Source organism: Monodon monoceros, unplaced genomic scaffold, assembly GCF_005190385.1.
Source record: "Monodon monoceros isolate NGI ecotype Baffin Bay Population unplaced genomic scaffold, NGI_Narwhal_1 Super_Scaffold_10, whole genome shotgun sequence".
Lineage (NCBI taxonomy): Eukaryota > Metazoa > Chordata > Mammalia > Artiodactyla > Monodontidae > Monodon > Monodon monoceros.
This window is the reverse complement of record NW_021703766.1, coordinates 40,343,617-40,486,120: the sequence shown is the minus strand read 5'-3', so window position 1 is coordinate 40,486,120 and position 142,504 is coordinate 40,343,617. Positions and strand designations below refer to the sequence as shown.

Genomic DNA, 142,504 nt, shown 5'->3' with positions numbered 1-142,504 from the left:
AGGCAATGCAAACTCACTACTCCTCACAACAGCCCTGGAGCTGGGCACAGTTGTTTGGCTCAGACGGCCAGGGGTTAGGACAGATGTCTCAAATGAGAGTCTGTCTTACAGCCAAGGATATAAAATAAAAAGAGCACACTAAAGAGGCGCTGAGACATCCTGCACATCTGCATTAGCAATGACGGTGATCACAAAGTATCCATTTACTACCCCTTGCCCGCTAAAAAAAAGTTAGGCTTTTCATCAACTGTGGGTTCGATGAAATGCACGTAAATTTATTTTGCAGTGCTGCAGCTTCTATGCCAACTAAGAGACAGGCATTATTGTGTAAGGGTCCTCATCCACATAGCTCCTTCCTGATTTCACCCGTCAATTACTGATGCCCACATCCACCCCCAAAATTCCAGGGGTGCAGGGTCATTGTGACACTTGGGGTGGAAGAAGCTCCAGGTCACTTATGAACCCCACAAAGGGGGTCAGACAGCTAAGCACGCACATCTCAAACCCTCTCATCAACAGAAGGCGTCAGTTCAGAGCAGGCAGCAGTGATCATGCACTTGCCTCACCTTTTAGGATGTTATGAAAGTACCGAATAGCTGCACTGTCCCACTTCTTGGCAGGTCTGGAACAGAGAAAAGAGGCAACTTCATTAAATAAAAAGCTGAGGCCAGTACGCTAACATCATGTAGTAAATTATACACTGGATGTCTCTGATATTACACGTTGAACATATGATGCAGGTAACGGGGAGTCCGGCTCTGGCCTGGGGGTGATGATCCCAGCTGCACCCTGCAGCAGACTTCTCTTCCATGCCCGCCTGTGCCAGTGCAGAGACTCGCTGAGAATGGGCCCCCTTCTGGGGCTTCCTGAGCTACTGTGCCCACCTCCACGGCATCATCTGTCCCAACACCATCGTCCCATTACCTGCGACACCCATCTCCCAGCCAGAACGCTAGCTCCCCAGGACAGGGACCCTGAGTTAGGACTGCTCAGCACAGGCTGGCACAGAGCGAGGGCCCCACACGTGTTGGTTAAACCAACATTCTGAAAGTGGCTGTGGGAAACGCAGCCACTACTGTCTCGTGGTACCCCTTCCACTGTGTCCCACTTCTCCCTATCATCTTGTCCTTTCCTGTGTGTGATACTGTGATTTATGATAAGAAATATATATTTTGTCATTGTCCCTGATTCTGGCACAGAGTTCAGTGATGAGAGTGACAAGGTGACGAGTGGAAAGCACCAAGGTAACTTAAAAATGGGGGCTGGTTGCCAGGGGAACCAACCTTGTGATTAGAGGGTTGGAACTTTCAGTCCCACCACCCTGACCTCCAGGGAGGAGAAAGGGGCTGGAGGTTGAATCAATTGCCAATGGCCAAAGATTTAATCAACCATGGCTAGGTAATGAAGCCTCCATAAACACCAAAAAGGGCCTAGGCTGGGAGCTTCTGCGCTGGTGAACACGTGGAGATGTGGGGGACAGGTGTGCCTGGAGAGGGAAGGAAGCGCCTCTCCCCACCTTGCCCTGCGCATCTCTTCCATCTGGCTGCTCCTGAGTTATATCTTTTATAATAAACTGGTAATCTAGTAAGTAAAATGTTTCTCTGAGTTCTGTGAGCAAATGAATCAAAACCAAGAAGGGAACCTCTCATTTATAGCCATCCCAGTCAGAAGCACAGGTGACAACCCAGACTTGAAATTGGCATCTGAAGTTGCAGGGGCGGGGGCTGGGGGAGGTCTTGTAGGGTGGAGCCCTTAACCTGTGGGATCTGATGCTATGTCAGGTTAGGCTGCTACACACACACACTCCCAAACTGGAGTCAGAGTCATACTATGCTTTGGAAAGAAAATCGCAGGAGGAGCCATAGGCAGTGGAAGATCATGAAAAACCAATATTGAGAAGCATGGAACAAAAATAAAATAAAGTAAGGTTAGAGTGATATGTTTTATGTTTCTCCACTGGTTGTATTTATCAGAGATGCCATCACCATCCTCCAAGGGTTGTTTCAAAGATCAAATGAGGTAATGTACATAAAGCACTTAGCCCTGTTATTTTTATTTTTACTAAGGTACTAAGCACGTTACTTCAAGAGAATCACAAAGGGTTTCCGAAGGGAGGTATAAACAAACAAACAAACAAACGAATACAGTGGTTTTAAAACCTCACTATACAAAAAATTACCTAATAAGCTTTTTGTTTTTTAACAAAATGTAGCAGATTCCTAATAAGGAAAAGGCCCAAGAGAAAAATCAATCTAGTCTTTGAACAAGTAAATCAACAAGTCTGTCACAGGTGAATCAATTAGTCTGTGTGTCTGTGTATGTGTGTCTCTCTCTCAACACGGCACGCGTGCGCGCGCACACACACACACACACACACACACACACACACTAACTACGTGAAGAGATACCCAACTTTACAAGTCAGAAAAATACAGCTTAAAACAAAATACCATTGTTGTCCAGCAAACAAGCAAAAGTTAAAAAGCCTGATGATATTCTACGTTGTGTGGGGAAAGCAGCACTTCCTACACCCCAACGATGGGAGCACAGACTGCTAGTCCTTTGGAAGGGGAATTTAACAAAAACTGTAATACACATGTTAAGAAAGACATTCTAGATGAGGCGCAAACACAAAACCAGCAACATCAAATAAGGTGATCAAAACCCAGTGAGATCTGAAGCCCTTCTTCGCCTACACTGAGGGTCTCCTAGGGTTGGGTGTGTCCAAGGCTGGGAAGGCCCCTGGGGAGCACTGTGGTGGCGTTGGGAAGGGGGTAATGCAGAGGGGGCGTGAGAAAGACAGGGGTCTGCCTCTGAGGAAGAGCTGGGCACGGAGGGCTGGCTGCTCTGCAAGAGGGACAGGAAGGGGGCAGGCGTCGCTGGGCAGCCTGGTGGAACAGCGGCCTCAGCAGAGACCAGCTGGCTTATCAGTGTGGATTCCGAGGCAGCCACAAGAGTGATGCATTCATCATCCCAAGGGAGCTACAGGTGATGAGGGCTGGGGGAGTGGAGATGGGAGGGTCTCCACAGATCCCACAAAAGCATCCATAAGAGAGGCAGCTTCCAAGTTCAGAGAGACCTTAGAATGCAACATCACCGGGACGTGCAAGTTGAATCAAAATTGTGCTGCTTCGGGCTTCCCTGGTGGCGCAGTGGTTGAGAGTCTGCCTGCCGATGCAGGGGACACGGGTTCGTGCCCCAGTCCAGGAAGATCCCACATGCCGCGGAGCGGCTGGGCCCGTGAGCCATGGCCGCTGAGCCTGCGCGTCCGGAGCCTGTGCTCCGCAACGGGAGAGGCCACAACAGTGAGAGGCCCGTGTACCGCCAAAAAAAAAAAAAAAAAAAAAATTGTGCTGCTTCCCATAGCTTCTTCTCCCACAAAGCCACAGTGTTGGAGGGGGAGGATGGGGCTACCCCCAGGACCTCAGGTAGTGCTCATTCAAGACAGCAAAGATCACAGTCATAACCCTGACACAGCACTGCCCAGTGCAGGGACCCATCCTGTACAAACACTGGCAATGTGGTCAAATTACTAGACAGGGGTGTGTGTGTGTGTGTGTGTGTGTGTGTGTACGATACATGTGTACACATGTGCATGCATGCATGTATACATTTCTACACCTATATATCTCATTTTGATTTACCTATATTCTTATGAAAATGTACAGTGCAAAGTGGTTTGGTAACCATCTAGCTGGCTCTCAAGAGAGGAGTGGTTAAAGACAGCAAGTATGCCAATTGTATTCACCCAGGAAAACGACTGAAAGTAGAAGGGAATATGTGTACTGGCAAAGAACTTCAAAATACTGGGTTGGCCAAAAGGTTTGTTCTTTTTTTCCATAAGATGGCTCTAGTAGCACTTAATTGTGTTTAACTTCATTCGAAACAATTTTGTTAGATTGTATTGTGACAGCTGTCATATCAGCGTGCATTGAAAAAAAAATCAAAAATTTTTGGTGAATTTTTGTGCAGCCATTTTAATATTGGAGATGGAAGAAAAAGCAACATTTTTGGCATATTATGCTTTATTATTTCAAGAAAGGTAAACATGCAGCTGAAACGCAAAAAAAGATTTGTGCAGCGCATGGAGAAGGTGCTGTGACTGATCGAATGTGTCAAAAGTGGTTTGCGAAGTTTCGTGCTGGAGATTTCTCACTGGACGATGCTCCATGGTCGGGCAGACAAGGTGAAGTTGATGGCGATCAAATCGAGACAGTAATTGAGAACAATCAATGTTATACCACGTGGGAGATAGCCGACGCACTCAAAATATTCAACTCAAGTGCTGAAAATAATTTGCACCAGCTTGGTTATGTTAATCGCTTTGATGTTTGGGTTCCACATAAGTTAAGCAAAAAACACCTTCTTGACCATACTTCTGCATACGATTCTCTTTTTTTTTTTTTAAACATTTGGCTTCCACTTTTTTTTTTAAATTTTATTTATCTTTATTTTTGGCTGCACTGGGTCTTCATTGCTGCACGCGGGCTTTCTCTAGTTCTGGCGAGCGGGGGCTACTCCTCATTGCGGTGTGTGGGCTTCTCACTGCGGTGGCTTCTCTTGTTGCGGACCACGGGGATCTAGGTGTGCCGGCTTCAGTAGTTGTGGCATGTGGGCTCAGCAGCTGTGGTTCGCAGGCTCAGTAGCTGTGGCACATGGGCTTAGTTCCTCCGCAGCATGTGGGATCTTCCTGGACCAGGGATCGAACCTGTGTCTGCTGCACCGGCAGGCGGATTCTTAACCACTGTGCCACCAGGGAAGTGTCCCAAATGCATAATCTTCCATCAGGATAACACAAAGACTGCATGTTTCTTTCGTGACCAGGCAAAAACTGTTACAGCTTGGCTGGGAAGTTCTGATTCATCCGCCATACACACCAGACACTGCACCTTCGGATTTCCATTTATTTAGGTCTTTACAAAATTCTCTTAATGGACAAAATTTTAATTCCCTGGATGACTGTAAAAGGCACCTGGAACAGCTCTTTACTCAAAAAGATAAAAGTTTTGGGAAGATGGAATTATGAAGTTGCCTGAAAAATGGCAGAAGGTAGTGGAACAAAAGGGTAAATATGTTGTTCAATAAAGCTCTTCGTGAAAATGAAAAATGTGTCCTTTATTTTTACTTAAAAACCAAAGGCACTTTTTGGCCAACTCAATACATTCTTAAGTTAAATTTGCCAATAAGACAGTGTGTTCTAATTTTCATTAAAAGCTCCATGCATGTGAATATGTATAAAAGCACTGAAAAAGGTCTGCAAGTTCAGAGCCTGAACAGGTCACAGAAGCCTCCCAGGAGGGAGGGAGGGAGGAAATGGGGCTGGAGAAGGATGTCATGGACTTTTTTTTTAATGCTCCATGATCCGATGTATAAATGTTTCTCTTTACACTTAATTTATCCCTTTTTGTAAGTTAAGAAGCCAAATAGCACAGAGCTCAGACCATACTCTAACCCCCTCACAACACAGCCTCTGGAGATGGGGCTACATGGCCAGGTTTGACACAGTGACTCAGAAGACACCTCCTGAAGGACAAGGAGGCCTTTGAAATGGCTTAGCACTTCTCAAGAGGATCCGATTTCACATAAACATCATACATTCAATTTAAGACTTTTACTAATGATTCAGCATGTGTTAGAAGCTGTACTTACACAATCTCAGCGCTGTCTTCACAGAAGTCAATGTGCAGTGTGACAGGCTTTGTGCAGTACAGTCTGAATTTTTTTGCTCTGTAGGGAAGCTGCATAAAAGTTTCTACTGCAACTCGGATGCTTAACAGTGAAAGAGAAAGAGTTCCATAATTTAAAAAATTATATATAACATATTTCTTTAAAGTACACCTACATAATTAAAATACTTAACATGAAACAAAACCTGACTATTTCTGTTTCTATTACAGCCACCAAGAGCAGCAAGTGCTTGGAGCCACCTGCCGAGCAAGGTGAAAACTGGTTCTTGGGGGCTGAGAAAAATCTTACTTTTTTATGTATAAAGCACAGATATACATATAGTACATAAAAGATACTCAGTAATCTCTGGCGTCAAAATTTTATGGCATGGGGGCAGGGAGGCATTAGAAAAACACTGTCTCCTTAGACTGAGAAACACTGGGTAATAACGAACAAACCTGGAAGCAAATTCTATTTAAGATTTTAAAATAGCAATTTCAATACACGACCAGAATTATCTTGAAGCTTCTGTAAATAAGCAGATGTTTTAAGAATTAGTATTTGTCAACTTTGCACAAAAGAGCTGACGGGCTGAGGTTTCATAAGCTGTTCAGCATTTTTATTTCCATTCTCCTTCAGGCAAACGACAGAGCACTTGAACATATGGTTTCGACATCAACAGGTTCTCAGGGGCCGTGTGTGGGCAGCCTGGCCACCTTGGTCTCGGACCGTTTAGAAAAGGCGGCTGCACTAACCGTCCCTCCAGGCCTCCCCACTCTAATCATAAATCTAATCATTTCTCTTGCCCAAAACAAACTAAACTTAAAACTCCAAATACTAAGAGGAAATCTCTCCAAACCGTTAAATACGATGTTAATTTTAATAACCACTATGGTTACATGGGTGCAGAACCACAAGCTAGAAAGGCACCTCCTTTTCCATGAAGACCTGCCAGCCCTGCTGTGGGAGCGGCCCCCTGACACAGACTCCCCATCAAGGCACCCACCTCCCCTGCAGCTGGGACCACTCTTTCCCTTTTGGAAGAAGGGTCCTCATGTTTACTATTTATTATTTATTAAACTGATACCCTCTGACTCTGGGATAGGAAACCATGAGAAAAATTACCACAAACACCAAGACCAACTTGCTGACAAGTGTTTTCTAGGGAACCGTGGTGTGTGGTCCTGGAGCCGAGGGTCACTCTGAACGGCCTCCTGTCTTCTGTGACAGTCACACCCTCACTCTGCTAAGCAGGACGAGGGATGCACGCTCTGCTCTCAGCAATCTAAGGCTGTGCCAGCAAACCATCCCTTCTGTGGCGACAAGAAGAGTTTCTCTCTGCCTCCAGGTAGCCAGGCCTCCCGAAGCACCCGTTCCATTCACCTAAGCAAACTCAGGGGACATGCCACGCCAGGCCAGGAGAGCGGCTGACAGAGAGCGCCTGCGCTTTCTAGGAAGCAAGGCAGAAGGAGGGCCGGAGCCGCCTGCTGAATTCTCCTCCTGAGCACCTGCTCTTACATTCACTGCTTATAAAACTGGAATCTGCAAGTCTTCCCATCTTGAAGCTCTCGCCCCTTACTTCGAAAATTGACATTCTCCTTGAAAACAGACATTTGTCCCCTAAAGAGCATGAGGCAAAATAAATACATACATACATACTTTTTGGATTTCACTGGAACGTACTTGGCAAAATCCACAAGGAAACACTCTGTGAGGTAATGGTCTGCTGAAGACACTATTGACTTAATAACAGCCCTGCACCAGCACTTCAGTTCCTGACAATAAACCACACAAACCTACAAAATAAAAAGAAAACTTCGGTGTTAAAATCTCTAGTCATACTCAGAAAACTGTAAGATACTAATGAAAGAAGTCAAAAATGACACAGATGGAGAGATACACCACGTTCTTGGATTGGAAGAATCAATACTGTAAAAATGACTATACTGCCCAAAGCAATCTACAGATTCAATGCAATCCCTATCAAATTACCAATGACATTTTTCAGAATTAGAACAAAAAAATTTACAATTTGTATGGAAACACAAAAGACCATGAATAGCCAAAGCAATTTTTTTTGTGGGGGGGGGTACGCGGGCCTCTCACTGTTGTGGCCTCTCCCATTGTGGAGCACAGGCTCCGGACGCGCAGGCTCAGCGGCCATGGCTCACGGGCCCAGCCGCTCCGCGGCCTGTGGGATCTTCCCGGACCAGGGCACGAACCCGTGTCCCCTGCATCGGCAGGCAGACTCTCAACCACTGCGCCACCAGGGAAGCCCGCCAAAGCAATTTTGAGAAAGAAAAATGGAGATGGAAGAATCAGGCTCCCTGACTTCAGATTATACTACAAAGCCACAGTAATCAAAACAGTATTGGTACTGGCACAAACACAGAAATATATATCAATGGAACAGGATAGAAAGTCCAGAGACAAACCCACACACCTATGGTCATCTGATCTTTGACAAAGGAGGCAAGATTATACAATGGAGAAAAGACAGTCTTTTCAATAAGTGGTGTTGGGAAAACTAGACAGCTACATGTAAAAGAGTGAAATTAGAACACTCCCTAACACCATTCACAAAAATAAACTCAAAATGGCTTTAAGACCTAAATGTAAAGCCAGATACTATAAAACTCTTAGAGGAAAACATAGGCAGAACACTCTCTGACATAAATAACAGCAAGGTCTTTTTCAAGGCACCCCCTAGAGTAATGAAAATAAAAACAAAAATAAACAAATGAGACCTAATTAAACTTAAAAGCTTTTGCACAGCAAAGGAAACCATAAACAAAACAAAAAGACAACCCTCAGAATGGGAGAAAAATATTGGGCTGGCCAAGAAGTTCCTTCAGTTTTTAAGTAAAAATAAGAGATACATTTTTCATTTTCGCCAAGAACTTTATTGAACAACGTATTCACTCTTTTGTTCCACTACCTTTTGTGATTTTTCAGGCAACTTCATAATTCCATCTTCCCCAAACTCTTTATCTTTCTGAGCAAAGAACTGTTCCAGGTGCCTTTTACAGTCGTCCAGGGAATTGAACATTTTTCCATTAAGAGAATTTTGCAAAGACCTAAATAAATGGAAATCTGGAGGTGCAGTGTCTGGTGCATATGGCAGATGAATCAGAACTTCCCAGCCAAGCTGTAACAGTTTTTGCCTGGTCATGAAAGAAACATGTTGTCTTTGCGTTATCCTGATGGAAGATTAGGCATTTTCTGTTGACTAATTCTGGATGCTTTTTGTCGAGTGCTGCTTTCAGTTGGTCTAATTGGGAGCAGTACTTGTTGGAATTAATCATTTGGATTTCCGGCAGTAGCTCATAATAGGGGACTCCCTTCCAATCCCACCATATACACAGCATCACCTTCTTTGGATGAAGACCGGCCTTTGGTGTGGTTGGTGGTGGTTCATTTCGCTTGCCCCACAATCTCTTCCGTTCCACATTATTATGCAGTATCCACTTTTCATCGCCTATCACAATTTGTTTAAAAAACGGAACATTTTCAATACATTTCAGTAGAGAATGGATATGGAAATACAGTCAAGAAGGTTGTATTTTCACTTAACTTACGTGGAACCCAAACATCAAAGCGATTAACATAACCAAGCTGGTACAAATGATTTTCAGCACTTGAGCTGAATGTTTTGAGTGCGTCGGCTATCTCCCACGTGGTATGACGTTATTGTTCTCAATCAATGTCTCGATTTGATCGCTATCAACTTCAACTGGTCTACCCAACCGTGGAGCATCGTCCAGTGAGAAATCTCCAGCACGAAACTTCACAAACCACTTTTGACACATTCGATCAGTCACAGCACCTTCTCCATATATTGCACAAATCTTTTTTTGCGTTTCAGTTGCATTTTTACCTTTCTTGAAATAATAAAGCATAATATGCTGAAAATGTTGTTTTTCTTCCATCTTCAATATTAAAATGGCTGCACAAAAATTCACCAACTTTGATTTTTTTTTTCAATGCACGCTGATATGCCAGCTGTCACAATACAGTCTAACAAAATTGTTTTGAATGAAGTTAAAGACAACTAAGCACTATTAGAGCCATCTTAGGAAAAAAATGAATGAACCTTTTGCCCAACCCAATATTTGCAAATGAAGCAACTGACAAAGGATTAATCTCCAAAATATACAAAACAGCTCATGCAGCTCAATATCAAAAAAAAAAAAAAACCACCAACCCAATAAAAAGTGGGTTAGAAGACTTAAATAGACATCTCTCCAAAGAAGACATATAGACAGTTAAAAAGCACATGAAAAGATGCTCAACATCACTAATTATTAGAGAAATGCAAATCAAAACTGCAATGAAGTATCACCTCACACTGGTTAAGAATGGCCATCATCAAAAAATCTACGAACAATAAATGCTGGAGAGGGTGTGGAGAAAAGGCAACCCTCCTACACTGTTGGTGGGAATGTAAACTGGTACAGCCACTATGGAGAACAGTGTGGAGGTTCCTTAAAAAACTAAAAATATAACCACCATATGATCCAGCAATCCCTGGGCATATATCCAGAGAAAACCATATTTCGAAAAGATACATGCACCCCAATGTTCACTGCAGCACTGTTTAATTGAGCTCAATATTGAGCCAGGACGTGGAAGCAACCTAAATGTCCACCGACAGAGGAATGGATAAAGAAGATGTGGTATATATACACAATGTAATATTACTCAGCCGTAAAAAAGAATGAAATAACGCCATTTGCAGCAACATGGATGGACCCAGAGATTGTCATACTGAGTGAAGTAAATCAGACAGAGAAAGACAAATACCATATGATATCGCTTTTATGTGGAATCCAAAAAAAGAATACCAATGTACTTATCTACAAAACAGTAATAGAGTTATAGATGTAGAAAATAAACTTGTGGTTACCAGGGAGTAAGTTGGGGGGGGGGGAGGGATAAGTTGGAAGACTGGGATTAACATAACCACTACTATATATAAAATAGATAACTAATAAGGACCTACTGTATAGCACAGAGAACTCTACTCAATACTCTATAATGGCCTATATGGGAAAAGAATCTAAAAACGAGTGGTTGTATGTATAAAAGATTCACTTTGTTGTACACCTACAACTAACATAACATTGTAAATCAACCATACAATAAAAATTTTTTAAATTAAATTAAATTAAAAATCTGTAGTCAATAATGAGAGAACTAAAAGGTACTCTCAACATCATCTCATACCTTTTACCTTAAAGATGCAAGGAGGCTGGATCACCCCAAGCTAAACACTGCTTGTTGGGAAAACAAGAACACAGGGCACCTGAATTCTATTTCACTGGTTTTCTTACTACAATCACTTTGACTCCTTAACTAAGGAGAATTTTTAGAAAGTGAAATAAGGAAAATGCATTGCTTTACCTTCTTAAATCAGAAAACAAAACTTACAAATAATTGTCAGTCATGTGCCAGGACAACACAGAATCACAACCCCAGGCTCATCTTCCCGGTTCTGTTTCCCATGCCTGTTTACCACCCTCTAACATTTGTTTGCTATCAGCCACAGCTGGACGTCAGCGCCATGATGAAGGGGATTTTTGTCTTTTTGTTTACTGCCATTTTCCCAGCACCTAGAACAGTGCTTGGCATGTACTATGTCTTCAAAAGCTACTCAGTGAATGACTGAATAAATACCTGCAGCCCCCTTTTAGGGAAACTGCCCTGCTAGAGTGACAGTGCTTGGCATCCTGACTGTCCCATGGGACCGACAGGCCACAGACAGGCAAACCATATGCTGACCACAGGCTTCTAAAGTGGCTCAGCAGGGACAGCTGTGCCCAACAGGGAAGAAGTGGGACGGTGGAGATCCCCGCCCTCGGGAACTGAAGTTGGAAAACATAGGGCAGCTATTCTGCAAGGGATGTGCTCTTGAGAGCCTCACATAATTCAAGACTCAAATAATTCAAGAGAAGCTGTGCCAAAGGATGGAGGGTATTTCTGTTTCATGCTTAAGTCAAAGAACCCTGCAGCTAACAACTCACACAGTCAGTCGACTTTGAAAAGGTGGTATACTAGGGCTTCTACTGGCCAGTAATGAGATAATTTAAGCGTCAAGAAAAATGACTACAGCTGATGAATACATTAGAAGCCATGAGATCAATGTAGTGCTCAAAAATAACAAGGAGAGGAAAACAAAACAAACCTCTAGACGTAAATGCAGATAACTAGGCACAGGAAAACTGATAGGGGAAAGAATCAAGCAATTTTTCCACCTTTCCAGTATTACTTCAGGAAGCCAAACCGTTCTAACAGATGAGGGAAGGTTCTCTATGGAAGAATTCCAGCTCATGAATGCAGAAGCAATGTGCAAATGACCATTTTGCAAGCATAAGTGAAAGAGCTGATTTGGGTGGTGGTGGTCACTGGATAGCATTACTAGCCGACAGGAACCACAGGGGGCACTTAGGCTGCCGCCATCTGAATGCAGCGGTCAACCTCAGCATCACCGAAAGCGAGATTCTCTCCCAATTCAATACAGGAGGAACCTCACAGCACCAGTCATTCTTGGGGAAAAAACGTGACTATAAATGTAATCAAAGCTTTATATTTATCAGTCTGCACAAAATATAGGGGATGAAGGGAAAAGTTCACCACCACCACAAGGAAGCAACTAGGCTATACAGAACATGGAATACTTTAAAAGGACAACTGACCTGGTTTCGTTTCTTCAACAAGTAAATGGTGGACGTCCCTGGTGGCACAGTGGTTAAGAATCCACCTGCCAATGCAGGGTACATGGGTTCGATCCCTGGTCCAGGAAGATCCCACACGCTGCAGAGCAACTAAGCCTGTGCGCCACAACTACTGAACCTGCACTCTAGAGCCTGCGAGCCATAACTACGGAGCCCACATGCCACAACTACTGAAGCCCGTACGCCTAAAGCCCGTGCTCTGCAATGAAGAGTAGCCACCGCTCACCACAACTAGAGAAAGCCCGCACGCAGCAACGAAGACCCAACGCAGCCAAAAATAAAACAAATTAATTAAAAAAAAAAAGTAAATGGCATGGAAAAAATAATGTTATTAATGATTATTCAGGGTGGGCTGAGGAATTCAAATTATTTCTAATTTTTCTCATAGTTTATAAATCTTTTCCTATCACACTGTTATAAAAATTCAAATTCTTGGGCTTCCCTGGTGGAGCAGTGGTTGAGAGTCTACCTGCCGATGCAGGGGACATGGGTTCGTGCCCTGGTCCAGGAAGATCCCACATGCCGCAGAGCGGCTAGGCTAGCGAGCCATGGCCGCTGGGCCTGTGCGTCCGGAGCCTGTGCTCCGCAACGGAAGAAGCCACAACAGTGAGAGGCCCGCATACTGCAAAAAAAAAAAAAAATTCAAATTCTTCTGAGAAATGACTAACCTGCAGAGAGAAGCAGACAATGGGCACAGAGCTGAGGGTGCAGGAGAAGAAGGAGGGGCCACAATGTGGAGTAAGGAAAATAAAACACCACGAGTTGGTCAGAGTCACAAGCAACCAAAAGCAAGGCACTGGCCCTAGACTGGAAACCCCCATGCTCCCTCTGTTAAGGTCCCTGTGATGGATCTAGAATGATCCTCTGGTTCCCAGCCCCAAGACGATGGCTCTATGCCTGAATTTAGATGACACTCCACCTCCTGTTGCCCCATGCGAACCTGATACAACAATTGCCACTTTCCATGACTAGCCCGACTCTTATGCAACCGAAAGAACCTAACACAAGGCAATGATCATAAGCAGTTGAAATACTCTAAAAGTTTTTATCATCTTAGTTGCTAAAACAGTCTACATTTTGAGTAGTATTTCAAGACATGTTGTTTAAAGCACATTTAGATACATACCTGCCCTTCTTCCAACATTAGTGGTTTTATTTCTATATCTTGACACATGTTATTATAGAAGTCATTCATGGCACTATTTAGTTTTTGATACTCAACTTCATGATCTAAAAAGGGACTACATCCTTTTATAATAACCCAGAAGCAACCTGGATCTTCGATCTGTAAAATTTTTAAAAGACAAAACAATGCATGATTTAAAAGTGGAACCATAAAATAATAAACCTTAGAATCACAGTAACTCTTTCAAATTTAAGTGCTCTAACAAATTCTTGACAAGTACTTCTGTCTTAAATGGTCAGATAGAAGATAAAAGACCCTCAAACTATCACCTTGTATACCTCAAACTTATATAATGTCATATGTCAATTATACTTCAATAAAACTCGGAAAAACGATAGAGACGCAAAGATGAAACTCTAAAGCACGTAACCAATAATATGGAATTTAGAATCATGTGCTGACTGAAAAAGCAAACAGAGATCAATGCCCTTGATCTGTACTTTGAAAATATCCATAATAAAAGACAAATGCAAGGTTCAGAACAGCGTTCTTTGTACTCTATGTCTTTCATAAGAAAGAGAGGGAAATGTGAATGCATGTACATTCTGCTCATGTTAAAATAAAGAAATGGCAGATAAACCAAAAGCATACAAATTATTACGTACGGAGGAAGCCAGGAATGGGGTAGAAGGAAGAGAGATGAAAGACTTTTCTGAATGTATCTTATTATCTATTAGTGTTATTAGAAACCAAGATTTTCATCATTAGAGAAAGAATACAAACATAAAATGAAAAGTTAAATTTGAATTGAAAATACCAGTAAAAGCTCATGATTTTTCAAATGTACTATATTTCCTGTCTACTGAAAGGGCCTAAAAGCAATGACATCCCAAGATTTTGGATCCCAGATACCAGGTGACAGGAGTACATTAGTATTCTATTTTTCTGAATGTTTGAACATTTTTATAATAAATAGTTGGAAAAAAGAACAGCTGGCCATTCTGGTTCCAGTAATGGCAGAGTGGTTCATATAGACTAACCCACCTGCAAGTAACAATGATAAACCCTGGAAAAACATAAAATGACAGGCTGAGGCACTGAAGAGTGACCAAAAGCAGGTGGGAGATTCAATCCTTGAAGGGAGGCAACATGGCTAGGTGAGACCCATGCTCATAAACAGCTTTTCCCCTGAAAACAGCCCCAGTCCTGGGGGTGCAGAACACAACTGAAGCAGAAGCCACCCCGTTTGTGGCTTGAGAAACCAGAGAATGGCGTCTGGGGCTGCCAGAGCAGCTGTACATGAAGGGGAGAAATGCTGAGCCACAGAGGGGAGAGCCCTGAAGTCTGCACACGAAACCCCTCAAATCCTCGGCAGAGCCTGAACTGCACGGTGAGACTCCAGGGAGTCCTAGGAGAAGCCACAGTCGGGAGGCTGATGGAAATACAGTTTCAGCTTCTGCCCACGAGAACTGCAGGACTCTGAGCACAGAGTGACTGCCCAAACCTCTGCACTAAGAGGCCACCCAAACTCACAGCATAAGGCCATGTCCCCTTCACAATGCCTGCCTGAGAAAGAATTACTTTTGTCCCAGCCAGCACCTGACACAGGCCCTTGACCTCCCCTTATCACAGAATTTACTGAAAAGGGCCTCAGTTGTGGAGCCTACCTATCCCTTTGGGATGTGTATGTTCTCTCCTACCACTCAGGAGTATTCCTTCTCGAGGGCCTGATAACCAATTCCTTTGGGATGTAATCACCTGGAAGGACAGGGCCCTGGCCTCCCAGTCTCTGCGGGAATTCAGAAGCCTGGCCCCAGAGGCGGTGGACACAGCTGCCCCACCACAGTGACACTGACCCACCCTCTGTCATTTTCCACTGAAGCCCCTCTCCTCGTCCTCCTCACTCTCCCTTTAAAACGTCCGGTCACCTCTACACAAATTGGAAAGGAACTCAGCTCCCTCCCGTACATCAGCAGTCACTGAATACAATCTGTTCTCACTGCTTTAACCAATGTCTGGCTTTGATTCTCTCTGACACCCATCACAGGAAAAGGGAGTTTGGAGCAGGAGTTAAGGAGGCTCAGTAAACACCTCAGGCCCCCTGAGAACCCTTGCAGTGCCAGGTCTGAGGAGTAAAGACCATGTTGCAGGACAAAGAGAATGTGCTCTGTCAACAAGGGCAAAATCAAGAGGTCTGCAAAGAACTATAAACCAAGCCTCCCAAAACGCTGACAGAGCACACAGTAGTTCCCCGTCACCACAACCCTCAGCGTAGCATGAACAATACTAGACAGGCAAAGAAATGAGAATGCAGTGCACAGCCAACGTAAAAAATGTCCAACAGAAAGTGAACCCAAGACTGCTCGGATGTTGAAGTGAACAGGTAAGGACTTAAAAGCAGCTATTATAAATACCATGTTCAAAAACTTAAGGATAAGATGGCTATAGTGAGTTTGTTTCTTAAAAAGGAGAATTTCACATAAGAAATGGAAACTATTTAAAAAAAATAACCTTTGGAAAAGGGTAATTCTAGAACCAAAAAGTGAAACAAACAAAATAAAAAATTTATTAGTGGTGTGCTTACCACTCCTATTCAACATTGTGCTGGAGGTCCTAGTCAGTACAATAAGAAAAGATTGTCAGGAAAATCGGAAAAGAAGACAGAAAAGTGTCTCTATTCACAATAAGAATATCTATGTAGAAAATTCTAAGGAGTCTACAAAAAATATACTAGAACTAATAAGTGACTGTACCAAGATTCCAGGGTACAAGGTCATATAATAAATTCAACTGCATGTCTATATTCCAGCAATAAAAATTGGAAATTTAAATTTTAAAAACAGTATCGTTTGCAATAGCACCAAAAAGCAGGAATTACTTAGGAATAAATCTAACAAAAAAATGAACAATTTGCATGCTAAAAGGTACAAAACACTGGTGAAATAAATCAAAGAAAGGCCTGTAATGCAAATATACTATGTTCATGGAATGTTAAGATTTTGATTTTCCCCAAAATGGTCTATAAAAAGGACTCAATTCCAGCAGTTGTGAAATCAACAAACTATTCATGAAATTCTTATTGGAAGGGCAAAGGAACTAGCATAGCCCCTATAATTCTGAAAAAGAACAACATAGTTGGAAGACACACTATCTGATTTCAAGACTTAATATAAAGCTGCAGTAATCAGAACTGTGTGGTACTGGAGAAAGCACAGATACATAAATCAACACAACAGAAACAGAGTCACGCATGTGTAGTCAAGTGATTTTCAATAAAGGCACAAAGGCAATTCAATGGAAGGAGGATAGTTTTTTCAACAAATGATGCGGGAACAATTAGATATATGCAAAAAAATGAACCTCGATCCATTCCTTGTACCATATACAAAAATTAACTCACATGGATCATTTATCTAAATGTAAAATATAAGACTATAAAAAATGTTTGAGGAATACATAGGGAGAATCTTTGTGACTGTGGTTAGGCAAAGATTTCTTAGATAAAACACCAAAAGTATAATTCGTATAAGCAAAAATTGATAAACTTAATCCAAATTTAAAACTTCAGCGCTTTGAAAGACATTGTTTAGAGAAGGAAGAGATAAGCCACCAACTGGGAGAAAATATTTACAAATCACATATTCAACAAAGAACTTTATCCAATATATATAAAAAACTCTACAAAGTCAATAATAAGAAAACAAACCACCAAGTTAGAAGAATGGGCAGATGTGAACAGATACCTGACAAAAAAAGATGGAAGGATGGGCAAACAAGCACCTGGAAACATGATTAACACATTTGTCATTAGGGAAATTAAAATTAAAACCACAGTGAGATACCAGTAAATACCTACTAGAATGGCTAAAATGTATAAAACTGACAATATCAAGTGTTGGTGAGGATGTAGAGCACTGCTCATGGAAATGTAAAGTGGTACAGTTACTTTGAAAAAGTTTCTCATAAAATTAAACATACTGACAAACATCAGTAACAAACAACATCAGTAACAAACAAACATCAGTAAATCCTACTGATTTACCCATGAAATAAAAACTTGTATTCACACAAAAACCTGTATGCAAAGTTTCTAGCAGCTTTATTTATAATCTCCCTCAACTGGAAACAACTCAAATGGCCTTCAACTGGTGACTGTATAAACAAATTGTCACATGTCGATACAATGGAATACTACTCACTCCTAACAAGTGCCACAACACAGATGAGCCTCCAATGCATTACAGTAAGTCAAAGCAGCCAGACTCAAAGGCTACACACTACTGTATGATTCCATATGCACAATCCCATTTTTATGACATTTTGGAAAAAGGCAAAACTAATAGGGACAGAAGACAAATCAGTAGTGGTTGCCAAGGACTAGAGGTGGGGGAAAGAAATGACTACAAAGGACCACAAGGAAATTCTGGGGGGTGATGGAACTGCTCTGGTGGTGATTACATGACTACGCATTTTTCAAAATATCACAGAACTCTACATTAAAAACAATAAAATAGTTTATGGTTAAAAAAGATATGAAACAAATATGGCAAAATGTTAAAATCTGGCAAAGCTAGGTGACAGAGGTCCAGGTGTTTATAATATTTTCTATACATTTTTGTATGTCTAGAGTATTTCCTAATAAAAAGTTGGATTTTTAAATTATTTTTCATCAAAAGTAATGATTTTTTTAAAAGCTTCTTGTCTTTTGACGTGGCATCACCTATGCAGTATTTTACTAAAAACGTTTAACCTGAACACAATCATGAGGAAACAGACAAATCCAACTTGAAGGGTATTTTGCAAAGTGACTGCCCTTACTCTTCATAAATTTCAATGACATCAAAGATACAAAAAAAGCCAGAGAACTGACCCAAATTCAAGGGGAATAAAAGGCCATGACAATTAAAAGCAATGTATAATTTTTTATTGGATCCTGGATCAGAGAAAACAAGTTACAGAATACATTATTGGCACAGTTGGAGAAATCTGAGTATGGATTTTATATTAATGTATCAATGTTACATTTCTCAAGCGTGATAATTATATTCTGGTTATGTAAGCAAAAGTCTTTATTCTTAGGAAACACACGCATAAGTATTTAGAGTTTACAACTAATTTTCAAATGGTTCGGCAAAAGAAGTCAACAATTTTATATACATATATTATTAAGAAATATGCAAATATGACAAGATGTTAACAATTGTTGACTCTAGGTATAGAGTATATGGTTATTCTCAATATTGTTTTTGTAACTTGTTTTTGAGTTTGAAAATCTTCAAAATATTAAGATGGGGAAAGATGTTTAAAAATATTTTGAAGGCATCATAGATAATTTGAAGTTTCTAGATTGTTTCAATTTTTTTTTAATCTGCTACTGAAACCTAAAAAATGTAGGCCAGGTTCAGTTTTACCCTCCAGAAGAACAAGTGGCTCAAGCTGCCATTTCTTCCATGTGCTTTACCAGGCAGGGATGCGCTCACAATTCCTCCCACCCCCGCCTCTTACACCAAGGTTGGGGCCTGCTGCTTCCCGCCGATGCCATAAGGCAATGCTGCCCACACTGCAGTCACCAGCCTTACACATTTTTTTCCCTGCATGTCTACGTTATTTCCATTAGAAAAACAGTATCTATATATTTTGATCCACTTTCTTCTCCTTACCTCTACCATTCAAACTTGAATACTTTATTTCTACTCAAGTAAAAGTAGAATCAGCTACCTGGCATGAGAACTAAATATCTCACATCATTAAATTAATAGGATTTAATTGAATTAAGGTATGTTCTTTATTATTTCTCAGGAATAGTAACTCATGTTTCCTACATGTTATTTCCCTTTACTTTCATTTATCTGGGTAACTATGTAATGAGTGTCTCTTTTCCTACATTCAGTAACATGAGTGGGTGTAAGTATAATTTATAATATCAGTAACTGGACTCACTGTTAATTATCAATTCATGTTCAATTCCCCTTAGTATATGGTATTTGCATAATAACTTCAGATATTTTAGTCAAGTTTACTTTCCGACATCAATTATAAAAATTAAGACGTTAATTTTAAAACGTTATGAAATTTCCAGACTAACTAGCACTTGGCCCACTTTTGCTCACACTGTCGTGAGAGGTCCCTGGGCAGCTACTGCTTCAATCTCAATCCAGTCTCCTCAGAACAAAGCAGCATCCGGGTAAGCACTCCAGCAGGAAAACCACTCCTGACATTCTGTTTGTGGATTTCACTGACAGTACTGAAGTCATACACTCAGCCAGCAGACAGCTGCTTCTACCACATTATTGAGGTCACAGCCTGCAGCTTTCAGAATCTCACCCCTATTTCCAAGGCTTGTTTAGCTTCTTCTGTCACCCCTCCTGGCACAAGCTGTCCCTCTGAAGGGTCCATACCTAGCTGTCTTGAAATGTAAGTGATCCTTTCCACTAACAAAGCTTGACTGCAGGACCAATGGCCTTGGGGCTTTCCCTGTGCTGATCACCTTTCTGATCAAGGATGACATGACATCCTTTTCTCCTGCAGTGCTTCTGGGTCTCACTGCATTCTGCCTTCCTCATTTCTGACACAACTGCATGTTCCCTGGGATGCTTCCTTTACATATATTTTTAATCAACACCTTTTTCCCCCTTAGCCTCATCCTAACCGGTCTGTAATGCTAGTTATGATGCTTTTATTTCTAAAATATATTACAAATACATAACTGTTAAAATTTTTCAATTTATTTTTAATCGTGATAAAGTACACATAAAATTTACCATCTTAACCATATTCAATAGCATTAACTACATTCATATTATTGTGCTACCTTGATCACCCTCCATCTCCAGAACCTTTTTCATCTTGCAAAACTGAAACTCTATATCCATTAAACAGTAACTCCCCATGCCCCCCCCAGCCCCTGGCAACCACCATTCTGTTTTCTGTCTTCATGAATTTGACTTCTCTAGGAACCTAACATAAGTGGAATCATGCAGTATTTGTCCTTTTGTAATTGGTTTATTTCACTTAACATGATGTCTTCAAGATTCATCCATGTTGTAGCATATATCAGAATTTCCTTCCTTTTTAAGGCTGAATAATATTCCATTGTATGTATATACTACATTTTGCTTATCCATTCATCTGTTGGTAAAAACTTGGGGGAAAAAATTTATCCATGTAAAAGCTAAATTCATCTGGAAAACTACAGCTGGTAAGGGTACCACACTGGAAGAAACACTCCTATATTGGATAGAAAATTTGCTCTGAGTGTGAGCAGGGTAAGAACCGGCAGTGGGGCCAGACCAGAGCTGAGGGGGTAGAGAAAAGGGTTCTTGGGTCCAACTGAGAAAAGAGGGGTTCCCAAGTTAGAGGCAGTGAGAGTCCAGCAACTCCTTCCAAAGTTCATGGATTTGCACATGGCAGCATCCGTACCCCCTGGAAGAGCCCTGTCTTTCTAAAGGAGAAATCAGACTATTTAGGGAAGGTGGTGGAGAGGAGCTTGCCAGTTACATCTCGAAACCCTAAACGTCTCAGAGCAAATCCTCTGTAAGAATCAGCCGCTTCAAACGCCTGTGAATCTCTGTTGGTATAAACTACATAAAACAGGAATAGGAAAGTTGATTTTTTTTTTTAAATGCCATCATGCCTTTCCTCTGCCCACTGAAGTATGATCTTTTCCAAAAAGTTCTTTATATTTCCTTTTCCCAATACCCACCCCTTTGCTCTGGTTTGTAGACTCCTTCCTGCAAGTACACACCGTGAACACACTACGTGCTTTCCCCGTCTCTGGCATCTTTAAGGAGCACGCACCTCACTCAAAGGAGAAGCTGCAGTTCGGGTCGCTCTGCAGGCCCCCTCCGGGGCGAACCCCCGCTGCGCCCCCGACTCCAAGGAAGGCGAGTCCCGAGGAGCCCGCATGGGGAGGGGCTGGCCGCCAGAGTCCTGGGGCGCGAGCGGGAAGGGGTCCCCACGAGTGCAGCCGGGACGGGCGTGTGTTCGGAGGAGAGACACAGGTCACCCACGCCCCTGTCCAATGCAGGTGGGGACCGGCCGGAGAGGACCGGCGTCGGGGGAGAGTAATAGGTCAACGGACCGAGGGCGCGACGGGGGCCTCACCCAGCGCCGAACCGGGACCGGGAGAAGGGGTCAGAGTCCGTCCCTCCCCCTGAGGTTCTAGATACACGACACCTAGTTCAATCCGAATTTCGGAGAAACAACGAATGATTTTTTACTCTAAGTATGTCCCAAATACTGCATGGGGCAGCCTTGAACGAAAATTTCCCGTTGTTTATCTGAAATTAAGCGTCCGGGATCTCATCCGGCACCCCTTCCCGCGGGTCCCCAGCCGGGGCGGACCCTGCACGGGGAGCGGGTGAACGGCCGGGCTCTGGGATTCGCGCTCGCTCACCTTCAGCACCAGCACGTGGAGCATCTTCCCCGAGCCTCGCAGGCCACCGGGCAGACTCGCCCGGGAAACACGCGCAGCGTAGCGGCCGCGCCCGGCTCCTGGTCTCCCCGTCGCTACTCCCTCGAGATGAACTTTTGGGGGCGAAAACAGAGTCTCCCGCAGTGCCGGCCTCCGCGGAAGCACGCTTCCTCTCCAGGTCAGCGCCGCGGAGCCCGCGCGCCCAGCCCAGGCCCCGCAACCCTGGCCCAAGCACCGCAGCTAACCGCAGGCTACGCGCCGTCCTCCAACCTGAACACCGGCGAGGGCTCACTGGGGCTCCCGCCCCGCCCCCCAGCGCCCGCCCCCAGCCAGCGCACGCCTGGAGGATTCCAGAAACCGTGTGGCGCGCCAACCGCCAGCACCACTGGCCGCAGCTCTGCTCACAGAGCTCGGGGGCGGACGGGGGGCGGAGCTGCGCGGGGCGTCACGTGGCTCGCTCCCTGGGTCCTCGCGAGCACTCACCTGAAGCCTTCAGTTTTAAATGTAAGTTTGAGTTCCAGAGGTCAAGTGAACATGCGTTTAAAGCTCCAAGCAGCAAAAATGTGCTGCCAGTCTGGAGGAAAGCACAACGCAAAGTACATGAGGTTCACGTGTTACAGAATGGGGCTAACCAGGCCACGCCCCCCCCAATCCCCCGGCCCAGTTCACCTGAAAGCTCCAGACCTTGTCAAAAAAAAAAAAAGGGAAATCACCAGGTCAGATTTAAACACGAGGTCTCAGAGGCAGTTCCCAAGCACCAAAGAAGATGTAGAGTACTGCCCTCTCCCACTTTTTTTTTTTCTTAAAGTTGTGTTTTTCTTTATTTTTTACTTTTTGGCCGCACTTCAGGGCATGCGGGATCTTAGCTCCTCCACCAGGAATGGAACACTTGCCCCCTGCAGTGGTAGCACACAATCTTAACCCCTGGACCTCCAGGGAAGTTCCAGCCCTCTCCCAGTTCTTTGTGTGGGGTTAACACTTTTTTCCTTGGACTAGGTACCATGCTACAATATGGTGTTTCCCAAACTTTTCACAGCATGCCTCACAGAAAATGAAAATAATTATATATCACACTGAGATGAAGAGTCAAGATTGTTGAAATGGGAACTCACTGCATGGCGCTCCAGCCACCCAGGCCTCTTGAGGCTTAAGGGGGTCAATATCTGTACCTGTCTCCCCACTCCCCCAATTAGTGGGAAGTACATTTATTTATTTATTTATTTGTAGCTGTGTTGGGTCTTCGTTTCTGTGCGAGGGCTTTCTCTAGTTGTGGCAAGCAGGGGCCACTCTTCATTGCGGTGTGCGGGCCTCTGGCTATCGCGGCCTCTCTTGTTGCGGAGCACAGGCTCCAGACGCGCAGGCTCAGTAGTTGTGGCTCATGGGCCCAGTTGCTCCGCGGCATGTGGGATCTTCCCAGACCAGGGCTCGAACCCGTGTTCCCTGCATTGGCAGGCAGATTCTCAACCACTGCGCCACCAGGGAAGCCCCTGGGAAGCACTTTTAAAGTAATGAAAAGAAGATGAAACATAAGATGTAAAGATTTTAATAAGGTGCATTTTTATAAGATGGTTAAATCCTGGTACCAAAACCTGATCAAGATAACACAACTACAGACTAATGTAGGTGCTGAAATCCCAAATAAAATGCTACCAAGTAAAACCCAGGACAAATTAAAAAAAAAAAAATTAAGCCATGGCCAGGAAGGCTGTAAGGCTTATTCCAGGAATGCAGGAAGGTTTAATATCGGTCAGTCAGAAACATGGCTAGCTCATGGCACAGCAAGCAACCGAAAGCTGTCATGAGCAGACTGGCTCTTGCAGGCACCATGGGGGTGATGATAGGTCTCTCCCATCACAGGAATGATATTCTCGTTCTGCGAAGGGCTTAGTGGAGAGTGATCTGTTCTTATATTTTTTTGCTCCCCACCCCCAAGAGAAGGGAGAAAAGGAGAGAAGACAAAGCATTAGGAATGGCAAGAGGGGGAGTCTGAGATAGCAGGACCTGCCGTCATGCTCAGACCAGTCTCTCCTGTCAGTATGCTCCTGTCAGTATGCTCATGGTAGGGTGAGAGGTATCGGTAGGAACTGATCTAAGTTTTCCAGTACTGACATAGTTCTGAAAGATGGGCACCAGGAGGACACTCTTCGCTCCCCTCCCTCCCAGATCTCTCCCCTACCAAACGTAGTTCAAACGATCTTACCCTGAAGTCATCAATTCTCAAAGGCAGCCTATACTTGTCCTGTTTTAAAATATTCTCCTTTTTACAAAAAAAGGAATAAAAAACAAGTTTGGCCCCAAAGCTGGCTTCATCATTTTGTCAGCTGATTTTTTTTAATTTCATTTATTTTTGGCTGTGTTGGGTCTTCGTTGCTGCACACGGGCTTCCTCTAGTTGCGGCGAGCGGGGGTACTCTTCGTTGTGGTGGGCATGCTTCTCATTGCGGTGGCTTCTCTTGTTGCGAAGTACCGGCTCTAGGTGCACAGGCTTCACTAGTTGTGGCACGCGGGCTGAGTAGTTGCGGCTCACGGGCTCTAGAGCACAGGCTCAGCAGGTGTGGTGCACAGGCTTAGTTGCTCCGCGGCATGTGGGATCTTCCCGGACTAGGGCTCAAACCTGTGTACCCTGCATTGGCAGGCGGATTCTTAACCACCGCACCACGAGGGAAGCCCTAAAAGAACTTTTAAAGTTGTATTTATTTTGCATCAGTTGAGATGGAATGAACTTTTGCAGTTACGTCATTCAACCCAAAAGCAGAAGCCTGATGCCTGCCCAGGGTCTTTCCAAGACGCCTCAGTTATCTTTTAGGGACTTGTTCTGTGCATCAGAGAAGGCATTTGTCGTGGTTCCCACTAATATTATACATCTGTCAGATTATCCTTGTTTCTAATGTATTTTTTCCATAGCTTAATATTGTGTTACTCACTGCAAGATTCTCATATCTTCATTTTTAACTGTATATATCAAACTAAAATGAACTTTTATTTATTGGTTCCTATGATGAATTCCATCTCATCTGATTAGTAGTCTCTAAGCTCTTCTTGCTTGTGTTCCCCTCTTTTTATTTTTAGCCCTCATGCAGTATTGTTTTTAAACAACTTATAATTAGATTTAATTTTTTCCAGTTTTGAGATATAATTGACATATAATATTGTATAAGTTTAAAGTGTACAACATAATGGTTTGATATATGTATATATTGTGAAATGATTACCACAGTATGTTTAGTTAACATCCATCACCACCATCCATCCGTTACAAAATTTTTTCCCCTGTGATGAGAACCGTTACCATCTACTCTTTTAGCAACTTTCAAATACATAATACAGTATTGTTAACCATTCTCATCATGTACATTACATTCCTAGACCTTATTTATCTAATAACTGGAAGATTGTACTTCTGACCAGCTCCACAATTCCCCCACCCCTACCCCTACCTCTGGCAACCACAAATCTGATTTCTGTTTCTAGGAGGTTGTTTTTTGGACTCCACATATAAGTAAGATAATACAGTATTTGTCTTTCACTGTCTGCCTTATTTTACTTAGTATAAGGTCCTCAAGGTCCATCCATGTTGTCTCAAATGCCAGGATTTCCTTCTTTTTATGACTGAATAGTATTCCATCACATACATATATATAGATAAATAGGTAGATAGATAGATACGTATATCTTTATCCGTTCATCTGTTGATGGACACTGAGGTTGTTTTCATGTCCTGGCTGTTGTAAATGGTGCTTCACAGAACATTGGGGTGCTGATATCTCTTCAGAATTTCTCTCAGATATATACCCAGAAATGGTATCATATGATAGTTCTATTTTTAACTTTTTGAGGAACCTCCTTACTGTTTTCCATAGTGGCTGTACCAATTTACATTCCCACCAACAATGCACAGATGTTCCCTTTTCTCCACATCTTGGCCAACACTTATCTCTTGTCTTTTTGATGATAACCGTTCCAACAGGTGTGAGCTACTGGTATCTCATTGTGGTTTTGATTTGCATTTGCCTAATAACTAGTGATGTTGAGCACCTTATCATGTACCTATTGGCCATCTGAATACCTTCTTTGGAAAAGTACCTATTCAGGCCCTTTGTCCATTTTTTAATTGGATTGCATTTTTGATATTAACTAGTATGAGTTCCTTATATATTTTGGATATTAACCTCCTTATCAGATGTGTGGTTTGCAAATAGTTTCTCCCATTCATTTGGCTGCCCTTTCACTTTGTTGATCATTTATTTTGCTCTGCAGCTTTTTAGTTTGACGTAGTCCCACTTGTTTATTTTTAATTTTGTTGCTTGTGCTTTAGGTGTCATATTCAAAAAATTATTGACAAGGCCCATGTCAACTAACTTTTTCCTCTATTTTTGTGGTTTCAGTTCTTACATTTAAGTCTAATCCATTTTGAGTGATTTTTGTGAGTGGTATAGGATAGGGGTCTAGTTTCATTCTCTGGGCTCTCAATTCTATTCTGTTGGTCTATGTGTCTGTTCTCATGCCAGTACTACGCTGTTCTGATAGCTTGGTAATATCGTTTGAAGTCAGGAAGTCAGGAAGTGTGATGCCTCCAGCTTTGTTCTTCTTTCTTAGGATTGCTTTGACTATTCAGGGTCTTTTGTAGTTCTATATAAATTTTAGAATTTTTTTTCTATTTCTGTTTAAAAAAAAAAGGCCATTTGAATCTTGATAGCGATTGATTGAAGCTATAGATGACTTTGGGTAGTAGGGACATTTTAACAATATTAATTCTTCCAGTCCATGAATGTGGGATATATTTCCAATTGTTTGTGTCTTCACTTTTCTTCATCAATGGTTTACAGTTTTCAGGATAGAGATATTTCACCTCCTTAGTTAAATTTAGTCCTAAGTATTTCATTGTTTTTGATGCTACTGTAAATGGGATTATTTTCTTTGTTTCTTTTTCAGATAATTTGTTGTTAGTGTATAGAAATGCTAATGATCTTTGTATGTTGATTTTGTACTCTGCAACTTTACTGAATTAGTTGATTAGATCTAACAGTTTTTCAGTGGAGTTTTTAGGATTTTCAATATATAAAATCATGTGTTCTGCAAATAGAGACAACTTTACTCCTTCCTTTCCAATTCTAATGCCTTTTACTTCTTTTTCTTGCCTGATTTCTTCTAGTACTATGTTGAATAGGAAGGGTGAGAGTGGACACCCTTGTCTTATTCCTGATAGTAGAGGAAGAGCTTCCAGTCCTTCACCACTGAGCACAATGTTGGCTGTGGGCTTGTCATCTATGGCTTTTGTTGAGTTCCTTCTATAACTAATTCGTTGAGTTTTATCATGAATGGATATTGAATTTTGTCAAATACTTTTTCCACATCTATTGAGTTGCTCATATGATTTTTATCTTTCATTTTATTAATGTGATGTAGAACACTTATTGATTTGCGTGTTGAACCATCCTTGCATTCCAGGGATGAATCCCACTTGATCATAGTGTATGATCCTTTTAATGTGCTGCTGAATTCAGTTTGCTAGCATTTTCTTTAGAATTTTTGCATCTGTATTCATCAGGGATATTGGCGTGTAGTTTTTTTTCTTGTAGTGTCCTTTGGTACCAGGCTAATTCTGGCCTTGTGAGTTTGGGAGTGTTCCCTCCTCTTCAAATTTTGCAAGAGTTTGAGGATTGGCATTAATTCTTCTTTAAATGTTTGGTAAAATTCACCAGTGAAGCCATCTGGTCCTGGGTTTTTCTTTTTGGGGAGGTTTTTTGTTTTGTTTTGTTTTGTTTTTAAATTACTGATTCAATCTCCTTACTCATTATTGGCCTGTTCAGATCTTCTATTTCTTACTGATGCAGTTTTGGTAGGTTTTATGTTTCCAGGAATTTACCCATGTCTTCTAGGTTGCACAGTTTGTTGGCATACTGTGTTCATTGTACTTTCTTATGATCCTTTCTATTTCTGTGGTATCAGTTGTAATGTCTCCTGTTTCATTTATAGTTTTATTGATTTGCATCCTCTTTTTTTCTTGGTTAGTCTAGCTAATGGTTTGTCAATTTTATCTTTTCATAGAATCAACTCTTAGTTTTGTTAGCCTTTTCCATTGTTTTCCTATCTCTATATCATTTATTTTTGCTCAAGTTTCTATTTTTATTTCCTTCCTTCTGCTAACTTTGGGCTTGGTTTATTCTTCTTTTTCAAGTTCCTCTAGATAACTAGGTTTAAAAACATTTTATCTAAGATTCTTTATCATTCAATAAATTGAACCCATTTTCATGCATCAGCATGGTTGATATTTATTCCTACCTAAACTGTCTTATTCTAAGCTTTTGTTTTGTTGCCATTTTCATATTTTCTATCTTCTACATTAGGGGTTGTGCTTTGCTTTTGACTGATTTGAAAAGTGACCATTCTGTTTTAAATTCTAATAGCCACTTTTGCATTTCAAAACACTTAAACAGGTATTATCACAAACCTTTTACCATCATTGGTAAAAGTCATTGATTCCCTCATTTTTTTTTTATTCCTCCCATAGCCACTTCCTGTTAATGATAACATAATCTGGGATTATTGAACCAAATTATTTTTGTAAGAAAGTTACTTTTTTTTTTTTTTTTACAAAATACGTTAAAATTTGAATTATTTTTAATACTTGCAGTGATTTTTAGCCGTATTTAACTATTCATACTTACTTCCTGTATTTTATTTCCACACCCACCATTAGGACTTCTACCATGCATTTCTACTTCAAAAGTTTTTTTTCCAATAATCAAAAATTTAATTATCTATAGTATTTCTATCAAATCAAATTTTTCAGAGCTCCGGAATCTTCAGAGCCCATATATAAACAAGGACTATTTCTGTGGCTTTCACACATGGTTGATATAAAATTACTGACCACACATGTCCTTTTCCCCTCAGAATATTATATACGCTGTCCAGTTTATCATGTTACTGTGTGATACACACTAAGATTTTGTGCCTTTGTGAGTAATCTTTTCTTTTTCTCCCTGAAAATCTATGCATTCTCTGTCTTTGAAATTCCAAATGTCATCCAGGTATTGAACAATTTTTCTTATTTTTGCTTTGACCATAGCAGGACCTTTTTATCTGAAGATCAGTATTTTCCTTCAGCTCAAGAAAACTTTGTTCTCTAAAGAATGCTTTTCTTCTATTATTTGTTCTGGAATTTTCATTTAGACATGCCAATAATCCACATATTACATGCCCAACCTCTGTTCTTAATGTCTGTTTTTCTGAAGCTACAGTAACAAGGAGACCCAAGAACAAAAACAGTTCAGAGATCCAGGTTTGTCTCAAGGCAACAGTATGTGCAAAGGTTCTGAGGTGGGAAAGAATTTTGAGCAGTCAAGAAAGAGAAAGAAGACCCTTCTGATGGGATTATAGAGGGAGAGCGGTGTATGATGACATCAGAGAGAAAGGTGGGGCCTTGTAGACCACAAATTTAGTGTTTAAGTGTCAGGAAAAGCCATGGAAGGGCTTTAATGAGGGCACTGACAGGACATGACTTAAGTTTCAATGTCAAGTTCACTTTTTCAGGAGGAATGCATTTTGAGGGGGAAGAATGAAAATGAAGAGACTGGCTCTGAAGCTGTTACAGTTGGCTAAGAAACAACTATGGTTTAGACTAAGGCGATAGCAGTGCAGAGGTGGGCAGATGGGAGTTTCAAGATAATTGTGTTTAATAGATCAATAGGACTTGCTAGTCACCTGGATATTGGAATGAAGAAAAGGGAGGAATCATGAATGACTCAGGTTTTTAGCTTCAGTAACTGGTAACTTAACTTCCCTTCTGATACAGGGAAGGCTACACTGAGGGAACCTGCTTAGGAGGGAAGAGTATAGATTAGGGAACAAGCTAAACTGTTTTAACAAAGAGATCCTAAAATATAGTGGTTTATATAAAATAGAAGTGTATTTTCATTTTCACATAACAAGCAAGAGGTGAGCAATCCAAGTGGCAGGCAGTTATGCTTTAACATCTGTCTTCTGTCTCTGGGTCCAAGGTAGCTGCTCCAGTTGCCACCATTTCCAGCCAGTGAGAAGAGAAAAGAGAAAGTGGAAGGCAAGCAATTTCTGTTTTAAAGAATGTGACCTACATATGCCCATATATGAGGGCTCCCCCAACAAATCATCCCCCAGGAGAGAAGAAGTCCCCTTACATTCAAGTCCTTATTATATTTTCCATGTTATAGGGCACTCTTGTTTTATATTAACAAAGAACTGTGAGGACAAGAACATATTAGCCTGATGCCAGCCCAGTTTTGGATTCTTACGGAGGTCATTCAAAAGCTGATCTTGCTCTGCCTCTTTATGTGAGGAAAGCATTGTTTCATCCAATGCTTGGCTGAGTTGTGGTTTCCTTGGCGACTGTAATACCAAGATGCGATGGGCAGACATACTCAGACCTCTGCTTTTAGTGACAGGCAACAGATGCCACTTGCTAGAAGAAGAATCAGGTTCTACTCTTGGCTGTGGCACTAGCTGTGTGAATCTGTTTCTCAGTTTTCTCATCAGCAAAATCATGGTGTTCTTCCAATTATAACATTCTGTTTTCTGTGAGAATGAAAGAATAGTATGCCCAAGGCCAAAAGTGAGTAAGGAGAACTTCTATAGATTCAGAAGCCAGATTGAATGCTAATTCTATGTGGCTCTCAAAATTTACATGTTGGAACCATTTACCAAAGACAATAGATTTTCCTCTAGATCCGAGTTCTCAAACTTGGCCAGATAATTCTTCACTGTGGGTGGCTGTCCTGTGCATTGCAGGATATTAAACTGTACCCCTGGCTTCTCGCCACTAGATGGTAGAAGCGGCACACTCTCAGTTGTGACGACCCAAATTTATCCAGACACTGCCAAGTGCCCCGGAAGGGCAGAAGTGCCCGGACTGAGAACCACTGATCTAGATGTATTCCTCTAAGTAGGATTAAATAATACACATAAACTTTAATTATCAATAGCTCTATTTTATAGGTAGGAAAACCAGAACGTTTCATGAAAAATGACATTCAATGTACAATGCATAATATAGTCAAAGATCTAAAATGAACTGGCGTCTAAACCATTTCCCATCTTTAATCAATAAACCTTATTCTCTTAAGAGGAGGTGAACAAATTACCCATATTAAAACCACTGAAAACAAACACCATTAGTAAGTACCATTAAATGATGAATAGTTCTAAATCCCTCTAAACTCTCTGGATTCTGTTAACTAGCCCTCCAAGGTAAACATAATTATGGCTTTTGTTATGGCTTCATATTTCTTTACAACAGTCACTAAACTAATTTCCAATCTGGTAAACCTAATAACTCACGCCATTTAGTTTTAAACAGAATTCTCTCTTAATCATCACGCTAAAGTCATAAGAAAATAATGACACAGTCACTTGAAGGTCACCTCAGTCTACTGTTCACCATGTATCTAATCATACATCCTTAAATTAATTCCAGCAGAAAGTCTAAGGAATTCATGGATCAATCTCCCAGCACATCAGGCAGAGTGCTAATACAGTTAAAAGACAATACAGTAGAACATCTTATTTAAACTTCTGATAACAAAACAATACAGAAGCGGAAACCCTCGTGAAAATTTTTTTCTCGTTTTGGTAACAAGATCATTAATACTTTATACTTGTGTGATACTGTAAGGTTTAAAGAATAAAATAAGAGAGCTCCGTAATACACTTGAAATATGAAAGACTGTACTAGAACTTACAGGCACAAAGTTGCTTAAGTTCCAGGCACGTCTAGTCAACCCTCATTTTTCATCAGGACAACTTCAAGGAGGCCAGCTTACAAAGAAGCCATTCTCTACAGACGGCTCTTACTCACTACATAGTTCTTAGGGTAAACATGTTTATACTTTGACTGAACTGTCACGTGGATGTTATAATCATGGCGATTGTACATCACTATTCGGTGAAATTTCGTGCCTTCTTTCATGATTTCTTCATTCTTTTTTTCAGTGGACATAAGATTTTCTAAATAGTTTGAATCTTCTAAGTACATCTCATCTCCTGAAAAATAATATTTTAATTTTAGTGTTATTTTATAAAACATTCCAATATATTTGTGATATATAAATCAGTGTTTATTTTTATCTATTTCAGGTGTTTGGAACTGAGATAGTTGTTAAAAAATCCTAATTTTTTGTGCTTACCTCAATTTATTTTATGTGTTTTTAATACCCCCCTACCCTCCCCAGTTCTCCAATTTCCAGCCAAGAATTTTCTTTGGGTACATTTGTGACTAGTATTTTTTCATCCTGAACTATAATTTTTTACACTCATTCATGACTCTCTTTATCCCATTCAATGTTAATGTTGGCCTTGATATCCATATATTTTTGGTGTTTCAATGTGGGCTGCTCTAATCATTTTAAGGTTAAATTACAGAAATTATTATTTACACATCAAAACTGCTGAGCTGTCCCACTGTAGGATGAATAACAAATATTTTCACAATTCTGAGAAGTGAGATAAGCAGCCATAAGTGAGACAGGTCACAAAACTCCACCGTAAGCGGCTACAAAACCTCTATCCTGTACTCACCCAACAACAACTGACCACCAACAAACTCTCTTTCAATCAAATAAGTACAATTTACAAGTTCGCATAATTTAAAATTAAAATGTAAAAAAGTGAGCTAATATACAAGAAAGAACTTTGTTAGTGTCTAGGAAATATATTTACATAAGTGTATATAAAGTAATGTATCCAGAATTTCTGGTTATAATAAATACTATGAATATCTTACAGACCTTGATCTTATTTAATTAGTACCTCTGTAGTGTGTAAAACAGAGACTGTAGTTCATGTCTCTGTGTGAGATAATACTGCCATACGGCCCAGAGCTTTAAATGTGAATACTAACAAAAACATTGATAACTCACTGATTTACCTGGTAAAAGCTGGATTGTTCCATCAGCAGTTAATAATGTGATTGGCAGCCATCTTTCCACCCCTTCTAATTCACGATCCAAACAAAATTTGTGCAAGTCAGAGAGAGAGGCAAACTGTTCTAGTCTTCTTATTTCGTAGAACTGTGGAGGTGCAAGCCAAATTTCCTTTGATATGAAGCTTTCAGTTGCCTCTGACGGAGACGACCACTGCAGAAGACAAAGGTAAGGCTTCCTGAAGTTTATCCTATAGACAACGCAAGACTCGAGATCCTTAGATTAGTACCTAAGAGCTAACTGAAAATGTAAAAGTAATTCATTAATGTGTCTTGCTAGATTCCTCTGAGACAACATGAAAAGATTTGGTGAAGAAAGTTGGGTTGATCCCCTTCAGAGGTTGATTATTGGGACATTGATCCTGAGAACTAGTAAATAAACCAGGATCGATCACAAAGGGTTGATCTGAGAGTGTTGTTCAGCATAAAAGGCAGGAGATGCTAAGAAGGCAAGGTGGTTCTGGTCACTCCTAAAGGAAGACTCTGAAGTATAAACTCATGACAGCAGATTGAGAATTTAGTGCCCATTCATTCCTCCCATAAATGGGCGCCTTGGCTAGGCACTGAGGATGTGGTGGTGGATGAGACAAAGATCTCTCAGGCCCTAATAGGGCCTTCAGCAAACAAAATGTAGCGTGATGTGTGCCATGTGTTACAATGAAGGTAAAGAGGCCGGAGCAAGAGAAGCTTTCAGGAAGGTCAAGAGATGTGACTCAGTCTGTCGGCCCAGGAGTGTAATAACTGCACGGTATCAACCAGATAGCACTTACCCATTTCACTTAAGTGGCCTCACTGCTGTGACCTGCCCACTTTCCCAAGCCTTCCTTCCATACACATTTAGATAAAAAGAGCTGATTCAATAATATGAAATAGCCCCAAAAGGTCTTTCTTCAACTGGTTTACTAAATATCTCCTTACACTGGGGAAACTGATTCTCACACCCAAAACCAGGGAGTTGAGATTGACTGCCTTGAATATCTATAGGCCCAAAGTTTACAAGCTTGTATGAGAAACCTGAGAAACTTGTTAACATCTTCAATCTATGGGGCCCAGCAATCTATGTTTAATAAGCACCCCAGATTCTTCTGAAGTTGGCCAAGGTTACATTTTGAAAAACAAAGCTCTGGCCTCAAAGGACCACCCAATCTCTAAGGTATCCTGTGAGTTCAGTGGTAACAATGAAGATAAAGGGTTAAACAATAGCCATTGACTCACTTAATTCAACCTGTTCAGGTTGGTCTAGACCATAGGCTAAAATAACTTAAATAACTTATTGTTTATTGGTTACTTGTCACTAGTAAAACACTAGTTTTACTAGTTACCAGTAAAAGTATTTTGAGCAAAAATACTTTACATAAAGTATTTCCAATCCTTAGGATAACCCTGCATACTCTCATTTTACAGATGAGAAAACGTAGGAAGATCCTCTAACTAAAAAACCTGGGCTTCAAACTCACAGGGCGGTGGTGGGGTGGGGTGACGCTGGCTCTAAATTCCACTGTTGCCCCTCAGTTTCTGAACTTCGGCAGTACTGACACTTTAAGCCAGATAATTCTTTGTGGAAGGATATTCAGCAGCATCCCTGGGCTCTACCCAGTAGAAGCCGGTAGAAGTCCCTGAGTTGTGACAACCAAGAATGTCTCCTGACATTGCTAAATGCACCTGAGGGTGGGATGGGTAAATCATCCCATGTTGAGAACCACTGCAATGAGAAGCCCGCGCACTGCATCGAAGAGTAGACCCCGCTCGCCACAACTAGAGAAAGCCTGCATGCAGCAACAAAGACCCAACACAGCCAAAAATAAATAAATAAAATAAATAAATTTATTTTAAAAAAAAAGAAAGAAAAGGGAGAAAATTTGAAAGTATAGCAATAAATCTATTCAAAATAAAGCAGAGAAGAAAAAAGATTGAAGAAAAATGAACAAGGCATCAGGGACCTGTGGAACATCATCAAGTAGTCCAACATACATGGAGTCCCAGAAAACAGAGGGAGGTGAAAAATATTTGAAGAAACAAATAATTAAATAATAAAACAAAAAGAAAACCACACACATCATAATCAAATTACTGAACACCAATAATTAAGAGGAAATATTTAAAGTAGCCACATACACCAAAAACACAAACACACATTACATACAGAGGAACAGAGAGTTAAAAGCAAACTTTTCTATGAGATGATGGATGTTCACTAAATTTACTGTGGTAATTATGTCATGGGATATGTAAGTCAAATCATTATGCTGTCACCTTAAACTTACACAGTGCTGTATGTCAATTATATCTCAATAAAACTGGAAGAAAAAAAAGACTTCTCAACAGAAGATTATGCAAACCAGAAAATAATGAAGCAACATTTTTAAGTACTGAGAGAAAAAAAAAAAAAAAACCCAAACTGTTAACCTACATAGAATTCTACACCCAGCCAAAATATCTTTCAAAAACCAAAAGCAAAATAACATATTTTCAGACAAAATTTAGAAGATTCACTGTTTAGAATGAATTTAGATTCATTCATTCTAAACAAATTTAGAAGATCTGAAATACATGACATATTAGAGGTAGTTCTTTAGGCAGAAAGATACCAGATGTAGATTAAAACCACACAAAGTAATGAAGACTGCTAAGAATGGTACATATGCAGGTAAACATAAAAGATATTTTCACAGTCTTTAACAGATTGACTATTTAAAGCAAAAATAATCAGTGTATTATAGAGTTTATAATAGAAATAGAAGTCAAATGTATGACAACAAAAGCGTAAATGACAGGAGGGGAGAAATGGAAGTATATTATTTTAAGGTTCTAATACTACACATGAAATGAGAGATGTATATTGCAAACCCTAAAGCAATCACAAAGAAGTACAGTTAATAAGTCAATGGTGGAGATAAAACACAGTCCTAAAAATACTCAGTTAATCCAAAAGAAGTCAGGAAAAGAAGAAAAACAGTTCAAATAATAGAGGGGACAGACTAAAAAACTAACAGCAAGATGGCAGATTTAAAGTTAACCTTATTGAGAATAACACTGAATACAAATGATCTAAACACTTCAGTTGAAAGGCAGAAACTGTCATATTGGATAAAAAAGTAAGACTATATGCTGCCTACAGGAAACACACTTTAAATATAAAGACACAGATTAAAAGTAAAGAATGGAAAAAAATATACTATGCTATTGCTAATCAAATGAAAGTCTGAGCGGCTGTATTAGTATCAGACGGTAAACTTCAGATTTCAGAATAAGGAACATTGCCAGGGATAAAGAAGGATATTTCGTCATAATCAAAGGCTCAATCCATCAAGCTTGAATAGTCCTATGCAGCACCTCACAAGGGAGCTTCAGAATACACGAAGCAAAACCTGATGGAACTGAAAAACTGAAAATAGAAAAAGACAAATCCGCAATTATTCTTTGAAGATTTCAGCATTCCTCTCTCAGTACTTGATGGAACAGGTAAATGATATGAAAGACCTGAGGACACTATCAACGAACTTAACCTAACTGACAGTTCTACAAACACTTCATCAAATACAGAAGAATACACATTCTTTTTAGGTGCAGAGGGATCATTCACCAAGGTAGACCATATTCGTGGCCATAAAACAAGTCTCAAATGAAACAGTCTCAAATAAATTTTAAAAGACTGAACTACGAGGAAACAAACTGCTGGGGGTTGAAATGAGTTAATGCACGGCAAGTGCTTAGGAAGGAGCCTGGCACCTGATCAGCGCTAGCAGAGCTCCTAGCGTCTCCGCCGGCCTCCTGCTGGAGAAACCGCGTGGGGAGACATCGTCGAGGCCCTGGGGCTGTGAAGCCGGGGAAAGTAGAAAGCAGTTCACCAAGGTCATGGCTTTGGCCTGCTGGCCGGGGGCCGGACCACCTGGGTCCCATGCCCGCTCAGTCGCGTACTGGCTGTATGTCCCTGAGCAAGCGAATTAGCTTCCCTGGACCCGGCCTATCTGGAGGTTCCGGGTGGGCCTGGGCCGCCGGCCGGGGGTGGGGTCCTCATTCCCAAGCTCCAGTGGGTCCCTACTCCGCGCCGGGAGGACGCCTACCTGGCAGTCCACCACCTCCACCAAGTCGGGGAAGACCGGCGGCGGCTCGCACAGGCAGCACAGAAAGAAGGTGGTCTCGAAGCGGCGGCCACGGCGCTGCGTGAAAGGCGTGAGCCAGGCACTCCAGTCGTGCAGCGCCCAGATGTCGGGAGTGCAGTCTAGGTGAGCGCACAGGCGCAGGAAGTGCTGCGGGTCTCGGCGGACGCGGGCGCGCCAGTCGGCCAGGGCCGGCGGCGGCGCGAGGGCGCGGCCCGGCTCGGACGCGACGGGCCCGGGGCCCCTGGGCCGCAGCAGCAGCACGCCAGCCTCCTCGAAGGCCTCGCGGATGGCGCAGATGCGGAAGGCAACGTCATCCGGCAGCGCCGCCTCGTCCCCGTCGTTGGCTCCGGGCCTGGCATCTGGCAGCACCGGGAAGGTGGCGCGTCTGGGCGGCGCCGGGCCCAGGCCAAAGCGGGGCGGCCGGTGGTGCGGCGCGAAGAGGCTCAGCCAGTCGGCGGAGCGGTCTGCCGCGTCCAGCACCCCACCCGGGAAGACGTGCGCCCCGGGCAAGAAGCCTTGGCGCGCGGAGCGCAGCAGCAGCAGCAGCCGGAAGCCCTCGGCGGGCGGCGGGGGCCGCGGCGGGGCGGCGGCCACCGGGAGCGTCCAGCCCGCAGCCAGCACCACGGTGGCCGCCCGCCGCCAACTGCTTGGGCCCGGCCGCAGGGGGCCGCTCATGGCGTGTGGCGGCGCGCGGCTTCCGGGCTCAGCTTCTGGTGAGGTTGGAGTTTTCCCCGGGCCTGAGGACGGAGGCCGGCGTCTCGCTGGGTGAACTCCCGGCAAGGTGCGCGCTGGGCGATCGGTGAACCCGGGCTGTTTGGCCTCACCCGCGCCTGCCTGTAAGGGGGAGAAGCAGGCGTGTGCCAGTGCGGTGAAGCTCCGCCTCGAGTGCCGTTGTTCCCAGCCAGGTCACTCTCGCGGGGCAAGGGCTGTCACAGCCGCTTGCTAGGAGGGCCTCAACACCCTCACTCAGGACACATGGACCAAGAGCAGGAATGCTTATGATTGCACAATGACCTGTCGAGGTAAAAGCGCGATGCAAACCTAGGTCTGGTGACACCAAAACCCGAGAACTAGGACTTTCTCGATTAAACAAAGAGGGTTTGTTTCCTTTGGCGGGGGGTGGGGTAGGGGTGGATGGGGGGGCGTCCAAGGGCTAGGTGTCCGAGCTTTGCAGGCTCACATGAACCCCAGCAATGAAAAACTGCTGCATGAACCAGATACCAAATTACAAATTTCACACTGCACAGTCTGAGTGTGAAAGGTCCTCCTTGAATCCCCAGACAAGCTCCCACCTTGTGATCTGGACACCTTTTATTGTCAGGGCACCTGGGACCACCTTAAGCATCTTAGGTCACTGGATAATTTCCACTTTCATGGGAGAATTTTAATCCAAGCCTAGAGATGGAAATTTTGCTCTGCTCCACCTTTAGAAAGAGCCTGTTAAAGCAGTCTTCTCTTTTATAGCTCCTTATTCGTTACTAACGGTTTCTCCACAATTGCTATTATAGTTGATCACCCATTTGTTATGTGTCCGGATGTGCATATAGACTATTGTTGAGCCTCATTTTCAAGCTATCATTTTAATGTGGGATATTCCCTGGGGGAGAATCCAGAGAGGGCAACAGTAGTATTTAGGTTGATTTTTGTTGGCATCATTTTCTAAAGATGCAGATCCCTGTGTACTGACCGCATCCCAGAAACAGGAAACAAGACCACATGTTTAGAAAAACACAGAGGCCAAGGGAGAACACATGTACTGGCAGGTTGGGGGAGGGGGGTGGAGTCTGCCAAATTTCATCCATCTTGAGTCTCTGCATAATCCACAGTTAGGGACCCCTCCCTTACCTGCTTTCCCACTGCATGGCTCTCTGCTCTGAGACAATCATTTCACAATCTATTGTGGAGTCTAGGATGGCACCCTGGAGCCTGTGTTTTTAACAATCCCCCAACTTCTCCAGGTGATTTCAGTGCTTTAAGCCATGGGAAGCCGTTAAAAGGTGGTGACATGATTAAGTTCATACCTTCAAAGGTCACCCTGACAACAGCCTGATGACTCAATTGGATGGGGCTGTTCTGGAGGCCCGTGGAACGTGCTGGGGAAGAAATGGTGAGGGTCTAAACTAGGAGAGTGGCTGTGAAGAGGGGGTGAGGTGGGAAGAAGGGAATGATTCACCAGAGAGTATTTAGGAGGTAGACTTGAGGTAATGTGGTAATTGGTTGAATATGCAGAGCAAGGGAAAAGAAGGAATTAAAGTTTTAGCTTGGGAGGTTGAAAACTCGGTGGCTTCAAACAATGAACATTTATTATCTCACAGTTTCTGTGGTTCAAGATTTCAAGAGCATCTTAGATGGGTTGTTCTGTCTCAGTATTTCACATGAGACTGGTGAGCATGTCAGCTGGGGCTTGGTTAGGGGCTGAGGGATCCATTTCTACAATGTCTCACTCATACGGCCGTTGGCCAGAGGCCTCAGTTCCTCACCATATTGGCCTCTCCATAGTGCTGCTTGGATGTCTTTGAGACATGGTAGTTAATGATCCAAGAGAGTGGAAGGAAGAAGTCATGATGCATGTCCTGACTTAGCCTCAGGAGTCACATTCCATCACTTCCACAGTATCCTGTTGTTACACTGGTCAGCTCTATTCCGTGTGAGAGGGGACTACATGAAAACACCAGGTGGTAGGGATCATTGGTGGTCATCTTGGAGGCTGGCTACCACAGTGGATAAAAAAAACCATCGAAGCATTAGGAGAAAACAGGTAAATTCCTCTATAGTCTTTGACTCAAAATCTAGAAGCATAAGGGAAAAGATTGATCAATTTGACACACTGTGCATATTTATAACTTTATTATGACAGAAGACACCATAAGAAAGTCCAAGATATAATAAACTGAGAAAATATCTCTAATGCCTATCACAAAGGACTGAGAAGAAAAAACCTCCAATTGTGTAGAAAATGGGCAAGAGATATGGAAAGACAGTTGGATGTGATTTATGTAAGGTCACACGTGCAGCAAGTGTTGTTTGGAATCTGTCTCCAGACCTATTGGCGTGTCCTCCAAGTGTCCTGCTCCGCCCTGTTCTGCCAGGGGCACAGTGCCAGCTACTCCAGGCCTGACAGTAAGTGCACACAACCATCCCCTACTAGGGCTAGCAGTTACCATGTGCCACTTGATCACAAGAGTCATTTTGTTTATGACAACAGTTGCTTACTTCAGAGAAGGACACTTGACTCTTTTTTTTGTTGTTGTTGTTGTACATGGGCCTGTCACTGCTGTGGCCTCTCCCGTCACGGAGCACAGGCTCCGGACGCGCAGGCTCAGCGGCCATGGCTCACGGGCCCAGCCGCTCCAGGGCATGTGGGATCTTCCCAGAACGGGGCACGAACCCGTGTCCCCTGCATCGACAGGCGGACTCTCAACCACTGCGCCACCAGGGAAGCCCAGGACACTTGACTCTTGGTTCTTATGTTCCACTGGTCTGGTCTTCCCCAGCTATCTTTACAATAACAAATGTTCTCATTTGATTAGAACATGCATGATCCTGAAAGAAAAAAAAAAACAACTTTCCAAACGTCATATTGTTTCTTACCCATAGCTCCAAGTGGACTTTTATTTCAATCTCTACTTCATTGAGCCCAAGTTCATTTCTGTTATCCATTATTTATCACGTTTTTCAGTGGAAAAAGAAAGGAAGAGAATGCGGGGGCTAGCCATGGAGAGATGACTTCAGCTTGGAGAATCCACAGTAGCAGGAGAGTTTGTTCAGCCTGCCTAGAAACGAAGGCATGTCACTGCAGTTAAATGGAATTCACCTATGAATGACCAGCAACATCCAGTGCACCAAGAATCATCACATAAAAATGATTTCTCAAAACGTTTTTTGAAAAGGGTTTAAAAAAAGGTTCACAATATGTTTTCTCAAAAATGCATAGATTCCACTTAGGTGACATTCTGGAAAAGGCAACACTGTAGGGACAGAAATCAGATCCTGGGGTGAGAGGAAAGGATTGCCTACAAAGGACATGGGGGAACTCTTGGGTGGTGATGAAAACATTCTGTATCTTGATTGCAGCGGTGGATACATGGTTGTACACATTTGTCAAAACTCAAAACTGCACACCTAAGAAGGGTGAATGTTACTGTATTTAAATTATACCTCAATAAGTTTGACTTTTAAAATGTACAGATTCCAACTTCTAGATCAACCTGAATTTCCCTCTGTAACCTTGACCTTTTTATTACATACCTTCTTTCATTGACAAGTTTATCTAGTTTTAATCTTCAAAATGATTTCCAGCCGATTTTACCTAAGTTATAGAAAGTTAATGTTTTCATATATATTGCTTCTTTTGTCCAACCGTCCCATTTTAGGCAGCCAACATTTATTGAGCCCTGTGCCTGCAAAAAGTCTTACCTCAATATCCCTATGAAGTATATCCTATTATTACTCCCATTGTAAGGATAAGGAAATTGAGGTCAGGGAAATTAATGAAAATCTTCAATAAGAATGGATCTGGGGCTTCCCTGGTGGCGCAGTGGTTGAGAGTCTGCCTGCCGATGCAGGGGACACGGGTTCGTGCCCCGGTCCGGGAAGATCCCACATGCCACGGAGCGGCTGGGCCCGTGAGCCATGGCCGCTGAACCTGCGCGTCCGGAGCCTGTGCTCCGCAACGGGAGAGGCCACAACAGTGAGAGGCCCGCGTAACACACACACACACACACACACACAAAAAGAATGGATCTGAACTCAGGGGTACCCTATTCAATAGTCAGTGCTCCTAACCTCGATGCTATTCTGTCTTGATGCTGCATTTCAAAACGTGCTTCTGATTCCCTGCAGGTAAGATTCCAAAAGTTTTGCTTTGCCTGTTTGTGGCGCCTGGCGGGGTGGGGGAGGGGATGTGTGTTCTGAAATTGTTTCTCATTATAAATGAGACCCTGTTAAAATTTATATTTTAATAACTAATATTTTCTGGATGATAAGAGCATTCAAACTTTTATTGTAAAAACAATATAACAATATTAAATATATATTGAAAAAATACCATTCATAATTCCACCACCTTTACGTTTTCATTTCTGTATATTTCCTCTTAGATCTTCTCTATGTGCCTAACACATACCTACAGACAAAGGACCTTCAAATTTGCTTTCTGACAACAGCATGTTAGAAGGACTCTTGAAAATCATTTTGCCAACAGGAGTTCTCATTTGGCTTGTTTACATTTGTCATATAAGCCTTAAGGTTATAACATTCTAAACTGAAACACCAAAGAAGCAGGATGCCCAAGATCTCACAGTACTGCAATGAAAACACCCACAATCCTCTGTGTAATGAGATGAAAATAAGTAGATTAAAGAGAGGAATGCTTTTCCAGAAATCCATCTTGTGCTCATGGACAGAGAGCTGCAGCATGTGGTCAGTTCCTGCACCTTCGGTCAGTTCCTAAGAGCCAAAGAAACAGTATTTGAACATGACTTTGATCTACACTGACCACAGCCAAAGATCGTTTATGTGGAGACCTACTATTCTTCCTGGATTCCATCCTGCATTAAAAGATGAGTATAATTGTATTGTAGAAAAGCACCTGGAGATATACAATCCTGGAGTCTTTCTGAATATCTCTTTATGTAATGAAATCTGTGAAGGGTAAATATGTTGATCAGGATATTCACTTCAATTTAAATGTGCATGAAGAAGATTAAGAATATCTTAAAAACTCATAAGAGTTGGGCTTCCCTGGAGGCGCAGTGGTTGAGCGTCCGCCTGCCGATGCAGGGAACACGGGTTCGTGCCTCGGTCTGGGAGGATCCCACATGCCGCGGTAGCGGCTGGGCCCGTGAGCCATGGCCGCTGAGCCTGCGCGTCCGGAGCCTGTGCTCCGCAACGGGAGAGGCCGCAACAGTGAGAAGCCCGCATACCGCAAAAAAAAAAAAAAAAAAAAGGAGTTGATAGCTGAATCATTTGAGGGTGCCTTTTTCAACTAAGTTATAAATGCTGCACGTTATCTTTAATTTTTAATTATTAATAGCCATTTAGTTAGACGTGTCATTCAAACAGTAGACACGGAGCATTTAATTCCAACTAGGATCTGTTGCCATATACAAAACAGCCCATGCTGTGCTAATTTCCCAAAATCAGGCAGCCAATGCAATTATACTTCTGAGGGCACCAGGTCAGTTACAGAACAGGATTCTCTCTGACTCCATGACAAATGATGGGATTTCACATCTGTAATTTACCAGAATCAGTTTAGATTGCTGGGTAAAACAAACTGTTTAATAAACACTAGGCTTTCTTGGACTCAGACTTAGAGTCTGAATTTAAATTCCTAATCTAATTTAAACACTATAAATAAGTAGCTATAAATCTAATTTAAACACTATAAATAAGTAGCATTTATACAAATTTGCTTTTAAGTCCAGACACTAATTCTGATGTGGACTAAAATCGCAGTAAGCTTCTGATTTTTAAAATTCATATGGAATTTTACCAACAGACTAATTTTGGACAAACTATAAGATTCCATTTCCATACACACCAAAACCAACAATGACAACCCCCTCCCCACCAAAACCCCAAACAAAACAACCCTTTTTCGTTTAACTGCATTCTATTAAATGTTTTAAGCCCTGGAAGGGAACTTTGAGTTAATCAGTTGCCCGCTCCCCCCCCCCATTTCAAAGATGAGGGAAGTGAGGCACAGGGAGGTCAGTGACTTGTCTGAGGTACTCAGAGAGGAAGGCAGAGCCCTGCCCATCACAGCTGGTCCCACGTTGCAGGAGGAGGCATTCCCCAAAGGAAGGCAGAGGCCACTCCTACAGCACTTTTGTTTCTTAGCCTGCCTTGCAGGATCACACTTTGGGGCTTGTACCCTTCACAAACATTCATTACAGAACAGAGAACTGCATTCTGAGAAGTAACTGTGTAGCTAAAAATGTATCAATGTGCACATTGAAAAGGAAAATGCAGCATGATCAGGGTCCTCATGCAAACTAGAACTCTCTTCAACCCAAACTGCTTTTTAGTCATTGGACAGGACACATCTCTTATGTAGCTTATTGTAAACCTTAGGTAAATTGTGAAGTTTATGCTCTGATTTGACTTACCAAAAATATTTTCCCTTGTGGCATTTAAAAGCATACATTCTTAGAGAACAGGAGAAAAGAATTTGCCAGGCATATTTTTCTTCTACAAACATTATCATGTTCTCTGTTTTTTTTTCTAATAGGAATAGTTGAAAGTTCCTGTGATAAGTGCCTTGGCATTCCAAGTTCTTGTCTTCTCAGTATCAGATAAAGCTGTGCTATTTTCCTAAAAGAGAAGCCAGGCATGTTTTCTCTTACAGGTATTAACTTTACAAGAGATTTATAATAGCACTTAACTTTTGAGGTAAAGATCTATCCTTTAACTTGTACCTTTAATTTAGGAAAGTAGACTCTAACACTGACCATTATCATATATACCCTATATTAAATATTTGTAATTTTTTCATCACTTGTATCATGGTATAAGATCATAACATGGTATAAGATGACTTTCATCACTTGTATCATGGTATAAGATCATAACAACTATTTTTAGAAAATTAATGACTTTGATATCCAACACCTACATTGAATCAGGCTTCTACCAGAAAGCAACCTCTTGAATTATACATAGAAATGAGAGCAGGGAGATATTGCTGTTATTGAGCAGCCTATTGCTCAAGCAGAAAGTGACTTTGCTTACATCATATAGCAAAAGTCCTGTCAGGCAATGTTATGACTCCAAGTAATGCCAACTATTACAAATGCTTAACATTTCCAAAGAGTTGTATAGGTTAACATGTCCACAGGATAAATACGTTTATTGTCATTCAGCTTTTTTGGTGTGTGTGCAATGCTTTATCACTAAGTTCAGTGAGCAGAGGATTCTCAGAACCAGGTACACATCTGATTGCCCATGTAAGTAAATACTCAAGGATCTGCCAAGTGGGTGGAAAGGGCGAAAACAAAAAAATTTTGCTTGTCCCAGTTGATCTCTATGGATTACACAACTTCCACGCTTGATCTTAGCCAAAAGGCAGAGAAGCAATGGATTACACAACTTCTGATGGGTTGTTTCTTTAATAGATTCTGATGAATCATGACCCAAAACTCGTTGATAAGGACAAAGAATCACAGTTTTAGAGACAACAGAATATATTTAGGGATATTTTCCAACACTGGGTCACAATATGCCCCAGCCTCTTTTTTTTTTTTTTTAAAGATTTAATTTTATTTATTTTTGGTTGCATTAGGTCTTCGTTGTGGTGCGTGGGCTTCTCATTGTGGTGGCTACTCTTGTTGCGGAGCACGGGCTCTAGGCGCGAGGGCTTCAGTAGTTGCAGCACTCGGGCTCAGTAGTTGTGGTCCACAGGCTCTAGAGCACAGGCTCACTAGTTGTGGCGCATGGGCTTAGTTACTCCACAGCACATGGGATCTTCCTGCACCAGGGATCGAACCCGTGTCCCCTGCAATGGCAGGTGGATTCTTATCCACTGAGCCACCAGGGAAGTGCCCCCAGCCTCCCCTTACCTGAAAGAAATGAGACTTTGGGGAAGGTGACAGAGATCCTGTGTTGTGTTGCATGTGGGATGAGGAAGAGGGGAGTTAGAAAACTTTCTATGTCATTTCTGAAGGTACCCTGGGAAGGCAGGTGTAAAAAGAATTTGACATGGCCCAATTCAGTCACCCAGATCGGATGAAGCAGAAGGAGTTCTTTTTATTAGTTATTGTTATAGAACTCTTAATCGGCTTAAGACTTCTGGGTCTTTTAAAACCATTATCACAGAAACACGCAAACAGATCCTCTGCTTTCACTATCTACAGTACTGGAATCTGTGTGCTCAGGAGGAGTGGGAGTGGGAGTGGGTGATCAAGGCTGGGAGGGTGGCCCGTCGGTCTGGGTGCCCAGACAGCACTACTGCTGCTATTTGCTTCTGACCCTTGACCCTCCAAACTGCCCTTGTGAAAACTTGCCAATTCCCTCCTCCTAGTCCCCTTTCTCACTTCTGGGGTGAAAAAGAGAGAAAAGAAAAATCCGTGTCACTTTTCAGCCAAACCAATCTCTGGGTTTTATTCCAAACTACCTTCAGAGTTAAACGCATCTGTTTTCTCAGCCTTACTTCCCCAACAAGGCTCTCTCTGATCCACAGGTGGGAGCTCTGTGCTCAGGCAAATTCAGGCAGTGCTCAGGCAAATTCCAGCCTGGGACCTAAGGTGTTTACCACATTTCCTTATTTACTGCCACAAAGAGGCTAGGGCCACCTAACTTCTGTCATCTACATCTGTGGTTCCAGTAGTTTATGCTATGATCTTCTGCCTTAAGAAGACAGATTTTAAAAATAGGTGGAGATGTATGTTTAGCAATCTAAGTATATAAGTAAAGACACTGTGTATGACTCATTGGCACCCGTATGAATTCGTGGCCAAATGTCCTTTATAAAAAAAAAAACAGCTTTGACAGTACACAATGTGGCTACAGGATTTTTCTAACAAATGATTTTTGTTTTAATCTCCTTAAATTTGAAGTTAAAGCTGTTACATTCTAACCCAGTCTCAGGGCTAACTGGCTCAAGACCTCTGTGCCCAGTGATGCCCCACTTGACCCTCTCAGGGGGCAGTGTCCAGGTCAGGGAGCTGTGCAGCTCCCTCCAAAGCCAGCTCTCCTACTGGCCAGCAAGCAAATTCCAAGGGATAGATAGGATTAAGGGCTCCAAAGAGGATTCCCCAGCCCTCCCCCAAAGGAGGATAAAAACTCTAGTCTAGTTCTGGAACAAAAATAAGCCCCAGCTAAGGAGAAAGTGCCTGTTTAGATAGCCGGTGGCCCTTCCCAAAGCTTGCACCCCTTCCAGACTGACTGGGCAGAGCCCTTTTCAATAGGCAAGGGTGTGCAGAAGTGTGTAATCGTGTGCTAAAAGAAAGCATGTTGCATGAACTTCTGTTTGCACACTCTCCTAAGCTTAGGCTCCAAAGGATTAAGGTAATAAAAACTGCTTACCTCTTATTGCAATTTGTTTTCTCGTCTAGAAAACAAACCCAACACACACACACAGGCCAAAACACACTTCATTTCACCTCACCCTCTTTCCAAACTGCCCCACTCGGAGAATGGGAATCACTGGCAGGGGTGGGGACACCAAGCTCAGACTCAGTGTAAACACGCCCCTGCAGCACAGGCGGTAACCTATTAACTCGGAGGAATCTCTGCTCACTACGAACGGTTTTCTATTAATAGGGGATAACGCTCCTGCATACATTAGCGGTAATGACCCGGTGGCCCGCGCAAAATGAACTCCTCCCGGGCCATCAAGAGGAAGCCATGTTCTGCCCAGGCAGATGTGTGCTTGAAACGCGCGTATAAACATACACGTACACACGCAGGGTTTTAGAACCGCTCCCCTTAAACATGCCAGATCCCACTCTCATCCCTAGTCCTGGCGGTTGCAGATGTTCTCCGAGGGGTGTCTCCGGGTAGCGAGTAGTGGCGGCGGAGGTCGTTCGCGTATGGGTCAACTCAGCTTCGCCACACACACGGCCAAGGCCACAGCCGCCAGCAGCACGGCGCTGAAGATGGTGGCGGCCAGGGCCTTGCTCAGGTCGCAGGGCCCCGTGCGCTGCTCTACGGACACACCGCGCATCGAGGAGACGTCGGCGCTGGGCCTGGCCAGGAGCTCGGCGCCTGCCGCCTGCCGGGCCTGCACCGTCCAGCGGGGCACGTTGACCTTCATCTCCATATCGTGGATCATCTCGCCCACCTGAAGGATCTCCCGCTCCAGCTGGTGAAGGTCTTCCACGTCGAAGCCGCGCTCCGCCTCGTGCCGCAGGCTGCGGGCGGTCAGGGCGCGCGCCGCTACGTTCGCTGCGCCGCCTTCCACCCCGGTACGCACGAGCGGCCGCAGCGGCTTATTCAGCGGGAACTCGGTGCCCAAGGTCAGCGCACGCCGCATGTCCGCTTCCAGCAGGTCCAGGCAGCCAGAGAAGGCCACCCAGAGGCGCTCGAACTCGGCACGTTCCTCAGCGCCCAGGCCCCGGTCGCGCAGCGGAGCTGTCAGTCGGGCGCGGATGGCCACCGCCAGCTCTTGCGCCTTCTGGCGCGTCTTCTGAAGCTCCTCTCGCAGGTTCTGCGAGTCCGCGGAGCCGCCGATGGTCAGTACCAGGTGGTGGTAGCATGCAGTCGCCTTATTGAGCGCGTCCAGTAGTGCCTTGCACTCCTCCTTCGCCATGGCGCTGCTCTTCGGCGCAGCCCGGCCGCCTGCGCCCCTCTCAGCCTCACGCCCTCAGTACAGCAGGACACAGCCAGCCCCGACGGCGTCCCCTGGCCAGGCGGCCCGAGCACTCCTCATGGCCTGAGAGAAGCTAGCCACTGCCGCTGCTGTCTACAGAGCCGCTCAGGATCCACGACGTGCGCTTCCGCGGACTCGGCGCGGAGAGAGAGCCCCGTTAGCTGTTTCCCGTCCCCTCGTCCATCCTCCCCAGGTGCGCTCCTAGTCACACGCCGAATCTCTGCGCAGTCCTCGCCTCCACGGTAGCCACCCGCGAAGCCCGGGTTGCGGTCGCCATCCTCCTCCGGTGCAGTCGCCAGGGCTAGCGGGCCGCGGAGCCGCGCCCTCCGCCTTAGCTGCTGCCAAGGGCGGCCGGGTAGGGTTTCTTAGGATCCGCCCACCCCCTCCCGTCCTCGCTGGGCGCTTTCATCCCCTGGACCAGGGATAGGCGGGGCCCCACGCGGGAGGTCACGTGTAGGTCCCCCATCTCCCCCTCCGCACCCCATTACGGTCTGGAATATTAGCGCTCGTAAGATCCAATCCTCTGTTTTACGGAAGGGGAAACTGAGGCTCGATAAAAAAAAAAAGGGGGCTAAGATCACGCCACGTCCATGCAAGTGAAGAGGCTAGAACCCAGGTACCCTGACTCTTAGACCCTGCCAGCGACGGGAGTGGTATGCCTCGTAGGATTGGGCACCTCCGTCTCCCAAAACGAGCAGTAAAGGGCGATCTGCGGGGCGGGACGGCTCCCAAAATCTCCCCTTCCTAGTCCAGCCCGCTTTCCAGCAACAGAGCTTGGACCCCACCCCTTGGATCAGATCTGCTCTCGGCCCCGCCCCCTCCCGTTCCGGGCACGCGCAGTCGGTGGCTCTGGGCTGGTCCAGCCTGAGTAGGAAGTGCTGTGTGCCTCCTGAGCCCCACCCCCGGCTGGGCGGACTCAATGATTGCTCTGCGCACGCGTCACTCTGAATAAAGGCGACCTCTCATTGGGCTGACCAGAGATCTTGAGGCGCGGCTCCGCCCGACGGGGGTGGGCGGCGGAGCAGATCTGCGGCGTTGGGGTGGTGGGCCTGAGGTCTGAACCGAGGGGCCGGGAGGGGGTCGGCGCTGCTCTGGGAAGAGCGGGGAGTGAAACTATGTAGCCTTTTAAGTAAGTGTCCTCCCTCCTGTCTCCTCCCGCGCCCTCCTTCCCTCGGGACTGCTGCGCCTCGGGGCCCAGAGGCCGGGCGGGGCCCCGGAGCTGGAAGGGGGAGGGGCTCTTTCCTTTCCTCAGCCGGCGCCCCAAGCTGGGCTGGCGGCCTCCCGGGCGGCCTCCAGGGCCCCGGCCCATCGCCGGGTGGACTGCCCCGCCCGGGCTCTCCGGCTCCTGTCCTCAGCCGGGCTCGCTCTGCCCCTCTGGTGTGTTTGCGGGGCTAGGGGTGGGGTTGGCGAAGAATGTGCCCTCTGACTCCCGCGGCTCCAGGACAGGTCAGCAGGTCCGGGATCCCGGGAGCTCAGACTTGGGGCAGCACTGTCGTTCACGGGCTGGGTGGCCTCCGCGGTTTAAGGGAGGCCTGGCGGGGCGGGTGGAGGGGAGGGTGGGGGTGGGGGTCCGGAGCATCGGTTCGAGCTGTCGTGGTCCCCGCGGTAATAAAAGCGCGCGGGAGAGAGGAGGGAATCCCTGCTAGCTTGCCTCTCATGGGGCGGGGTCTCGTCTTCCTGCTGGGTAAAGATTTCTCCAGGAAAACTATGAAGCGCCAAGAGGTGTTCCGGACTCTGGGTCTGTTCACTTCTTTTCGTTGAAAATGGACTGCCCGTAGGCTCGAGAGGAAGGCCGTGCCGCTCTGGCCGACTCTGGAGGTGCTGGGGACGTGGGCACTCGCGGCCCGTGCAGGGCCACGGGAGCAACTGGCGCGTCTTCATTGAGGATTTAGGACATTGAGGGAATGAGGGGCAGGGGAGACTGTAGGGACTACTAGTTTGCCATGCGAGCTGGAATTTTCCAAGTCTGTGGGTTTTAGGGAGAGAGGCCCCTATTTTGATTAAGTAATGTACCCTCCCACCAGCCCTAGAGAAGAGCGGCATCTCATTAGCGGGATATTTACATTTCCAGGCCGCCTTGCCGGGCCTGATGTTGAGGCAGCCCCCCGGCGTCCAGAGCGCTAGGTTCAGGGCTCGTTCTCACTCAGCAGTCTGTCCTTTAATTGGTTGTTTCACTGGTGGTTTGTGGCCAGGGTTGGGTGGTACTCTGGCCCTTGGCCATTCTCTGAGTTGGAGGGTCCCAGCCACCTATGGGCCAAATGGGGCCTTGACAGAGGAAGAGTAGTTTTTAGGACAAAATCGGTAAAAGAAGGGAGAGCGCATCTCTTTGGGGAGCTCTGGGGACAGCAGAGGGAGATGAAGCTGCAGAGGTGGGCAGGAGGCCAGGAGTGAGAGGCCCTCCATGCCATGCAGAGAAGTTGAGAGTTCATCTGGTAGGGAGTGGAGGGGAAGTCATTGAAGAATCCTGCACAGACTTCAGTGTTGGAAAGATCACTTTGTGTCTTTCAGGTGGACAGGTCTGTGGTGAATCAAGAGGCAGGGCCTGTCGGCCTCAGAGGGAGAAGTGCAGGATGGGAGGAGACACAGGTACATCTCAGGAGCCCTAGTGGCAGGAAAGCAGTTGGGCCGCTGAAGCTGGGTGGACACCTTGGGTGAGTTCTCCTCACCTTGGCTTGTCACCCGAAATAATCCCACCTGGTAGCACTGCCGGGAGAGCAGCAGTAAGTGTCTGCATAGAGCCTTGGGTCAAGGTCTCGATTGTGCCTCCTTGTGGCTCTTGGACTGTGTTGCCCTCATGAGGGTGGCTGCTGGGGCTTTGCTCTTCACATGTCTGCCTCTGTTAGTGTTTCTGTCAGGGCTGTCCCTCTGTTTATGAAGTGCCAGGATTAGGTGGGTGTCCAGTAACTTCCTCCTTTCCTAGGGGAGCAGGGGAATGTGACCATGCGATGATAGGTACCAGATCTAGAAAGGATTCAGACCCGAACAATTGGACATGATTTGTCCTGAGGTTGCTTCCACATCCGAGAGACACTGAGCAGTGGTCCTTGGAGTTCCTGCCCTCCTGCCCAAAATACTGGCAGGGATGTGGGTGCTGGTGGCTCCCCTGCAATTCTAGGAGCAGGGTGATGGAGTGGCATTCCAAGGGGCAGTTATGCTCCTCCAAACTTCCCCCGCTCCGTGAGTGGTCACAGCCCTCTTCCAGCCCTGAGGCCTTCTCTCCTACCGTGATCCTACACATTCCAGCAGTCATTGTGTTTAGCCAGCTCTGAGCATGTTCGTTTTTCTGGCTTTTGGCCAGTGCCTGCAGGACCGCCTGGGGCCAGCCCCTCACCCTCCCCTGCGTCTGGGCGGTGGATTTCCAGCTTCTGTGACAGATGATCCCTTCCTGGGAGCTTGATCTTTTTCTAACACGTCACTATCATTTTGTTCAAGTGGGGTCAGCAGTTACTGCATGCCTGCAGTGAGCCAGGCAGCGAGGCTGCATAGTGCTTTGAAGAAGAGCTTTGAGAGACATATGGGCAGGAGCCATAGACATTACAGGCCAGAAGGACACAAGTGACGGTAGTACCACACGTTACATCATAAAATTGCTTCCATTTGGTATTAAACATAGATGGATAAAAAGTTTTCCCTTTAGGCCTTTTCCTTCTGAGTCACAAATTAAGCCAGTTGGAGAATATGCCTGGTCGGGGTCTTTGGTCAGAGCCCTGGCAGGGCAGGAGAAGCCACAGCAGTGAGATTTCAGCAGGGAGTGCATCTCTGGGAGGTGCAGACTTTCCTGGGCTGGATTCTGCTGAGCCAGGCTGCATGCTGTCACCAGATGGTCCCTGACAACCCAGACTCATCCGGGCTGGCAGGACGGTTGAAGACCACAAAACCACGAGTGCACACCGCCTCCTAAAATGCCCAGAACCGGTCTGAGGCCTCACTTGGCGGTCTTGTTCAGAGTAACCTCAGATAACTCACGTGCAGGGTTATTTGGTATCTCTGACTGACTTCACTGGATTTTCTATAAATCATCCCATCATTTGCACTTAGGAAGGGGTGGAATTTTTTTTTTTAAGGAGTTTTACATATGAGGATTCACATGTCTTTCCAGTTTTACAAGGAAAAGTCAGTTTACATGTTATTCAATATTTTAAAATATAAAACCAATTCTTGCAAGTAAACTTGTCAGATTATTTTAAAGCACGTACACCTATATAAGAATTCAACTCTGGCATTAAGCATTATTACATATTTTTAACACTGGGACAGAAAGGTCGAGAACAGTGCTGGACAGAGGTCTCTGAATCCCTACTCCTGGACAGAGGATCCAGTCATTGGCATCCAGGAGACTGATGCCCAAGAGAGAGCAGATGACTTGGATTGAAAACCAGCCAGCTCCATCTCATTCACGAGCAATGCTTGCTGAGAGTCTTGTGTGTTTACACCATTCATGCATTTGAACTGAATGTTTTAATGTGGCATTCAGGGCCCTTCCCTTCCCATGCTGCCCCTCTCTGACCTGCTCTGTTTGGATTCTTAATATTTCTCAGAGCTCATTTTCACATCTAGTCAAAAAAAGTTTATTCTTGAGTTTTCTTTGCTCACCAGGAACCTTTTCCCACCTCCTGACCCTTTGGCCCTGCTCTGGTCCCTGCCAAGGATGCCTCCCACACTCCCCACCCCAAACCCTTCCCTGTTGCTCCCTTCTCTATCTCGTCCTTACCTCTCCTGGCACTGTTCTGTTTTTGTTTTGTTTTATTATTTTTTAACTCTTCTTGCTTCCCAGTTAGGTGGTTAGTTCCTCCATCAAAGCCCATCTTGGGGGCAGGAGTGTTGCTGCTCTGCCAGCATCTTGTCTGAGGAGCAAGGAGGAGTGTCCCTTCCCAGCTTTAGTCTGACCTTGTCGCATCCTGTTTCTCATGTGGTTTTTATGTAAGGCATCTTTACTTTTGTGCTCCGCCATGTAGAACCAGCTGTGTCGGGAACTAGGAAGAATTTTGTTTTCTTGTGACCCTGTCCTAGCAAAATTATATTATCCAGTTGTTCTGGTAGAGACTCATAAAATGATTATCTGGGTTCCAGTAATAATTGAGTTCAACAATTCAAATACCTGAATGGTTGCAGAGCTGGGGCCTGTGAAGGGATTATACGTAGCCATTTTCATGCTAGGCTCTTCTCCCTAAGAGGATCTGCAGGGAGCTCAGGGGCCTTCTTTAGGCAGTCCCCAGGATGGCCTGCAGCTAAGACAGCTCAGGCTGGACCAGACCGAGGGAATTTGATGCTGAGCCTGTGTGGCTGTCATGGGGACTTTTCCTTTAGGAGAAATGAAGTGTGGAGTCTGTGCATCTGTGGCTCATGAAATAACCCCTAATCCAGGCATAATTATTTTACATGATGAGTGTAGTGGTTAAAGGGATGGGTGTTAGAATAAATTCTGACATCTGTCTAACCTGGAGTTGGCCAGCTGACCCTCAGTTTCTTCATCTGTGACATGGAGCTAATGATACCTATGGTTATTGTGAGCATTAGTTATAGTTAATTATCTGTAGTTATTGTGAACATTAAAATGGGATGAGGATGTATAGATGTCATCACGGTGCCTGACCAAGGATGCTCTCAAATGGTGGCTGTTTTTAACATTAGCTATAAGGAATAGAATTCATAATGCACTTATGCGTACTGTTCTGGTGTTTTCCCAAAGAGGTGTTTGGGAATACTGTTACATAATGAGAAAGTAATTCAGTTTTTCACTCATATTTCATTCATCTGATTGTATCAAGGGTAAGTTTACTTGATGCTCTTTAATAGTTGCTAATTTTCTTCTTTTAATGAAGAGAAGAGGCCTCAGGCTCAAGTTCAGAACCTTTGGCAGGCAGTGGTATGTAGCCAGATTTTAAATAATGTCAATTGGATATACAATTTTAAATTTTAAGATGATCTTAATGGGAAGTGATACTATTTTTCCATTTAAAGTAGTAATAAGAGTTCTTTTACAAATAAATTTTAAATGGGAGTAGGTGTTTGAAGGAAAATGTCAAACTTTAACAATAGGGCCATTGTGTACAAGTGTACAGGTTATTTATTGCACAGGTGTCCTGCCCGGGGGAGGAGAGGTGTTGGCAAACTAGGCTGATATATATAGCCTATGAATTGCTTACTAAGCCATGTGCCGTGGCACAGGACTGTACCTACTGGGAAGATGGGGTGCCTTTTTGTAATTCTCACAAAGGCACCATGTGGGCTAGCAGAAAGTGGCAGTACGTTGGTGTGCAGTGTAGCAAAAATAGTGAAGGTAGCATGTAAATGGGAATCCTGCAAGACAGGTATTCATATTCTCCATTGTACAGACTAAGATGGAGGCTCGGAGAGGTGAAATGACATGGCTAAAACTCTGACTTCTTTTCTGTGCCCATTTTTCATATTCCTCTCTCACAGTTCAGTAAAACCACACTGATGTATGGTAAGGGGAGCAGACCAGGGGCATTGGAGGCCCCATTCACAACAGGAGCAAATCTATACAGAATATATAAATAATGTCTAATAAAAGTTTTATATGATCTATGATCTTTAATGAAGAAAATTTAATTGGAGGACATAAAAGAGGATGAAGGTGGAAAGATATACCATGTTCATGGATGATAAGATTCATTATTATAAAGACGTTGGCTCTCCAGTCCATAAATTTAGTACAGTTCCAATAAAAATCCCAATAGGAATTTTCATGGAATTGATAAGCTGACTCTAGTTCATGTGATATCATAAAGAATTAGGAATAACCAAGTAATTTTGGAGAACAAGGGGAGAGGCCTTCCTCTATGAGATGTCAAGGCTTATTATGAAGCTGTAGTCATGTAAATGAATGTGGTCTAGCCCTTCCCCATCCAATGTAATAGCTACTAGCCACATGAGGCTATTAAGCACTTGAAATGAGGCTAGTATGAATTGAGGAGTAAAATACACATCAAATTTTGAAGAGTTAGTAGAAGTAAAAAGAATGTAAAATATGTCAATAATTTTAAAGTATTGATCACATGTTGGAAATGTATTTTGGCTGTATTAGGGTAAATAAAATATATAATTTAATTTCACCTTTTTAAAATATGGCTACTAGAAAATTTTAAATAACATGTAATTATGCATAATGTATATGTAATTACCTTTCTCACATAAATTTGTTGGATGGCGCTGGTCAAGACCATTGAAACAGAATAGAGCCCAGAAATAGGCCAAACATATATGGGAACTTGGAGTATGACAAAGGCAGCATTATCAGCTAGTGTGAAAGGGATAAAATATATAAAAGATGATAATGAGAGAGTTGGCTTATGCTATGGACTGAATGTGTCCCCCCAGCCCCAACCCAAATTCATATGTTGAAGCCCTAATCCTTAATGTGATGGTATTTGGAGATGGGGCTTTGGGTTCTAACTGGGGCCCTAATGATGGAATTAGTCACCTTACAAAAAGAGGAAGAGACAGGAGAACTCTTTCTCTGCCATGAGGATACAGTGAGAAGGTGGCCATCTACGGTACAGGAAGTGGGCCCTTACCAAGAACCAAATCTACTAGCACCTTGATTTTGGACTTCCCAGTTTCCAGAACTGTGAGGAATGAATGTTTGTTGTTTGAACCCCCCAGTCTATTGTATTTAGTTATCAGAGCCTAAGCAGACTAAGATAGCTTACCTTCAGAAAAAAAATTAAATTAGATGCCCAATTTATAGCATATATAAAAATAAAGATGACTTGAAGACCTAAAAATGAAAACCTTTAAGATTCTTAGAAATTACAGGGACTATTTTTGTGGCCTTGGAGTTGAAAAGGATGTGGTTTCAGGTAGCCTTTGCTGCATAACCAACCAGCCCCCAAATTAGTGACTTAAAACTGCTAAAATTTATTATGTCCTATTAATCTGTGGGCTGGCAAGGTGGTTCTTCTGCTAGTCTCACCTGGGCTCACTCATGTGGTTGCATTCAGCTGGTGGGTTGGCTGTCCTCACTGGACTACCTGGGCCTCTCTCTCCCCACATGGGTTTTCATCCCATGGGCTTCTCCATTGCATGGTGGTCTCAGGGTGCCGAACGAATGAGAGTGAAATTTGCAAGGCCTCTTGAGGTTGATACTCAGAAATCACAGAGCATCAATTCTGTCTGTCGGTTAGTTAAAGCAAATCACAGGGATGGCTTAAATTCAAGGGGTGGGGAAATAGACCTCACCTTCTCAGAGGGGGAATAGCGAAGTCAGTTTAGAAAGGGGCATGCCGAGATGATAGATAGGCTTTCCTTAGATCCCCAAAGCACCGACCAGTAAAGGCAAAGACGGACAGGTTCAATCACGTTAAAATCAAGCACTTTTTGAGAGAGTGGCATGGACATATATACACTACCAAAAGTTAAATAGATAGCTAGTGGGAAGCAGCCGCATAGCACAGGGAGATCAGCTGGGTGCTTTGTGACCACCTAGAGGGGTGGGATAGGGAGGGTGGGAGGGAGACGCAAGAGGGAGGGGATATGGGGATGTATGTATATGTATAGCTGATTCACATTGTTATACAGCAGAAACTAACAACAATGTAGAGCAATTATACTCCAATAAAGATGTTAAAAAAAAAAATCAAGCACTTTTATTTCTGAAAACACCCAGTAGGAAAAATGAAGAAACAAGTCACAGATTGGGAGAAGATATTTGCAACATCTTTTGGTGTCCAGATATGTAAAGAACTACCAATCATAAGAAAAAGGCCAAGAACCCATTAGAAGAGTGGTCAAAAGACATGATAAGGTAATTTATAGAATGTAAGGAAATGATGTTCCACTTCATTAGAGAAATGAAAATTAGAAACAGTGAAATACTATTGTATACTCAGACTGGCAGAAATGAGCTAGCCTGACGTTACTAAGAAGCGTTGGCTAGGATGTGACATGAAGAAGGGAAATGCTCATGGACTTTGCATGGAGGTTGGAAGTGGTCCAGCGTTGTCAGCATCTGGGGAAGGTGCAGGTGGATGCATGCCGCAGTGTCTCTCCTAGCGACATTCCTGGATGTGTGCTCCAGGAACACATAAGGGTATAAGAACGTTCATTTTAGCGTTGTTTTTAATTCTGAAAATGTGGAAGCAACTTAAGTATAGGATGTTAGATAAATAAATTGTGTCATGTTCACTTAATACTGTACAGCAGAAATTAGTGAATGAATGGGAGCTGTATGGATCAGCACGGCTAGAACTTGAAAGCATAATGGTGATTGAAAAGCGTATGTTCCAAACTACTTGTAGTGTGATACCGTTTATGTAGATTTTGGAGCCCATAAAACAAGACTTTAGGACTTCTCTGGTGGCGCAGTGGTTAAGAATCCACCTGCCAATGCAGGGGACATGGGTTCGAGCCCTGGTCCGGGAAGATCCCACATGCCGTGGAGCAACTAAGCCCGTGTGCCACAACTAATTAGCCTGCGCTCTAGAGCCGCAAGCCACAACTACTGAGCCTGCGTGCCACAACTACTGAAGCCCACACACTTAGAGCCCATGCTCCGCAACTAGAGAAGCCACCACAATGCGAAGCCCGTGCACCACAACAAAGAGTAGGCCCCGCCCGCCACAACTAGAGAAAGCCTGTGCACAGCAACAAAGACCCAACACAGCCAAAAAATAAATATTTTAGAAAACAAGATTTTATATTACTTACGAATACATGAGTTTAAAAAGGAGTACAAACATGAGCAAGAAGGGTACAGAAACCACTTCAGGATAGTGGTTGCCTCTGAAAGGGGAGGAGAGAATGGGATGGGGAGGGGCACATGGGGGATCCAGTCTACTCTGATATACTTTATTTCTGAAAAGAAAATCTGAGGCAAATATGGCAAAGTGGTAAGATTCGGTAATTCTGGGTGGTAGATTAGCATTATTACTCTATGGTAAAAATATTTCATTAAAAACATGCATATCTTTAAGATGTTATTATTTGGGTCATGTATGATGTTCTAAAAACAGCCATTTTTTACTTTTGCAGTGACTTGGAGTCAAGAAGATTTTCTGAGCATAATTTATACATTTAACCTGTAAAAAAAGTCATCTTGGAATTGGTGGGTTATCTTTGATCTTTCCTGATGGCGTGTTAGGTCTGTAGTGTAGAGTAATATGTGTCAGGGATGCTTTTTAGAAATTGTTAGATCAGGACTTTTATGTGTTAGGTCATTCTGAAAGTGGTCATTTACTGCTTTTTCCTCTCTCGTCCCAGGAGACTCTTTTTGCCCCATCTGAAGTCCATATGGCTCTGTATGATGAGGACCTCCTGAAAAATCCCTTCTATCTGGCTCTTCAAAAGTGGCGTCCTGACTTGTGCAACAAGGTGGCCCAAACCCGTGGCATTGTAAGTGCATCGATTCCGAGGGTGGTCCTTCTCCACTAGGCTTGGACCGAGCAATGCTGACGAGGCCACAAATATGGTAGACTTCAGTTAAGTTTAGAGGGAGTCGGGTACAGGCCTGCTAAGTGCACCAAGCCCCAGACCATGCTCGGCATGTGAATGAGCAGAGAGGGACCGCCCCAAGCTGCTTCCTCCAGGCAGCCTCCTGGGACTGCACCAGCCCAGGGTGTAATCCTTTCTCTGAACTCTCAGCCCCTGTTGTCACTGGTCTCACGGAATTCACCTCTGTTTCTCTTGTTTCCATGGGGACCAGGAGGGCTTCTCCAGTGCAGAAATCATATTCCTCCTTGTCTGTGAGATGGGTGCTCACTCCCATAGGATAAGGGAACGTGTATACACACACATGTATGTCGCCTTCAAAGGCATTTCCTAAAGAGAAAGAACCGAGAGAACTTTTGTAATAGAGGCCACAACCTCAGAAGCCTACAGGAGCAGCCAGGGAACAGGAGCAAGAGAAGAGAGAAACCATAGTCTGCTGCCTGGAGGGAGGGCAGGCCCTGTGCTGCAGGTCTTTCTGGCTCCCAGATTGGTGAACTTGGCAGGCATCTTACCTACACACCGTGGGACACAGCGAGCTGGGTGCCTTTGTGCCACCCATCTGCCTTGGGCCCTCTTTTCCTGTGTTGTTCTCTTTTCTTCTCCTACTTGTGTTCCTGCTTCTCTTGCCATGTGATACGATCTTAGGTGTGTCAGGCGGCTGAGGATTTGAACCAATGGAGAAATCCGTTAACTCGGGTTTCTCTGCAAGCTTGGAACTGGCTTTTCCCCTACCCAGTCCAACTCTCTGCCTTGAGAAGCCTGATTTTTTTTCAAGTCCCTTCTTGTTTTTATGATTGGTTTTGTGATTAATATCTTTCACCCAGAATTTTTTTACTTTGGATTTTAGAAGTCATAAACTTCGTTATAAAAAAAATTAGAGAGTAGAGCTGTTTCCAGAGAAGAAAATAAAAATCTCATAAAGCTCACCAAAGGCATTCACTGTCATCCATTCATTTCACAGTAGCTATTAAATGCTGCTGTATGCAAGGCACTATGTTTGATGTGGGGATTCAGCCAAAACCATGAATAGGCATCATGATCTTTACCCTCACGGAGCTGAAATTCTAGTGGGAGAGGTGGTCACACTGTGGATACATACTGAGTAATTATGGTAAGTGTCACAGAGAAAAAGTAGGGGAAGCCAAGCCATCATGTGAAATGGGAGGGCCTGACCCAACTTGGGAAATACTTCCTTCCCATCTTTGTTCTATGATATTTAAAAAAAATATTGTCTAGATAAGAGTGTGTCATCATATGTAACTTTCTCTTTTTAAAATGCTACACTGCGAACCCCGCAGTTCTTTCTCAGGAAGCCCTGGGGGACCTGTCTGTCTTGCTCATGGTTGCCAGCCCAACACTGGGCGGGGGTGGGGGGGGTGGGGGGCGGGGGGGGGGGGGGTGGGTGGGGTGTCGAATGGTATGTGATCAGCTTGTACACAGTTCTCCGATTGGCTGATGGCGAGGCAGCAGGGTGGTGTCACAGGGGTTATCAGTCCTTAGGCTTCAAGAGGCCTGGGCTATGTGCTCATGGTCCTCTAGTAGTTCTTCCATTTGCGGGGTGGGGGTGGGGGTGGGTGGTGGTGGCGGTTCACATCTGCAAAACAGCTCAGGAGATTTGCAGAAAGATGCTTCTTAAGCTGTGTCATCCTGCATTCCAGTGGTGCCCTAGGCCCCTTACTGCAGCCCCCACTGAGATCCATGAGGGGCTGCTTGGGGCCCACACTGGGCAGCACTAGATTTCGGGCCTTCCTTGGCCTCGTTCGGTGGACTCGAGAATCAGCAAGGCCAACTCCTCAGCACAGGTCAACTGTGGGAAGGAGCTAGCTCTCGCCATCCCACTCAGCCTGGCCAGGTGTTGGTGACTAGCCCCTGCCAACTGTTGGCCGTGTGATGGAGCCCCAGCTCATCCCTGTCTAATCTGTTGTAGTGCTCCTTCCGTGTCTGTTCGTTGAATGAAACAGTAGAGTATCCCAGTGGCCTCTAGAAGAGCGCTCATCCTTTCTGCCACCGCTGAAGGACCCACGTGGCCTCAGCAGGTGAATGCTGAATTTCCTTCCATGGGGCTTGGCCTTTGGGCCAACTTTGGCGGCCCCTGAATCTTCCCTGGGGATTAGAGTCCTTTAGTGGGCTCTAAAAATGTGAAGTCACGACTTTTGAATGTGTGTTTCCCCAGGGTTAACTGCCTTCCCCCTTACCCCTGCGAGCCGAGTTTGGGCCCTGCCCTCACAGGCCGGCTGAGGGTGGAGGTTGGCGGGCCTCTCACCTGCCCCAGCCCCTCCCCGGGTTTGGCCGCCTTTGATGCGACTGCCTCCACGTCCTCCACCGTCCGCTCTCTGACTGATACATGGAGGCTCCTCTCCCAACGTCCCCCCATTCCAAGCCCAGAGGCCTGTGACACCCATACACTGCTTCTCATGGTCACCTATTCTTGTAACCATCCAGCTATTATGCACCGTGGCTTTTTCAGAGCCAGCTGGGCAGGCCTGCTGTACCCCTGGGTCTCTTGTCCATGGAGCTATGGCAAATGTTCTCTAGGTTTCCCTGGTGGACTGCACGTGGGTCCATTTGCCTGTAGGAAAAACAAAAATGACAAAAGGGGATTAAATTTGGTCCTTTTATTGTGGCCCTCTAATTATGGGGTACTCAGGCTTCTGAGGGCTAGCCTAAGAACCCAGCAGCAATGGCTTCCGCGTTCCAGAGAACTGACTTTCCAGTAAATACCCATACAGCTGAGCTAAGGGTGCTGAGGTCCATATTCCAGTTCTCAGGATTTGTTTAGTATAGATTGAGGTGACAGACATTGAACATCTAGGCACTGTGCTGGGTTTGCAGGGTTACACGGATGAAAGGGGAACGCAGCATGCCTTCAGGGAATCCCAGAAACAGGCCATTTGCAGCACAGAGGGATGAGTATTAGGACAGAAGTGGTCATGGGCTCCTGTGGAGTGGCTGACCCAGCCTGGGGAGGAGTCAGGAGGGCACCCTGGGGTGATAAGAGTAATGCTGCTTCTTGCTTTTATTCTTTCTTTTCTTTAATGACGATTACTTATTTAAAAAATTTTATAAAGGGGCTATAATAAAAAAGTTTTATTGTTAAGCTCTGAACTGAGTAGGTCCCTAACTTATGGTCTGCTTGGTCACTGTAAAGTTTGTGTCCTCCACACCGGCTGTTAAAACTTCATGACCTCGGGACTTCCCTGGTGGCACAGTGGTTAAGAATGTGCCTGCAATGCAGGGGACATGGGTTCGAGCCCTGGTCTGGGAAGATCCCACGTGCCGCAGAGCAACTAAGCCTGTGCACCACAACTACTGAGCCTGTGCTCTAGAGCCCGCGAGCCACAACTACTGAGCCCATGAGCCACAACTACTGAAGCTCACGTGCCTAGAGCCCGTGCTCCGCAACAAGAGAAGCCACCGCAATGAGAAGCCCACACACTGCAACGAAGAGTAGCCCCCACTCACCGCAACTAGAGAAAGCCTGCGCGCAACAACCAAGACCCAATGCAGACAAATAAACAAACAAACAAAAACCAACTCCATGACCTCTGTTCCAGAGGTAGTCTGAACCTCCATCTTACGAGAGCCCCCAGGCACCTGGCCCTGTCTCCGGAGGGTGGCTTCATAGCTGCTCCACCCTACTCCTCCGTGGCTGGCTTCCTCACCCCGGTCTCAGCAGGATCCTGGTGGAGATGGATGGGGCCACAGAGAGCCAGCCCTGGCTTGTGCTTGCAATGAAGTGCCCCGGGCAGCATTGTCTGCCTGAAAACTTTGGGGGAGTCCCTGAAATTGGAGGCCCCCAGTGCACTCAACAGATATTGATTGGCACCTACCGTATGGTGAGCAGTGTGCTTGGTGATGGGGATTCAGTGAAGTAGGAGCCGGTCATGCCTTATTCAAGCTAAGGAGGCGGAGAAGATGTGTGTAAACAGGCTCACAGAATGCAGTCACAGGTGTGGGGACAGGGGTGGGGTGTCTCTGAAGCACCTCAGAAGTTGCTGGTCCCTCGGAGGCCCTTCCTTAGATGGGACTATGTGACTCTTTGATCCATTGAGCTGGAGTGGGGCAATCACTTGGCCTGCGTAAACATCCCCTAGACCCGGTTCATGCTGTCCCCTGGCCTGGGGCCAACCCTTGGGTTTCCAAGATCTTTCTGTGTTCACGGCTGCCTTGAGGCCACCTAGGAACCTTGAGGCCGTTTCTCAGTTCTGGCTCATACCTGAGGGCCTCCCGTTTCTTTCTTTAAGTTGCACTTTCATTAACATTTAAAATTTTTATGTTTTTCTCCCCCATTTCTCATTCCACATCTGCTACCGCCAAGCCCATTCAGGACCTTTGCACATGCTTTCTTCTGACAAAAATGTTCTTCCCTTAGATCTTTAGTTGGTGGTTCCTTCTCTTCATCCATTCCTTGCTCAAAAGCTACTTCCTCAGAGACCTCCCTAACCACTCTACCTGAGTTAGCGAACCCTTGCCCCACTCCAGTCATTCTCTGTCCTGATATTCTGCTTTATTTTCTGCATAGAACTTACTGATATGTGGAATATGTGTTTTATTATTCAGAAATCTCTATCCTCCACTTAGAATGTAATGTCCATGGGGACAAAACACCGTTATCTCCAACAGTGCCCAGTGTCATGAATATTGAATGAGGAAAAAACAGAAAAAACAGACTCAAATTTTAATAATTAGTTGAATAAAGTTGGCTATCTGAAAATTTTTTTAAAAACTTATTATGTTTAATTTCAAACATGTACAAGTGGAACAAATCATGCAATGCACCCCACGCCCCCATCACTCAGCTTCCGCAGTGCCCAGCTCAGATGCCAGCACATCTCACTTCTAACCCTGCTGCCCTCTCCCCTTAGCCAGGGGACCATTTTGAAGCAAATTCCAGAAAATTATATAAGGTAGTCATGTGATTTCATCTGTAAATATGTAGGAATGTAGTTTTAAATGATAAGGACTTAAAAAAGTAATCACATACCATTATCACAGCTAAAAAATTCTTCAGTATCTCCTTACTGTTGTGAAATGTCTAGTCACTGTTCAAATTTCCCAGATCGTCTCATAATTTTTTGTTTGTTTTCCAGTTGGTTTGTTTAAATCAGAATCCAAAGGTGATCCACACATTATTCTGGATTGGTAGGCCTTTTTAAAAAAAATTGAAGTATAGTTGATTTACAGTATTATGTTACTTTTAGGTGTATAGCAAAGTGATTGAGTTATATATATATATTTTTTTTCAGATTCTTTTCCATTATAGGTTATTACAAGATATTGAATATAGTTCCCTGTGCTATACAGTAAATTCTTGTTGCTTGGTATGCCTTTTAAATTTCTTTTCCTCCTAACTTTCTTGAGCTAAACTTTGAAAAGAACAACTAAACTGTACCTACTCAGTGTGTAAAACTGGATCCATTTTGACATGTGTGTAGACTTGTGAAATCATCACCACAGTCTGTTTTTTTAACTATAAGCCCCACTTTCCTCGTTTTCCTTCTTTCCTCACAATTCAAGTATCAAGGTCATTCATCCTGTAGAGTTTCCTGCCTTCTGGCTTTTGCCGGTTGCAGTCCTGTGGTGGTATTTACCATGGTCCTCTGGTCTCTGTATTTCCTGAACTTGGTAGTTAAGTCTAGCTCTGGGTCTGATTCAGTCTTGATTTTTTGCAGAGAGGCAAGCCCACTTCATAGACAGTTGTGATCGTCCATCAGCGAGGGCCTCCCTTTTCTGCCGTGAGCAATTGGCGTATCCCTCGTGGGGAGAGAAGCTCTTTCTGACCTGCCTGAGGAAGCTCCTAATGACAGCTGCTCTTGAAGGCCCCAGAATTTCGTGGTGTCTTCACAGAGGAAACTCCAGCAGATGCTGGGCTGTGCTCCCTGCTCCCAGCACTGGCCTCCAGGAGGCCACAGGACTGGGCTGTGGTGAGGTGGGGCACAGGAGGTTGAGCCCTGGCTCTGTCACTCACTGGCTGCGTGCCCCTGGACAAGTTGCTGAACTTCCTTGAGCCTCAGTTTCCTTGTCTGTACAGTGGGGATGGTGCATAAGCTGCTTTTCTTGCGCCAGGCTGCTTTAGGAGCTGGGGCTCTGAGGGACTTCACCACTTTGGTCGTCGTCTTCCAGGTGCACTTGAATCTGAGAGATTCCTCTTAAACGTGAGTCCCTGGGCCAAGCACAGATCCACCTGTGGTTGCCAGGGCAGCTCCTTGCCTTTGCTGCGTTGAGCAAAGAAGCTGGTGCCCAGTCAGCATGGTGGCCACGGTGGGACCAAAATTCATGTTTCAGGTTGAGCCTGCCCCAGAGACACAGTCTGGCACCTGAGACATCTCTGGTGGAGGTGGCAGCCTGCAACAGGAAACTATTTCTGTGGCTGGTAAAACAAACTGTGATCACAGTTCAGCTTAAAAAAGCATAGAAAGAAGATGGGAAGGAAACTGTCTTCATTGTGCTGCGTTTATCATTCAGGTGGTGGGATTCCGTGTGATTTTTTAGTTTCACTTTTCTGTACTTTCCAAACTATTGTTTCTTCATCTGGAATCGTTCCTGAGCCTGCTGAGGACAGAGGGGGCCCCTGGGGTAGCTGCAGGGAGGGCCCAGCAGGGGGGGGAGTGAGCCCTCCAGTCTGAGGCCCCGGGATGGGAGAGGCGCGTGCTTCCTCCCTCGGCTGGGTGGGGGCCTCAGCTTCCATCACAGTGACAACAGATCAGCTGCTGCCCCTTTGGCCAGTGACCCCAGAGGTTCTCTCTGCCAGCAGGTCCCCGTGGCAGTTCTGCTGGAGCATCTTTGGACGGCTCGTGTTCTGCTGAAGTTGTAAATGACACGTCTATTGAGTATTCACCCTAATTTTTTTTTTTCCAGGTGTTAGTACCCTGCAAAGGAAGCCTGTCAGGCAGTGTTCAGTCTACTTGTCAATTTGAGTCCTATATTTTGATCCCAGTGGAAGAACACTTTCAGACCTTAAATGGAAAGGTATTCTTTTGTTTCTTGTGGGTCAACCAGGGCCACTCACTCAGTGTTTGGGAGTGGGGGAGGGGAGAGAATCCTGCTTCTCACCCTTTCACGTCTGTGTTACATGATGGCTTTGACACCACAGCAGCCCTGCTACCTTTGAGGGCGGAGGAGCTGGCTGCAGCCAGGAGGTGAGGCGGGGCTGGGCACCTCTCCCTCAGCCCGTGGGTCTTCTGCCGGGGAGTCGGGGAGTGGCTGGGACACCTCCCCAGAGAGGCCCTGTCAGAACAAGCTGTTTATCCCCAGTGCCCTTGGGATCAGGGATGAATTTCTAATTTAAGAATTTTTTGTTTTGAAATCATCTCAAACCTATAGAAAGTTTCAGCAAGGTACAGAGAACTCTCACATACCTTTCTGCCCAGATTGGTCAGCTGTTAGCATTTTGGCCACATCTGTTTTATTTCCTCACCCCTATCCCCATCTATCCATCTTTCTGTCTATCTGTCTACACACACACATTATTACTTTTTCTGAACCTTTTTCAGAAAGACTAAGAGTTGCAGACACCATGTCCCTTTGCTTCAAAACAACGTGTATTTCCTATAATACAGCATAGTGATCACACAGAAAATTTAGCATTGGTAGAATACGCTTCTCCAACATACCGTCCTTTTTTTATCTTTTTTGGTTTTTTTGGCCGCACCCCAGCATGTGGGATCTTAGTCCCTGACCAGGGATCGAACCCGCGCCCCCTGCATTGGAAGTGCAGAGGCTTCACCACTAGACCACCAGGGAAGTCCCAGCATACTGTCGTTCAACAAATTCTGCTCGTTGTAATACCCTATTATAGCAAAAAAGATCTAGTTTTTTAGATCCAGGATCACATCTGGGATCATGCAGTGTATTCGGTGGTTAGTCTTTTTAGTTTCCTTCCATTTGGAACGGTTCCTCAGTCTGTGTCTTTCATGACATTGACATTTTTGTCTTGCTTTGTAGACTCTCCCTCAGTGTGGGTTTCTCTGATGTTTCCCATGATTAGATCGCAGTTATGCCTTTTCAGTAGGAACGCCTCGGAAGGGTGTTTTATCTCTCTCAGTGCATCATGTCAGGAGGCACGTGACGTCAGTCTGTCTCATTGTTGATGTTAACTTTGGGGTAGGCATTCTCTTATTTTTTTTAAGCAGAAGCATATAGGTTCCGAGAGGGGGTGGTTCCATCCCTGGTCAGGACTGGCCGTGGTCCCCAGCCTACCCGCAGTCAGGAGTGGGGGCCCACACTGGTGTAGCCGGGGCCGTGGGCACTGGGGGTGGGGTCGAGGAGGGATGGGTCCAGGGGGGTGGGTACCAGTACGCCAGTCTGGGGTGAGGGGTGGTCTGCAGCCCTGTGGCTCCCAAGCATGCTGCCATTTTCCTGCCAGGGATCTGCTCACCACAGCTGCCCGTCAGTTTACTTGTTCTCTTCCTGGTACCCAAATCTACCAAGAGAACAGAGGCACTGGGCTCATCGTGGCTGGTCTTCCTGGGCACCTTGGCCAAGGCCAGAGTGATGAGCCATGGAGGGGATGCAGCGCGCATCCTTTGGTGCTTCTGGGTTGCAGCGTCGGGTCATTCTGACCTCTTATTCAGAGAGGAGAACCTTCTTTTTCCTTTTGCGGAGGGTACAGTGCTTTTGGGTTGCAACATGTGAAAAGGATCAGGGTACTATGTAGCTGGAGTGACAGGGTGAACAAAGAGGGAAGAAACCATGTTAGTATCAGAAAGCAAGCTGGAAGAGTATTGGTGCCCCCCCAAACCCACACTGCAGCAGAGGCAGGCGGGTGGGGTGAAGTGCCGGATGGGGACCAGGCTGAGGGGTCGGCAGTCACACGGGCTGCTGGTGCAGTGACGGCTCTCTTGTTCCAGGATGTCTTTATCCAAGGAAACAGGATTAAACTAGGAGCTGGTTTCGCCTGTCTTCTCTCAGTGCCCATTCTCTTTGAAGAAACTTTCTACAATGAAAAAGAAGAAAGTTTCAGCATACTGTGCATAGCCCATCCTTTGGAAAAGAGAGAGAGTTCAGGTATTCTGGGAGAAAACCCCTTTCTCCTGATTGGGAGAAATGTGCTTGTTGAACTTCCTCCTGACGCAGCTGTTGTAAACATCCCATAAAATATTCAAGAGCCCGCTAGAAATCTGCATAACTGTTTACAATAATTCCCCCTAAAACTTAATCAGAAAGTCATCCTGAGCCAAGGTGACGTGGATTAGGCTGCTGTGTGTGGGTTGCACATGTTGGGTGTTACACACATAGACCTTAGTGGGAATGGCGCCCCCTGGAGTTGTGCAAAGTGGCAGCCCTGGCTTTGTCTCTGGGCCTCAGCTTTAGGGCTACCTCTTACAGCATTATTACCCACCCAGCCCCACTGCTGTGCTTCTTTGAGATCTCATTATTTTTTTAAATTATATATATTTTTTGCAGTACGCGGGCCTCTCACTGTTGTGGCCTCTCCCATTGCGGAGCACAGGCTCCGGACGTGCAGGCCCAGCGGCCATGGCCGCTCCATGGCATGTGGAATCTTCCCAGACCGGGGCACAAACCCGCGTCCCCCGCACCGGCAGGGGGACTCTCAACCACTGTGCCACCACGGAAGCCCTAGATCTCATTATTTTTAACAGATACTAATTCTTTGGTGCTCCACGAAGTTGAGATAACAATTAATGTGCCAAACACTCCTATCTGAGGCTCTTATTGTCAGGAATCAGGGCTTCCTCACCACAGCCTCACAGGTCATGCCTAGGGTCCCAGATAATTCAGGTTTGGTCCCAGGAAAGGGCTTCAAGAGGACCAGGCTCTCTGGACCCCCAACTGGGCTGCTCTTGGGCGATATCTTGAAATAAGGTCATCCCTCTCCTCCTGTGGAAGATGGAGCGTCAGATCCTGGAGGAGCAGGACAAAGGGTTGTGGGACTTGCCCTGTTAGGAAACAGTGAAGCCTTCAGCCAGCCTGACCCTCTGTCTCTGTTTCAGAAGAGCCTTCAACACCCTCAGATCCCTTTTCCCTGAAAACCATCGAAGACGTGAGAGAGTTTTTGGGAAGACATGCAGAGAGATTTGACAGGAACATCGCTTCTTTCCAGCGAACGTTCAGAGAGTGTGAAAGAAAGAGCCTCCGTCATCACATAGTCAGTAGCCGTGTCTTGCTTTGCTAGGCGTGCCTTGTCTCAGGCCAGTTCAGAGCACCAGGATCCCTCTCAGTTCACTCTGTAACTTTGCTGCCTCCATCGTTGGAAGTTTTGTTTAAATGTTTCTTTTTACCTATAAAAGTACTACAGACCACTGTAGAAAACTTGAAAATCACAGAGAAGTATAAAAATGAATATTGTTATCATCTATGTTAACCCTAAGGGGAATTTTTCTTCCTACTTTTAATGCATGTACCTAAAAAAAGTTGAAAAACAAATCACACACTTGATTTGATAAGCTTGCTTTAGGATTTAGAGCTTGTCACCCAGGAAATCCATTTTGTGAAATGTTCTCTTTGCCCCAGGGCACGTTACACGTCCCGGGTTTTGTGTCGTGGCCCCGGGTCATGAGGGTGACCGCTCTCTGCTCTGTGTTGCACAGGACTCCGTGAATGCTCTCTACACCAGATGTCTCCAGCAACTGCTGAGGGACTCCCGCCTGGTAAGCAGCACGACGTTCAAAAGAGATACCTGCCAGAGAGAGAGGGACAAATAGCATGTACCACTTACGCGTGGAATCTAAAATATGCCACAAGTGAGCCTATCTACGGAACAGAAACAGTCTCACGGACATAGAGGACAGACTGGTGGTTGCCGAGGAGGAGAGGGTTGGAGGAGGGATGGAGTGGAAGTTTGGGGTTAGCAGATGTAAACTATTATATATAGGATGGACAAACCACAGGGTCCTACTGTATAGCACAGGGAACTATATTCAACGTCCTGTGATAAACCATGATGGAAAAGAATATAAAAAAAAGAATATGTATGTATAACTGAGTCACTTTGCTGTACAGCAGAAATTAACACAACATTGTGAATCAACTAAATAAACCAAAAAAAAAAAGAGAGAGAGACTTACAGTTTGCCCACGTGCTAGGCCATGCTCTGTAACTGTACTCGTCTTGTCCTCCAGAAAGTGCTCGCCAAGCAGGAGGCCCAGATGAACCTGATGAAACAGGCTGTAGAGGTAAGGGGCCAGGGCAGCGAGGGGAGAGAAGACGGCAGTGCCGGGGGCTCCTTTGTTGCCCACCCCCCACTCACATGCCTTGAACTGGGTCCTGTTGATTTCACAGATGTATGTCCAGCACGATATTTACGACCTGATCTTTAAATATGTGGGGACCATGGAGGCAAGTGAGGTAGGTTCTCCATCATCATCATCCAGGATGGAAGCCCTGTTCTAAGCCTTTTAAGACATTTGAAGCTTCATTAAAATCTCTTGTTAGGATGCTGCCTTTAACAAGATCACAAGGAGCCTTCAAGATCTTCAGCAGAAGGATATTGGTGTGAAACCTGAGTTCAGGTAAGGGTTTGCACTGCTGCGGCCGTGTCCTCAGGGGCTGGGGCACCGTTCGCCATCCCCCCCCCCCCCCGAAGCAGCAGTGGCGGCACTGATTTGACATGGTTCAGACCGTGGAGCAGGGCAGTTATTTGTGACCAAAGATAAAGGGGCTGAGGTTGGCAGATGACTGTTTCAGAGCTGGCATGCTCCTGCACCCGTCTGCCAGCATCCGGTGAGTGGGAGCCAGAAGGGGTGGAGTCGTACACAGCTGGTCTCTGGGCAGGCATGCAGCTCACCCACGTGGGCCCTGCACACAGATGTCTCTCCTCACCTGCCAGTCTGAGGGGCCCCTGCTTTAGGGGCATCTCCTTTTGGATTAAGTTTCATTTTATTACAAAAATGTCTAGGGACTTCCTTGGTGGTCCAGCGGTTAAGACTTCGTGCTTCCCTGCAGGGGGCACGGGTTCAATCCCTGGTTGGGGAACTAAGATCCTGCATGCCGTGCAGCTCAGCCAAAAAGTAAAAAAAAAAAAAAAAAAAATCTAAATTGTTTATGTCTAAACTCCCCCCCACCCCCCGCCCATTGGCCAATTTCATTCTGGGGCTAAGGCTTGCTGATTTTTTTCCCTAATTTTCTGGTGCAGCTACATCACCTGGCAGCTTGATTGGCACCTTGAAAGCTGCTGGGTTTTGCCAGTGACCCGAGTCAGATTACTTCTGAGTTTCTAGTTTTGTTTGGCTGTACTTACGGTTTGCTGTAAGAAATGTGAATCTGAGGTATGGGATTAGATCCGAGAAGGAGGGCCCTCACACCGTGGTCTTATGTGGTCACTTTCCAAATTATTTTGCAGCTTCAACATACCTCGTGCCAAGAGGGAGCTGGCTCAGCTGAACAGGTGCACGTCCCCGCAGCAGAAGCTGGCTTGTTTGTGGAAGGTGGTGCAGCTGATCACCCAGTCTCCCAGCCAGAGAGGTGTGTGCTTGGTGAAGGGACCTGCAGTGGGGTGGCTGCATACATCCAGCTGCAAACATCTGTTGAGAAGCAGTGCCATCTTAAAGGGTCATAGAGATGGGTGGATGGGCAACAGAGCATTTCTGTGTGAGTGCCCTGGCGTCTGATCTGAGGAGTGGGTGCCTAGTAATGGGGGTCGGGGGGGCAGGGTAGGTGAGGCATCTTTAGGGTGAGAAAATGCTGGTGGAGAAGCAGCGGCCTCAAAAACAAGCCAAACTGGTGATGGAAACATGGGGGTTCAACTGTTAAGTTGTTCTCTCTAATTTTGTATACGTTTAAAATTTTGCATTATAAAAAGTAAAAACAAAATAAGCTAAGAAAAAAGTAATGAGAAGGCAGATCTGTGTGGGCAGATAGGGGGTGATCTTCGAAGCGTATTATCAGTGAATGAAATGAACAGGAGTGTGTATGGTACCCTTCCAGCAGTATTGCGGAAAGGGGGCGACTCTGTATCCATATATACAATGGGGAGATCATAGACTGTGGACAGGTACATGGGAAGCAACAGCAGTGGCCTCTGGGAAAGAAGTCTGGGTGACAGGGATGGGAGAGATGTGCACGGTTTGCTCTTTTGTACTTTTTGAAATTTTAAATGTGTGAATGGATTACTTAAACAAAATTTTAATGAAAACAACAGAGTCAAGCTGCAGATCGGCATTAGACTCTGAGGTGTATAAAAGAGAAATGATCCCAGGAGGAAAGAGGCTTTTGGCAGCGGCTCTGGCACGCCTTCAAGTTGTATCCACCATTGCTGACTTCCTCGGGCTCTTTATCTGTCCCGGGAGGTAGCGAGGGGTGGTCTGCCTGCAGTTTGCTTCTTCGGCACGTGTTCTGAGGATGCTAAGCATTCATTTTCCCCTGGAGTCTGACATCTATTCAGGACACTAGAAAGGAAATTGTGCGATTGAACTTCTCCCTGATGTGTCATCTTCCTGGATTGTGGTTTTGTGGGTTGGATGGTGGGGGGGGAGTTGATAACACTTGTCGGTCCATTTGAGTCCCAGGATGGCTTTGAACATGTGTTTCCCCCTTGCAGTTAGCTTGGAGACCATGTGTGCTGATGATCTGCTATCAGTCCTGTTGTATTTGCTTGTGAAAACGGAGATCCCTAATTGGTAATATTTTTTGTTAAAATGCTTTTTCAAAATGGCAGCACTGTACTGGGGTGGTTTTAGTGTCACTCTAGGAAACTGAGTGCCCCTTATGAGCCAGGTACTGCCCTGCTTTCGTCCTGCAAGGGGTGGCTGTCATTCCATGTACAGATGGGGAAACTGAGCCAGCAAGCTTACGTTTCTCATTCTGGAGCATGTGGCTAGTCAGTGGCTGAGCGGGAAGCAGACTCCAATTCTGTCTGGCTCCAAAGCCCGTCCTTTTCCCACAGAAATGCAAGTTCCCTGTATAATTACCAGCTTTCTAAAAACTAGCCCATTCCAGGAAAGTCGCAAGTAGCTTTACTTATTTTCCTAATTGTGCTCCCTCTAAATAAAGATCCAGGGACAAGCAGCCCTAGCTCCCAGGTGCTAACCGACTTGATGATGAAGCCAATAGCATTGTTTCTGCCAAAGTGTTAATTGGGTATACAGCAATAAAACTTTTTTCTTCCTTTTATTAGGATGGCAAATTTGAGTTATATCAAAAACTTCCGATTTAGCAGCTCAGCAAAAGATGAACTGGGATACTGCCTGACCTCAGTTGAGGCTGCAATTGAATATATTCGACAGGGAAGCCTCTCCGTTAAGCCACCGGTAAGACCTCCCTCCTTCTCTGCCCCTTTTTTGTGGGTGTCACGGCGTGTGTGATGGGGTTCTCAGGGTGGTGTGGGGGAGGGGCAGTCAGAGATGCTCTCCTCAGAGAATGGGGCCTCAGCCCAGTGAGTGAACACTAGCCCCCTGTAGGTTGTGAAAGTTTGCGCGTTATCTTGTCCTTCACATTGTTGATCTGCTTCATTAATCCTTGTCATCCTCAAAAGCACACGGGCAGAAGGGGAAGCTAGAAGCGGTGAATTGGGGTATCCTGATCATGATGGGCAGGAGATGAGATTACTAACGTCTGCAGTTTTCAGGACTCAGTGGCCCTATTATTATTTTCTTGGTTGGTTGGTGAGCTTTGGCTAGTGGAGGCGATGATGTTCCCATGAGAACTGTGAGACTCTTGAACCAAGATTGCACTGCTGGCTTATTTCACTGCCATACCAACCAGCAAAACATGACAGTACTCACAGAAATTGCAAAGTTGAAATCAATCGAATGAAGAGATTTCTGTATTAAAAACCAAGAGTCCTGGGACTTCCCTGGTGGCGCAGTGGTTAAGAATCTGCCTGCCAGTGCAGGGGACACGGGTTCGAGCCCTGGTCCAGGAAGATCCCACATGCTGCGGAGCAGCTAAGCCCGTGCGCCACAACTACTGAGCCTGTGCTCTAGAGCCCGCGAGCCACAACTCCTGAGCCCACATGCTGCAACTACTGAAGCCTGCGCGCCTAGAGCCCGTGCTCGGCAACAAGAGAAGCCACTGCCCCGCAACGAAGAGTAGCCCCCGCTCACCACAATTAGAGAAAGCCCGCATGCAGCAACAAAGACCCAAGGCAGCCAAAAAAAAAAAAACCAAAAAAGCACCAAGAGTCCTGAGGATTGAACTTAGATCTTAATTTTCCCCTGATGTTAGACGCTCCCAAAGTAATAAGTTGAAACACGTGGAAAAGAACATAGGCCTGTTTAGACAGGACCACTCGGGTACAAGCAGTTCCCTGAATTCATTTATTGTTAACATGTTTATGTATTTTCTAGTCTTTTTCCTTGCCATGTATACTTTACATAATTGAAATTGTAATGTAGATAGCCTTGTATACTTTTTCCCCAAAATGAATAGTTCTATTTTTTTCTGATTAGAAAACTATTTGCTTATAAATAATATGTGAAATATAAAAAGTAGCAGTGAAGACAACAAAAGCCTCCCATAAACACACTAGTTGAGGATGACTCATTAACATTTTGGTATATGTCTTTTTTCTGCACTTATACAATTATATTTTTAACCAGAATTTGAGCTTATGCTGCACTTGCTGGCACATAGCCTGACAGTATCATGGTGCTTGCTGAAGAATTAAGTTCTGTTCTGATTTGATTGCCTACACACATACGCAGGTGAAATTAGAGGCTGTGCATCTCATCTCAGATGTGGCTGGCTGTGACTCCCGTGAAAAGTTGTTTCTAATTTAGGGGGAAATCATTAACATTCTAGAATGCACACGTGTGTGCTCACGGGCGCCTCTGCATACACACAGGTCTGCAGAGTCAGAAATGTCACTCGGGGCTTCCCTGGTGGCGCAGTGGTTAAGAATCCACCTGCCAAGGCAGGGGACACGTGTTCGAGCCCTGGTCTGGGAAGATCCCACATGCCGTGGAGCAACTAAGCCCGTGCGCCACAACTACTGAGCCTGCACTCTAGAGCCCACGAGCCGCAACTACTGAGCCTTGCGTGCATACTGCAACTACTGAAGCCGGCACGCCTAGAGCCCATGCTCCGCAACAAGAGAAGCCACAGCAATGAGAAGCCTGTGCACCGCAACGAAGAGTGGCCCCCGCAACTAGAGAAAGCCTGTGCCTAGCAACAAAGACCCAGTGCAGCCAAAAATAAAATAATAAATAGATAAATTTATATATATATAAAAAAAGAGATGCCGCTCACTTCCAGAGTTGGGCAGCAAGATTTCTTAGTTTGAATTGTCTTCTGTGAGGTTCTAGGAACACGTGTTGTTCCCATGGTGCCTGCGGAGGTTTTCCATCATGGCCCTGCCCTTCTGGTTCTTTCCCTCTGATGGGTCTCCCGTCCTGGACCCACTACCCTGCAGAGGACTTGCCTGATGCTCCTTGCTGGGGCCAGGGGTGCCCCTTGTCACCTGGAGGAAGGTGCCCACCTCTTGAAGGTGCTCCCGTCCCCTTGCTGCACCCATCCTGTACCCCAACCATCCTGCTTTCTTACTTTCCGTGGCATCTAGGCAGGAAGTCCAACACTTGAAGGCCTTTGGCCAGAGAGTAAAGAGGTGGTTGACCAAACACTAACAGTCAGCTTCTCACACATACTTTTCCTTCAGAAAATATTCCAAGTGGAATTGTGGCAGTGTTTGAGGGGTGGCCCCTCTTGTGCTGGTGTTGGTTTGAGTCCAGCCCTTGGGCAAGTCAGTTTGTCTCTCTGAGCCTCTGTCCCTCCTATCTACACTGGGGATCATGTTACGTATTTCACCCTTGCCAGGTGGTTGCGAGGATCAAATGGCATATTTGAAAGTGCCTTTTCGAAGTGTGACGTGATACTGATGCCCTTCCTTGATCTGGCAACACCGGCATCTGGATGTCTCTGTTTCCTGGCTGTCTGGTGCATCCTGCGTGGATAGCCCCAAGGATGGCCGTTAGCTTGGTTGGGCAAGGGGGGGACACAGCCCAGTGCGCCCGTCTTGTCTGGGCTGTCAGACCCTGGTCCTGCCCTCCCGGATTGGAGGGTGGTTGGTCCCCCTGGACTTGCGACAAGGTTGCATCATCCTCTCGGCTGGCCATGGAGCCCGAGCCTTGGGTCTTGAGTGGGTCAGGCCTGAGAGATGTCCTTTTACCTTTATGGACAGAGCAGGTGTTGTGGCTTCCTTGTCTTTCGTGATGCCAGCGTTGGGATTCCGTCTGTGGCATTGCCTGTGCCTTAGTGCAGTTCCATCTAGGAAAGTGCGAGGCCACGGCTGCTTGTTGGTATTGATAGAATTTCCCGGGGAAAGAACCCAAGTGTATCTCCACACAGCAGGTGAGGTTTCTGAAAAGCATTAAGGACTAAGTGTTAGGAAATCAAATAATGTTTTACTGTTGACTCTTTATGTACTATAATGTAGTTTCACAGAAATTTTCTCCCCAAGACATAATCATACTTGAGATGACCATAAACATTCTTTGAGCATGTTCATTAATGAAGACTTGAGCTTTTTTGAAAATAACCATTACTGGGATGACTATAGATTTACCTCTGTGGACAGAAAAAAATGGAGGAGAACCTTGAAAGGATCTCTACCCTTCTCTGCTCCAGCTTTGCAGGTCTTTTTCACATTACTGGGCTTCCAATAAATAGTATTTACCTTTTCCTGAATTGGTCTTAGCTGGTATGCTCTCTCTTCTGGTTGCTCATTCTTCCCTGACCAGTCAGTCCTGGAAGACCTGCCTCTTTTCATCAGTGCCCTTCAAACAGTCACCTAAATGGAGGAAAGAGCCCCAAATTTACCTGAACAATAAGGTCTTTGATGTTTCTCTGATTTACAGCTCAGCTGTAAATCCCTGAATAAAACAGGTTGATCGAGCCTTACACAGCATATACCGACGGGGAGCAAAGGTAGCTCTACGTCTGAGGGTTGGTGTTTGTCTGCCAAGACAACTCCATGAGGGCGGCTGGCATGAGGGGCCCTGCTTGGCAGTGGGCCCCAGAAATGCTGCCACCTCTGTCTTTAACTGGACCTCTTCGTCAGAACCTAGGGGGCCACAGAGAGAAATGTTCCCATAATTTTCTCCGGGTTTGGTGAGTTCTTCTGGCAGCAGCTGGCTGGAAACAATTCCATCTGTCTCCCACCAAGATTCTTTTCGAGGAAGTTAATTTGTTACCAATTTAGTCACAGGTGCTCAAGTGAGCACTGAAGTGTCTCACTAGAAATGATTTCATAGAGAAAGGATACATTTTTAGATTTCTATATCCAGGTAAAAATTACCTGCACTGTGAAGACCTGAGTTTATTCTTGGGGTGGACCCCATATTTTATTGGACTTTGGGCCGGTGGCCGTGTTGTCTGATGTTTTAGTAAGTATGTTCAAAAAGCAGGACCCTTCTCTCTCTTGCTGGTTCACACTGGGAAGGGTAGACCAGCCTGTCACATGGTTCCCCTGTCTGTGGACCCAGGTAACATGCAGCGGACAGGGCTCTGCAGGCATTAGGACAGATGTTTTGAGAGGAGGGGGAGGCCGGGACAATCCAGGTTTCCACGTGGGGGATGGTGCTGTGTGCATGCCACATTTCACACTTAGAGATGCCACATTCCACACACACACACACACACACACACACACACACACACACACACACACACGGAGCCATCATGCTGCCCCCTCCCAGATTCCTGCCGGGAAGCTGTCATCAGAGCCCCACTTCCTGGAGAGGCAGACAGGGAGCCCCTCTCCCAGCCTGATGAGGGTCTGTTGTGCAGCTCCCTGGGGGCGGGGAGAGGCACTGCTGGTCCTGTTTTGTGGGAAACAGCAGGGATCGTTCCTGGGTCCTCTGTTTTCAAGGATCTGCACTGACAGCTCACGACGTGTGATAAAACGGATTGTCGGCTTTTCTTGCAGGAGTCCGAGGGATTTGGCGACAGACTGTTCCTTAAGCAGAGAATGAGCTTGCTGTCTCAGCTGACCTCAACTCCCATTGACTGCTTGTTTCAGGTAACACACGCAGAGGTCCTGCGGGCACAGATATGTGAGGGGCTCTCCATCCTCCCACACCTCTGTAGAATCCATCAGGGTGGTCTGTGTAGCTCAGTGCAGGGGTTCATTTTGTGCTCGAGGGAGTGATACGGATGCTGGATCAGCTCGGCTGCCCGTCTCCCCCGACGTGAGCTGCGCTGTAGCCCCACTGGGCAGCATAGCGAGGGCACCGGGCCCTGCGTGTGGAACCCTCTGCCCGGCTGTCCTCCTCTCCCCATTTGGCGAAACATGGCTGGTCCTTCGCAGTCAGCTCAGTGGCACCTCACTGGCAGCTGTGCCAGAACTGATGCCTCTTCTTGGCTCCGGGAGCCCCAGTTACAGATGTCTGTGTGAGTGTGCTGGGCTGGGAGCAAGGCGCCTGGTGCCGGGAGCCCCAGTTACAGATGTCTGTGTGAGTGTGCTGGGCTGGGAGCAAGGCGCCTGGTGGTGGTGTGATCCTCAAGCCCAGGCAGGCGGCTCCTTCCTCAGATCTGATCTACCGCTGGGGGGCTGGCGAGGTTCCCTACGAGGCAGCCGTCAGAGGGCCGCCCGGGGCCAGGGTGGGTTCCATGGAGGACCCAGAGCTATGCACCCCTCAGAACATCTCACTCCCTGTGGGGAATGCATCCAGGCCTCACAGGGGCGAGCCCTGCAGGTTTGCTTGTTGATGGGGTCTTGTGATAATTACAGCTGTCCTGCAAACCAAGGCTCTATTAGATTCCTAGACGATTTGACCCTTTAATGGGGGTCGAAGTCTACTCCAAGGCTCAGGACGTATTGCCCCCCTACTCCTGTGGCTCTGGGAATTTTGTCATGTCGTTGTTTCTTTAGCTTTGGAAAAACCCTAACATTTATAAAAATAAAAGAGAGTAGTGCAATTAAGGAACTCCCGTGTAGCCATCTCACAATCCTGTTTCATTTCTATCCCCTGCCCCACTTTTCCCCATCCACCCAAATTATTTTGAAACAAGTCCCAGAGAGCAAATTGTTTCGTCCATCCATACGTAGATGTGCGTTTCAGTAAGGATGCTCAGAAAATTCACACCTTAGAGAGCGAATAGTTCCTTCATATCAATAGTGCTTTTGATGTCACCTTTTAGCACATCGCATCAGGTAACCAGAAAGAAGTGGAAAGACTTCTGAGCCAGGAAGACCGAGATAAAGATGCCGTCCAAAAGATGTGTCACCCACTGTGCTTCTGTGATGACTGCGAGAAACTCGTCTCAGGGTACGAGGATCCTATGTGGGCTCAGCGCCAGGAAGGGGGAGACTCGGGGCCTGGGCGGAACTTTCCCACTTGTTTGCTGTGAGATTTGGAAAAAGGAACTTATCCTCACTGCACTCTGCTTCCTCTGCTGTGAAGTGGAGAGAGTAACGTCTGTCCCTTTGGAGAATCAGGTGGAATAAAGATTGTAAACATACCTGGCACCCTGCTCGGCTGCTTTACCAGGGGAGGTGGGCAGAGGGCGTGCCCCAGGCTCGGAAAGTGGATTTTAGGATGGGAGGACTGTTGGCTCCTGCCTGTAACCTTTCTGGTTTCCCCTTATCCTTATTGGGCTCTTTTGCTGGTTGTCAAGGCCTGGAGGGGTGGGTGGGGAGAGAGGCCCTGCGGAAGTCGGGGCTTCTGCTCTCTGGGACACGGTAGAGGAGACCCAGCTTGGATCATACCTGGAGATCTGTCTTCTTGTCCCAGGACCCTGGTGTATTTCTCTGTATCCTCTTTCTCTTTTAGGAGGCTGAATGACCCCTCCATTGTCACTCCATTCTCCAGAGACGACAGGGGTCATACACCGCTCCATGTGGCTGCCCTCTGCGGTACGTGGGCAAAGGGATGGGGCCGAGGGTGGCCCTGCAGAGAGTGGGTGGCTGCTGGGTCTTACCGTGTGGATGCTTGGCACTGCCCCTGGGCTGGTGGTCCAGCCAGGGAAGGCTTGAATCTGAACTATGAGAATGGTCTCAGAATTGGGGTTCTTATATTCCTCCTTTAAAAAATATAACTTTACTGTCTTTAATTTATTTTTTTATTCTTTTTTTTTAAACATTCTTTTCCAGTATGGTTCATCATAGAATACTGAATATAGCTCTCTGTGCTATACTGTCTTTTAAAGTACACATGCAAAAAAAAATGTGCACTTTCAAGCTAGAAAACACAAACATCTGTAGTATCACCCGCCATCCTTCTGCCTCCCAGAGATCATTTTGATTCATGACTGTCTGAAATGTCAGCATGCTTGTGAGTGTGTGTGTATAAAATAGGTGATGCTGTGGGGATCATACTTTTCTGTACGGTGCTTTTTTCACTCGGCAACACGTAAGAACATTTCTCCATGTCAGTATTTTTTTACTGGTTGCACAATATTCCATCCTGTAGATTGATGCACCATGGACTCTTCTGTGGACGTCTAAGGCTCTTTTCTCCTACCTTCTGTGGCTGGGGGCTGGACTGCAGCCGAGTCCCCTCCAGGGGCTACCCCAGAGTGTTTGGAATCTGCAGAGGCTGACCTCACGTTAGCACTGGTTCCCCCCAAGCAGAAAAATGCCTCCCGGCGTGTCTCGTGCCAGGGGATGAGAGGGTGAAATAATGCCATGGCTTCACTTGCAGGGTTTGGAAAGCCCGCTCTCTTCCCTTCTGTTCTGTAGGGCAGGCATCCCTCATCGACTTTCTGGTTTCCAAGGGCGCGGTGGTGAACGCTACAGACTACCATGGCTCCACCCCGCTGCATCTTGCGTGTCAGAAGGGCTGTCAGAGCGTGACGGTGAGCATCTGGGCTCGGACGGGCTGGCTCTGCACGTGGCTTTGCAGGGCTGGCCCCTCTTGTGTTCCACACTGGCTCGGTCGGGCCGCAGGGAGGGCTGGGGTCTCAGGCACCTCACGGAGGGTCTGCTGGGCAAAAGCTATTAGGTGTAGATTTGAAATGTCACGGTAATATGGGGGAGGAAGGGTGGGGCTGTAGATTTTTTTTTATCTCTAAACTTTTTTTTTTTGTATCATACTTTTTAATAATGAGATAGGATTTTCCTTCACCCACCCCCAAGATACTAGAAATATTTTAAATAGGGCCCCAAGATGGACTTTCCCATAGACTTAACATCTACTGATGAGAAGACGGGCCAGAAACTAAAAGGCAAAATTATTTTGCCAGTCAGTGATGTTTCAATTTCAGCATAAGTTGTTTGGTACATAAAGTGCCTCAGTTACTGCTAGTGATTGATGGGGGTTGTTTTTCTTTCTTTCTTTTTTTCTATTTTTAACTTTTATTGGAGTAGAGTTGATTTACAATGTTGTGTTAGTTTCACGTGTTCAGCAAAGTGAATCAGTTATACATAAACATATATCCACTCTTCTTTTTTTTTTTTTTTTTTTAGTAATCTCTAAACTTTTTATCAGGAAGGATAAGAGTGTTGATAATATTTTTTGCTTTGGTTTTTCAAAATTAAAAAAAATTTTGGGGGCTTCCCTGGTGGCGCAGTGGTTGAGAGTCCGCCTGCCGATGCAGGGGACACGGGTTCGTGCCCCGGTCCGGGAGGAGCCCACATGCTGCGGAGTGGCTAGGCCTGTGAGCCATGGCCCTGAGCCTGCGTGTCCGGAGCCTGTGCGCTGCGACGGGAGAGGCCACAGCAGTGAGAGGCCCGCATACCGCAAAAAAAAATAAAATAAAATAAAAAATTTTTGTTTAAAAGTATAGTTGATTTACAGTGTGTTAGTTTCAGGAGTATAGCAAAGTGATTCAGATATATATGTGTGTGTGTATATATATATAATGTATTTCTCTCTCTCTCTATAATATATATTCCTTTTCAGATTATTTTCCATTATAGGGTTGATATAATTTTAATTGTAGTGTAAGTAGATAAGGTTGAAAACGGAGACCAGCGACTTCCCGCTGTGAGGCTCTAGGCCGTGCTCCTGAGGAAGCGCGCGCCTGCACTGCCAGGCTTGCTGGTGCTCACTGCTCTCCCCTCTCCTTTGGAAGCTGCTGCTGCTGCACTACAAAGCCAGCGCCGACGTGCAAGACAACAACGGCAACACCCCTCTGCACCTGGCCTGCACCTACGGCCACGAAGACGTAAGTGGTCCTTGCTGCGCCGAGGGCGGCCATGTTTACCCTTTCTCACAGAGAAAAGTGAATTTCCAGTCGGTTGAATGTCGTATTTTATGTTGACAGTTATTGGAACATTTGGCATATAATTTTTTTAATTAAAAAATTTAAAAACACATTACAGATGCTGTATTGAAATAACAGAAATCTAAAACATAATTGTCTTTTCCTGAAATGAAATCATGTGCATTCATCTCCGCTACCATCTGCTTCTTACCTTTCTTCATACTCAATTTTTACGTTTTATATTTTTAAAGAAATATCAAGGAATTTCATCATTTCCGTGTTTGCTTAATATTTAACTCTGTGTGTGTGTGTGTTATTTTTTTCCTAACCACCCTCTCTCACTTCTCTCCATGCTAATATCCAGGTAGATTTATACAGATGTGGGTTGAGCCTGGGTTAGGTGGTTGATGAGCGAAAACGAGATCATACCCTACACAATTTTTTGCAGCTTATTTTCCTAACTTAATCATGGACATCCCATAGGTCAATAAATGTAGATCTAACCCGTTCTGTAATCGCTACACATAGTCTATGACGTGTGTTGTGTCAGGGTCCTTAAGACCACTCCCCAGTTCAGTGGTTCGCTAGGAGGGCTCACAGGATGATCATATGGTTGTATGCACAGCTGTGATTTATTGCAGTAAAGGGACACAGAGCAAAATCAGCCAAAGGGAGGGTCCAAGGATGAAGTCCGGAGGAAACTAGGTGCAGGCTTCCAAGCGCATCTCCCTGTGGAGTCACTCAGGACAGCTTATTCCTCCAGTAACGAGTCCTTAACAACACGTGCAAAGTGTTTTCCTTCTGGGCAGCTCATTAGGGACTCAGTGCCCAAGATTTTGGTTGGAGGCTGGTCGTGTGAACACCCTTTTGCCTAGAACATTTCAACATTCCAGACTCCCAGAAGGACAGCAGGTGTTCAGCATAAACCACTGTTGGACAAACTAGGCCCAGTGAGCCCCTCTCATCAGTCAGGGGACTGTGAGAACACTCCCCAAATCCAAGCTCCCAAGGAATATCGCAAGTGAAGGGGGCCAGCCTTGCAAGCAGGCCTTTCCGGGGATGGCGGTCTCAGGCCTGCTCTGGTGACTCCTTTCTGCACATGATGTGCGACGATTTATTCAGCCATTTCTTATTGATTGGCAGTTGGGTTCTTTAAAAACAAAAACAAAAACGATGTGTCCTGATCAGGTGATCTGGAACCCTGGAGGTCTAATGTTCTGTTACTGTATGTTTGCTTGGCAGATGGTGCCTTGATCGAATTGGGACGTGGGCCGAGGCTGCGGGCTGCACAGATCTGCCCAAGGCCGGGCCTGTGAGTTCACAGTGGCCTTTACCATTCTGTTTGCAGTGTGTGAAGGCTCTGGTCTACTATGACGTGCAGTCCTGCAGACTAGATATTGGTAACGAGAAAGGAGACACTCCCCTGCACATTGCTGCCCGCTGGGGTTACCAAAGCATCATAGAGACGTTGCTACAGAACGGAGCGTCCACAGAGATCCAGAACAGGCTGAAGGAAACGCCCCTCAAGTGTGCATTAAACTCAAAGGTAGCCTTTTTCATCTCGGAGCAGCAGTATGACTTTAAACGATATCAGCATCGCAGCTTAGGTCTTGGCCGAGCTGTTCAAACCGTGCATTAGTCCCCAAGGCTAGAACTTGGCCGCATCTTCTCTGCTGCACTCGGGACCTGGTCGTTCATGGGTTTTACCTATTCATCTTATTTTCCATCTTAGTAGGCGATTTTCGCAGTGTCATGCCAAGAGCTGCTCCCAGCAGAGTTTGCCCCGGCCTCTGAGTGCTGTTGGTTTCTGGGCAAGTGGAGTGAGAGTAAATGGGACGGTGGCTCCGGCCGGGAAGAGCGGGGACAGGGTGTTGGAAGCAGCAAGCATCGGCTCTGTTTTACTGTTCCTTCACCCTCAGCGCCTAAAACTTTATTCTGATTTGGCCAGCTTCGAACGTCGTTGGGTGTAATTTCCTTCATAAATGATTCATTAATAAACTACTAGCCCATCCTGCTGGTAATTTCTGGAAGCACATAGTTTGGGGCCACATGTCATGCACTGCTTGCTCATGAGCAGGTGGGGAGTGATGGGAGCTTCCAGAGGCCAGGCCTTCCCAGCAGCAGCTCTGTTGCTGGGAACAGCTTCCAGAGGTCTCGCCTCCCAGCAGCAGCTCTGTTGAAGGGGTGTCCTCAGAGAAACGTGTTTGGCCAACTAGCCAGAGGAAGCCAGGGCCATGTGCGACGGCCATCCGAGGTCCTGATGCCCAGAGCATCCCGGCTAGTGGCTCACATAGGTGATGTCATTTTAATACAGGTCTCCAAGTGTCTCCCTTTGCACAGGCCCTACTTTCTGCCTCTTGATGTTTTATAATTTCCAGTCCTCTTCTAGGGAGTTCTTTTAGTTTGTTCATGTCTTCTTCTAGGAGTAGCACAGTTTTTGTTTTTAAACCACTTTATTGAGGGATGATTGACATACAAAAAGCTGTACGTATTTAGTGTATACAACTTGTTGAGCTTGGAGACAAGTCCACACCCATGAGACCAACACCACAATCTGTGCCATAAATACATCCATCACCTCCAGAAGTTTCCTCCCGCCCTCTTTATTTATCGATTATTATTATTATTTTGTGTGTGTGATAAGAACACAACATAAGACCTGTAGGAGTGTGGTTTTTTTTTTTTTTTTTTTTTTTTGCCGTACGCGGGCCTCTCACTGTTGTGGCCTCTCCCATTGCGGAGCACAGGCTCCGGACGCACAGGCTCAGCGGCCATGGCTCATGGGCCCAGCCGCTCCACGACATGTGGGATCTTCCCGGACCGGGGCACGAACCCGTGTCCCCTGCATCAGCAGGCGGACTCTCAACCACTGCGCCACCAGGGAAGCCCAGGAGTGTGGTTTTTGAAGGTTTAAATCCCTGCTCCTGACCCGGGGGCCTCAGCTGCCCATGCCCTCAACGGGGTCTCAGCTTTGTAGCAGCCAGAGCCACGGGACTGGGTGATACCACCCTTGGCCTGAGATGCCCATGAGGGGCTGAGGGCACCTCTGCACTGGAGCTTCTCCAAAGGCCTTTCCAGAGGGAGTTCTGCAGACACAAGGAGCAGATGGCTTTCTGGGCTCAGCTCCGAGCTGGTCCCACTTAAGACCCGTGGCTGCCAGTGGAAAGGTCACACTTCAGGCCTGTGGACCACCAGCCCAGGCTGGATGAGGCAGCCTTTGGGGCCCCTCTGTGCCTGGGCTTCCTTTGTCCGCTGAGCCCATTCGTGGGGAGCACTGGCTCCTGCTGTTGAACTTAGCATGGTCCTGAGTAGGTTCCCGCCTGCTCTGGGCCTTGGTGTCCCCCCGTCTCTCCAAGGGCCTGCCTGGGCCATGCGGCTTTCCAAGGAGGTGGGCGCAGTGGGGCCGTAGGGGTGATGAGACCTTGGCGACCCATCTCAGTACTTTTCGCGTCCCCTTTGGCCTCCTAGATTCTGTCCATGATGGAAGCCCACCATCCGTCCTTCGAGAGGGAGCAGAAGTCTTCAGAGGTAAGAGAACGGGGCTGCGCTTGCCGGCCCTACTTGAGACCAGCCTCTTGTCTGGCCCTCACCCACCCCTCACCGGGCTCCCTGGCTGCAGGTGCCCGCGCGGCCCCCTCAGTGCTCCGTGGATTCCATCAGCCAGGGCTCCTGCGCTTCCAGCTTCTCATCCGCGTCGCTGAGCTCCAGGCAAGAGGAGCCCAGAAAGTTCTACAGGGAGGTGAGGCCCCCGGACCGGAGGGCAGAGAGGGGTGGGGGGCGGCCTGTGTTCTGGGGGCCAGTTAGAGAGCCCCTGGGGCAGCGTGTCTGCTGTGGCGAAGGTCAGCGCCCTCGAGGGAAGCCCGGCCAGCCTCACCCTGCTTGTCCTTCATGGACGGACGTGTGTGTGTGTGTGTGTGTGTGTGTGTGTGTGTGTGTGTGTGAGAGAGAGAGAGAGAGAGAGAGAGATGGGAAGGGGGGTATTCTAAGAAAAGTACAGGTAAAGTCACCTGTAGGTCCACTGCTTTAAGATCATTTTACGAAGTAAATTCTCTGCCCTTATCCCCCTCTCTGTCAGCACCCTTGTTAACCTGATGTGTCGCACTCCTGACTTCCTGCAGAGTTTATGTAGACGTGTACATGTTCTCACACATTGTGTTTTGTAAAAGCTGACTCATAGCCTGTTTTGTTTGTCTGTGTGTTTTTTTCCGTCTAACCTACCTTAGACCTTGTCCATTGTCAGCCCACAGAGCAGACCATGGCGTGGATGTGCCCATCCCCTGCAGGTGGGGAGCCCTCACTGACTCCGCCCCGGGCTCCTCCTTCGCTGTCACCCCCAGGCTGTGACCTGCTCTCGGAGGGCCCAGTAAGCCTAGCTCGATGCAGAACCGCAGGAAAGAAAGCCAAGAGGCGCGCTCCAGAGTCTGACAGAGGCCTGGAGTCGTTCCTGGGGGGGTGCCCTCCCTCATGGTACCTGTAGCTGGCAGATAATGAGAGCTGAATAGATGCAGTTCTGAAGGGTGGCTGCCCTTGTAGGAAGCGCTCGTGCTCCCAGGTGGCTGTCGTCCCACCGTGCCACATGAATGGCAGGTCATCTTATAGACCTTATGCGGAAGGTGCGGGGGATGTGTTTGAAAGATACTGAATGAGATCAAGAGACACATGAAAGCTACTAGGTTTTCAGAAGGTTTTTATTATTTCTATTCTTATTGTATTATTATAGTTTTCCTTACATTCTTTTTTCTTTTATTAAGGTAGAAAAACTTTTAAGAGCCACTGCTGATGGAGACCTAGAAATGGTGAGTTTTTAGAAGTGAATTTCAAGCAGCTTGCTCTCGGCTTAAGCAGCTGTGCTTATGTGTCTTGTCTCCAGGTGAGTCAGGAGCTGTCAGGGTTCTTTGTTCACGTTCACGCAGAAGGGGTGCATTTCATGAGTACTTGCTGGTGGGATGTGACATGCCCCCTGCACGTAACGAGGCAGGTGGAATAAAGCTGCAGTGTGAGCCTATCCCTGCCCTTCAGACATTCATATTCCAGGAGGGCAGCGATGTTGGCAAGAGGACCAGCCTGTGTCCAGGGGCACAGAGTGCGGGCTCGGGGCCAGAGTCCACTAGCCGGGAGCAGGGTGAACAGACCGGGTGGGGAAGGGTGGAGGTGGTAAAGGGGAGGCCAGAGCCCAGAGGGCGTTGGTGTGGCCCTGCAGGAGTTGTGGGCGGTGTGAATCCCTGGCTGGGAGGCTGAGTCTCAGACTTGGGGCTCCAAGGACTCGCAAGTGTCCGAACGAGATGGTGCTAAGGTGTCAGGGAACATCTATGATGAGATCACTGGAGACGCCCATGGGCAGTTCCCCTGGCTTGCCTTTGGCTTCCTGAAAGGAATTTTTTTCTGTCTCCCACTTTAAAAGGAGGGGTAAATTAGCGCTTACCAGATTAGGAGGCCTGAGTGGATCAGATTTACAAGAGTGCTTCACAGGGATGTGTATTTTAAGAGTGCTTTTTGCCAATGATGGAGCTTGAGGTGGTGGACAGCAGTTCCTGGCATCTGATCATCACAGCCTGCGGGGTGTTAAGAATCGGAAGGTAGTTAGCAGTGTCTTAGCCTCTGCCCAGAGGCCACTGTGAATCCATCAGCCTGACTCGTGGTTACTCGGGGCGGGGGGAGGACACAGGCGTCTGGATCTGGCTGTTGCTCCCCTAGAGAGACCAGCCCCAGGGCACCCAGTATTCTTGGGGGGAAGCAAAGAAAGAGTTCCTCAGGCTCCCTATGAGCCGCGGCAAGAGCCAGTGTGGAGAAGAGATTGTGACCATCCCTGCGTCATGATGCGTCTGCTCTGTGCCCGAAGCTGCCGCCCCTTGGCTCCCTTCCCCCCGTCTTGTTCCTTCTAATCACCGAGAGGAACTGCCCTCAGTCCGGTCCGTCCCAGCCAGTCTGTTAGGTGAGGCCCCTGTTCAGGTGAGGGCTTTGGCGTTTCTACCCTGAGGAGCATCTGTTGTCAGAAACGTGGAAGGGACCTGGAGCGGGGGATGTTTGGGATTGAACGGGGTCTTCCTGGGGCCCTTTGTCACTCCTTGCAGACTTTTGCTGACTTCCTCAGTGCTCAGAACCAGGCCTAGAAATGTATTTATATTGTTTTCTTTTCTCACGTTTAATATCCTAGAAACTTGTGTTTACTGGAACATAAATTTGACCTTTTAGGGGTCTTTTCGGTGCTTTCACCTGTGGGCTAGGGCATTAAAGTGGAAAGGACACTGGCGTGGCATCAGAGAGCCTGTGATTAGGTTCTGGCCACCACCTCCTCATCCTGTGGCCTTGAACAAGTGGCCCCCGGAGTGAGTCTCCTCCCCCGTAGGATGAGACGGACCGGTTGTTGAAAGCAGACAGTTAGATGACGTAAGAGGAGGTGCTCACGAAATGCTCCAGGACAGGGCTCTAAAGCCATCACACTGAAGCAACACCGCTCTGCCCCTTTTTAAGATGGAAGAAGAGAATCTGCCGCAAGCTGCAGAAACGGGAGCTCAGTCTCTCTCTGTCACTACTGAAAAGGATTGAGAAAGGCTTGAGCACAGGTGAACCCTGGAATGCTCAAGAGGGAGCAGCCATCATTTATAAGTTACTTTGGTGGTTGAGGAAATGTATCAGTACGTCCTGATTAGAGAAGTGTGTGTGTGTGTGTGTGTGTGTCTGTGTGTGTGTGTGTCTAAGATACCATAACTTATAAAGAAGCTGAGGATGGGTTTTAAGTCCCTATTTCTCCTTACTGCCCGGCGCCAGGTGCGTTACCTGTTGGAGTGGACAGAGGAGGACCCGGATGAAGTGGAGGATGCTGTCAGGGCGGTGGATCTTGAATTTTGTCACCCCTTGTGCCAGTGCCCCAAATGTGCTCCAGCTCAAAAGGTTTGGCTTTTCTTCTGTTGGGGGATGGGCAAATTCTTCTTTTTCCCCTTAGGAAAGTTAGCTGCTTCTCAGCCAGCTAACGGCCGAGTGGCTGGTTGTAGGTGTCCCCTGAGATACAGCTCAAGGTAGAGGAAAGTGGACACTCATGCAGGATCTGGCTCCGGCTGCCTGCTTTCTGAATGGGCAGGTCAGGGAACAGGGCCATGAACGCGGGCTTAGTGTTTCAGTGGTTTTCAGGGCCCCTGAGTCACAAGGCAGGAGCTTATGAACAGACATGCCCGGGGGTCTCCGTCCATGTGGCCGTGGTCCCTTGGGAGGATGCAGGCAAGAGCCCCTGACCCCTGCCTTTGCTCACGTTGGTGCACCCTCTGCGGGAGGACCCTCCCTCCAAGCACAGAGAGACCCCTGTGCCTTTTACCCTGTTTCCCCCATGGTAATAGCCTGCAAAAGCACAGTACAATATCCCGACCAGGATATTACCATGGATACAGTCCATCCGTCTCACTCAGAGTTCCCCGCTTTCATTTGTGCTTGTCTGTGTGTGTGCGCGCATGCCTGCATGTGTGTTTATTTACGTGTTCTGTCTAGTTTTGTTTTTTCTTTAATTGCGGTATAGTTATTTTACAATGTTGTGTTAGTTTCTACTGTACAGCAAGGTGAAGTAGAGTTCCCTGTGCTATACAGCAGGTTCTCATTAGTTATCTGTTTTATACATATTAGTGTATATATGTTAATCCCAATCTCCCAATTCATCCTACTCCCCCTTTCCCCCCTTGGTGTCCATACATTTGTTCTCTACATCTGTGTCTCTATTTCTGCCTTGCAAACCGGTTCATCTCTACCATTTTTCTAGATTCCACAAATATGCGTTAATATATGATATCTGTTTTTCTCTTTCTGACTTACTTCACTGTGTATGACAGTCTCTAGGTCCATCCATGTCTCTACAAATGAACCAATTTCGTTCCTTTTCCTGGCTGAGTAGTATTCCATTGTATATATGTACCACATCTTCTTTATCCATTTCTCTGTTGATGGACATTTAGGTTGTTTCCATGTCCTGGCTGTTGTAAATAGTGCTGCAGTGAACATTGGGGTGCATGTGTCCTTTTCTTAAATAATTTATTAATTTATTTATTTTTGGCTGCGTTGGGTCTTTGTTGCTGTGCGTGGGCTTTCTCTAGTTGTGGCGAGCAAGGGCTACTCTTCGTTGCGGTGCACAGTTTTCTCATTGCGGTAGCTTCTCTTGTCGTGGAGCACGGGCTCTAGGCACGCGGGCTTCAGTAGTTGTGGCACACGGGCTTAGTTGCTCTGCAGCGTGTGGGATCTTCCTGGACCGGGGCTCGAACCCATGTCCCCTGCATTGGCAGGTGGATTCTTAACCACTGTGCCGCCAGGGAAGCCCTGCATATGTCTTTTTGAATTATGGTTTTCTCAGGGTATATGTCCAGTAGTGGGATTGCTGGGTCATATGGTAATTCTATATTTAGTTTTTTAAGGAACCTCCGTACTGTTCTCCATAGTGGCTGTATCAATTTACATTCCCACCAACAGTCAAGAGGGTTCCATTTTCTCCACACCCTCTCCAGCATATATTGTTTGTAGATTTTCTGATGATGGCCATTCTGACTGGTGTGCGGTGATACCTCATTGTAGTTTTGATTTGCATTTCTCTAATGATTAGTGATGTTGACCAGCTTTTCATGAGCCTCTTGGCCATCTGTATGTCTTCTTTGGAGAAATGTCTATTTAGGTCTTCCACCCTTTTTTTTGGCTGCGTTGGGTCTTCGTTGCTGTGTGCGGACTTTCTCTTTTGTCATTTCAAAAATTCTTTGCAGCGAGCGGGAGCTACTCTTGCGTTGCGGTGCGCGGGCTTCTCATTGCAATGGCTTCTCTTGTGGTGGAGCACGGGCTCTAGGCGTGCGGGCTTCAGTAGTTGTGGCTTGTGGGCTTCAGTAGTTGTGGCAGGCAGGCACAGTAGCGTGGCGCATGGGCTTAGTTGCTCCGCAGCATGTGGGATCTTCCTGGACCAGGGTTGGAACCCATGTCCCCTGCACTGGCAGGCGGATTCTTAACCACTGCACCACCAGGGAAGTCCTTACGCCCAGTTTTTGATTGGGTTGTTTGTTTTTTTGATGTTGAGCTGCATGAGCTGTTTGTATATTTTGGAGATTAATCCTCCGTTGATTCGTTTGCAAATATTTTCTCCCATTCTGAGGGTTGTCTTCATCTTGTTTATGGTTTCCTTTGCTGTGCAAAAGCTTTTAAGTTTCATTATAGGTCCCATTTGTCTATTTTTGTTTGTATTTCCATTACTGTCCTGCATTCTGTTTAGTTTTATCACATGTGTAGGTTTGTGTGTCCACCACCACATTCAAGGTGCAGAACAGTTCTCTCATCACAAGGAGACTAACTCATGTTGCCTTTTATAATCACACCCACCTCTCTCCCTGTCACCCCAGCCCACCATCCCTGACCCCTGGCAACCACTAATCTGTTCTCCAGTTCTAATATTTTGTCATTTCAAAAATGTTATATAAAAGCCATCATACAGCATGGAACCTTTGGGGATTGGCTTTGTTCACTCAGCCGGATTTCCAGGTTGTTGTGTGTAATCAGTGGTTTATCCTGCATCGCCGGGCAAACTCCAGACACACCGCTGGGCTAGAAGAACAGTTCTGATTTAATCACAGCATGAAGCGATTTACTTTTGTGTCTCTTTGAGAAACTACAAAAAGAGAAAAAGTAGGCTTTAAAAGAGCAAGGAACATAAATTTATCCAATAAATTCAACAGATGCTGTAGTGTGTAATTCAGTTTCTTGCTACAATTAATGAACTGTGAGGTGGGGGAGAGCAGAGTGGGTAAATGCCCAGAAGGACAGCAAAGACACAGTAACTGCTTCCAGCCATACAGTCACTGATGGGCCTGAGGGCTGTGCTACTTCATTCACACCACATCCTTTGAAACAGCATCTGCCTTTTTAATCCCTTTGTTTTTCACAGCAGCCCACCTTGGGGGAGTCAGTTTTGGACTGTACATATCCAGCAGCATGCGGACAGCAGAAAAGTTATGCATCCCAATGTACACAATACCCTGTAGCTGAAAAAGCTACAAGTGAATGAAAAACTACAAGTCATTTCAATATTCTTAGGTTAGAGACATCCATGGTGAAGCTTTTTAAATAAGGTAGTATTATCTTGCAGCACAAGTCAAATTAATTTTCTTAGCATGGGACATACACATTGAGTTAGACAGCTAGCACATGAATGAGCACATGCTATGTATACAACGCCATTTACAACTGCTCAAAAAAAATATGAGCTACTTAGGGATACACTTAACAAGACATGGACAGGATCTGTATGCTGGAAATCACAAAATGATGAAAAAAGTCAAAGAATGTGTAAATACTTAGGTATATCAGATCATGAAGACTCAACCTAGTAAAGATGTTATTTCTCCCCAGATTGATCTACAGTAGTTTTTTGTTTTTGTTTTTGTTTTTGCGGTACGCGGGCCTCTCACTGCTGTGGCCTCTCCTGTCGCGGAGCACAGGCTCTGGGCGCGCAGGCTCAGAGGCCATGGCTTACGGGTCCAGCTGCTCCGAGGCATGTGGGATCTTCCCGGACCAGGGCACGAACCCGTGTCCCCCGCATCGGCAGGCGGACTCTCAACCACTGCGCCACCAGGGAAGCCCTGATCTACAGTTTTAATGCAGTTCCTATCAAAATCCTAACAAAGTTTTTGTAGACATAGACAAGCTTATTTTAAAATGTATATGGAAAGGTGCCAGCCCTAAAATATCTAAAACAATCCTGGCAATGAAGAATAAATTAGGATCACTCTACCCAATATTAAGGCTAACTATGTAGCTACAGTAATCAAGACAGTGTGGCCTTGGTGGAGGGACAGACACACAGATCACTGGGACAGAACAGAGAACCCAGAAATAGACCCACACATATATAGTCAACTGAGGTCTGACAGCAAGCCGGTGGGGGAAGGACAGCCTTTTCAACAAACAGTGTTGGAGCAAGTGGACATCTTCAGGCAAAAAAATGAACCTCAACATAAACTCACACCCTGTACAAAAATTAACTCAAAATGGATCACAGACTTAACCGTAAAATGTAAAGTTATAAAACTTTTAGAAAAAAACAGGAGGAAATCTTTGGAACCCAGGGCTAAGCAAAGAGTTCTTAGACTTGACACCCAAAGCATGATCCATACAGAGCAAATGGATAAGTTGGACTTCTAAATTGTGAACTTGTCCTGTGGAAACCCATGCAAAGAAGCTATACAGGCAGATTACAGACTAAAAGAAAATACCTGGGCTTCCCTGGTGGCACAGTGGTTGAGAGTCCGCCTGCCGATGCAGGGGGCACGGGTTCGTGCCCCGGTCTGGGAAGATCCCACGTGCTGCGGAGCAGCTGGGCCCGTGAGCCATGGCCGCTGGGCCTGCGCGTCGGGAGCCTGTGCTCCGCAGCGGGAGAGGCCATGGCGGTGGGAGGCCCGCGTACCGCAAAAAAAAAAAAAAAAAGAAAATACCTGCAAGCCACATATCTGACAAAAGGCCAGAATCTAGAATATATAAAGAACTTTCAAAACTCGATAGTAAAGAAAGAAAACAAACCAATAAGAAAATGGGCAAAGGGAATGAACAGACATTTCATTGAGGAGCATTTAGATATGGCAGATAAGCACATGAAAGGATGTTCAAGGTCATCACCCATCAGGGAAATGCAAATTATAGCCACAGTGAGATAACACTATGCGCCTATCAGAATGGCTAAATCAAAATTAGTGAAAAGTGACACCACCAAATGCTGGTGAGGATGTGGGGAACTTGTTTCACTCATCCATTGCTGGTGGGAATAGCCACTCTGGAAAACAGTGTTTGTTGTCAGTTCCTTATAAAACTAGCCATAGAATTGCCATGTAATTACCATATGATTCAGCAATTGCATTCCTGGGCATTTATCTTAGAGGAATGGTAACTTATGTTCTCACAAAAACCTGTAAACAAATGTACACAGCAACTTTATTTGCAGTATCCCCGAACTGGAAACAACCCACGTGTCCTTCAGTGGGTGAACTGCTAAACAAAGTATGGCAGGGGCATGCCACGGGGCGCTGTTCAGCGATAAAGAATAAACCGTTGATTACATGCAACACCTGGAATCAGGACATTTGGTAGTCTCCTGTTTTTGGCTTTGTGAATAAAGCAACTGTAAACATTTGTGTACAGTTCTTTGTGTAAATATATTTTTACTTGGGTAATTACCTAGGAGTATAATTGCTGGGTTATGCAGGAGGTATATGTTAACTTGAAATGACCAGTTTTCCTCAGTGATTGTAGCATTTTTCATTCCCGCCAGCAGGGTGTGAGAATTCTAGTTGCCCCAAATCCCGGTGAACACTTGGTATTTTGACTTTTTAACTTTAGCCATTCTGGTAAGTGTGCAGTGGTATTTCCTCATGTTCTTCCCTTCTACTTCTTCATCTGCTTGTTTTTGAAGTATAGTTTATATACAGTAAAATTCACCCTTTAAATTTAGCATAGCTTTTTAAAGAGATAACATTTTTAATCATCGAAAAGTGAACTAGATAACCCAAGTTTTAATCCTTGATCAATCACAGGAAACATTGACATATTAATTGCACTATCAAATATATGATTCAACATCACAATTTAATGTTTGTTTTTAGTTCTATTGGTTTGTTTTGTTTGCCCTCTTAATTACTGATGGATTGTTCTTATCTCCGCATGATTGGTTTTAAAACCATTGTGAATAAAAGGGAAGTTCCATGATAAAAATGAAGGTGAACTTCAGAGATAAGTAGCAAACAGTTTTCTGAGGTTTGACAAACGAATGTGTAACCACCAGCACAGTAAAAATATAGACTATCTCTATCACCCTGAATATTCTTTCCTGCCCCGTTGAAGTTTGCCGTATTGCATGTTGCATCCCCTGACCATCACCGACCTGCTTTCTGACCCTTTGGTTTTGTGATTCCTGATTTTGATTTGCATTTCTCTGAAAACTACGGATGTTGTCTTATGTGCTCATTGACCGACCATTCAACCGTCTTCTTTTGTGAAGTCTTTTCACATCTTTTGCCTACTTTTTTTTTCCTTTTGCCTGTTTTTTCTTTTTAAAAGTTGGATTGTCTTATTGAGTTGTAAGAGTTTGTTTCGTTTTGCTTTTAAGTTCTGGTTGGTACAAGTCCTTTGTCAGATACACATATTTGCAAACATTTTTCTGCCCTTATATGACTTGCCTTTTCATTTTCTTACTTGCCTCATGCAAAGAGCAAACATTAAACATTTTTATTAAGTCAGTTTATCAAACTTTTTTTATGGCTTTTGCTTTTTGTGTCTTATCTAAGAAATCTTTGCGTATCCCAGTGTTGCAAAGATTTTCTTTTGTGTTTACTTCAAGAAGTTTAATAGTTGTAGATTTACATTTAGGTCTGTGATGCATTTTAGTGTTTGTGTTTGGTGTGAGGTGAGGGTTGATGGGCAGTTTTCCCATATGTGGATGTCCAGTTGTTCCAGCACCATCTGTCAAACAGACTTTGCCTTCCCCGTTCAATTGCCATGGCATAAAACGGTATCATTGTAGGGGGCTTGCTTTCTTGAAAACAGAAGTTAATCCTTCGATGTATCATACCTTTCTAAAGTAGTAATTCACCTGTGGGCAACCCGATTCAGGATGCCGCTGTGATTCCAGATTTTACAGAGGGGCTGTGAGGGACAGATGGCTTCAGTTCCTTCAGCTGGGTTCCTTAAGTACTAACAACATTTCTGTTTCCACATTCTGCACTTATTAGAAGCTGGCAAAGATTCCTGCCAGTGGGCTTGGTGTGAATGTGACCAACCAGGATGGTTCCTCCCCACTGCACGTTGCTGCCCTGCATGGTCGGGCGGACCTCCTTCTCCTCCTCGTGAAGCACGGTGCCAGTGTGGGGGCCAGAGACGCAAAGCAGGCCGTCCCACTCCACCTGGCCTGCCAGAAGGGCCACTTCCAGGTATGGGTCCTGGCTCTTGCACAGCGTGTATAGGGTTAGAACCTCACTTGGCAGGAGTGCTGCCGAGGGAAGAGTTTGCTTGCTGGCCCAGAGGATGGGCCCATTTCCTTCCTCCCAGCGCCAAGATTCTGAGATGCACACGGTAGGACCACTCAGCAACAGAACACAGAACCCTGGGGCTTCTGGGGGTGGAGCCAACCCCCCTCCCACTGGCATTCACGTCTGGCAGCACAGAGGCTGTCATTCTGATTCTGACCCTAGCCGGGAGCTGTCTCTCTGATTCTTGGGTGTTGGTCATCTGTGCCAAACAGTTCAGTATCTATTTATTTTTTCATTTTTCCTTATTAGTTCCACTGTAAGGTTTTTAAAGCTAGGAGTCATATTTCGGGTAATGCCTAGCATTAGTTTTCTAACATGTGAAACTGGAGTAATAATTACATCTCTCCACAGAGGAGACGGAATGATTAGATGAAAAACACGCACGCCTAGCACACCACCTCCACACACACAAGACCCTCAGCAAATGTTAATCCCTCCCCCTTCACTGGTCTGCTTTCTCCTGAGGGTCAGACATGGATCTAAGAGTCTTCTAGAGAATCTTACAGAAAAGTCAAAAGAATAGCAAGTTAGATGATCTCTCCCTGCAAATTTTAATTAAAGTTGAACACTTTTCTTCTCTGGCCTAGGTGGTGAAATGTCTACTAGATTCTAATGCAAAACCCAATAAAAAGGATATAAGTGGAAACACACCCCTCCTTTATGCTTGTTCCAGAGGCCACCACGAAGTTGCGGCACTGTTGCTGCAGGTAAGGACCCCCTCGCCCCCAGCCCAGGAGCTGCTGACACGGCTTGGTGATGGGCATCCCGCCACGCGGCGAGCCTCTGGCGGTACACCGGGGAGGGGCGGGAGAGGGAGGCTGCTTGGCTTTTGCTTTAAGCTAGCCCTGGGGTGGGGAGCTTTGCAGTAATGGGGTCTCAGCGTCCGAGCTGCATCAGGGATGCAGAGTTAAGGACTGAGACGCCGCTTTTGCTAAGGGTTTGGATCTTGCCTCATTTAACCAGGTCAGTTGAATTGTCACCTGCAGTGTGAGCTGAATGTCCCTTTATGTCACTGCTCCTTTTTGCCTCTCTTGATAAAGGGTATATGTGTTGATTTTAGAATTTTTAAAAGTAGAGAGAAACCCAACTTTTCCATAACCCTGTTTTTCAAAGGCAACTAACTTTGGTGACTTCTTAAAAATGTGCATAGTTTAGATCACTATTGTTTTCTATCTTGCTTGTTTTAACTTAACATAGAAAACTGTTTATTTTATTTATTTAATTTTTATAATTAATTTATTTTATTATTTATTTATTTATTTATGGCTGTGTTGGGTCTTCGTTGCTGTGCGCGGGCTTTCTCTAGTTGCCGCGAGCGGGGGAGCTACTCTTCATTGCGGTGCGCAGGCTTCTCATTGCGGTGGCCTCTCCTGTTGCGGAGCACAGGCTCTAGGAGGGCAGGCTCAGTAGTTGTGGCTGGCGGGCTCTAGAGCGCAGGCTCAGTAGTTGTGGCACACGGGCTTAGTTGCTCCGCGGCATGTGGAATCTTCCTGGACCAGGGCTCAAACCCACGTCCCCTGCATTGGCAGGCGGATTCTTAACCACTGGACCACCAGGGAAGTCCGAAAATTGTTTATTAAAACCTCAGTTTTTAGTGGTTGCATAATTATGGATGTACCATGGTCTTTTTTTTTAAAACTGTTTCTGCTCAATACATTTAGGTGACTTATTTTTTCTCCTGTTATAATGATAAATGCTGCCATGAATATCTTTGTACACAAATCTTTTCTCCTCAGTATTACTTTTACTCCTAACATCTTAAGAAAAATTTCCGACATACAGAAAAGTTGAAAGAATGTTGTAGGGCACACCCATATAGGTACCACATCGATTCAACATTCCTTCTGATTGTGCCGTTTCTCTCTCTAGCATGGGGCCTCCATTAATGCTTCTAACAATAAGGGCAACACAGCACTGCACGAGGCTGTGATAGAAAAGCACGTCTTCGTGGTGGAGCTGCTTCTGCTTCATGGAGCATCAGTTCAGGTCTTGAACAAGAGGCAGTGCACAGCTATAGACTGTGCTGAACAGGTAGGTGGGAGCGCTTCATTGCTGAGAGCATCCCAGGCTCCCTTACAGCTCACGGGGATCCCCTGTGTTTAAACCAGATCTGAAGGAGCAGTAGTCAGACCTCTGACTTGCCGTGCCAGGCTGAGTAGGTGTGCTGGAAGTCTGTGAGTGTGGCTGCATCCCTGGTCCTTGGTCACCTGACCAGAGGCGGCCTGCTGGGGCAGTTTTCAAAGGCCTGGTTAGAGGTGCCCCCTACCCACCACAGGCCTCGGCGCCTCTGGCACACAGTCCAGCAGTTAGGTACTCGCGGGGAAGAGCAGGTTGACACAGCATCCTGGTCTCACCCTCCCTGCACTGGGAATATGCCTGTGGTCCTAGCAGCACGAGGGAGGGAGCGTGTGCAGTTAGTGAACAAACCTTGAGTTCTGTAAGGAGAAGTATGATGTGCGGTTTACTACCCTCCCAGTGCATGGACGTGCGCCATGGAGAACTGGTGAGGAAATAGGAGGAGACTAAAGGAGGGACCTCTTTACTGTTCCTCTTTCCATGTTAAATCTTTATCTAGTTTCCTACTCAGGTAGACAACTACTAGGCTGTTAAATGACACCACTGACATATTAAAGTCACCATAAATCCAACCTACTTATAGGCTTAGTATATTAATTTCTAATTTTCAGTTGTGTTTCTTAACAGAATTGAAAAATTTTATACTTTCAATTTAGCACTCTCTCAAATGATGAATATCTTTTATTGAGCACTTACTATGTGCTGGGTGCTTGATAACCTCATGATAACTCTACAGTAATAGATCCTGTTCTTGTCAACCCAGTTGCACGGAGCAGTGAAACACGGGCCCAGAGTACCACCTAGTAGAGGGCAGAGCCAGCCCCCAAATGCAGTGCTGTTCTTCACCACTAGGCTTTATGGCCTCAAAGTTTTGTCTGTAGCTGCTTCTTAGCTTTTCTGCCCAGCCATGCCAACACTGACATTTAGATCAAAACCAGGCAATAACCTGCTAAGAAAGCATACAAAACGTTACTGTTACCTTTTTCCTTTCACATTGTAGAATTCAAAAATAATGGAATTGCTTCAGGTAGTACCAAGCTGTGTGGCCACGTTAGATGATGTTGGAGAAACAGACCACAACGAGTACGTTACTGTCAAGATCAGGAAAAAATGTAAGAACTCACATCCTTTCTGTAATTCTCAACTTGGGTTTATTTGGAAGTTCATGAGTCGTTGGTTGCTGGTTTTCACTTAATTGTAAATGTAAAACAATTATAATCATGACTGGGGGTGGGATATAGGCACCAAAGAAATGCATGTTATATCCTGTTTCATCTGTCCTGTAACATACATTTCATCCAGAAATGTATGTAATATCCTTTTTCATCCATTATTTGGATACTGGTTTTCTGCTTGACTGTGATGCTCCCTAAAGAGGTAAGATGGACACTCTGGGCATTACCCTGAAGGTCAGGCCTCCACTCGCCAACCAGGGAGGAGGAACCACCTCTGGTAGTTTCTTTCATGTCTCATGTTCTGAATCCAGGCCTTTTTCTCAGCACTTCCTGGACACCTGGGGTAAATGCTACCTTTAAAGAATTCTTTTTTAATCTGCAGGTGTACAGAGGTAGATGGTCATTAGAACAGCAGCTGCCAAACAGGGGTGGGGCTGAAGTATTTTCCTCTTTTTTAAAAAGTTGTTACAGTTTAGATGGGGTCCTTGTTCAACTTTTTAAAAAATTGCAATTGTAGTTTGCAATGCAGTAATGTGAATAAGCCCATTCACACATCTGGATAATCCTGAGGCTGTCTCACCCTAGTTGGCTGTGCCTGGGGAATATCAGTGTATTAAGGATTTATCTTTGTTTCATGGGGGTTCACACAGTAATAAATAGGTATCTACTAATACATTTCTGTAATCAAATGCAGTGCTTAATTTCCTAAATTTTGTTGGACTTTAACAAAAAGAAGGTTGAAAGTTTGCATCTGTGCTATAGTTTTTAAACAATTCTGAAACTAGTTTGGAAGTTTTCAGATGTTTATCCTTTTATCTACAGGGAACTCCAAAATGTATGATCTACCAGATGAACCTTTTACAAGACAGTTTTACTTTGTCCACTCAGTTGGTCAGTTTAAGTGAGTATAAGATTCGAGTTGATTTCTGTGCTTTTGACCTTAGCTTTACTTACAACTCAAGCAGGTTATATGCAGCTTTAATGGGTTATAAATAAATCTGCACTCGTCAAATGCTGCCGCCTCGTGGCCAACCAGAGTATTTCGCACCACTATCCCTAACGTTTATTTTAGTTTGTTTTGGGTTTCAGGGGAAGGACCTCAAGGGAGATTATGGCAAGAGATAGAAGTGTCCCTAATTTTGCTGAAGATTCTTTGCATGAGGTGAGTTATTAAACACTGGCTTATAATCTTACTTTTTCAAGCCTGAATTTTTCAAAACTAATCCATGGTAAACACATTTCTCATTTCATTATTCCCTTCACTGATGAGAGTTACTAACAATTAAAATGAGTTCCTTAGCGGCATGGTCACTTATTGTTGTATTTAATAATGCGTTTCTGAGCTGAGAAAGGAAGGTGAAGAAGAAGTGGGGACTAGTTGTACTGCATGGAAAGATGCTGCAGTTTACAGCGTGCATACTAGATGAACTCTCACATTTTACTGTGGAAGCAAATTCACTAATGTGTTAATCACTAATGTAAGGAAGAAAACACATTTGTATATAGATGGGTAAAAAACTTCAAGTATGGTATAAAGTTGCTCGTATAGACAATTCTGTATGTGGCCATCTTCCTATAGCACTATTTAATTCTCCTGCTTTACATTCTGTGGTGTTTTTAGGTGGCTCTTCTCGGAACACCTGGCTTGGCTTGGCTTTTTTTTTTAATTGAAGTATAGCTGATTTACACTGTTGTGTTAGTTTCTAGTGTACAGCAAAGTGATTCAGTTACGTATTCTTTTTCACGTTTTTTCCACTATAGTTTATTACAAGATATTGAATATAGTTCCCTGTGCTATACAGTAGGACCGTGTTGAAACACGGCTTTTCTTATTGCTGCTTGCCAATAGAATATATGCCTTACTTATGAGAAATCGAATTTATAGTATGTGCGGCATAGGCTTGTTGGAACAAATACACTGAAGTTCTAAATCTTTTAGAGAATTAGTGATTTTTGTTAAGATGACTCATTTTGATTTCATAGTTAATCTTCCATGGCTTTGCTAATAGACCTGCTGCTGGCTGGGAAACCTGCAAACTTTGAAATCTGCCTGGGTTCAATCAAGTGTTAGCGTTCCCCTTGATAGCTGGGGGACTTAAGGCAGATTGCTTAACTTTTGCTGATCCTGTTTCCTCAGCTGTATGTAAAATGGGGATAACAATAGTACACACTTGTTAGAGTTGTAAAGATTAAACGTGAAAACATGTAAAGCGTTTACATTGTGTCTGATACATGGAGTGTGCAAATGTCATACTTTCACCGCACGGATGTTAAGAGTTGAAATTATGCCTGGGAAGTACTGAGCACATTGGATGGCACATAGAAGCACTCTATGGGAGCTGTTATTGTGTGGGTTGTTTCAAGTATAGCACAAATGTTAACTGTTTGAATCATACCTTTTCTTTAGCCAGGGAGGCAAAGAGTCACTCGGAAGCAGAATAACCTGCCAGACCAGAGCAGCTCTCAGACAGCTGACAAAGGAAACGATGGTCAGCCGGAGAGGCCTGGACCGAGACAAACTGCTCCTGGACAAAGACGAATGCTCCGTAGACACATAGTCAATGATGCGGTTGTACCCAAGGGCCCAGAGACTGCTGGCAACCTGACCACTCCCCAAGAGGCTAGCATTTCCCAATCTTAATAGTAATAAGGAATTATCTACTGCCAAGAAGTGAGTCCTCAACAAGAAGATGCCAAGCATGAGTACAGCTTAGAACTAAACGAACTTACTGTTTGTCTTGAGAGAAAAGCAGAAAGGTCCTGAAAGCTTTTCTGTGGCAGATGGAAAGAATGCAACAACAAAAAGCTATCACCATCTCTTTCCTCTTCAAAGCTAATGGATACACTTGAAAAAGAATGGACAAAAGTTCCAGTAGTGTCCAGATCCTTAAGACGCTTCTTCTTATGTATTAGGGTTCCTTGGTTACAGCGAGGTTTCATCACCAGATTCTGACCTCCTTCTACTGAAAGGTGCTAGACTTCTGGGATGTGTATAAACTTGCAAACCACAGCTAAAAGAATTCCTCCCTCTGCGATAAGCTGAAGAAAAGCAATTTAGGTTTCATGGTACCGTGGAGGCCGGGCGGAAATGTTGCATTGGAATGAAGGAAATAGGACCTGAAAAATGTCCCTTTGCAAGCAACACTTGAACCCAAAGATGCCTAAATGCCATTTTGATGCTCATTTTAGTTGAAAGGACACACATGACATGTTCTACACTATGTATGTGGGGAAAGTTGGGTATAATTTTTCTTCTAAAAAATTAAGTACAGATAATTGATCACTGCACTTATACACCTGTAGCAGTGTCTCTGGAAAAATCCCTTTCCGTTAAGAGCCTCCCTTAAATGTCACACCTGATGGATGGTTCCTGAACTAGACAGTAGACTTGGCACACCTTTTCTTAGTCTTTTGATTCAAAAGATTCAAAACTTACAGCACAAACCAGGTCAAAGTTACCTTAAATTAGAATTTATTACCATTTATTCCTTTTTATAAATTTCTATAGCTTATACTCATTTTTTTTGTTATCAATTGGTCTAGAGCTGCAAACATGGGTTTGTCCAGAGTACATTTTCAAACAACTTTGTAATAGGAAAATGGTTCTGTGCACGTTCTTGGAAACACTTGCGTATGTACAGAAGGGAGGGGCTGATTATTTTTCTACAAAGTAATTTATGATTTTTAATTTTCTAATGTGCCTTGGACATGTGCCAAATGATGGAAAAGAAACAGTAAACTTTATGATTCTTGAGCGTGTCATGGTGTACTTTTTTGAGTTTGTTTTGCTAGGGAGATGTGTTTCTCAGCCTTTCTGCTATAAACATGTACTTTGTATATGGAAAAATCTTCCCCCATTGGATGGAGATACATTTTATTTTTCAGTTGTAGATATAAGTACGACTGAAGCATGTAAACTGGATCATCTGGAGAGCATTACCCATGTACCCTGAGTAGGGCTGACCTAATCCGGTAAGCTCGGTGTCTAGGGCCCCCACAAGGATGTCTGAATTTCCTTTAACATCAGAAGAGCAAAACCGAATATAATACAGCTTCTTAGCCCAAACAGGAAACAAGCACTGTTGCTTTGCAAGTTTCTTTGTTCTATTTTTACTCCTTTCCCCCACTTTTAAACAAAACCACCTCATTGACTTAAGTTGCTGTACTTCTCTACCATCCTAATTAAGAAACTTGACCCTATGCAGTTTATCAGCACGGCCATTTCCAAGATGCAAATACATATATTTGACACCACCTAATTTTGGGGGTGGTGCAATATAATATTGAAAACTTTCACATATACCCCCAATTAATTTCTAACAATTGTCCTGGCTGGTAGAATTGCCAAATGAGGAGCCAGGTTCATGGAAATAATAAGGGGGCTAATTTGTTTGCACCGTCAGAGCTGGGGTCAGGCCCTGGCTGGCAGTGTCACCTGAATTGGCAGATTCCAGCTCAGTGTGCCCTTCATCTGGAGATGTAAATGCCATGAATGGGACTGTCAATCTTAGGGGAGAAGATTCCTCTTGAGCTACTTTGGTAATCAGCAGGGTGAGCAATCTGAAGTGATTACCTCAATTATTTTTAAAAACACTTGTGTTTTTCTCCAATTACTTTCCCACTTAAAAATAAATTTGACAATTCAGACATTGGTAATGCCCAAATTTCTGTTTTGTGTAGGAATGTTCTGAATTCAAAGTTAAATTAGAAAGTTGAGAATAACCACCCCCCCACCCCGTGCACGGAAACGTACTCCACCCCCTTGATGCAATCAAGAACCTCTATCCTGGGCTTCCCTGGTGGCGCAGTGGTTGAGAGTCCGCCTGCCGATGCAGGGGACACGGGTTTGTGCCCCGGTCTGGGAGGATCCCACGTGCCGCGGAGTGGCTGGGCCCGTGAGCCATGGCTGCTGAGCCTGCGCGTCCGGAGCCTGTGCTCCGCAACAGGAGAGGCCACAAGAGTGAGAGGCCCGCGTACCGCAAAAAAAAAAAAAAAGAACCTCTATCCTTGTACACCGAGTCATTTTCCATTCTCGCGTATCTCTGAAGGATGGGAGGTTGACAATCTTTAAACACATTCACATTGGCAGCTCCATCAGGACAGTGGTTATTCTGCAAGAGAAAGTGTGTAGCAAGCTTGCTGAGAATTGTCTAGTCTCCCTCCAGCATTTCTATGTAAATGAGACATAAAACAAGATGTACCTGTAACTGGGATTTTTTTTTCAAAATCCTTGATCAGATTTTACTTTTGATGATTTACTCTGATACTGTGAAAAATTTTTGATGTTCTTAATGGTTCTACTCATTCGTTTATTCAGGAATACTAGACACTTTATTCTAACACTGACATGCTTCAGCATCTATGGTTACAAATTTCAAGTCTCAAACATAGTAAAATCTCAAATACAGTTTAAACATATATCAGCAGTGTGCTAGCTAAAGCAGAGATTGGGATTGTAAACCACATTTCCCATCACTTTCCTGCTACTAATCCTATCCATCTCATTAAATGTTATGAACTTCCTCCAGGGCTAGGCCTCCCAGGACTAAGACATCTATCTACAAGGTTACACCAAACAGCTCACTTGGGAGTTCAGTGTATTTATTTATTTTTGGCTGTGCTGTGCGGCTTGCGGGATCTTAGTTCCATGACCAGGGATTGAACCCGGGCCACCGCAGTGAAAGTGCCGAGTCCTAAGCACTGTACCGCCACGGAACTTCCTAGAGTTAAGTTTACGATTTAAATTTACGAGCACAGTTTTTCATAACCTGGTGGGAGTAAAGCACAATATAAGAGATGACATTTTTAAAAAATATATTTATTTGGTTGCGCTGGGTCTTAGTTGCAGCAGGCGGGCTCTTTAGTTGTGGCAGGCAAACTCTTAGTTGCAGCATGCATGTGGGACCTAGTTTCCTGACCAGGGATTGAACCCGGGCCCCCTGCATTAGGAGCACGGAGTCTTAACCACTGCGCCACCAGGGAAGTCCCAAGAGATAACATTTAAGTTACCTGCAACCTTATCAGTGAAGACCCAGAACATTTCTACCAAAACGTTTAACCACTAAACTGTCTCAGCTGGATTGGAATCATTTAAAATCATTTCTCTTACAAACATGTTTACTAGTGTTGAAGTATATTACCAGCATGTCTCAGTTATTTTGGTAATTTTTTTCCAATGGATGTATCCTCTAGTTACAGAGGTTGTTTGGATAGGGGTCATATTTGTTAGATAATTTAGTCTCAATGCCTTTGAAAAGCATATTATAACTGAAACCGAAGCTAGGAATTTTCCCACATTAAATGTAAGTACTATCTTCAGGAAGAAAAATAGCTTACCTGCTTTCAGAACCTATGTCTTGGAAATATTAAAGTTGACTCAGCTTAATCCATGCGTCTTAAATCCCATGATGTTACTGGACACTCTGCTATCTCCTTTTTACTGAAGATGATCGAGCAGCTTCTATTTCTGCTAAGGCCACTTTCCCACCTAACACTAATGTCACAATTACAAAGGATATATTCATGCTGCTACACATGTTCAAAAGCTTTTGATAGGAAAGGAAAAAATTGAAAATGCAGGTCTTCTGTTCATTCTGCTATGGTTTTAAAACAAGTCTGTCCAAATTGTTTTATTTTGCATAACAAGTTTATTTTTAAAAGGCATATAGACAGTAAACAAAGTAAACATCCCATCGAGATCTGAACTTCAGCCAAGTGTTATCTGTCCTAGAATTGCTCCATTAAGTTCCAGTCTCTAGACGTCTTAAATTCAATAATCGTCATCTTCATCAGAGTCCATTACTTTTCTTCTGCTGAACTGGGGGGAAAATTAAATGAGTATCATAACATGTTTCACAAAGCATAACTCAGATTTTCTGAGAACACAAATTTCTACCTACTACAGGGAGACATTTCTGTCTGTCTTTAAAACAACCTAGTGTTTCAAAACAATAGAAGAGCCTTGAAAATTAGGCCCTCAATATATGCAGCCTTTCTCCCCAAACTTCCCTGTGTTATAAAATGAAAATGTCTATAGGCTGAAACATGTTTGATACAGTACATGCAGATGCAATGCTTATTTAAAATATCAATCTTTCTTTTGCCGTGTGCATTTGGGGAAACTTACTTTAACTGTTGTTTTCTTTTCTGTTTGTTGGCTTACTTTTTCGAGGATTTCTATTAAACCTTGTTCTGATACCTAGGATAACCATAGAGAAAAACAGTAGTTTTTTAAAACAAAGAATTGACCTCAGCAGACTGAATGGTTTTAGTCCTTCCGGGGTGCGGGGTAGAGGTCAAGAGGGAAGGAGAGTGGGACAGCGGGCTGAAGCCACTAGCTATAACTCTTGGTTTAAGTTCCACATAAAATCTGCTCTGCTAGTCTTCATTTGAGGGAGGAAAAGTATCCATCAGTTAGCTTCCTCGAAAAATACAAAATTAACAGGTACTTAAGAACACCTTCATCACCACTGGCAGACAATGACAACCACCTACACCACTGTGTTAAGTGTCAGGGACAGAGATACACCATCTCTGCCCCTGAAACCTTGAGAAGCTTAAAAGCAGGAGACGAGTCACTCAAAAAAGGTGAAGCAGTCGTTGTCTCTTCCACACACATTCTCAGTGTAAGGGGTTCAGGGCGGGCTGACCCCTGTAGGCTGTGGTGGCAGCAGAGAGGGCTTCCCAGTGCAGGTGGGGCTCATCTGGGTCTTGAAGCAAGGTCAGGGATGCAGAATATACCCATCATGGCATTACAGCAACGCACATAATAACCAGGAGTTTTAGCACCTCTTCATTTGCAAAACAAGCGTAACTGTACCTGTTTTAATTAGTATTACTGACAAACCTTGTTTCCAGTGTAGAAGCAATTTAGGCTAGCTGCCCCTAATAGTCACTGGTTCCATAGCAATGTCAGAAAAGGAAAGAAGCAGAGGATTTTAGAAAAGACAATGAGTTATCTTTTAGGAAGGATGGTAGATACAACTATTCTCTCCTTTAAAAATTGCTTCAACAAGAATTCTGCAACCAGAAAGAGATAAAACTGACCTTCTGAAAATGTTTTCATAAAGTAGGTAACAACAGTTTAAAACTGCCTCAAGGCAGTCCAAGCTTACCTTCCCACTTAGTTGTCCATACCGTGCCATCTGTATAAGGTAATTCTCTACTGCTTTAGTTTTCTCAGGCTTTACAAGTGCTAAGTTACTTACTAAAAAGGAAAAAAAAAAAAAAAAATCTACATACACACGTACACAAAGAAGTCAGAACTAAATGCACTTATATTATACCTTGAAACTAAGCACTGACATTTCCAAAGCCCTTCGGACTTATTCACGTCTTGAGACTAACAAGGTGGATAAGGCAGATGCTACTGTTACTCCTCTTAAAAACGAGGAAAACTTGAGTTCAGCTGTGTTGATCTCAGTCAAGACCACACAGAGGTCGTGGCAGAGCCAAGATTAAACTTGGGTCCTCAGATTCTAAGCTCCACGCTTAAAAAAAAAAAAAATGCACTACTGCCCCCTGAAAAGCAATTTATATATTACTACACATATATAATCATAGTGATTCATCTAAGCCTGCCTCTTCTAAGCTGGGCTTCAAGTTACAATACAGAAGATACTGGTTCATTCTGATGGGTCATTTAATATGTTTTTCTACATGGTTTTTCTGAAAAATTTTATTATGAAAAAACATACACTAAAATGGAGAATACAGGCATATCTCATTTTATTGAGCTTCACAGATACTGTGTTTTTCACAAATGAAGGTTTGTGGCAACCCAGCTTGGAGCACGTCTATTGGCATCATTTTTCCAATAGCATTTGCTCACTTCACGCCTTTGTGTCACATTCTGGTAATTCTCACAGCATTTTTGAACTATTATTATTCTTATATATGTTGTGGCGATCTGTGACCAGTGATTTCTGATGTTATTGCAAAACGATCGTGACTTGCCGAAGGCTCAGATGACGATGAATGTGTTTTAGCAATAAGGTGTTTTTTTTTTTGCAATAAGGTATTTTTAAATTAAGGTATGTACACTGTTTTTTTAGACATAAGGCTGTTGCACACTTAAGAGACTACAGTATAGTATAAACTTAACTTTTATATGCATTGGGAAACTAAAAAATTTGTGTGACTCGCTATACTGTGGTGCTCAGGAACCAAAGCTGCAATATCCCCCAGGGTCTGCCTGTAGAATAAACCAGAGCCCCCAATCACCCGTGTCAACTACCAGCAACATTCTGTGACTGACTCGATTTAAGAGTTGTTTCCTATAAATTTTACCTAATACAGTCGTCCCTTTGTACCTGCAAGGACCCCCTGAGGATGCCAAAATCCGAGGATGCTCAAGCCCTTATATGAAACGGTGTAGTACTATCAGCCCTCTGTATCTGTGGATTCTGACTCCACGGATACAGAGGGCCGACTGTATGCACTTGGAGATCATCTCATTGGTAGGAGAGAATGGAGCTGGTACTTCTAATGATGATTTAAGTACATTTCTTTAGGTTTATAAACTTAACATTTCTTACAAATAATCTGTATCTCACGCTTTAAGGTTAAACAAATATTTAATCTAGAGAGAGCAACACTTTCACATGTATCTCCCCATTCAAATAACTCAAGCCAATTTTATGGAAATAAAGAAAACTGAAGATGCTTACATCGGGCCCGGGCTGACTGATCCAGAACTTGGGCTAAGATACTGTTCCTCATTTCTGCTTCCCTACAACAAAAACAGGTCAAGCAAAATTAGAACTAAGCTGTCAGCATTCCTATTGAACATAGAAAAATGTAACGAATCCACTCTTACACTCAAAGGCCAGCATTGTATTTTGTGAGTGTATATCTTTATATTTTGCGGTTGAAAGGTAAAACTTCACATTTTCCTAATCAGAGTGGAGTTTCAGTTCAACCACGATTATAAACATTTATTAAGTACCTCGTGAGAGGTGCTAGAAATTTATAGTGAGATTTCAGGCAATTACAAGGACCAAGTGATTAATCCCTGTAATTTTCTTAGAGATAAAGAAGCTGAGGTCCACGGAGGAAATGTTAAGGAGACAGAGGTAACTGTGGCCAAGGTAGGACCAGATCCCATATTTCCAGACTCTCAGTTCTAGATTTTGGGTTGGGAGGGGAGTTAAATTATAACTCTGCTTCTATCCTTACATCTTCCTACCTATCCAAGTAGGAACTATTTCAAGTTCACAGGATAGTGGTTTCAAACTTTTTTTAAGCAGAAATTGTTTTTCAAATGAAGCTCTTCAAGGAACTTAATACGTAACACAGACAAAAGCAGAGATTCTTCGGCTGAATTTGAAGGGGAGCTCGGGCTGGCTGTGCCTACTAATTGCCCCCATCTGAGGAGCTCTGGGGTTCACGGAACACAGACTGAAGCCCACTTCCATAGGCCATTTCCTTATCACTCCTGAGTACTGCAACCCTGCCACGAACTATTAGTACATTTCACTAAATCTAAGAGGCCAGAGTAGAAAACACACCATAGTTTTCTGTATCTCCAAGAATGAAAAACACCCTAGATGAGGTGTCTAATAGGAGACCCTCACTCAAAGCTGGGGTATCATCCCAGAGCAACATCCTCAATACACGGTAAACAAGAAATAAACCCGCTATGCAGAAAGAAACAGCAAGGAAGTGTGCGTGCAATGACCTTGGCCCTGAGTGGAGGAAGAAAAAAGTGTCTCTGAGAATTTGAACTTCAAGCTGTAGTCTTGCAGGTTTGCTGTTTGAATTCACAGCACCAGTGTGGAGAAGGGGGGAACCTCAAGCAGTGAATTTTTTTTTTTTCTTTTTTTGCGGTACGCGGGCCTCTCACTGTTGCGGCCTCTCCCGTTGCGGAGCACAGGCTTCAGACGCGCAGGCTCAGCGGCCATGGCCCATGGGCCCAGCCGCTCCACGGCATGTGGGATCTTCCCGGACCGGGGCACGAACCCGTGTCCCCTCCATCGGCAGGCGGACTCTCAACCACTGCGCCACCAAGGAAGCCCTCAAGCAGTGAATCTTAAGAGGCCTCAGGTTAGAAATGACCCACGTGATGGCAGAAGCAAAAGTAAATCCTCTTTGGAAGAATCCAGGACAAGAGCAATCAATTATGAGACATTCGAATGTCAGATACGTTAGAATGTGAAAAAAAATGCACATCTTATAATCAGTGAAATTCACGCAGTAGTTTTATTTTCTTCTTAGCACTATCCCAGGTGCTTACCAGCTGTCTTCTCCCTCTAATGTAAGCTACGCAAGGGCAGGAACCTTCTCCACCTTGCCTATCTCTGTAGACACAACAGTGCCTGACGGAGAGCAGGTGCTCAGTATTTGCTGGATGAACGAATGAGTTAAAAGGTAGCCCTGGGAGGTATGGGGCGGGGCATGGGGAGTTTAATAGGCATAGTTTCAGATTTGCAAGATGAAAAAGTTCTAGAGATTTGTGGCACAACAATGAGAATATAATTCATATGACTGAATTATACTCTTAAAAAGAGTTAAGATGGTAAATTTTGTCTTATGTGGGTTTTTTTAATCAGTTATTAAAAAAAGGTAGCATGATGGGGTAACTAGGCATTCATTCAATAAACCTGCCAGGTGTGAGGTGCTCTGTGATATTCTGGGATAAAATAACACTGAGAATAGAATGATAGTTAATACTACTGAGCACTTACTAAATGTGAAGCGCTGCACCCCTGCAGTCCTCACCACATATCCGTGAGGTACTCTTATGATTATGTTGGTTTTAAGGTAATCACAGTTTAGCGGAGAAACATCTACCAGTAATTGCAATACAAAGTAATAAGTAATGTGGGATTCCATACATGTTTACTTAACAAACATAATAACAGTGATGATGATTTCTGGAAAAATCACTATGCCAGGAAGATCTTTAAGAGTCACACACCTATTAAGGTGACTAAAAAAAAAAAAAAAAAAAAAAAAATTGGGTGAAACCATCCTTCAAAAAGTTGAGTTCCCACAGACACAGAGAACAGACCAAGAGATCGGTGTTGGGAGGTGGGCCAAATGAGTGCAGATTAACAGAAAGGTATAAACTTCCAGTTATACATAAGTCATGGGGATGAATGTCCAGCATGGTGACTACAGTTAATAATACTATATTGCATGTCTGAAAGTTGCCAACAGAGTAGATCTTAAAAGTTCTCATCACGAGAAAAAAAGTTTGCAAGTACGTGTGGTAATGGATGTTAACTAGACCTACTGTGGGGATCATTTCACAATATGTACAAATCTGGAATAATTATGCTGTGCACCTGAAACTTCCGTTGTATGTCAAGTACTCCTTAATTTAAAAAAAAGAGCCACTACATTAAAAACAAAAAACAGTTCAGAGTTCCAGCCCGTACCTTTGCTTCGCTTCCTGTTGTGCTACATCGCCAGGGTCCTGAAAAAACAATTTTATCTTTTAGTAATTTCACAGAGGAAAAAAACAGGAACTCCTATTTTCTTTCTGATACCTAACAGGCTCCTGCAGTGGTAGAGACGGCTTACGAAATAATTCAAAGCCGGGCCTCACAAAAGTCAAACTGAATAGTTTCCACTTACTACAACGTTTTGATGAGCTTGTAACATCACAATCTAAGAGAATGTTTCAGAATACAAACAACCATTAGGGAGAAGAGTCCTTGCTCTACGAAACCGTGTTTTACGTGGTAAGAATAATTTCTGTAAAAGAAAATGTGCTTCGGTACTGGGGACGCTGAAGATTCAAACAGCCCTTCCTTCCAGACCATCCCACTCCACCCCTAACACATTACTCCCCTCCTCTTTGCAGTAGAGCCCTTACTTGGGCGTTTAAGCTACGGGATTAGTTTAGTGCCTGGCCGTCCCCGGGACTGTCAACTCCATCAGGCGATGTTCCCCGCTGTACCCTCAGCACCTGGCACACAGCAGACCCTTGGGTCGGAACAATTAAATTCTAGAAAACATTCGGCAGGAATACTAGTCGAAGCAAGCTAGATCCACGAGCTAAAGGCACCGAGAGACCCGAGGGGCTGAGAATTCTGTTTGGGACCAGTGCCTGCCCGGACGAGAACCAGCCCCTGCCCGGGAGAGGCCCGCGCCCGACCCGCCCAGGGCAGCACATGGACCGCTGGCCGCCCGAGACCCCGCGCAGCGGGGAGAGGGGCCGAGCCTGCTCAGAAGCGACCAGGAGGCCACCGGCGGCGGAGGCGGGGTCCTCGGCCGCGAGGAGAGCTGGGGCGTCGGCGCCTGGAGCCTCCGCCCGGGGTCGCGCCTTCCACCTCGGGTGAAGGCGGCGCCCCTCAGGGGACGGGCCTGGCGGTGGGGTGGGCGCGCTCACCCCGTGCTTGGCCTGCAGCTCGGCCAACCTGTGCTTCCTCAGCGCCTCGAGCTCCTCCTCCGCCATGGTGCGGCCGTCCGGAGCGAGCAGCCGCTGCCACGCTCTAACCCACTCGAGAGACCGCTAGCAGCCCCTCAGCGCGCGCGCCACCCTCCCCACTGCGCAGGCGCCCGCAGCTCCCAGGCATCACCAATCCAGCCCGGAGCCGCGCCGCGAGCCCCAGCCAGGGTGCGGGGAGAGGCCCGATTCCGCGATCGCTGGCCGCGGCTTGCGGGGAAGAACCGCTGCGCGGAGCCTTCCGGACTTCGGTTCCACCTCCCCGCTGCAAATCTGTGCTCTGCGCGCGCGGCCGCCAGCCGGGAAAAGATCTGGCTGCGTGTGGGAAAAGACAGTAACCTGGAAACAGGCCATCCTCAACAAGTATAATAATAGGTAAAATTTGTTGGTGGCCTGTAATGTGCTGGTCTCCTGTTGTCTTCATTTACAGATGAGGATCCGGGCGCTTAGAAACGCTAAGCGGAGTGATGGAAATGTTCTAAAACTGGGTGGTGGTGATAGTTTCACAATTTTAAAATTTGTTCAGAAATATTACATTGTACCCTTAAAGTGGGTTGGGGGTGGGGCTGGAGCAAATAGAGACTCTCTGGTCATCCTGCCGTTACGAAGCCAAGTTAAAACAAATTTGGAGGCTGAGAGTCGGAATCAGATGGGCCTTTCCTCAGAGGTTGGCTTGGGGGCTGTGGGATGTGGTGTGAACTCCGGGACACTCCACACACACACACGCTGTCCTGAGGCGCGCGGGCGTGCGCGCACACACACACACACACACACGCGCGCGCGCGCGCGCGCTGTCCTGGGGTGAATTCCCTGGCGGTAAAAGCGCGCCTTTGGAGTGGGGACATTGGTGTGTGTTGGCCGGAATGTCAGCTTCCTAACCCTGTGTCATGCATGTGCTGACTTTTCAGTTGTGACAAAATATAAAATTTACCACTTTAACCATTTTAAGTTCACAGTTAAGTAGTTTTAAATGCGTTCACCTTGTGCAATCTGTAGGACACTTTTCATCTTGTAAAACTAAAACTGTGCCCTATTCCCCCTTCCCCCCAGCCCTTGAACCATTCTACTTTGTGTCTCTGAATTTGCCTGTTATAGGTACCTATACAAGTGGAATCATACAACATTTGTCCTTTTGTGACTAGCCTACTTCACTTAGCATAATGTCTTCAAGATTCATCCGTGTGACACCTACCAGGGTTCTTGGCCTTCCCCAATCAATAGAAATTGATCAGAGGCGAGACAAGAAATTCAGGCAAGGCTTTATTGGGGCCCCTGTGCAGCAGGAGGGAGAGAGAACAAGTAACAGTTTCCCTTGTTCACTCCCTGGGGCTGATGAGCTTGTTCCTAATATGGGGTGAGGGTAGGGGTGTGTCCAGGGGTCGGGCCAGAGGGGAGGCTTAGGTGTTTTGCCCACCCCTTTGGTGGTGTTGACTACAGGAGGCATGCACAGCACCCTGCTTATGCTCCCGACACCCTGTTTTTGCACCCAGCTCTTCAGAAGTGGCAGTTGGGCTTTTTGGTCTCTTTGTACCTTGTCCAGAATTTGCCCCAAATGCACATGTGCACAGTTATTTTTAGTCCCTATAGCTTCTTTGTATTTTGTTGCTTGAGGAGAGGTTTGTCCAGGTGCAAGCACTGCAGCAAAGGGTCCCAGGTCCCAGCCTGTCTCACATACTGTTGCGTGTGTCAGAATTTCTTTCCTATTTAATAACATTTTTCTCTCATATATATATATAATATATAATATATATAACCACATTTTGTTTATCCATTCATCACTTGGGTTGTTTCCTCTTCTTTAAAAAAAATTAATTTATTTTTACTTTTTAATTTATTTTTGGCTGCTTTGGGTCTTTATTGCTGCGCGCGGGCTTTCTCTAGTTGTGGGGTGCAGGGACTACTCTTCACTGCAGTGTGCGGGCTTCACATTGCGGTGGCTTCTCTTGTCACAGAGCACAGGCTCTAGGTGCGCGGGCTTCAATAGTTGTGGCACACAGGCTCAGTAGTTGTGGCTCGCGGGATCTAGAGCGCAGGCTCAGTAGTTGTGGCACACGGGCTTAGTTGCTCCACAGCATGTGGGATCTTCCCAGGCCATGGCTCGAACCCGTGTCCCCTTCATTGGCGGGCAGTTTGTTAACCACTGCGCCACCAGGGCAGCCCCGGCTTGTTTTCTCTTTTTGGCTCTCCTGAATAATGCTGCTATGAATATTGATGTATAAATATCTCTTTCAATTCTTGGGTATAGAGAATCCATGTGTTTTGAATTTAACATTCTTAAACGTTAAGGATGCTTTTTCTCTAATATGTAAACAGGCAAGATTTTGCGGGGAGAGATGATAAAAATGGCAGTCTGGAGTCGACTTCTATTTCCGGGTGTCACGTTTTGAGACCCTTTGTGGACAGGCTGTACAATGGGCCATGTGATGGGTCATGTGACTTCCACTCACAGGGGAAGATGCAGCCCTACCTGGGCTGATGATGCCTGAGTGGCACACACCCATGAAGAGGGAAGGAAACCAGATAAGCAGAGACGGGCCTTCTCACCTCATTCCTTAAATAAAAACTATATTCCCAATAGATTAAATATTTAAAGGTTTAAAAAATAAGTCACAAAACAAAGATAAATTCTTTATGTAGTTGTGTGACTATTTTAGGGCAGATGTGAAAGGACTCTGTCAGACCGTTTGGGTTTCTTCAACAGCCTGTTGTTTTCTGTTTCTTCTCAAGATAATTTTAATTGCTAGAGAACCATTCCTTTCATTCAGGGTTTCACATTTTAGAAACATCTGGCTATCACATCTGTATCTGTGGTCATATCCCTTTTAGGGATTGTTGACTTGATTGTTTATTTGGGCTATTGTTTCTTTGTGTTTCTTGATTATGCTTTCTAGCTATTTTAATATGTTGCTCTTTTTCTTTTTTCCCCAAGGACTGAAATTTATCAGTACTGATTACTTTCTTCTTTATCTATTTATTTCTACCTCCTTTTCATATTTCCACTGTTAATTTCTTTCTGGTTCCTTCAGATGAATATTTGTTTGTTTTTATTCTTTCTTGTTTAATAATGAAAATATTTAAGGAATGAATTTACTTGTGAGTACAAGTGTGTGTGTGTGTATAGTGTTTTCAATTGTCTTATTTTTTTCTCTTTCACAATGTCTTAAAACATTTTCCTATTTTGTAAAGGTAATAATAATTTCTTTAAACCCTGGTCAAAATAATATGGTTAAAAAAAGTCAGTTGTACATGAGGAAAAGCAGCTATTCCTGGCCCACTCCTACCCAACCCAGTCTTAGTTCCCCAAAGGTAAAACTTGACCTCCAGCTTGCTCTGTAGTTATTCCTTCATTTAGTCTTTTATTAACTATGTATTGAGTGCCTGCCTTCTATGTGCCTAAGCAACTGTTTTAGGTACCAGTGTATATAGAGTGAATAAAAACAGGGAAGCATCACTGCATTTCCCCCTACATAGTACTGGTGGAGTGGAGATATAGTATAAATATAGAAATAAAGGACAGAATATGTATATTAGTTGTGATAAGTCAGGTTCTACAGAGGAAAAAAAGTCAGGTAGTGGGGATAGAGAGCGGTGGATCAGGGAAGTGTTCACTGAGATGGTGACTTTTGAAAAAAGACCTGAAGGAGGAGAGACAGAGAGTCACAGAGACATCATATGGAAGACAATTCCAGGCAGAAGGAACGGAAGGACCCTGAAGTAGGAGCCTGCCTGAAATGTTTAAGGAACTACAAGAGAGGCATTGAGGCTGGACTGTAAACTGCGTGTGTGGGGAGAAGGCAAATGCAGCATCAGGAAATGAATTAAGAGGCTATTTATTTTTAAAATTTTTGTTTATTTATTTTTGGCTGCGTTGGGTCTTTGTTGCTGCGCGCGGGCTTTCTCTAGTTGCATTGAGCGGGGGCTACTCGTCGTTGCGGTGCGCAGGCTTCTCATTGTGGTGGCTTCTCTTGTTGAGGAGCACGGGCTCTAGGTGCGCAGGCTTCAGTAGTTGTGGCATGTGGGCTCAGTAGTTGTGGCACACGGGTGGCTTATTTGCTCTGTGCCATGTGGGATCTTCCCAGACCAGGGCTTGAACTCGTGTCCCCTGCGTTGGCAGGTGGATTCTAAACCGCTGTGCCACCAGGGAAGCCCCAAGAAGCTATGTATTTAAATAACATACCTATGCTATGATGTCTTCATTTATACAGTTTAGACATTTTCTAATCCCCTGATGGATAGGGATTTGACACACTCCACAACTCCTACTTTTCGTCCTTAGTTTCCTAATACACATATTACTATTTTCAGTTCCAAAGTTGTATATTGTTTAAGCAACACACTTACACCTTCTCTTTCTTATTCCATCAGGTATAGACAGTGTCTCTTGACTCCCAGCTTTAAAAGATGAAGATGCCAGCATCTCTAACCTTACAGTAAGTTTGCGTCCTTTTTTCTACATTCTCAGCTTCTATTATCTGTGCTTCTTATTATCTGTGCTACATCTTATTCATGTTCCAATCTGTAATCATAATTCAGTCTTTTCTTCCTTCCTTTTCATTGAGATATAATTGACCTACAGCCCTGTATAAGTTTAAGGTGAACAGCATAATGATTTGACTTAGATACATCGTGAAATGATTACCACAGTAAGTTTAGTGAACATCCATCATCTCCTATAGATACAAAAAAAAGAAAAGAAAAAAAGAAAAAGGAAGAAAAGAAAAAAGATTTTTTCCTTGTGATGAGAACTCAGGTTTTACTCTCTTAACGATTTACATACGTAGCATAAAGCAAAGTATAATATAATTATATGAATCATGTTGTCCATTACATCCCTAGGACTTCTTTACCTTATAACTGGCAGTCTAACTTCTGACCACCTTCATCCAATTCCTGCTCCCCTCAAACCCCCTTCCCCCTGCCTCTGGTAACCACAAATCTGATCTCTTTTTCTACGAGTTTGTTTGTTTGAAGTATAATTGACCCACAGCACTATGTTAGTGCCTGGTTCACAACATAGTGATTCAACATTTCTATACATTACAAAATGATCACCACGATAAGTCTAGTTACCGTCTGCCACCATACAAAGATATTACATTATTATGGGCGATATGCCCTATGCAGTACATTTTGTCCTGTGACTCATTTATTTTGTAACTGGAAGTTTGTACCTCTTGATCTCCCTCAACCCATTTCACTCCTCTCTCCACCCCAGCTCTCCTCTGGCAACCACTTGTTTGTTCTCTGTATCTGTGACTCTGTTTCGGTTTTATCTATAACTGCTTTTCAGTTCACTTGTTTTGTTTTAGATTCCATATATAAGTGAAATCATATGGTATTTGTCTTTCCCTGTCTGACTTATTTCGCGGAGCATAATACCCTCTAGGTCCATCCATGTTGTCGCAAATGGCAGGATTTCCTTCTTTTTTATGGCTGCAGGATATTCTGTTGTATACATATGCCTCATTTTCTTTATCCATTCATCCATTGATGGACACTCAGGTTGTTTCCATGACCTGGCTCTTGTGTATAATGCTGCAATGAAATTGGGGTGCCTTGTTTTTCTTTATCAAAGAAAACTGAACTTTTCTAAACTCTCCATCATATCATGTATCCTGACAGACTCTACTTTTCTTATCAGATACCTGTCTTCCTCCTCTCTCTTTAATCTGGACAGGTTCCTCTCTAGGCCTGTTGCATTCCTGTCGTTCTGGATTTCCCTTTGTTGCTATTTTAGGTTGTATCCCTGTTTTCTTTCCTGGTTTAACCCCTCATCTTTTTTTTTTTTTTTTTTTTTTTAACCCCTCATCTTTTTGAAGCACATCTTCAAGTAGTTTTCTAAGAAAAAGAGCTAGTAGGTAAAATTTCTATGTTCTTGCATGTCTGAATATTTAATCTTATACTTTAATTCTTTGGTTAATTATAAACTTCTAGAAAAAAGAATTTTCCCTCTGAATTATTTTAAATTAAAAATTTAAAAATTATTTGCTATTTTCCCTTACAGCTTTGTTATGTATCAGTTGTATTTCTTAAATTCCTTACTTTTCATTTTGAAAAATATCAAATCTATAAAAAAATGGAAGGAATAGTGAAAAGAACACCTACATGTCCTTCACATAGACCCACTAATCATTAAGATTTTGCCACATTTGGTATATCTTTCTGTCTACACACATGTGGTGTGCATGCATACACACACACACACACACACACAAATGCACATACACAGTTTTTCTGAACCATTTGAATGTAACTTTCAGATATCATGTCACTTCACCCCTAAGTATATATATCCTAAGAACAAAGACATTCTTATGCATAACTACACTACAGTTATTGCACTCAGTAAATTAATGTAGATAAAATAATATCATCTAACTGATATACAATCCTCTTTTGTCTCTATCTAATTGTTCAAATAAACTTCTCCACAACTGTTTGTTTTCTTGTCAATCCATGATTCAGTTGTGTTTAGTAGTCAATCTCTTTGCAGGTATATCCCATCTGTTTTCTAACATTTGGTGTTAGTGATAAAAAATCTGAATTTTGTTCCTTCATAAGTGGTATTTTTTTCCTTGTGGAAGCTTTTAGAGTATTTTCTTTTTTTCCCAGTGTTCTAAAATTTTGCAGACATGTGGGTCTTTTAAAAGACCTTGTGCTGTTTGCTCCGTAGGTACTTTCAATCTGAAAACTTGTAACTTTAACCTTTTGGAGATTTTGTTGTATTGCTCATTTGATAATGTTTCCCCTCTGATTTCTATCTTTCTTTATCTGGAATGCCTGTAAAACTGGACCTCCTGGAAGGGTCTTCTGAGTCTCATTTCTTTCATGTCTCCCATCTCATGGTCTTTTTGCTCTGCTTTCTGGAAGATTTCTTCTGTTTTATCTTCTGGGCCTTCAATTCATTTCAGCATCATATTTTCATTCTGTAAGAGCCCTTTCTTGTTCTCTGATTGTGTTGTTTACTTAGCATCTTGTTTTTGATTTTGAATGCAATAACTTCCTGAATATAGTTATGATTATAATTAGAAGACATTTTTAATTCTCTTCTATTTCCTGAATTAGTTCTCTTTCCTTTGAGGTTGTTTTTTTCCTGTTTGTGGTACTTTTTTAAGGCAGCCCTTAGCAAATGAATACAAATTTCTGTCTCTCTTTCTTTCCCTCCCTTCCCTCCTTCTTCCTCCCTCTCTCCCTCCCTTCCTTCTCTCCTTCCTTCTTCCTTCTTTCTCTTCCTCTTCCTCCTCCTCCCTTTTCTTCTTTGTTATTTAATGGAAGAACTCTCAGGTGTTTCACTTGGAGAGTTGATCTTTCTGGAGGCCCTGCATTCTGAACGAGGGGAGGAGCTAAGGACTGGACTGTTTAAGACAGAGCCTTTGGAGTAATCCCAGTGTTTTTGGCCCGGTCTCACTTGCATACTCTGTCTTATGCATCTCTGGAATTCTGTAGGGAAGATCGGCAACCTCCTCTGCGGTGTGTCATCTGTCATTACTTCTGTATCAGCTTGACACAGTCTCACAATTTTTTTTTAAACTTTCTTCCACTGATGGACAACTTCCTGTTCTCTTTGTCATTGTGGATTTATTCCCATTTTAGTCCTTTACTATCATTTTTGTAGGGTCTTAGGGGGAAGAAGAGAAAAACTGAGTGGCCAGCCCATCATTTTGAAAATAGCACTTATTTTCTTGTCTCCAACTTGCAGTTTTGATCTTTTTAGCTGAGAAGTTATTTAGGAGGCTTGTATCAGTCAGGATGGGCTAGGCTATGCTGTATAAGAAAACTCTCAAAATATTAATGGCTTAAAACGGCAAAAGTTTATTTCTTGCTCACCGAGGTTGGCTGGGGGCTCTGCTCCAGGTCTCCCCACTCTGAGACCCAGGCTAACAGAGAAGCTGCCATCTTGCTGTTACCAGTTGCCATGGCAGAGATAACCTAGTGAATCATGCACTGTCCCTTTAAGTTTCCACCCAGAAATGATAGCCATCATTTCTCTTCATATTTCATTGGCCAAAGAAAATCATTTGACTATTCTTAACATCAAAGGGGGTGAAGAAGTACAGTCCTACCCTGTGCCTAGAAAATGGAAAGCTGGAAATGTCTGTTGAACAGTACAATAAACCACCAGAAGATTGTAAAATTTCAAGTGTTTGAATTCTAAAACCTTTTACAACTTGAATTAAAAAAAAATTGCACTGGAATCAGAGAATGTAGGGTTGTATAAAATTCCTGAGATTTTTTCATTGCGTTATTTGTGACTGATTTTTTAAAATGCTTTATGGGATTGGGAAAGGTGTACCCTTTGTTGGTTGTAGACAAGTTTGACACATTCACAACATGAAGCTATTTATATCTTCTATATACCTGTTAATTTTTTTATATACCAGATCTATCAAAGACTAAAGAATTATTTAAAGTTCTTATCATACTATTGTGTTTCTATAGATTTCTCCTTGTTTTTATAACAGTTTTGCACTCATATTTACCTTGTAAGAGTTCATAGTAGATATGCATTTTCTATTTTGTTTAAATAACCTTTGTCTCAATTAATAGGACTTTTATTTTATTTATTTATTTATTTATTTTAAAATTAATTAATGTATTTATTTTTGGCTGTGTTGGGTCTTCATTGCTGCTCACGGCTTTTTCTAGTTGTGGTGAGTGGGGGCTACTCTTCGTTGCAGTGCGTGAGCTTCTCATAGCAGTGGCTTCTCTTGTTGCAGAGCACCAGCTCAGCACGTGGCTTCAGTAGTTGTGGCACTTGGGCTCAGTAGTTGTGGTGCACAGGCTTAGTGGCTCCACAGCATGTGGGATCTTCCCGGACCAGGGCTCGAACCCATGTCCCCTGCATTGGCAGGCAGATTCTTAACCGCTGCGCCACCAGGGAAGTCCCCTAATGGGACTTTTAAATTCTTGTTCCATTGCCACATGTCTTCTGTACTCTCTTAGGATCTCAAAGTGCTTTTTATAATTTTACAATTTTTTTTAATTTTTAATTTTTTAAAAGTGATATTGAATTTGGTGATGATTTCCTGGATATGACACCAAAAGCATAGGCAACAAAAGTAAAAATAGATATATTGGACTTCATCAAAATTAAAACTTTCAGGACACTATCAACACGATGAAAAGGCAACCTACAGAATGAGAGAAAATATTTGCAAATGATATATCTGATAAGGGGCTGATGTCTAGAATATAGAGAACTCCTACAATTCAACAATGAAACAAACAACCCAATTCAAAATGGGCAAAGGACTTGAATAGACATTTCTGCAAAGAAGATATACAAATGGCCAACAAGCACACGAAAAGGTGCTCAACATCACTGATTACTAGGAAATGCAAATCAAAACCACAGTGACAGGGAACTATATTCAATATCTTATAATAACCTATAATGGAAAAGAATCTGAAAAAGTATGTGTATATATCATATATATATATTATATATATATATATCACTTTGATGTACATCTGAAACTAATGCAACATTGTAAATCAACTATACCTCAATTAAAAAAAACAAAACCACAGTGAGATACCACCTCACAACCATTAGGATGACTACTATCAAAAACACAGAAAATAGCAAGTGTTGAGGAGATTGTGGAAAAATTGGAACCTTTGTTCACTGTTGTTGGGAATGTAAAATGGTGTAGTTGCTATGGAAAGTAGTATGTTGGTTCCTCAAAAAATTAAACATAGAATTACCATATGATCTAGTAATACATTTTTGGGTATATACTCAAAGGAATTGAAATCAGGGTCTTGAAGAGATATTTGCACACCCATGTTCATAGCATCATTATTCACAATAGCCATAAGGTGGAAGCAACCCATTCACCCATTGATGAATGAATGGATAAACAAAATGTGGTATAGACATACAATGGAATATATTCAGCCTTGAAAAGGAAGGAAATTGGAAGAGGTACTACAACATGGATGAACCTTGAAGTTGTTATGCTAAGTGAAATACGCCAGTTACAAAAAGTCGTGTACTGTATGATTTTACTTATATGAAGCACTTAGATGCTGTGGACTGAATTGTGTCCACCCTAAATTCATATGTTGACGCCCTAACTCCCAATGTGGCTGCATTTGGAGACAGGTTCTTTAAAGAGGGAATTATGGGTGGGGCCCAATATTGCTAGTGTCTTTATAAGAAGAGACCAGGGATGCATGCACACAGAGAAAAGGCCATGTGAGGACACAGTGAGAAGATGGCCATCTCCAAGCCAAGGAGAGAGATCTCAGGAGAAACCAAACCTGTCAGTACTTGATCTTGGACTTGTAGGCTTCAGGACTGTGAAAAAATAAATTTCTGTATTTTAAGCCACCCAGCCTGTGGTAATTTGTTATGGCAACCTTAGCAGATTATATACCAGAGTAGTCAAATTCATAGAGACAGAAAGTAGGATGGTGGTTTCCAGGGTCTGGGAGGAGAAGGGAATGGAGAGTTATGTAATGGGTACAGGGTTCAAGTTTGGCAAGATAAATTCTGGAGATTGGTTGCGCGACAATGTGAATGTGCTTAACACGGCTGAACTGGACGTTTAAAAATGGTTAAGATGGTAAATTTTATATTATGTATATTTTATCACAGTTAAAAATAAACATGTTTTAAATTGTGATAAAATATACATAATATAAAATTTACCTTCTACCATAGCCCTATTTTTCTCCTCTCCTTTATAGCAAAACTGAAAAAAGTAGTTTCTGTTTGCTATCTCCACTTCTTCATGGCTCACTTTCTCTTGAACCGTTCCAATTAGGATTTTCTGAAGCTGCCTTGTTCAGGGTTACTGAGATAATTTCAATCCATCAGCAGCAATGTTGCTCTCTCACTCCTCCTTGAGATACTTGCCCCGTGATCTCCTGGTTTTCCTCTCACTTTTCCTTTGTAGGATGGGGCTCGCCCCTCCTCCTGACTAAATCTGCAAGTTACCCCAGGACTCTGCCCCAGGCTTTTTATACTCACCCCCTGGCAAACTCATCCAGTGCCATCTATACACTGGTGAACTTCAGGTTCTATCTCCAGCCCACCCTCCCTTGGAACCCAGCGCAGAACATCCACCCGCCCACCCCACATCGTCACAAGGATGTCCACCAGGCATCTGAAATGCATCATGCCCCGAACAAATCCTGACTTCTCCTTCAGAACCTGTCTCCCTCCATTGTTTGCCATCTCAGTAAATAGCACCACCTTGCAACCAGATTGAAAAACAGGCACCCTCGTAACTGTGCACCAGAGATCTTGGAGTCACCTTGACCCCCCTCTTTCTGTCTCACCCCACATCCAACTCACCCGAGTATCCTGTTGTCTGTCTTCAAAACCTCTCCAGGGCCCGGCTCCTCCCTGCCTCCTCTTCTACCACCTGCCTTGGCCAGGCAAGCTCCTCTCATCTGGATGACTGCGGAGGCTTCTGAGTTAAATGAACAAATGAATAAATGCTATGATTGTTGAAATTAGCGATATGAAATATAAATGTGTATGCCCGAGGACGCCATCTGAAATGTGATTGAACGTTTTTCTCTGCAGGCTGCAGGTGAGAATAGGTGATCATATATCAGCATATGTAACCCAGAGATCTAGCAGTATGCCCGCACCCCTCTCACCCAGTAGCTAATGTGTACCTGGTAAAAGACCGCTAGTATCACCAGGAAGTCTGCAGACACACAGACGTGCATCTCTGTTGACTAACTGAAAGTACAGTAGTATGGCCGTTAGAACTTTAAGAGAGAAATCAGAGAATCTGAGATACTGACCACGCGAATAACCAGATTATCAGAGAATGAGCTGCTTTGCTTAGGATGGTTGATGGTTCTGAGAGGAGCAAGTGTGGTCCTAGTTTCAAAGAGTATGGTGTATGACCCACCCCCACCCCCACCCCCAAAGAGTATGGTGTATGACCCACCCCCACCCCCACTTCCCATACCTATCTTGGTAGCAGAAACAGCTGGAGTTTAATGGTCTATTTATTTATTTAGATTTGGGCAAAAGGGACACGTCAAAGTTATGGCACTAAAATGTTTCTGCTCTTGGGGTGGTTACTACATTAAAACATCCTGTTGCCGAGAAGAAGCAACTCTTGAAGTTGGACCGGTGGTGGGAGGCTGAGAGTGGGGTGTGACCAGGTGTCTTGAGACGAGTTGCTTACTGATGGGCGGAAGGTGTTAAACCTTCTGGGGTGATGCAGTCTCCTCGGTACCACATGAGTCAGGTGCTGGCTGTGCTAGGACGAGGCAGAACCCAGAGCAGTAGGAAAACTGTTGGGAGGGGTCTGAAACAGAACTGGAGGAGCTTCTGGCAGTGGCTGTGTGGAAGGTAAAGAGAGAGAGAGAGAGAGAAAAGGAGAAGGAGAAGGGAAAGGAGAGGGAGGGAGGGGAGGGTCGCCGCTCAGCGGGGAGGGCTGCCTCTCAGCATCACTTCTGTGACCTGTTTCAGGAGGGACACAGGTGATGTGGACAGGTCATTGTTGTGTTTTCCATCACTTGCAGTAGGGGCACAGATAGTCCCAGTGTCACACAGAGGCAGAGCCTACAGAGCAAGTCTATCCCTCTGAATGTTCAGCCCCATCCTTCTCCCAGGACAGGCCACCTGCTCTGCTCAGGTGCCCAGGGATCCCTTCGTGCATAGAGTCCTGATATGTCCTGCCAGCAGCAGAGGGAGCCCACACTCTACCGAAAGGGATTAAGTTTCTCATTAGAATACAAAGCAGGAAATACAATAACGGTGTTTTTTGCCACGCAGTATGTCCTTACAGATGAAGTTTTAATCTCCCTCATACATCTCCATTGCTGTAAATTCCTGCTCTATTATGGTACCCTATGCCGTGATTCCCTGGGAGAAAGCCACAGTAAGCTTGGCGGCGAGCTTGGGCTTCTGAGCTGTTTGTGCCACGTGTTGAATCACATATTATCTCACACTTAAAGGTATGGCTCAATAAGCTCTTTTATATCAGTTTATTAGCCATGATCCTGCAGTTGATCAGTTATGTCATGGAAGGGTACCACGGAGCTCACCGACAATTACGGGATGTAAGAGGCAGAAGGAAAGGTAGGCTTGAAACACAAGAGTGCAGTTCATCGGATGGTCTAGCAGCTGCCGATTCGCCTTCTCATCTGTTTCTAAGTAATAGATATTGATGCTTCTCTGCTCAGAGCAGACCTGCCGTACATGCAGTTGCCCACAGTGCACAGAATGGCATTTTTTCGAAATCCTTTCCAGCTCACTGTTAAAGGCACGATGTCAGATGTCACGACCCACAAGGGTTACTCTTGGAGCTAAGCCACACCATCATTGTTCCTCACACTGTGCTCTTTCTGGGAAAAAGAAACATGTTCGCCTTTTGTCTCATTTCCCTCCCAAAGCAACTGACCAAGTTCTGAAACCACTCTTAGGAGGAAAAAAACCCCTCAGGTCCTGTATCCTTTATGATGACAGCTGTCATCTGTGCCTGGTGGGAAAGGGGGGCCAACAGGAAACATTTAGAAAACAGTTTTTCGCCTAAAACCCGTCATGGAGTCTTTGACTTCAGAAGCAGTTCCACTCAAGCTTCTGTGGCCACTTGCTGGGTTGGCAGCTTCTTTCTGACGATGATCTCCATGCCACAGGGTGAGGGTACCACCATGTTACCCTGACTAGGACCTCCTTCTAGCTGGAAAGCTAACAGGCACAGGGCCAGTCTAAGAGCTTCCCAGGCCCCAGAGGCTTCTTCTTTTGGATCCCCTACTACAAAAAATGTCCAAAAAATGGAAATGTACCCCTATCCCACATCATGATAATGTATAAATAAATAATAAATGACAATATGGGCATGGAAACTAGTTGATGTATTATGTCTCCTCAAGTGTATTAATCCTGACGTTGCAGTGTTTTCTCTATAGCTTTGTGCTGATACATTTTTTCCTCCTAGGCTGTGTACATACCTTTGGGTCTTTGGAGCTCTCTGAGTCCTGAGCCCTGCTCCTTGAGGGGAGGGAGGGGGGCAGGGAGTGGAGAGGACTTGTTGCAGAGGATGGATGCTGAATGGTTAGGGGCCAAGATGAAGTTTGGTCCTAGCCCTCACCTGCCTGGTCCAAAGAGAACCAACCTCAGAGGAAATTAAGAGGACCCTTACCTGTCCTTAAATAAAGCCAGAAAGATTCTCACCTGTTTGTAAAAAAGGTGCAGAGAACGGGAATACCTTTTCTAGTCACATGCTCACTCATTCATTCATTCATTCATCCATCCCCTCATTCAAAAAGCATTTTTTTGGAAACCCTACTAAGTGCCAAGCCTAGTGCTCGGCATTTGGGAAATAAAGGCAGGTAAGATGCAGTGCCTGCCCTCAGGAGCACAGAGTTCCTCAGTCCCTCTGTCCTGGGGCTGCTCTTGGTCAGCCTTCCAGGACCCACCCTTGCCTCCATAGCTTCCACAGATATATTCCTGGCTGTTATGAGCTGAGTTGTGTCCTCTAGAAATTCCTAGATTGAAATCCTAACTCCCAGTGCCTCAGAATGTGACTATATTTGGAGATGGGGCCTTTAAAGAGGTGATTAAGGTTGAATGAGGTCATTAGGATGGGCCCCAATCCAATATGAATGATGTCCTTGTAAGAAGAGATTAGGACACAGATACACACAGAGGGAGACCACGTGGAGACGCTCGGAGACGATGACCACCTACAAGCCAAGGAGAGAGGCCGCAGAAGAAACCAACCCTGTTGACACCTTGAATTCAGACTTCTAGCTTTCAGAACTGTGAGAGGATAAATTTCTGTACTCTTGTTGCAGCAGCCCTAGCAAACTAATGCACCGGTTCCATAGGAGGCCCAGAAGACTCACTTGAACCTTTCTCAAGAGAAGAAAGAAAAGACACCCAGCCAGCCCCTCCCTGACCTGGTGGGAGCTTCTGCCAAAGGGCAGCCTTACTGTGCACTTACCCCAAAGCCCCTCAGCCTCATTTCTCCTCAGCCTGCTTCCTTCAGGTGCAGACACATCAGCGGGGTTTGGGGAGTTTGCTGAGGTTGCGGGGGAGCAGGGCTCGGGGCTCCCTTTCCTCAGTCACAGTGATTTTTCTCTCTAGAACTTCCTGTGTGTTGTTCTTTGGGGGAGGGGCTTTCACTCTGCTGTGTCTACCCAGGCTCTGGGGGGACATTCAGTCCTCATTTTGCTTTCCTTCATCTTCTTTTTTTAAAAAATATTTATTTATTTATTTGGCCATGCCGGCTCTTAGTTGCGGCATGCGGGATCTTTAGTTGTGGCATGCGTACTCTTAGTTGAGGCATGCAAACTCTTAGTTGAGGCACGCATGCAGGTTCTAGTTCCCCGACCATGGATGGAACCCAGGCCGCCTGCATTGGGAGCTTGGAGTCTTCGTCACTGGACCGCCAGAGAAGTCCACCTCATTTTTCTTGACCCCTGGCAGTACTCTGGGTCTCTAGAGCTCTGGGAGTGCTTTTCAGCTCATGCTCTTTGCTACCTCTTGCTACTTCCCAGTGTCTGTTCAGACTGCCCACTGTGCTAAGAGCAACTCTCCCACTCACCAGCCTATCTACTGCCCGACCCACTCCAGTCCCATGGCGGATATGCCGGTATCCAGCGTAACTGTTGTAACAAGGGCTCTTCAAACAAACCAAACTAAAGGAACCCTGATATGTCACATTTGCCACTTTCTGTGGTGTCAGTGTTCCCATCGTGGCCAGTTTCAGGCTACCAATGTGAGGTCCCTGAACAGAGAGCTGAATTGAGAAGAGGTGTCCACTAGCACACCATTATATTGTATTCCCACCATCGAGATACAATAGATGTAAATAACCTCAAGAGCAAAGAAGGCAGTAAACCACAACAAAATAAAGTAACTAGGAATGACGTTTGGGGCATATATTACTTTCATATTTGAATACAGTTTATTTAATTGTAAGCTCATATAATTTAATTTTTTATAATGACTATGTTTAGCTTGCAGATTTTCCAAAAATTTAACAATTGACTCTTGCAAGCCAGTAGGAGCCGGCTCCAGCACACAGCTAGGGTGACAGTCCTCTGGGTGGAATAGGTGGCATATGGATGTGGCAAATGGGGCGGGCATAGTGAGCCATTGACCCTCGTCTGCGAGACCGTGTGGATTGTGAATAAACACCCAACCATCTGGAAGCCTCCAGTGGGAATGAGTAAGCAGACAGTGCCAGGGCCATGAAACAGTTACAAGTCCTGTGGCACAGACTTGTTCCTAGACAGTCCTAAGCCCTGCCTCCATGCCTTGATTGTGTGTTTTCCTGGGTGGCTCTAGGTGGTCTCTCCAGGTGCACACCTCCATCCAGATAGCCATGACCTCTCCCCTGGGCTACCCTGACATGCCCAGGCTTTCTCTGGGGCCTAAGTGACTTTCCTGGTCCAGGGACGCTATGGGGCACTGTGACCAGGACTGATATTTTTGGCTGTGCTGCATGGCATGCGGGATCTTCGTTCCCCCACCAGGGATCAAACCCGTGCCGCCTGCAATGGAAGCGTGGAGTCTTAACCACTGGACTGCCAGGGAAGTCCAAGGACTGGTTTTGAATAGTAAGGAGCAGCAAAACTCTGTGCCAGGGGCCCTGCATCTCTTCTGTGGGATGCTACAGAGCAGGGTAACTTCTGGGGCTGAACTGTCTTCTCTGCGTCTCACTCACATCTGTTTCTTCCTAGGGTTGTGTCAACATGATTTCATTCATGAGAAATTGATCCCTTATTCCTTAAATAATTGTGCATTAACTACTATTGTAAAATCACCAAAGTTTACAATTAATATAAGCTTTATTTATTAAGTTATTATTAATTAAACATGTAAAGATTCTCTTTGTGGACTTCCCTGGTGGTGCAGTGGTTAAGAATCCGTCTGCCAATGCAGGGGACACGGGTTCGAGCCCCGGTCCGGGAAGATCCCACATGCCACGGAGCAACTAAGCCTGTGCGCCACAACTACTGAGCCCACGTGCCTAGAGCCTGTGCTCCGCAACAAGAGAAGCCACCGCAATGAGAAGCCCGTGCACCACAACAAAGAGTAGCCCCCGCTTGCCGCAACTAGAGAAAGCACGCGCGCAGCAACGAAGACCCAACGCAGACAAAAATAAATAAATTAATTAAAAAAAAAGATTCTCCTTGTGATAGAATCATTTCAGAGTGAAAATCCAAAGATCAACTGGTTATTAAAATATATCAAACAAAATAGTCCTGGCTAGTATGTATTAATAGCAATAAAGTGATGATTTCAAGGCACATACTTCCTCTGCTGGGCCTAGAAGAGGAATATGATGGAAACAGTGAGCTGGGATTACCCAGGTCAATTAAAGAGACACAAAGCAATAAACGCCCATCTTTCCAGGAAGCCGTCATAAACATGTAGTCACTACCTGCTGACGGATTAACTGATATTAAACAGCAAGTTATTCGGCGAGGGCTGCTGAAGAGAAGACTGATGCTAGGATTTTAATTCACAAATAGGCAGAAATCAATTTGTCTTTTTTTTACAACAAGAATTTATCTTGGTATAAAAGCTTGCATATATGATATATAGCATATATATGTTTATGTATATATGTATATGATCATATACATACATACGTGTATGACAGAGGGTTATGGGACTGCAGTATCTATCTGGACGAAAAATGAAAGTTTCAGTGGGCTGACGGGCTGTTTCCAAACACTGTGAACATTTAGCTTCATGAAGACAGAGCATCCTGATCTATGATTTTTCCCTCCTAACTTCTGGACTTGGCTTTCCTCTCTGTGCAGTGGCCGACATGTGCCTCCATGTGAATGGGGTCATTCCTGCTCACCTCCTGTGCAAAGGGCTGGGACTGAAGGGCTGCTCCTGGGGAGTTCATCAAAGACTCAGATAAAAGAGGCTTTGAAAAGCGCAGAACACATTTCCTTTACTCTTGGCTGATAATTACTGCAAAGCAGTTCATCTCAGACGTTATTTTAATAGACGAGTGAGTTCTTGGATATTTTCAGAGGATGACAGAGAAAGGTGTACTTAGGCTCAGGATGGAGGACCCGGGGTTGCAGCTGTGTGCAGGCCGTGGGACTGGCGGGGGCGGTCAGAGGACGTTCTTGACTTCTGTGTTCTCTGGGCTTAAAGTTAAAAAAAACTGAACAAACTGTGCTATGACCCCCAAATGTTTCTTCAATGCCCAGCCACTATGGAATTCACTGAGGTCTTCATTAGCTTATCAGTCAAAGTCTTCAATTTTATATTGTTTTTCTAAAAATCAAATTTATTGAGGTACAATTTGCATACCATAAAATGCACACATTTTAAGTATATGGTTTAATGAGTTTTGACAAATGTGTACACCATGAAACCATATCTCCAATCAATATATAGATAATTTCCATCATCCAAAGTATTCCCTTGTGCCCAGTAGTATACTGGTAAATATTTAACAGCAGGCTCTCTGGAAAAAATATTATATATTTAACATCTATTTATTTAGCATATTAATAACTTAACATTTTAAAAGTATTTTTAAAGTATTATGAATTTTGCTGATATAAAGGATGTTTATTACTAATTTATAAGTAATAATAAAATGTATTTTTTTTAATCGTAAATCCCATACAGTCAACTGATTATCACAAGATGTTTTCACTGATTTTTCCAGAGTCTTGTATCTGTAGCCAACCAAAGTTTGCAATTAACTAGTGTAGTTCTGACCTGTCGGTTGCTAGTTTCATTTACTTTAAGGAGTAAGACAAAAGTGAAACAAGACATATTTTGGAAAATCACTTGTTTGTTAAAGACATAAACAACTTCTTTGCTGAGTTAGATTATAGTTTTGAATGCCAGAAGAATATTGTCTTCATTTTTTGTGCTAGTTGTAGTGTAACAGCTATACACACTACTCACTTCTTTTTATTAAAGTATAATTGATTTACAATGTTTCAGATGTACAGCAAAGTGATTTACTTATATATATTCTTTTTCAGATTCCTTTCCATTATAAGTTATTACAAGCTATTGAATGTAGTTCCCTGGGCTATACAGTAGTTCCTTGTTATTTATCTATTTTATTCAATATATATAGTAGTGTGTATCTGTTAATCCCAAATTCCTAATTAATCCCTCCCCCACTTTCCCCTTTGGTAACCATAAATTTGTTTTCTATGTCTGTGAGTCTGTTTCTCTTTTGTAAATACGTTCATTTGACAATAGGCAGTACATGGAAGCAACCTAAATGTCCATCAACAGATGAATGGATAAAGAAGATGTGGCACATGTATGCAATGGAATATTACTCAGCCATAAAAAGGGGAAAAATTGAGTTATTTGTAATGAGATGGACGAGCCTAGAGTCTGTCGTACAGAGTGAAGTAAGTCAGAAAGAGAAAAACAAATACTGTATGCTAACGCACATATATGGAATCTAAAAAAATGGTACTGAAGAACCTAGTGGCAGGGCAGGAATAAAGACGCAGATGTAGAGAACGGACTTGAGGACACTTGTGGGGGAGGGGAGGGGAAGCTGGGACGAAGTGAGAGTGTAGCACTGACATATATACACTACCAAATGTACAATGGATAGCTAGTGGGAAGCAGCTGCATAGCACAGGGAGATCAGCTCGGTGCTTTGTGGCAACCTAAGCGGGGTGGGATAGGGAGGTTGGGAAGGAGGCTCAAGAGGGAGGGGATATGGGGACATGTGTATACATATAGCTGTTTCACTTTGTTGTACAGCAGAAACTAACACAACATTGTAAAGCAATTATACTTCAATAAAGATATTAAAAAGTAATTTCATTTGTATCTTTTTTTTAGATTCCACATATAAGGGATATCATATGGTATTTGTCATTCTCTGTCTGACTTACTTCACTTAGTATGATAATCTTTAGGTTCATCCATGTTGCTGCAAAAGGCATTATTTCATTCTTTTTTATGGCTGAGTAATATTCCATTGTGTATATATACCACATCTTTATCCATTCATCTGTTGATGGACATTTAGGTTGCTTCCATGGCTATTAGAAATAATACTGCAACGAACACTGGTGTGCATGTATCTTTTTGAATTATGGTTTTCTCCAGGTATATGCCCAGGAGTGGGATTGTTGGGTCATATGGTAGCTCTATTTTTAGTTTGTTAAGGAACCTCCATCCTGTTTTCCATAGTGGCTGTACCAACTTACATTCCCACCAACAGTGTAGGAGGGTTCCCTTTTCGCCACACCCTCTCCAGCATTTATTATTCGTAGACTTTTTAATAATGGCTATTCTGACTGGTGTGAGGGGGTACCTCATTGTAGTTTTGATTTGCATTTCTCTAATGATCCCCAGTGGCATGTTGACAGCTTCATTTGGTTGATAGCCTCACTAACACTTGGTGTTTTAAACTTTTAACCGTTTGAGTAGATGCTTAGAGGTATCACATTGTGACTTTAATTTGAATTTCCCTAATGACTAACGATATTGAGTACCTTTTCTTGTGCTTATGGACCATTTGTATATTTTCTTCAATGAAGTGTCTGTTCAAGTCTCTGCACGTTTTTAAAAAGTGAGTTCTGAAAACCACCCAAATGTTCACCAACTGATAACATTGATTTGTTCCATCCTTTCCTTCTATGCTCACCAGACATAGGTTCTGTTCTTCTCTCCCATATCTCACACGTTCCTAATCTACAGACACATTTTAGGAGTTTTCCTACTGCTCTACTCATTTGTGTCTTTCATTCTATACACCAGAACTGAGTATTCTTGGGAATTCCCTGGAAGTCCAGTGGTTAGGACTCCACGCTGTCACTGCCGAGGGTGTGGGTTCAATCCCTGGCTGGGGAACTAAGGTCCCACAATTCGTGCAGTGTGGCAAAAAAAAAAAAAAAAGATTAAAAAAATAATATAAAATTAGTTAATAGAAAAAAAAACCCTGAGTATTCTCAATACAGCAACATCCCTTACAATCCACTCCTTCCACTTATTCAATTCTTTGACTCAAATGCATCTTCTAGTTCAGGTACAGCCCACAGCAGAAACCTGGCATCTTTAAATAATCCACCTGGACTTCCCTGGTGGTGCAATGGTTAAGAATCCTCCTGCCAGTGCAGGGGACACAGGTTTGATCCCTGTTCCGGGAAGATCCCACATGCCGCGGAGCAACTAAGCCCATGTGCCACAACTACTGAACGTGTACTCTAGAGCCCTTGAGCCACAACTACTGAGCCCATGTGCCACAACTACTGAAGCCCATGTGCCTAGAGCCCATGCCCTGCAACAAAGGGAAGCCACTGCAATGAGAAGCCCACGCACTGCAACGAAGACCCTGCTTAATGCTACTAGAGAAAAGCCTGTGCACAGCAATGAAGACCCAATGCAGCCAAAAATAAATGAATTTTTAAAAAAAGTTTTAAACAATCCACCCACAAAACACAGGGTTCATTCAGTCCCAGAGTGAGACCTGGATCCAGACAATGTGGTTCCAGGCATTGCGTTTCTTTTCCATGCACACGAATTGTCTTTTCAAGGGCAAAGTCCCTCTTTGGTGTCAGGCAACACGTGTTCAATTATCTTCTGTGCTTTGTGTTGGAAGCATCATCCTTCTTTATTGGTGACATTCATTCCGGCGTCGCGAGTCCCCTGCCCAAGATGTGCAGGTAAAAGTCACGGTGCTCAGAGGCTTGTCGGCCAGCTATGTATGTTCTAGGCCAGGCGTCCTTGCCCCTGTAGCTCTTGATAGAGCGAGTGTGTGCATGCCCCAGGCACCTACCGTCTACCGGCTTGCTCATCCTCGACTCTGGTTCTCATCAGTGGGGAAGGCTGATGCCACTGTGTGAAGCGGGTCATGTCAGCGTTGCCTAATCCAGGACTCAGGCAGCAAGGTCCTTCCAACCACCTCTGCACCCTATTCCAAGTGTGCTGAGCTGCCCCATCTCATTCCCTTTGCTCCAAGCTTTCTTTTCTGTTGTTTCAACACACACGGTGTGATTCCAGCATCTTAATTTGGTCGTCACCTCTGGGATAGGCTGCCTGGAAGTGACCTGCAAGGCTACCATTCCATCAGGGCGAGTTACCCAAGAGTGTTGCTCCTGCCGAGGTGAACGGTAGCCGGGGGTGGAAATGGAAAGCCCTCTTCTTGCCGACTGATCTAAGGGGTGTCTTTGACATTCAGTACAAGCAGCACGACACCTACAGGTGCACAGCTGTAGGCGAGGCCAGCTTACACTCAGCTGGGATTCTGGGCCTGCTTCACTGGAAACAAATGGTACTCTATTTTTTCTTTTCTTTTTTCTTTTTTGGCTGTGCCAAATGGCTTATGGGATGTCAGTCCCCAGACCAGGGATTGAACTTGAGCCATGGTAGTGAACGCGCCAAATCCTCGTCACTAGACCACCAGGGAATTACCGAGTTACTGTGTTTATAACCTATATTTTCATGGGTATAATAAGCCTCCAAAGAAGTTGTGTACTTTGGAAATGTGTATAAACTTATTTCTATATATTTTTTGAAAATCAAGGACTATCAGTTTGGAAGGGTGTCACCCTGCAGTGGTGACCTCTGGTGCGGTTCCCCTTCCCCCTGCCCTTCTCTCCAGGGCCCCAAGGCAGGGAGGAGGTGGGCTAGGCAGCCAAGGCTTGGGAGGGGGTGGGTGCGAGGGTTACAGCCCCCTGCACCCGCTGTCTTTCCCACTGCCTGCCTCTGCCTGGAGACCCCTCTCTGGTCTTCCCTTTTCTTGCCAGCCCCTTCGGGCAGGGAAGCAAGGGCAGGATGAGAGGAGAGGTCTCGGATCCTTAGCGCTCCTGCCTATCGGGCACTGGACAGAAGAGCCCAGAACGTGCCAGGCTACAGAACCCACTGGGGGTCACCGTTTCCGTCTGTGGCGAGGATCCCCGGCCGCGGCAGTCACATGGCAGCTGCGCTGGTCAGGCAAGCCAGTGCCTGGTCTTGCCTGGACCCTGCCCAGCGCATTTGGGCAGTCTCCTTGCCACAGTCTAGGACCCTGGCAAGCTCTGGAAGAGGGGAGGGGCTGAGACCGCTGACCAGGTGTCCGAGGCAGTGGGGATGGGCTGCAGCGCGGGGACTGGGAGTGAGAGGGCGCCCTCTCGTTGCGCGGTCACCGCACGCGCCGGCGCCACTTACCTGAGAAACGTGCCCTTTACCAGCCACTTATGGGATTAATTTTGCAACAGAGACGCTGGCGCAGTAGAAACCACACTGGGTGTTCGGCAACACCTTCCACTCCCCGGAGTGGTTAAACCAGAAGTGTTCAGTGGCTGACCGAGGCCGCGGAAAAGAGCCACAGCTAACGCCCGCTCTGTGGCTGGAATCAAAACACTACTGGTGACGTGCTGTCACCATGGGTCCTCCCCGACGCCGCGTGGGGAGTCAGGGGGTTCTGCCAATGTCCCTTCCCGCAGCGGGAGCCCCAGCTCACCAAGCTCGGGGGTCGGGCTCTGAGGGCGCCACCCCGATTCGGTCCTGGGTGCGTCAACCACGGTTCTCCGCGGTGATGGGGAGGAGAGGCTGGGGACCTCTACGCACAGAAACGTCGAAGGGTCTCTCTGTAACGTTGGAGTTAACTTTCCTCTGGCCAAACCCTTGTTTCTGGGTTGCCCTCAGAGGCAGGCCTCCCTCCGGTCTTCTCGAGGCTTCTCGTGCGGTGGTCGGGCAAGCAGAGACTGGGCGGGAGAGTCGGAACAGAGCCGGCCCCCTCGAACCCTGGTCGCCCTGCCCCAAGCAGGGAGCATCTGGCATCTTCCTGCTCTAGGAGGCTGCAGAGTTCTTGAAGGGCCCACAGGCATCTGGGGTGCAGGCTTGTCTGTAGGGAGATCCCGGCAGGGAGAAAGCCTGGAGGGAGACAGTATTATTGGGCTGCTTGACAGCGACATAAACATACTTTCAAAAGAAAAATGTTTCTTTGCTGCTTGCTCTAAACTCAGGGCACATACTCTTACCACCACAGGGGGGTGGGGGAAGGTGGGTTAAACCAAAAAAAAAAAAACCTGCTAAAATAAATAAAATCATTATTTTAGCAGGAATGATGACCCCCCCCCAACCCCCCACTCCACACCTTTTGGCATAAGTCCTGTGTCCCAGTCCCCAGAGGGGGTGAAAGTCAGGGACAAGTTGAAGAGTGCCTCTTTGTTTCCTAGAAAACCAACAATGTATTTTCCAGGTAATAATAACAATATAAATAATAATACTTGATGAATACTGAGCACATTTCATGTGCTAAGAACTCCACTCTCAACCCCAGGGGCACCGAGGGTTCAGGGTTGAGCAAATCAGCAGGTCTTAATCTCCTGGCCACAGGGACCCCCCTGGAGCCAAGGAGGAAAGGTGAGACGTATGCCGAAGGAGAGGCTGGTTCTCTGTGATGAACTTTGGAAGGCTGGACCTGCTGCAGCCTACTTGCCCCCAGCTGGAGCCAAGTGCCAGGGAAGTGTCCAGAAAAGTGCTGGGATTCACTGATTGGACCAACTTGGATTACTGGCCAAAACAGCACCGTCCACTAGAATTGCTTCATTTCTTTATGATGAGTTCAAAATTCCATGGTTTATGATAAACAGTAAGTTATCATTTGCTATCTATGGCTGCATAACAAATCACCCTAAAATTTATGGCTCAAAATGTCAACACTTTATTGTATCTTATGATTTTTTTAGGTTGTCTGGGGTTACTCTGCTCATCTCACTTGGGATCAGTTATGGGGGCGGGTCAGCTGGGCTGGAAGGTCCAGGAGGCGCCACTTAGGTGTCCAGCAGTTAGTGCTGGCCCCTGGGTTCTCCTGCACATGGGCTCTCATCCTCAGTGGGCTAGAAGTTTCCTTAAGTGGCAGTATGGAGGCAGCATTCCAAGAGAGAAAAAATTGAAATTGCCGTGCTTAGGAATTCACACAAAATCACTCTCACACATTCTACTACCCAAAGTAAGTCAGAGGATGACCCAGGTCCAAGGGCTGTGTAAACAAACTCCACCTCATAATGGAAGGAGGTATAAAATATCGTGGCTTTGTTCTTCAGGATAGCATTTTTTTTCTGAGTATAACTATGTCCCCACCTGACAAATTTTGACATATGTTGCTCTTACTGTCCTTTATTTATAAGATGGTGACTTTTGTTTATTTTCAATTTGATCAGGAGAATGAATTTCAGTTTACAAGTCATTAGATTTTATTTATTCATTTTTTGGTTTAAGCCATCTTTTTTTTTTTTTTTCGTGGTGGTAAGAGTATGTGCCCTGTTATTTGGGGGGATTGATTTAGGTTTTATTTGTAGCTTGGTATATAATTACTATTTTATATGTACCATGGACATTTGAAATGATAGTGTTTTTTCTGTTTAAAAAATACAGAAATTGATAGATTTATTGGTTTATATTTTTCAAATGTCCTATATCCACTCTATTGTTGTCTCTATTTGTCTAGTGTATCATGGCACTTTCCTACAGGACTCTTATAGCAGGCAGAGTTGGGGGGCATTCTGTTGGGTGGGTGAGGAGGAACTGAAATAAAGAAAGGATAGTTTTCATTGTAACCATAGTTGACTTCAGGGGGGAAAAACCCTAGAGTTTTTTTTTCCCTAGGTCCATGCAAAACCCAAACACGAGCTTTCTGTATTTCACACCCTTAACAATGATCACAGCCACAGAAACAAGAGTGCTTATTTTCAGAGAATGCCGTAGAGATATTGAAGAGAGTATTATGTGCTTCTTCGTTGGTGACGGACTACATAATTGACTTGGGGAGACAAAAGTAATATAGCAAAAATATAAGGCAAAACACAGGTAGTGGCAAACAGTTGTGAACCAAAGAGAGTGCCAGACATGAAGAGAGCTGTGGGGACGGGTTGGGGTAGGGGGAGCCTCTAGACTGGGGTGGGGGTCTGGGCTTACAGAGCTGCCTTGAAGCCTGGGCACAGTTTCCTTTGACCCGAGGGAAGGGTTGCTCCTGAAATGCTTAAGGCACATAAGCAGTTTAAGTCATAGTCACCATTAGGCTTCCCAGTGAACCAGCGGTTTCCCATTTTTGGTGGAGCATTGCTTTGAGTTTTTGGTGGCTGCCCATATATCTTATGAATGTTGATATACAGCACAACAAAGTTTGACCTTGAAGAGAGGTGTTGGGGTGGCCAGTTGGTGTTCACAGGCCAGGGACCTCATGGCTTGTCCTTGGTCTTGTAGAATCATGTGGTGATTTCTGTGGTGTCCTCAGAGAACACATGTTCTTCATGTATAAAAATATTTTTATTAAAACATTAGGGTACAGCTCCAGTCATTGCAAACTGTAACTTACTTTTTTGTCTTCTGAAAATGTTTGCTAGTTGATGGTTAAATTTGACCCTTTTACCTGCCAGGGTGATGCAAATCTTAGGCCACTTAAGAATTCAAGAACAGACTCCCTGTGGGATGTCTTTCTGTGGCCAAGGTAATGACCAGTTCAGCAAAGAGCCAAGCATAATCATGATATGGAATAAAATGCATTATGCAGGGTGGTTCAAACCCTGAGGAGGTCTTGAACTACTGTGCACATCTTGATTGCTAATTAGAAAAAGGTGTTTCAACCCAGAAACCACTGAAATATGTGAACTGAGAAGCATTGGTTATGGAAATGAAAATCAAAGGCATCAAGCTTTGCATTTTTGATTACATATTCAAATCACACAATTACAGTATATAAAATCAATTTTTACCATAGTCATAAGTAGTAATTAGACACAGACTTTTAAAATTCAAATCATATCTGTATTAGATGAAATTCTTCCAGTTCTTTACCCTCAAGCAGAAAAAGATGTGAATGGAGAACTGCTGCCTGCTCCTTTCTTCATAGATAATCCTTAACATAGTTCAGTTATAACCTGTTTCAGCTTGAGGGGACATGCTGGGAAAGAAATGAAGATGTCGTCTCCCTTCAAATGTTGTACCGTCTAGGTCCACATTTTCTAATCTTCAGAGCTTCCAACATTTTGCCAAGGATTTGATGCCAAAGAAGGGGGAAAAGAAAATGAGGGTGGGGTAGAGAAATGAATGAGAGCTGATTAAACAGCGAAGACCAGCTCTTTACCAGAGTGAGTAGGTCAAAAGAGACCAGAAGCAGTGAAAACCCCTGGCACCCGGACTGTGGTCTCTAAATACCATTCCCTACTAAAAGGAAACAAAGCTTCTTGGAAAATAGTGAATTTCAGGTCTGGAGCAGAAAATGTGCAGACTGAGGCTGGAATATCTTGTTCCCAAATGCAAGGACATGCTCCAAAATTGATGGGAACGTGGCAAAAGGACACAGGAGCTAACTTGGAGGTATCAGCACTGGGCAAACCTGAGACAATTTGAGCATAACAAATGATGACAGTAATGGATTATAACACATTTAATAAAAAATAGTTTAAGGCAAATAATACTGCCCCTCATACCCTACCCTATAGAAAAGAGTGGCACTTAATAAATGTAGAAGAAATGGTAAAACTAGAAAATCACTTTTTGCAACAAACTTTATAATTGATTCAGATAAAACTTATCAATGGATGCTAAACCATTGAGTAATATGTTGTTGCAGCAGGATAGTCACACAGTCTCAAAGTATCACCCCTGAAGGCTTATTAATTACAAAGGGGAAAAAAGGTCATTACAACAGAGAAATCTGGTAGATGCCACCTTAACTAAGTGATCAAACTTTATCACCAATGATGGGACCAGCTGATACCATAAGTCTTCTGATGAAGGGCATAACATCACTTGTGATAATCGTTGCCAAAGATGTTTAATTGAGTCTAGTCATGAGGAATCCAAATCCAAATTTAAAGACTTCCTGCAAAACAACAGGCCTGGATTCTTCAAAAATATCAGTGTCAAGAAAGGCCAAGAGAGATTTGGGGAACTGTTCTGGATTAAAAGAGAGTAAAGAGGCAAAACAACTAAATGCAATGTGTGATCGTTGGCTGGATCTCGGATAAGAAAAAATGAGTATAAATGGCACAATTGGGACAATCTGGGAAATTTAAACATGGGCTATTTATTAAATAGTAAATTTCTTGATGGTCATAATTTGTGTTTTTGTGTCTTTGTTCTAGGAGCTACATGTTGAAATACATAAGGATTAAAGTGTCATGATGTCTACAACTAATTCTCAGGTAATTTAGCCAAAAAAAAAAAGTGTGAATTGCTTGTGTACATCTGTATAGAGAGACTGATAAAGCAAATATGGCAAAATATTAACAAGTAGTGAATCTAGAAGAAGGCCATATGGCTGTTTAACATGCTATTATTTCAAATTTTCTGCAGTTTTGAAAATGGCTAAAATTAAAGTTTGAGGGATGAGAGCTGGCCAAATCAGTGTGGCTCTTTTTCTCCATAAGTTAAATGAATTTTAAGTAAGAAGAATAAATTTAGATGCAACTACATTTTTAAACTAATGTCACTATCATTGTAATAATACTTGCTTTTCTTAAAACAATGCATAATTTATTTTTGTGCATGTTTAATTTTTAAATAGAAGCATGTTCACATTTTTTTAAAAAGTATATAAAATTTCTTTCCATCCTTACTCCCACCTGCTCTGTTTCTGCCTCAATTCCCCTCTACCATTGGTTTTTTCTATACCCTTCTAGAGAATATTCATGCATACATAAAAATATAAATATATATTTTATTTTTCTTCCTTGCTATACAAGAGACCATATTCTACCTATGGTTCTGTATCTTGCCCTTTTTACCTATCAATGTCTTAGATATCTTTCCATATAAATACACACAGAGTTTTGTCATTTTCATTCTTTATTACAGCTGCATAGTACTCTACTATATGAACTTACCATATCTTATTTAACTTTTGACAAACTTTAGATTGTTTCTTGTCCATTGCTACTGCGAACAATGCTACAATGAACACCCTTCAAGAGATACATTTTCACATATGTACACTGGTGTGAATACCTGTAGGAAAAAATACCAAAGTGGGATCACCGTGTCATAAGGGATATACTTTTGTAATTTTGGTGGCTATTACTGATGGAGAAATAGAGGCCGCCAAGTTGAAAATAATGTAACACACTCCACCTTTGTCATCTTGGCATCCATACTCACTTCGTTTACCCATTCTTAAGTTCCAGATAAAAACAGTAACAGAGGGCTTCCCTGGTGGCGCAGTGGTTGAGAGTCCGCCTGCCAATGCAGGGGACATGGGTCCGTGCCCCGGTCCGGGAAGATCCCACGTGCCACGGAGCGGCTGGGCCCGTGAGCCATGGCCGCTGAGCCTGCGCGTCCGGAGCCTGTGCTCCGCAACAGGAGAGGCCACAGCAGTGAGAGGCCCGCGTACCGCAAAAAAAACAAACAAAAAAAAAACAGGAGCAGAATCATGATTTCACCTAACAGGTTGCAACTATCCCTCAAAGAATCAAAGCACGTACTCCCTGGTCCTCAAAAACGGGTTCACAATCCTGTTTGTCACTTTATCCATCTTTAGGTGACGTTTATTCCTCTTCTACCTGAGTCACAATCCATCTTTGATACCCTGTAACTTAAAAACTGAGATACAGAGTTAACTACTGTTGTAGTCGGTTCAGGCTGCTATAACAGAATACCACAGACAGGGGGCTTAAACAACAGACATTTATTTCTCACAATTGTGGAGGCTGGAAGTCCAAGATCAAGGTGCTGGCAGATTCAGTGTCTGGTGAGGACCCTCTTCCTGGTTTGCAGATGACTGCCTTCTTGCTGTGTCCTTATATTATATATAGAGAGAGAGGGGGGCGGGGAGAGAGAAAGAGATAGAGAGAGACAGACAATGAGTGAGGACACAAGCTCTGTCCTGTCTTTTCTTATAATCCCATTCATGAGGGCTCCACCCTCATGACCTAATTACTCCCCCAGAGGACCCACCTCCAAGTACCATTACATTGGGGATTAGGCTTCAGCATATGAATTTTGGTTAGACACAAACATAGTTACCTATTGCTGTATAACGAACCACACCAAAACATAGTGGCTTATAGCAACCACCCTTTTGTTTGTTCATGATTCTGTGGATCAGTCATTTGGGCTGGCCTCAGCTGGGTGGTTCTTCTGCTGGTCTCATCTGGGCTCACTCAAGTG

At 44.6% G+C, this 142,504-nt stretch overlaps 5 protein-coding genes, 1 long non-coding RNA gene and 1 pseudogene across 15 annotated transcripts in view; 2 read left to right on the top strand and 5 right to left on the bottom strand.

Moving 5' to 3' along the window:
* The window catches only part of TDRD12 (tudor domain containing 12), an 82,151-nt gene extending 60,205 nt beyond the window's left edge, over window positions 1–21,946 (bottom strand). Inside the window, exons 1-5 of the mRNA XM_029213062.1 lie at window positions 21,923–21,946; window positions 13,528–13,686; window positions 7,327–7,463; window positions 5,650–5,769; window positions 567–622 (exon numbers count right to left, since the gene is read on the bottom strand). Of these exons, the coding sequence (XP_029068895.1) occupies window positions 567–622; window positions 5,650–5,769; window positions 7,327–7,463; window positions 13,528–13,686; window positions 21,923–21,946 (496 nt within the window). The remainder of the gene's footprint in view (window positions 1–566; window positions 623–5,649; window positions 5,770–7,326; window positions 7,464–13,527; window positions 13,687–21,922) is intronic.
* LOC114885044 lies at window positions 19,634–20,035 on the bottom strand (annotated as a pseudogene).
* Window positions 21,947–29,832: 7,886 nt separating the features above from the next.
* Window positions 29,833–38,085, bottom strand: NUDT19 (nudix hydrolase 19). 2 transcript variants are annotated; one of them, XR_003792113.1, is made up of 4 exons: window positions 36,958–38,085; window positions 32,840–33,047; window positions 31,656–31,956; window positions 29,833–30,492 (listed from the first exon to the last, which is right to left on the bottom strand). XR_003792113.1 is itself a non-coding variant. In XM_029213399.1 (3 exons), exons 1-3 carry the CDS (start codon window positions 37,669–37,671, stop codon window positions 31,751–31,753), a joined length of 1,128 nt encoding a protein of 375 aa, XP_029069232.1. In that variant the 5' UTR covers window positions 37,672–38,085; the 3' UTR covers window positions 30,890–31,750. The 2 variants fall into 2 exon arrangements, 1 of the variants encoding a protein (XP_029069232.1); XM_029213399.1 differs by lacking the exon at window positions 29,833–30,492 and having other exon boundaries at window positions 30,890–31,956.
* An 8,449-nt stretch (window positions 38,086–46,534) lies between these two features.
* RGS9BP (regulator of G protein signaling 9 binding protein) lies at window positions 46,535–48,662 on the bottom strand. Its single transcript, XM_029213558.1, has one exon. The coding sequence runs from the start codon at window positions 48,245–48,247 to the stop codon at window positions 47,534–47,536; it is 714 nt and encodes a 237-aa protein (XP_029069391.1). The 5' UTR covers window positions 48,248–48,662; the 3' UTR covers window positions 46,535–47,533.
* A 665-nt stretch (window positions 48,663–49,327) lies between these two features.
* ANKRD27 (ankyrin repeat domain 27) lies at window positions 49,328–102,825 on the top strand. 9 transcript variants are annotated; one of them, XM_029204679.1, is made up of 32 exons: window positions 49,354–49,436; window positions 50,816–51,027; window positions 56,937–57,074; window positions 58,301–58,660; window positions 65,615–65,725; window positions 67,606–67,762; window positions 68,710–68,864; window positions 69,307–69,366; window positions 69,838–69,891; window positions 69,998–70,063; window positions 70,151–70,227; window positions 71,058–71,179; window positions 72,255–72,333; window positions 72,831–72,963; window positions 77,577–77,669; window positions 78,791–78,918; window positions 79,423–79,505; window positions 80,331–80,446; window positions 81,665–81,757; window positions 83,145–83,342; window positions 85,265–85,324; window positions 85,416–85,535; window positions 86,037–86,159; window positions 86,548–86,592; window positions 88,565–88,687; window positions 95,524–95,721; window positions 96,408–96,527; window positions 97,690–97,851; window positions 98,897–99,008; window positions 99,894–99,972; window positions 100,161–100,233; window positions 101,479–101,909. In XM_029204679.1, the coding sequence occupies exons 4-32, from the start codon at window positions 58,559–58,561 to the stop codon at window positions 101,710–101,712; spliced, it is 3,276 nt and encodes a 1,091-aa protein (XP_029060512.1). In that variant the 5' UTR covers window positions 49,354–49,436; window positions 50,816–51,027; window positions 56,937–57,074; window positions 58,301–58,558; the 3' UTR covers window positions 101,713–101,909. The 9 variants fall into 9 exon arrangements, with proteins under 9 accessions (XP_029060503.1, XP_029060512.1, XP_029060494.1 ...); XM_029204670.1 differs by lacking the exon at window positions 50,816–51,027 and having other exon boundaries at window positions 49,328–49,436; XM_029204661.1 differs by lacking the exon at window positions 49,354–49,436 and having other exon boundaries at window positions 49,977–50,958.
* A 2,817-nt stretch (window positions 102,826–105,642) lies between these two features.
* PDCD5 (programmed cell death 5) lies at window positions 105,643–112,571 on the bottom strand. Its single transcript, XM_029236896.1, has 6 exons — window positions 112,408–112,571; window positions 111,452–111,489; window positions 108,740–108,801; window positions 107,186–107,277; window positions 106,198–106,269; window positions 105,643–105,888 (listed from the first exon to the last, which is right to left on the bottom strand). The coding sequence occupies exons 1-6, from the start codon at window positions 112,471–112,473 to the stop codon at window positions 105,841–105,843; spliced, it is 378 nt and encodes a 125-aa protein (XP_029092729.1). The 5' UTR covers window positions 112,474–112,571; the 3' UTR covers window positions 105,643–105,840.
* A 99-nt stretch (window positions 112,572–112,670) lies between these two features.
* On the top strand, window positions 112,671–123,959 carry LOC114904230. The gene is made up of 3 exons (XR_003795910.1): window positions 112,671–112,839; window positions 116,830–116,894; window positions 123,807–123,959. It is a non-coding gene; the product is annotated as an uncharacterized LOC114904230 (long non-coding RNA).
* Window positions 123,960–142,504: the final 18,545 nt, after the last annotated feature.

Coding starts and splice junctions, on each gene's coding strand:
- PDCD5 (XM_029236896.1), bottom strand. CDS start 112,473: ATGGCGGAGGAGGAGCTCGAGGCGCTGAGGAAGCACAGGTTGGCCGAG. Junction 107,278..108,739: donor TCAGTCAGCCCGGGCCCGAT/GTAAGCATCTTC, acceptor TTTCCTTTTTAG/TAAGTAACTTAGCACTTGTA. Junction 106,270..107,185: donor ATGGACAACTAAGTGGGAAG/GTAAGCTTGGAC, acceptor TGGTTATCCTAG/GTATCAGAACAAGGTTTAAT.
- NUDT19 (XM_029213399.1), bottom strand. CDS start 37,671: ATGAGCGGCCCCCTGCGGCCGGGCCCAAGCAGTTGGCGGCGGGCGGCC. Junction 33,048..36,957: donor TGGAGGTGGTGGACTGCCAG/GTAGGCGTCCTC, acceptor TGTCTTCTGCAG/TGGTCGTCTCCGTCAGAGGC. Junction 31,957..32,839: donor AACAATCCAGCTTTTACCAG/GTAAATCAGTGA, acceptor ATTATTTTTCAG/GAGATGAGATGTACTTAGAA.
- RGS9BP (XM_029213558.1), bottom strand. CDS start 48,247: ATGGCGAAGGAGGAGTGCAAGGCACTACTGGACGCGCTCAATAAGGCG.
- ANKRD27 (XM_029204670.1), top strand. CDS start 58,559: ATGGCTCTGTATGATGAGGACCTCCTGAAAAATCCCTTCTATCTGGCT. Junction 81,758..83,144: donor GCACCTACGGCCACGAAGAC/GTAAGTGGTCCT, acceptor TTCTGTTTGCAG/TGTGTGAAGGCTCTGGTCTA. Junction 88,688..95,523: donor AATGTGCTCCAGCTCAAAAG/GTTTGGCTTTTC, acceptor TGCACTTATTAG/AAGCTGGCAAAGATTCCTGC.